Below are 130,376 nucleotides of genomic sequence, written 5' to 3' on the forward strand. Positions count from 1 at the left end.
TGAGCGATCTGATGTCAGCCTGGCTCCCCGCGCTCCTCGAGGGCTGGCCATCTCCGGCAGGCGGACTGGGGTCTGGCAGCAGCCCCGGCACCAGCTGGCTTTTTAGTTTCCTTCTGAAACGAGTAGCACTCGGTGTGTGGACCCGGGTGGGAAGGCTGGGAGGGGCAGGTCACCTTTGTCACATACTCTTGAGTATCGCAAGGCATCCTCGTGCTCCGGTCACGTACGTAACAGGAAGTGGGAGCGACCAGAGAAACCGTATGAAAAGGGAAAAAAAAGACTCCAAGGCGGTCTAGGATATCGTACGAGCACCCTCTTGGGAAGCAATCTTTATTTGCATTTTACGAGAGTGGACACGTAAATGAAACACGCTGCAACGGTGGACACACGCTCAGTCCCTTTTTAACTGACTTCCTGGGGAGCCCAAGACCTCAGGAAGCACAACAATGGAATGCAAACACAGAAATTACTGATGATTCACCGCAGTGAGTAAACGACGTGGCCTAACTGCAGCTATTCCCAAGAAGCGTCTTCACGCAGGGAAAACGCTAGGTGAACGGGAGTGCCAAGCTGGGTCTTTGAAACGAATGTGACACTGCAGTACACTGGCCTTGTGTGCAGACAAAGAATCTTGGCCGGACCGTGACAGACAAGGCAGAAGGTTATGTGGAATCAAAAGCACGGTTCTTTGTGGCTAAGAACGTTTTACTGGCAACGCTCACTGTAGGATACAGACGTTCACTCTAACAGTAGTCTATGTCTCCCTTCCGATCCCTAAAGGAGCGCAACAGATAGGAAATAGATGCAGAACGAAGGGGGCTGTTGTTTACCAGGGCATTTCAGTGCAGCCTGTGGGGACGAAGAGGCGGGCCAGAGGGACGGTGCCCTCATCTCTGTTCCCCTGGCTTCTTCCGTTGTGTTGTGCGATGGTTATTTACAGAAGGGTCAGATAAAATCGTTAACTACTAAAGGTATCCAAAAAAGGCCTGAGAAAAATCTGGTTAAAATGTATAACCTTGTATTGCTACTGATGGGAGGAGTTGTTTTTACATCTTTTAAAAATAATAAAAAGATTCTGTTAAAAAATATATTTATCCAGAAAGATGCTGACTTGAACTCTAAAAAGCGATGCGGAGTCATCATTTTCCCTTTGGAACACAGAGCTACTCTTCTAACTGCAAGTCTACCCCTTCCTCTGTAGTGAGCCCAGGCCCGCGGGGGGGCCGTCCTAGGCCTCGACGTGGAAATCTTTCACGAGGGAGGGCGTGGAACACACCTGGTTTTGGTTCTGGGCTGTCCCGCTGTGTTGGCCAGCCTGCCCCATTCAACAACAAGCCTCAGGCTCTCCTAGCTGCTCCTTCAGGGCCAGGATTAGCTGCCTTGGATTTAGCCTGGAAGATCCTGCTCTCAAAGGAACCGCCTTTATAAATTCAACTCAGACCCCTCAGTAAGTGGAGTGAGGTGGTTTGAAACTATTGGTAATTTTTAAGGCTAAGGCAACATCCGTGGTCATTTGTATATCCTAATGTGATGCAAATAGCCCTAATCTAAAACCTGTCCTGTACATGTCTCCTCTTTAACTTTAGCTGGGGGTGGAAGGAATGGACGAAGGTGGAGAAGGAGGAGGAACAGTGATAGTGTCCTAGAAACCCTGTATAAAGGTAAAAACAAAAGAGTAGATCGGCACAGATTATCCATTTCTTTGGTGAACTGTAAAGAAGCGTCTCATAAATTCTCATAAACCACGCTCTAAAAAGGCTGCTGCTCTCATATATAAAAGCACCCTGACTCTGCAATAACTTGTTTTGTTATCACTCCTTGGTAAAAAGTAATCTACAAACTCGCGGGGATTGGGGTTTTTGTCTAAAGCTGGTAGTAAAAACGTGACCTGCAAGCCAATACAGCTAATGGAAAGTGACGATGCTCTCCTCCCCTTAGCCTGGAGATGGGGCCTGCCGGTCCCCAGCCCCTTTCCAGGGGGAGGGTCGTGGGTGGGCCCGGGAGCCCCTGGTCTTGCACCTCTGAGTAAAGAAAGGGCAGCTGCTGTCTGCCACATACGTGCGAGGCTGCGAGGCGCAGGCCCTCGGCCCCGGGGCACTGGTGACGCAGCACTGGCGCGCAGCTCGCGTGCAGCCCAGAACCTCCGCTGGGCGCGGCCGTGGGCACAAAGGTCTATTTGTCAGTCAGAGACAGCTGTAAGACCTGCTGGAGCTCCGCCTCCTCCTCCCGCAGCCGGAGCTCCCGCTCCTCCAGCTCTTTGGCAGAGAGCTCCATGGCCAGCTGCAAGTCGCTGTCAAAACGGCTTGTCTCGCTCATAGCACCAGGGCACAGGCCTTCCGTGCTGGTGAGGAGGCTCTCCTGGATGGCCCTGCGGTAGAAGGAAGAGGGGGAGGAAGACCGATCAGCAGCAGCATCTACAGTTGACCGCTCACCGAGAGCACCCCACGCCAGGCACCTGATCGGCACTGCACGTGCATCGTGCCATTCAATCCCACAGAACCCTGGAGGCGTGGGTGCCGTGTACCGGGGAGAAGCCCGAGGCGCAGAGAGGTAAAGAAACCTGCCCGAGATCACCCAGCTACTAAGTGATGGGGTGAGGAATGGCACTTGATCTCTTTTAAAGCAAAACCCAAGTTCTTCAACAGGCTTTCGTTTCTGCCTGGAGTATGTGAAAATACTTACAGAATAAAGGTTTCCAGTGTCTACCACCCCCTCCTTTAAAAAGATAATCTAGGGGCGCCTGGGTGGCTCAGTCGGTTGGGCGTCCGACTTCGGCTCAGGTCATGATCTCGCGGTCCGTGAGTTCGAGCCCCGCGTCGGGCTCTGTGCTGACAGCTCAGAGCCTGGAGCCTGTTTCAGATTCTGTGTCTCCCTCTCTCTCTGCCCCTCCCCTGTTCATGCTCTCTCTCTGTCTCAAAAATAAATAAACGTTAAAAAAAAAAAATTAAAAAAAAAAAGATAATCTACTTGTCTCTGTAGCTGTTCCCCAAAGCCTCATCATTTTTAAAATCGTATAAACTTCCCACTGAGGGTTTCTCAGACCCTGTGTAATCATACATTCTTTGCAGAAGATCAGACCGATCAAAAAGCCATTAACTAGGCACCTTTCTGCCAACGGCACTGGCCTGGGACTAGTCCACAAACAACTCTATCAACGGTTCCTGGAAACAAGGCTACCAAGCGTTTAGAACGACTTCAGCGAGTAACTGCCACAAGAAGAAGCAGAAGAGCCAACTCTCAAGTCTCTCCTGCCAGGCAGGATGCTGGCACCAAGTGCCTATGTCCACCTGGGTGTAATCACTAAGAGTCACGCCAGTCACCTCTCATACTGGGCGTCATAGGCATGTGTCTGGTTGATCCCTCCATTCGAAGCTGGTCCTGAAAGTTCCTACAAAAAACAAACGTGATGGACATGAATACCTGCTAGAAGGAACAGGTGTCGTACCGATTAGGAAATGGAAGTGGCAAGAACAAAACTGGAAGTGTTGACATGCCCATTATTGGTGGCACTGTGCGAAAAACGAACAGGGACTTGGGTCATCTCAAAAACGACACCTAACTGTCAGGTGGTATATGGTATGCTGCTGTGATTAACACCCACAGCCTCTCATACTTGACACAGAACAGTCTATCAGAACAGCTTTGGGCAAAGTTTAAATGAACAAAGCAGACAACTCCTTTAAGCAAGGTGACACTACCTAATTCAATATTTGTCATCTTTGACTCTGGCTACTCCCCTTTGCAAAATTTATGCTCAACAAAGGTTTATGCAGGTATTAGGGGGAAAAATAAGCTCACTATTTGAGGGGAAGGAGAGCGTACTGGACTGACCGTGATGTCCAGGCACTGAGTCTTCTCCCAGGAGGCCTCACAAAGTGAATATGCTGGCCGTGGGTGTGGTCCTTGGCCCAGCAGCAACTGAATGGTTCTAAGAATGGAGCCATGGGAAATGGACGTGGGTAGGGCTCACACTGCCCAGTCTCTGAGTCTCCAGAATAAAACCAGAATGCCAAAAATCTGAGCTTGGACACTGGAGCGTTGAGAGGGTGCCCCTCTCAAAGCTTAGCCGACCTGTGAATGCGGGGGCTGGGGCCGCTTCACCACGGAATTTCCACTCTGCAAACATGCTGGACGAATGATGGAAGGAAACAAGAAACCAACCAACAGACAGACAGGCTCCAGGAGCCCAGGACACGCCAAAAGGTGGTGGAAACAGAAGCAGTCCGGACCCCAGCAGTGTCAAGGAGAGCCACGGGGGCAGGGATGGAAGGACTTGATGTTGGGCGAGGGGACCACACTGTCGGGATGGAAGGACTGATGTTGGGCGAGGAGACCTGGGGAAAGACTCACCTGAAAAGACAGAGGGCAAGGGTTCTTATGCTGGTCTGCCCTATCCTTAGCTCCACCCTTAGCTAGGCACTCTGCCAGAGTTTGGGATTATGCCCCTTACAATGCAATAAAACATTTGAGCAAAAAACAAAATTTAACAAAGAATCAGCCACTGTTTTCATCACACACTTACTGAGCGGCCACAACAGTGTGACTGGTCTGCCATGGGGAGAAAGCTGGGATTTAAATCCACATGCAGTCTTACGAGACCTACCAACACATGGACGATATTCCAGAAAAAGTACAATGATGTGAACTGGCATGGACTTACGGTTTCAGTACTAGAAAATTAGCGCACTCCATCTGACAAATACATGGTTATTGGCTGCATGGGTGAACCTGGAAGGAAAGTCTATCGGGAGACATCCTGTGAATGCTCCTAACGGGGGCTGTGCAGATGGTGTCATGTAAGATGCTTTTGTGGAAGACCAGGTACAGAAAATATCTCTGTAAATACCGTGACTACACCAAACTCTCGTTATGTAGGGTGAGTCTTCCGAGTTAGCTAAAACTGGAAACCTCCCCTTCCCTGCCATTTGTTCTGATAAAGGCACCTGGCTCCTGCTGGACTCCAGTAAACTCTGCTGGATGGCAAACTGCATTATCTCGTAATCTTCGTCTTGTAAATGCACATTTCTGCCATTGTCTTGAACGTGATAAGATTCCGGGATTTCAAAAACAGACTGATCAACCTCAAAGTTTGTGACCTGGGAAGCTGAAACACAAGGGGTGACAGTCCGGTGCCTGAATCAGTAAAATGAAGTTCCATTTTATGTTTATAATTTAAAATTTAAAAAAAATTGTTTTTAATGTTTATTCACCCTTGAGAGACAGAAACAGAGCGTGAGTGGGGGAAGGGCAGAGAGAGAGAGGGAGACACCGAATCTGAAGCAGGCTCCAGACTCTGAGCTGTCAGCACAGAGGCCGACACGGGGCTTGAACCCACAGACTGTGAGATCGTGACCTGAGCTGAAGTCGGACTCAACCGACTGAGCCACCTAGGCACCCCCGTTTATAATTTAAAATTTATAAAAACATTTTCAGTTAAAAAAATGAGAGAATTAAAACGATTAAAATCAAGGCTTGCTACTATGAGAGATTTTGAGGAAGAAAAACCTTGACAGAGAAAAGTACCAAAATACCGCCTTTTTGTTTTTTCTATTTTAGTAATAAAATTAACTCATGGTCAAGAAAAATAAAGATTTCTCTCTCTCTCTCCACCCTCTTTCTCTTATTTCCAAAGTCCAGAGGTAACCAGTGTTTACTTGTATGTCTTTTGAGGAATGCAGTGCGTATATGTGTATACTCAGTCACATCAAGATCTTTGTATTTTTTCCTTTTTATGAAATATGGTAAACACATGAAAAAAGTATAGGTCTGTAAACTAAAATAAAAAGATAATAACATGTCTATGTATCCCTCAACTAGCCCAAGACACAGAACACTATTTTTTACACAGTGAAAAAAAACAAAAACAAAAACAAATTGTTATGTTTCTATAAACTATCAATGAGTAACTAGAAAATAAAATTGAGTAAATAATCCATTTACAGTAGCATCCAATGGGGCGCCTGGGTGGCGCAGTCGGTTAAGCGTCCGACTTCAGCCAGGTCACGATCTCGCGGTCCGGGAGTTCGAGCCCCGCGTCAGGCTCTGGGCTGATGGCTCAGAGCCTGGAGCCTGTTTCTGATTCTGTGTCTCCCTCTCTCTCTGCCCCTCCCCCGTTCATGCTCTGTCTCTCTCTGTCCCAAAAATAAATAAACGTTGAAAAAAAAATTTACAGTAGCATCCAAAAGAATTTGGATGGAAGGTAAGGGAGCCTAAGGAAATTTTGGGGGGTAACAGAATTATTCTACATCTTGATTGTGGTGGTGGTTACATGGGTACACACGTTTGTTAAAATGAACTGGGGGCACTGAACTAGGGGCACCTGGGTGGCTAGTTGAGCTTCCAACTCTTGATTTTGGCTCAGGTCATGATCCCAGGGTTGTTGAGGTTGTGCCCCTCATCAGGCTCTGCACTGACAGCACAGAACCTGACTGGGATTCTCTCTACCCCTCCCCAACTCACTTTCCCTCAAAATAAGTAAATAAACTGTAAAATACATAAACTAAGGGCAGCTGGGTGGCTCAGTCAGTTAAGCGTTGACTTTGCCTCAGGTCATGATCTTGAAGTTCTTGAGTTTGAGCCCCGCATCGGGCTTTCTGCTGTCAGCACAGAGCCAACTTTGGATCTGCCCCTCTCTCTCCACCCCTCTCCCGCTTATGCTCTCTCTCTCTCAAAAATAAAATAAAATATACATTTTTAAAAAATGCACTGAACTGTCACACTTAAAGTGGGAGCATTCATACACCTCAATAAAGTTGGGTCTTAGGACTATGCTATCTTTTTAATACAAGTGGGGTCATATTCTACAAGTTGTTTTTTCACGGACTCTAAATGAAATCTAAATTTTTCTCTCATTCAGAGCAGAGATCTACTTCATAAGATACTCCAATGTCAAAGTGAATAATTAGTTTATAATAAATGAATGTGTGTGTGTGTGTGTGTGTGTGTGTGTGTGTGTGTGTGTGTGTGTGTGTGTTTTAAATCACAAAGCCCCAACTTTACCTGAATCCACCTGGGTCCCCTCCACATTCTGAGATCCAGTTTCTTCAGCAGTGCTACAGCCATTAACGTTTCCAAATGTAATCCGTGCATTTAAGACATGAAACAAAGGAATTTCTAACAAAATAAAAGCTTTTATAAATAAACTTTACGCGAATAATAACAGTAGCCATCATTTCCTGAGTGCTTACAGTGCTAGTAAATACTTTTTATAAGTCAATGTCAAATACTTTTTATAAGGAGGACTTCCCGAACATAACAACCCTCCCCGATATACAGATGGGGAAACTGAGATTCAGAGAGGTTAAGCAACTTTTCCTAGATCACAGTGAATAAGTGGTTGAGCCGGCATTGAACAATGTGTCACAAATATGCAACTGTCCAAAATTTAAGTTCCTTACAAGTTGTATGTGTTATATATGGTGTTAGGCATTCCAGTGCGGGCCCTAAAACATACTGATGGTGTCCACGGTCTTCCTCAAGAAACTATCTGATCTGATGCTTAACTTAAGTAAGGTTTGACATGAAAACAATGAAGGTGTCACATTCTTGTGCCTTTTTACATCTGTTAGCATCATCGGTAAATAGAACTGGTGGCTGGGGGAATCTAATTCTGACATGCAAAAGAACCAAGAACCATGACACTTCTCCAGCCGTGGTAAGCGAGAGGGTAACTGTGTCCTGCTCCATCAGGTCTGCTACCTTTGCCTGATCATTTGATCAGCTGCTGCCTGCCACCTTTGCCTCAAATGCTCCGAAGCCCGGAAGCACATCCTGTCACCCACAAAAGCCTACAGATGCTCCGGGGTTTCCAGATGGTAGACGGTACCTATCTTGACAGGAAATCCAGGTGGGAACTCCAGCTTGATGAAATCTCTGAGCCGCGCAAAGTGAGCGCTGGTTCGGGCCATGAGGTCAATGATGGGGACGACCTGCTCCACGAGGGACAACGGAAAGTCCTCGCACATCCACAGCATCGCTTTAAACCTGCGGGACCGACCGACACAAGGCTGAGGCCGTCGTCCCCAGAGAAGTGGGACCGCTTCTACGCAGCCAGCTAGACAACACCAGCTTCCTCACTGCCCCGTCTGCCCAGTCACCGTACTTCTCTTAATGCGGAGCAGGGAAGGGGCGAGACCCGTGAAGAATGCAGATCACCATGCAATCTGGCAATCAGGAGAAACGGCCTGCCCTGTGACCTCCCCCTGCAGCAGTCTGAATTGACTGAAGACGCTGATAGCTGGTGCGATCATTTCATTTGATCAGCTGAAGCTTGTTGGCAGCAAAAAACACAAGGAATTCTTACATCCCATCTCTATTCTATTTGGAGAAGGGCTTAATAAGAAGATGGGCAATCTACTGTTAGCTTTTATCAGGTGAAGTAACTTCAAATTATGTTTAAAGGAAGGGGACACAAAAATGACAACAGGACACCAGGAAACAGCAGAACTTCTGAGACAAGAATCTGTAAGCTGAAAATGGCCGCTGAGTCTTACTTTTGCGTTCTAATCGTGAGCTCCTTCGGCCTTCCGATGTCCCGGTCTTTCAGATCAAACTCTTCATTAAAGTATTCATCCGGCGTGATGGCCGTGGGGTTGTTGGCGGTGGCACACTCTGTGGTGAGGTCCTGCCGAGCCAGAACTCGGGGGAATTAGAAATGCCAAATGGTGCTCACAAGTGGAGGCCTACAGCACTCAGCCTCTGAGGCGGACACGTTAACCAACTACAGATCAGGAAGTTCTAGTCATTTCCTCTCCCCTTTTCTTTCAGTTACTGCGCTGAAAATCTATAAAGGCATTATGTAGCAAGCCTAATGGGTTTCCCGTGTCAAAACATTTCTCCACTCTCCTTTGCATTTTTATCTCCTGATTATAGAAACAGAGAGAGAAATATCTGACAGCATGGAAGATCTGGAAGGCATGGGAGTTTAAGTTCCAAATCTGTCATGCTCTCGCTCAGGCCACTGGAAAGGGAATCTCATTTCTCTGACCCTCTGCGATCGACTGTACCAACTTCATGTAGTTAGGAAGGATCAAGTCAGAAAATGTCTGTGAAGGCACTCGGTTGAAATAAAAAGTCCTGAATCCTGTTTAAGTTTACAGATGAGAAGGCACCTTCTACAGTCACGACCCTCCTCTAAAATTTTTACCTGCAAGATTCATCTAATTCTCTTCTAAAAGAGTATCTGGAGTTCTGGCTTGGGAGCGCTCTTCAGCATTGCAGCCAGAGTGGCCTCTTCAGGATTCAGTAAATGCCATCGCGGCACAGAAAAGTCATGTCCTTTGTTGAACCTGAGAACTCGCTGCTTCCACTTACCCCTTGAGCACCAAACTGGTGTTCCACGGTTCCCAGCAAAGACTCCAGGGGGTTCCTGTCCGCTACAGAAGGGGGGAAAGGTTTAATGTCTAATATTATACCTTACTTGTGACTACAGAAAGAGATTCTCATGCTATCTTAAAGTTTTGGATCCCAGCTACCTACATCAGGAAGTCCATTTATGGATAGGGTGGCAAAATCATCCACAGTCTACCATCGGCTAAGTTATCCCTTATAGGACATACTTTTTATCAGGGTCTCTAACCTAGATGAACAACAGCTACCAGAAGTAAAGCAGAAAAGCAGCAAGAGTTTGGATACAGGAGTGAGGCTGACTGGGCCGCAGGGTCCTCATCTGTCAAACCAGAGTCCTGGTGGCAGTGGGGGCGGCGAACAGTAACTGAGCGCTGGCCTCACTGAGGGACCGTCTCAAAGGTTTGCGTGAGGGAGCTCATCTCATCCTCCCAAGCACCGCCGTTTCACTGCTGAGGGACCTGAGCCACAGAGGGTGCAGGTAACTTCACAAGGCCACAAGACTGGCCACCGGTGGGGCTGTGCGAGAACAACCACGTATTGGCAATGCTTTGGCTCACAGCCCCGGTTCTGTCCAAATCTTTCACGGTGAGAGTTTGGACTAAATCACTCATTCTGGTGAGAACTAGTCTCCGATATCCTTAACTACCTTCCCTGCCTTCTTGTTTCTTCGGAAACGATTTGCCTGAATGGCTTTAACTCCCCTTGAAGCTAACTACAGGTAATACCTTCAAGAACAGGTCAGTCTAAAGGAGATTTTTGTAAAAAGGAAGTTAGGGCTAGGATTAGCCTGACCTGATCATGTTAACCCCCAAAATGAACAAAACCAACAAAGGCTCTCTCTAGCCTAAGGAAAAGCGGGGAGAATTACCTTTGTATCTCTTTTTTTCTTCCTCGGTCAGGTGTTCGGTCCGGATTTTGGTTATCACACTCACATTGTTTACTGTGTAAACCTTGGGAGACGTGTGCAAAAGAAAACAGTGACACAGGGAATCAAAACTCAAAAAATAAGCATAGCAAGAGCAAGAATGCTGAAGCCAAAAAATAAATAAAGAAAAGAAAAGAAAAAAAAATTCCAGCAAAATAAAAATGAGAAATGGTTGACAATCATTAGGATCCCTCCGAGAAAATATACAAGCTAATCAACTTAGAAATGCATCAGCAACTACTTGGCATCTCTGACAGTTTTAAAGACCGAGGAGTAAACGGGGCAGGGACGGGCTGCATCTCCCTGCCTGCCCTTTGTGTTGCTAATCGCTCTCAAACAAATGTCCTGATACTGAGGCCTCTCGGCTGGATTTCTAGCGCTAAGGCACCCAAACTGGCCCCACGTACTTCTCTGCTGATTTGTGGCGATCTTATAATAGGACGGACTTAGACAGCCATCTGCTGGGCAGAAGGAAAACGGAATGAACACAAGGTTCTCTCTACCTGTGAGGCTTCAGAGGAAACCAGCGAGTCACTACTTAAAAGGGATTCCATCGATGGACAAAAAATTATTTTCACCGCCAGAGTGAATGCTCTGTTGTCAAGGTTGACTGAGAAATTTGGGGGTCTGGAAGATCAAATCTCACGGTAAACAGAGAATTAGCTGTATGCCATACGTGGATTCCCAACATTCAAAGACTGAGGAAGCAGCGGAACGACTGTGTCTAAATGTGTCTCGCTGAGCATGACGTAAGCCTCTTTGCCCCCTCCGAGGTCACCAGAGGATCCTGCGGCACCGCACTCCGTCCGGCACGGGAGCCATCAGTCCCTGCTGTACTGCAGGGCTAACGAAAGGCCAGGAGACAGAGGCGTCCCAGCTAACAAGATGCCAGATGACTCGACTGACAGTTGTCTGCACTATGACAACTACGTTCTTAACGCACTGATGTCATGTAAGTGGGTGTCAGGCCACTGGGTCCAATTAGGCTGACTACGAAAATGGAGGCTCATTAAAGCTACTTTACTTTTTTTTTTTTTTAACCCACTCAGGTTATTAAAAAAAAAAAAGATCAACATGCAGGTTTCAGTCTAATCCTTTCTTTTTCTGCTTAAAGAATTAAAGGAACAGTCACTCCTCTGGGGACAACTGGCACCCGTGTTCATTTCTCTACGACATAGTTTCTCTTTTGGCATACCTAGGGACCTCCTCAGGACATGCGAGCCCATTTTCTGCACATCAGATCAGATACAAATCCAAGTGAGAGACACTAAGCAGCATTTTTTCCCCCAGAGCATCTCCACGGCACAGATGCATGAAAAAATCTGAACAGACTCCTCATTTGCATAGAAGCTAAATAGCTATATTAAATCTTATTTTAAGAGTTTCCTTTTACCTTTGCTTCGTAACCATTAACAACTTCTGCTTTATCTGTCCTCCAGCCCCAGAATCCGGATTTAGTTCTGATAAAAAGTGAACACCACAAATTTCTACATGTACAATATGCCATTCAGATTTATCCCTGCAGCCTTTACAGTTTATTTCCCCCAGCTTAAGTTGGTGAAGGACACTTGGAGATTACGGTCCTATTGTCCACAAAAGGATGCTCTCAGTGACAGATGGCTTAAGTAGCCCCACCCCCTCCCACTGTTACTAATCAGCTCGCCTCACCCCTGGCATAGAAAGCCTCTATTCTTGGCGTCTTTACAAAAACTGCCAGCACAGGCGACAAAGGTGGTGACATTGACTGGACAGCTGTCCTAAAGAAATGAGTGAAGATGACCAGCGTCCAAGGGCTTGCCACGAGGTGGTATCTGGGTCAGAGCATTTATCCGGATCACCTTAACTGTGGATATGGACATCAGTGGCTCTGTCCCCATGAGCAGCCGCATCTCAACTGAGGAATTCTTAGAACAACGAGGCACAGACCATCCTGCTCCTCAGGAGAGAGCGGGTGGGGCAGGAACTCCTCACTGTGGCGAGCTGCTTGGAGAAGCCATTAATGCCTGCAAAACGGCTTGGGAGTCACACGTTTTACCAGGTTTGGTACAGCAGGGGAAAGGATGTTAAAAGCAGTTTTCCAGCCCAGACAATGACTCCAGGTCTGTAGGACTGCTATTAAAGTAGCCTAGCATCCCAGCAGCAACGACAGCACTGCTAAAGTGCCTGAAAACCCAGTTATTCGACTCAACATACTCCTGGGGAAAAATGCATTTAGGAACCAAGAGCAGCCAAGAGGTTCTGGTTCTTTTTCAAAGCAGCGCGTCCTGGGAAATACTACCACTCACAGGGAAGCCCTGACAAGCCTGGTCTGCCCTTTTGTCTAGGACATCACATCCTAGCTCCACTGTGACTGCTGCACTTGGCCCTGCGTAGGACAACTGCCTGCCTTCCACCCTGACCCCAGAGGAAAGTGGGGACATCACGCAGGAAGCTCCGGGAGCCAGCAGATTGGCCAGCTCACAAAGATCCGTGTAATTTGCGTCTCGTGTTTCCAGTTTCATTAGTCCAGACAAGGCATACAGAGTTTTATGTGTATGTTACAGCTCATCAGAGAAAGGAAGGACCAGGGCTTTAATTTTCCAAGTAGTTGTCCACAATTAGTGCAGCATGACCCACGGACGGAGAGAGGGAAACCCCAAAGGGATTACACCAAATGCTAGCTTATCTCCACTTTACACTTCAGAAACAAAACCGCAGTCCTGGGGGCGGGGGGCAGGGTCCACACTGATTAACAAACCAGAGTCCCCTCTTAGCTTCAATAATTGAAAATCAAGATCGTCCTTTTATAGTTAACAAAGTCAGTCCTCGGTTCCTTGCCTTTCACCTAGCCACTTGATATTCTGGCCTGGGAAAGGACTGCTTTCTGGCACACGGTCTGCCGAGGTACCAAGGGATGACTCCATCTGCCCCACTTCATCCCGTGAGCATGCTGGGGAGACGGAACCGCCCCCTCTCCCTGGAGACCACTAGGCTGCTCACTCCTTTGCGTCCGCTCAACTGGCAATCCTGGCTGCTCTGCCTCCCTTTCCATCCCCACGCTGACAGCTTGGTTATTAAATTCGGCATCCTATTTTAAGCCCAAAATTCTAATAACTCCTCAACCCTTGATTAACTTTATGCACAGAGGCATCTGAAGATGACAGGGCAAGACCCAGCTCCCCCTCTGCATTTTTACCTCTGCCCTTCTCCGCTGAGGCTGCCACACCAAAAGCCGCTGAGCAAGCCCTGTGGCTTGGAGGCTGCTATGCAATTCAGAGAGAGGCTCTGAGGGCAGCAGAGAATGTTCTGCTTTAGGTTGCCAGAGCATACTCTTTCAGAGAAGAGAAAAACCCAGACTGCAGCCAGAGGGGACATACTGGCAGGCCAAAAACTCATGCAGGAAGCAAGCATCAAGCTCTCAGCAACAGATCAGAAGAAAGAAATGGATGAAAACGACTCTCCTAAGAGAGCACACCTTCCGAAGTCAATCAAGCGCATGCCCCCACCTCCAGTAAGAAGGAGGTGTGCACTTTCTCTACCAGCAAATCTCACACTCAAGTGGCTCAAACCCTTGCTCGATGCATAAGCAGCTCACTGACTGCATATACTGAGTTCTGAGCACCACAGGAAAAAAGCAGCTGTTTTCCAGAAATCCTCTCTCAGAGACCCACTGTCAGTTGCCAAAGGAGGTTAACCCGAACCGTCTGAAGAACTAGTGACCATACAAATCCCAGAGGTGCCTCAGCCCCTCAGTAAAAATGGGAAGTGCCACCGTTTCCCATTTGCCCTCCGTGGGGTAGCCGCCAGTAATCGGCACACGCTTTGTAAGTTACATGTCAGAACAGTGACTCTAGCAACTCTGCCGATGACCCAGAGGGAACGGCGGCTCTCCTCATGGCATCGTAGAGTCGTGGGGGCTTTAGCAACGTCATCTCGAGATTCACTCCTTTCTTTCTTTCAGGTAAGGAAGCAGAAACGTGGAGAGACAGAGCCACCTCCCAAAAGCTACATGGTTACTTAGCAGCCCTGCCAATGGCATTCAGTCCTTCCAACTTCCACCTCCGCAGCCGGGCCGTGGCACTGAGGACGGGCCCCGCTATTTCCCAGCTTTAGGAACAGAGCCCTTTGCTGCAGGGGCCCTCCCTGTCTACAGAGGTGTGTGCCGAAGCCTGAAGGAGTCTTCCCGAGATGCTGCCAGGTAAAGCCACGGCCCATTCCTGACAGACAGCCGTCACCTGGCAAGGCTGGGGTGCCAGGAGACTGGTGATGGGGGACTGAGCCTGCCTCCCAGGGCTACCGCTGCCAACACAGCAGCAGTACTGGGACACCACGTGGGCTGGCATTTGGCTTTCTCTTCTACTGCTAACAGATGCCCTAATTCCACAGCTCCATCTAAATCAGAAGAAAAAGGGCACTTGAGTCTTATGTTTGACTCAACAGAAAAGTTTGTCTCACTAACATATTTTATGGAAACAAAGAAGAAAAGAAAAAGAAAAAAAAGAGGAGAGTTAGTATATTCATTAAGAGTAAAGAAAGCCTAGATCCAGGATAATGTGTGTCCACGTTAGCTCAGGTTATGCTGCTTTGGTTTACAGAGAGCTGGATGTGACATCCTAGGCAAACACTCAGGGCTCTTACAGATTCCCTCAGCTCAGTGCGTTCTGTGGGGAAATCACTCAGGCAAATAGCTCTGACAGCTTCCGCTTCCCTTACATTCCGAACCTCTTCATGCCTCTGCAGGGCTCAGAGGCAGATGACCAGAGACAGTGTTCTCATCCAGGTGAACCAAGGCACAAACCTCTCCAGAAGCTTCTTCTGGTGGAGTCTGGAATAGAACTGCAATCCCTCCAGACTCTTGGCTCTAAACTATTAGGCCTCACAGGGGAAGAGAACCACATTTAACTATATGGTAAGTGTGGATCTGACTAGTATCAGTACAACCACAATCAATACTGGGTCAATTCTAGCTTCCAGAGACTCGCAAAGCTCCATGGTCTGGGACTAGGGGGTCTTGTGGTCCCCAAACACCAAAACAAAAATAAAATTCAAGTAAAATCCATTAGAAAGGGCCCATAAAAGAGTATGAAGATGTTTCTCCAAGACTTAACCAACGTTAATGTCTATAAAATGATCTATGAAAGAGGATGTCAGCTATGGCTTCTTTTTGGTTAGAACAGAGAGCAACTTGAAAATCCACTAGTGCTTATTATGCCATATAGAGAAATCCCAATCCACCCATAATTTCCAATTCATATCTACGTGCCACCAAAGATGGCAGTAAAGGGATCGGACATTAAAATGCAGAACCTAAATGCGTACCTTTCAAAAGCAATATTTTTAGTATCGAGGCTGGTGTTAATGACTGGGCTCGTGAGCCGTCTCTCAACTTCCCTACTTTTTGGTTTCATCAAGTCCAGGGTGAGGCGCTCCATTTCTTGGGACAGGTCAAAGTGCTCGGTGGTGACCACCCTGTCATCATGGTTGACTTCCATCAGCTCCGCCCGGTTGTCTGTTAATGGAAACAAGAGCGTAACTAAGGGCCATGCCAGCAAGATGCAAAAACAAGGAAGCCTCAAAAGTTAAAATGCATTGTCTTTCACATTTGCCCCCGACCAAGGGCCACCTACCAGATAAAACCTGAATACTATGATTACTGACCACCTACTTACATGGGGATTATCCGGCCAGTTTGCCACAACCCACAGGAGGCTCGGGGCCGTCTTCCCCAAAGTTGCAGACATTTACAACAATATGCATTATTTGTTAGCAATACATCTGTGTACTTTTTAAAATATACCATTTACACAATTAACATAAATCATTTATGCACAACATTGGGCTGGCAATGCCACTTTTCTCACCCTCTGATAGGAGGATCATGCCTGCTTACAGAGGGGATATAAAGAGATACAAGACAGAGTCTCAAATTCTGGGCTCAGGAATGTGGGACATTCCAAATGGTGACAGTGTTTGGTGGTAAATGATAGGGGCTAGAGAATGAACAGAACTATCCAAAGTGTTACAGCTCCTTTAGAATTTGTCTAGCAGGCTTTCCAGTCCTTACCAGAAGACCCCTTAAAAACAAACAAACAAACAAACAAACAAACCCCCAGAGAAACAGAGAGAGAGAGAGAACTATCCAAAAAAGAAATAGAGGAACTGAGAGTTGAATAATTAACAAGAATAACCAACAAAAACAAAAAACACAAAACACATGCCCCAGACAGTATCAGATAAGGTATAGGAATGCAAACACATTTTGATGGTTAAAAATCACTCTTGTCGGGGTGCCCGGGTAGCTCAGTCAGTTAAGCGTCTGACTTCAGCTCAGGTCATGATCCCACGGTTTGTGGGTTTGAGCCCCGTGTCTGGCTCTGTGCTGACAGCTAAGAGCCTGGAGCCTGCTTCAGATTCTGTGTCTCCCTCTCTCCCTTTCTCTGCCCCTCCCCTGCTCAAGCTCTGTTTCTCTCTCTCTCTCAAAAAGTAAATAAACAAAAAAAAAATTAAAAATCACTCTGTCACTTAGTGTGAACAGTGATTATGAAAACTGAATAGAATCACTCACCTTCTCCCTTAAATATAAAACTGCGCCTCCCTCTTATCCAGCTCATGTTCTCAAATCCCAGCAACGTGATATCCACACGCAGTTTGGCACCACTTTTCCAAATGCGACAGACATCATTCGGGCATATTCTGGAAACCAAGGGCACTGGAGAAGAGAAGTGTACTACTGAGGAAAAACTCGAGGGCCAAGCAGAGCACACAGGCCCAAGGAATCAGGATTCCAGCTTTAATAATAAAAAGACAGGAGCGGCACGCATGACGGTGACCCTCAGAACTGGGTGTGGCTCCCCCACTTACAATAGGGAAGCCACTTTTCAAAACTAAAAATGGACCTTTTGTTCTGTAGCTCTTTATGGAGGTGCAGATGTGTCTTTGTCCAGACACGTGAATTTCCCAAGGACATCCCTGATCCCAACACGGACCTGTCTTTTTGACCATCATCAGGGCTACCGAATGTGTCCATCTGGCCTTCTTGCTCACATATGCTGCTCCTACCACGTCGCTGTGCCCTAACACACTGGCATATCCGCCCCTCAAAATATCAAACCTAAAATATCTGAAAAATGCAGATATTTGCATGAGAGAAGAACTTGTAAGTTTTCCAGAAGAACCTGAAGTTCTCTTCTTTCCCATACTTTTTTACTTCATTTAAATGTTTCATTACGAATGTGACTTCTTGCCTGGAAGGGAAGTCAGAGTGAAATGGCTGGCAGCCTGGGAGTTAGGAGCTGTTATTAACTGATCTACAAAGAATAAAAGTGGAACATCTATGAAAATTACTGTCAGTCACTTTGCCTTACATAAGATTTTGGAGCAATACATCCACTTTGTGAAAAATCAAGCTATTCCAACATCCATCTCCTCCTCTTCTTTCTAATAACAAGTTTAAAAGAAGCAAGTTGAACCACATAAGGAAATGAGTAATAAATTAGGGTAAATCTTCTTACTAAAATTGTAGCCATTTAAAGTGACATCTTAAAAAACTAATAATATGGACAAGTGTCTCCTATTAAGTGACAAAAAGTGGAGAAAAAACTGTCTCTATATTATATTTACAGATACCTGGGAGAAAAATCTCTGTGCGTAGGGGCAAAAACGCGAAGGAAAACATCCAAAGCATTAACAGCTTAAGTTGTGCTTAAGTGAGACTATAGGTGATGGTTTTTCTTTATTTTTTTACCATGCATTTCTTAGACTTAAAAATATATACACATTAAAATCTTAGAAAGGAAAAATAAACTTCTATTCAGGGTCAATACATCTGGAAACAAATAAATTTTAAGCCCAGAGCCACTCACCCCAGCTGGTGAATTCCCATTTCATCTGCACATAGAAATCCGGAGCCTGAAGGACAAAGGTTTAAAGTAAATGACCCTTGGCGCCATAAACTAAATGCAAACATGGTAAGGGTTAATGAGGTTTTAGAGGGGGAGGACGAGAGAACAGAGAAAATAAGAAGAAACATAAAATGCAAACCCGTCAACAATAAGTGCTTATTTTATACGCAGGCTGATATTTTACCTCGATATAAAATATGTCTAGACAGTCAATAAAGTTAACTGAAGGCAACAAGGTTAGAGGGGGATAAAATCAAATCTGATTTAGGAGAGTCTGGTTCCTAACAGTAGCAGAAAGATGAGCCTGGAAGATGGGCTTACGCACTGCCAGGCAGTGTGGGTAACAGACTGTCCTGGGCAGCGAGAAAGGAATGTCAAGTCCGTCTATTCTACAGGGAACTTGACTGTAAAAGTTTGTGTGCTGGCAAGTGCTTCATATTCACTGGACCTCGAAACCAGAAGAGGCTGCCAGACATCACTTCCCCAGGAAATTGATTTTCCCTCCAGTTAAGAGACAGACTTCTGCCCTCATTTTCCTCTTAAACTTTTAGTACTTGGCTTTATAAAATTTTACACCACCAGAGCAGCCCTGTTTAGGATGACTTTCTGACCTACCATGAATTCTGTAATTTTCTTTTAATGTTTATTTATTTTTGACATAGAAAGAGTGTGCACACATAGGGGGTTAGGGGGTTGGGGGTGGGGAGGAGGAGAGAGAAAGGAAGACAGAGAATCCAAAGCAGGTTCGGTCAGCACAGAGCCCGATGTGGGGCTCGAACCCACCAATGAGATCATGACCTGAGCCAAAGTCGGATGCTCAACCAACTGAGCCACCCAGGCGCCCCTGATCTGCCACGAATTTTTACAGAAGGTTCTTGGAGAGCTCTTAAGAAGTCCAGCAGTTACCATCCAAGAAGAGAAATGCTAGAAATCCCAGATGTTGTTCTGTTCCTTCCCACCCCCGTGGTTTGTCACAGTTTTTACAGGACAGGACAGGAAGGGCAAGGATCTAGCCTAGAGTAAAACCACAATCCCAGTGATGGGCAAAGGCCCTCTGAGGGGCAGCACACAAGAAAAGGTGGGCTTGTTTTAAGGAGACTGTTGAAAGACAAAATGTCAACCACAGCATCTGGTGCCACTGGGCACACAGGTCATTCACAGGCTGTCTACACCTTCAAGCAGAGAGCACAGTACAATGCAGTTTACTGCTATGGATCAATACAGGTAAGAAAAGAAAGTCCTTTACACTGAATTTTTTAAAAGAGGGTGAGTCCACATTAAGTCATTTGCTGTTTTGCTGAGTGGGCAGATGTGTTTTTAGTTCCTCCTCTGGTACGTTAGATAAGAAAACAATAAACCCACTTGGTCTTTGCACACCAGACACAACTGTTTAAAAACAATGCATACAACCATTTCGTATTTCATGGAAGGATTCATGCAGCCCATGAAAAAGGAGTATCTCTAGGAATGCTTTTGCTTGAGTGTCATACAAATATGTCTTTAAAAAAGAGTGCTCACAGCAAAGGAAACAATCAGTAAAACTAAAAGGCAACCAACAGAATGGGAGAAGATATTTGCAAACGACATATCAGACAAAGGGTTAGTATCCAAAATCTATAGAGAACTTATCAAACTCAACACCCAAAAACCAAATAATCCAGTGAAGAAATGGGCAAAAGACATGAATAGACACTTCTCCAAAGAAGACATCCAGATGGCCCAACTGACACATGAAAAAATGCTCAATGTCACTCATCATCAGGGAAATACAAATCAAAACCATGAGATACCACCTCACACCTGTCAGAATGGCTAACGTTAACAACTCAGGCAACAACAGATGTTGGTGAGGATGCAGAGAAAGAGGATCTCTTTTGCACTGCGAACTGATGGGAATCCAAACTGGTGCAGCCACTGTGGAAAACAGTGTGGAGGTTCCTCAAAAAACTAAAAATAGAACTACCCTACAACCCAGCAATTGCACTACTATGTATTTATCCAAGGGATACAGGTATGCTGTTTCAAAGGGGCATGTGCACCCCCATGTTTATAGCAGCACTATCAACAATAGCCAAAGTATGCAAAGAGCCCAAATGTCCATCGATGGATGAATGGATAAAGAAGATGTGGTATATATATACAATGGAGTATTACTCAGCAATCAAAAAGAATGAAATCTTGCCATTTGCAACTACATGGATGGAACTGGAGGGTATTATGCTAAGTGAAATTAGTCAGTCAGAGAAAGACAAAAATCATATGACTTCACTCATATGAGGACTTTAAGAGACAAAACAGGGGAACATAAGGAAAAGGAAACAAAAATAATATAAAAACAGGGAGGGGGACACAACAGAAGAGACTCATAAATATGGAGAACAAACTGAGGGTTCCTGGAGGGGTTGTGGGAAGGGGGATGGGCTAAACGGGTAAGGGGCATTAAGGAATTTACTCCGAAAATCATTGTTGCAGTATATGCTAACTAATTTGGATGTAAATTTAAAAAATTTTAAATTAAAATTAAAAAAAAAAAAAAGAGTGCTCAGATAACGGGCAGTGATTGGCTTACTCATTGCAAAACTGTTCCTTTCCTCAACAGAGCTGTTAATTTTTCTCAAGAAAAATTTTTCTCAAGAAATATTGACTAAAGCTGTGCAGCGGACTTATCTGGCAAATATCTTTGGAGATATTTTGGGAAGCTCACTCATGTGCTTAAATGGAGAATAAATGACAGGAAGATTGAGGCACAGGTCCTTTCTTGTCTCCTGTTGCCCTGAGAATATTGCACAACTGACTCCTAAGAACATTGCTGCAGGTAACAAAGACTGTCTGAAAAATGGCAGCCGTCATGCAAAATGGTCGATGAGCCTGGAGGCAAACTGCTATAAAAATGACCCTCGAGTATCACAGAGCCCATAAACCTTAATTCACAGATAACTGTCATTACTGGCCAAAAGCCACTGGGCTGTCAACAAACGAAGCCAACAGATTTGAAGTCAAAAAATGCTAATGGCTGGAGTCAACAGGTGTGGCAAGGAGAAGGTGCACACAGACATCGGAGCTCACGGGCCCTGGAAACCCCGGTACAGTAACCAATGCTCATCACAATTTCCTCAAGATGACCTGTGCTCAGAAGGCCACTGTTAAGAAGACGAGCACCCGGAAAATTAGTTGATGTATATTTGTCTTAAGCTATCATGTTTAAGTAGCACTTAAAAGGGTAGGTCTAGTGACCCAGAAACGTAATTTGTGAAAGACCTCATACATTTAGTAGAAAAGCAACAATACTATTTGGTATTAAACAGAGCATGTTTATGACTGAAAAACTCTCACGAAGGTACACGTGGATGTCCAATTGTGTCTCCGGCTACGCTGTCAGCAATTGACCCACATCATGGCATCGTCAGATTTTTACGGATACCTCGAGAATCTTCTGGAGCAGCTCAGGCACCCCTTCCAGGGCCATGGACGTGTTGTGGTAGTCCCGGTGCTGCAGAACGGCGCACACCATCTCGGGGTCACCAGTGCTCACAGCCTCGTGTAAAACTGGAAACCAAAATGGTGAAACGTCATCACCCAGTAGTCTCATGCTCTCTGACAAATTCCTCAGCCAGTCTGAAAAGAATCTACAGATCAAAGACTAACATTTTCTTCAGAGACACAGAGGCTACAGTCCCACCTCACTTTTATGACCATGGCTGCTTATAGCTAGTACTCTTAACAGTGAAAAGAAAATACAGCAATCGTAGCCTCTTGATCAAACCAACTTCGATCCTCCCCCCACACCCCCTTTCTTCCCACTGGTTCTGAAATCCTGCGTGTCTTCAGAGAGCTGAGCTGGCTTTATCTGTGTGATCGCACAACTGTGGTCACGTGGGGATCGGGCAGGTAGCGCTTATGCATCTCCTTGTTCAGCCAACATAAAATCACTCTGACCGACAGTATGATAGATAGCTTGCAGTCAAGTGAAATGCCAGAGTTTCATTGGAAAAGGCTACTTTTAGCCATAATTTCTTTTTGATTTTGCCTATGCTGACAGATTCACTGGAGTTAACATCACATTCCTCAGAGGGAGTCCGGCCTCCATACTCGTGTATGGTACAAGGGTTTGTACTCAGAGCTGCTTTCTGGATAGGAGTCACCCTCTACCGAGGGCTTCTGGCCCAGGACACAATTCTGACCATCGTGCTGCAGGCCAGCCAGCAAGCCTCCAAGGCCCTCATCAACTCACCCCGGTCCCTGGTCCCAAGAGAGAAAGAGTCTTAAGGTAAAAATAACCTGAGGACAATTATAATTGGGACTGGCCTTTATTCAGTTTGGTTTCAGATGAAAGCAAAACAAAAGGTTTTCAATTTGATTTTAAAAGTATACTTGCCTGTCCATCCCTCACGATTTTCTTTTGTAACATCTGCTTTATGTCGGAGCAAGACTCTAGCAGATTCCAAATGTCCCAGAGAAACAGCAAGGTGCAGTAAGGTTCGACCTCGTGGATCCAGAGCCTCCACATTCTGTGAAGTAAACACTAGTGCTTACAGGATCGTATACTGTATGTTATATCAAAACATGGAAATGTGTTTAAGAGATAAAATTTAGTATAAAAATCGGGGCGCCTGGGTGGCTCGGTCAGTTAAGTGTCCGACTCCTGATTTCAGCTCAGGTCATGATCTCACGGTTCGTGAGTTCAAGTCCCGGGTCAGACTCTGAGCTGGCAGTGCAGAGCCTGCTTGGGATTCTCTCTCCCCCTCTCTCTGCCCCTCCTGCTCACGCTCTCTCTCAAAATAAATAAATAAGTTTAAAAAAATTTTAATTTAGTATAAAAATAGAAAATAGTATTTACACATTAACTACAGAAATATGTAGGAAAATGAATGCTTGCACATGGGCGTGGTTGAAATATTAATTTGGCTATAAATAAAGATGATAACTACTGAGTTCCTTTTTCTATAAAGTTAAATGCCTAATAAATAAACGTTGGCTATAAGCCTCAGATAATGAAACACATCTTTTGCTCTCAACGGCACTCAAAGTAAGACTAAGTAAAGGCTAGGAGCTTTCATGAAATGCAGCCACCCTCTGACACAGAACATGGGGGACTTCTCAAGCATATGTCACACTCAGGTCTAGAACCGGAAGTGTAGGACTTCAAGCAAAACTGAAAGTTCAGAAGATAATTTGGGTCAGAATAAAATTACATTCTCTAGCTGGGTTCCCACCAAAACGCCACTCTCATTACTCTGAATGGATTTCCAAGCGCCCTAACGTAGCAGCATCCACGGGTCCTGTGACACACATGACCTGCCAGGCGTGTATGTGGACATATTTATAGGTAAATGTGAGAACAAGCACATGCCGTTTTGGTCCATTTCCCCTTGAAGGTTTTCTTCCCCGTGCCAGACACAGCGGTTTGGCTTTCGCTCTTTATGCCTATTCCAGCCCGCCCTCTGCCACCTGCGTTGGGTGGCCAGAGCCAAGTGGCAGTTTCTCTGGCGGGAGCTCAGTCTGAACGCTGAATGCTGCCTCCCAAAGATGACACTGAACGTTCTTCCAAGGACACAGTAAACTGCCATGGGACTTTTGGGATATAAAAGTGCCATCTACTTCTTAGAAGATGTGCTTTCTCTTGATTTGAGATGCCGGTTGCTACGCAGCCTCCACAGATACCCAGAACATGCCACGTACTGGCCATAGGGGAGGAAGGCAAACACAACGAGGCAACTGCTGTCCACCAGCTACTGAACTTCCCTGCTTTGCTAATTGCATCATGGCCACTCTGCAGTGAAGACAGGAACTGTTATCGAGGAATAACAGCAGTGGCGGAAGGCATTCTGCTGAGTGAACACACGTCCTCCTGGACCAATCCCAGGCCTCAGTGTTCTCTCAGGCACTGGAATACCAACACATCTCCTGGCATGGGGCCCAGGGCACCTCCCAGGATTCCCTGGCTTTTCCCAAGGGTATGGCTTGTCTATCTCACCAAAGACTGAGAATTCCAAAGGGCCAGATCCAAGTCTTATATTTCTTAGCTTCCTCCACCACCCTAGTCTCTACTCTGCAGTAAATCATTGTTTTTAAAAAAGTAATACAGCTAAGACTTTTAACTGAGTTGAAGTTTAGCAGGAAAGAAATAATTAGCAAATTCATTATTTCCTTACACGTCTGTTATATAGACTGTTTTCTCACCAAACAAGTTCAGTCTACAGGAGAGGTTTTGGGTTTAGGACACGGCCTGACAGACAGGAAATGCTTAACAATATTTATCACAGAAATGGGGAAATTCTACCTAATGCAAGTCACACCCCAGAACAAAACTAACATCTCAGACTAAGGATTGACACCCAAGCTCCTGGGCAACCACTAGATATGATGTGTAAAATCAAAGCCAAATACACTAAGTTGTTGGCTCTTTCCTATTTCGAACCACAGGTAAAACCACATGTATGAGATGGACAGCAGCACATTGTGTATTTTGCTAATTGTAGCTCTGAAGGGCCTCATGTGTCTCTTTCTCCTTTGAAAGGAGAGAAGGAAAGACTACTATATTATGGTGACTGTTATTAAAAACAGCGGATGACTGTGCCAGGGGCACCTGGGTGGGCTCAGTCGATGAAGCATCCAACTCTTGATTTCAGCTCAGGTCATGAACCCACGGTTCGTGGGTTTGAGCCTCGTGCCTGGCTCTGCAATGACAGTGTGGAGCCTGCTTGAGATTCTCTCTCTCTCAATCTCTCTCTCTCTCTCTCTTTCTCTGCCCCTCCCTGACTCATGCTCTCTTTCTCCTTCAAAATAAATAAACTTTGAACTTTTTTTTTTTAAACAGTGGATGATTAAAGTAGAAATTAGCAAAACAGGATAGCAAATCAACACAGAAAAATCAACAAAACTAAAAATTGGTTCTTGGTAAATATCAACAAAATTGACAAACTTTCAGCTAGTTTGACCAAGAAATGAAAGAGAAAAGACTCCAGTTACTGAAAGGAGGAATGAAAGAGGGGATATCACTACCAACTCTACAGAAACACAAAATATTTAAAAGGAATACTATGAACAACTGTATGCCAACTGAGTAACAGAACTTAAATGAAAGGCACATATTCCTAGACAGATACAAACTAGCAAAACTGACTGAAGAAAAAACAGAAAATCTTAACAATTTCTAACAAGGGACTGAATCAGTAATTTTTAAACTTCCCAGGAAAAAAAGTCTCAGGCCCAGATCACTTCACTGGTGGATTCTACCAAACATTCAAAGAATTAATATCAATTCTTCACAAACTCTTCCAAAAAAATGGAAGATAAAGGAAAACTTCCCACCTCACTGTACGAGCCCAGTATTATCCTGACGACAAACGCATCACAAAAAAAGAAAACCACAGCCCACTACCCCTTACAAAGATAGACGCAAAATCCTCAACAATATATTAGCAAAACAAATTTAGCAACACATAAAAAGAGCTGTTCAACACCAGGACCAAGTGAGATTTATCCTGAATGCAAAGGTGGATTAACATCTGATGAGTAGTGTAATATATCGTATCAATAGAATAAGATAAAATAAAAAACGCATTATCATCTCAGTAGATGCATGTGAATGTGCTCTGAAATACTAACCTTCAAAGATGATGGTATTAGAAGTGGGGCCTCTGGGAGGTGCTTAGGTCATGAGGGTGGGGCCCTCATGAGTGGAATTAGTGTCTTAGCAAAAGAGACCCCAGAGAGCTTGCCAGCCCCCCTCCCACCATGTGAGGACACAGTGAGAAAGCTACTGCTAGGAACCAGGAAGAGAGCCCTCTCCAGCCATCACACCTAATCTGCTGCACCATTTTCTTGGACTTAGAGCCCCCTGAACTGTAAGAAATTAATTTCCATTGTTTATAAACTATGCCGTCTATGGTATTTTGTTACAGCAGCCCAAACAAGACTAAGCTCTAAACTGATCATCAGCCCAGGGCACCTGGCTGGCTCAGGCAGTTAAGCATCCGACTCTTCAGCTCAGGTCATGATCTCACGGTTCGTGAGCACACAGCCTGCTTGGGATTCGCTTTCTCTCCCTCTCTCTCTGCCTCTCCCCGGCTGGTGCTTGCTTGCTCGCTCGCTCTCTCTCTCTCTCTCTCTCTCTCTCAAAATAAATAAATAAACTTAAAAAAAAATAAATTGAGGGGCGCCTGAGTGGCTCAGTTGGTTAAGTGTCAAACTTCAGCTCAGGTCTTGATCTGGCAGTTCATGAGTTCAAGCCCTACATGGGGCTTTGTGCTGACAGCTCAGAGCCTGGACCCTGCTTCACATTCTGTGTCTCTCTCACTCTCTGCGTCTCCCCAGCTCATGCTCTGTCTCTCTCTCTCTTTCTCAAAAATAAATAAAGATTAAAAAAGTTAAATTAAAAAAAATAAGTTGATCATAAACCCAAATGTAAGAGCTAAAACAACAGAACCCTTAGAAGAAAAATAGGAGTATGTCTTTGTGACCTTGGGTTAGGTAAAATCTAATCAGACACAAAACCAAAAGCATAAGAGACCAAAGAAAATACAGACAAACTGCACTTCACCAGAATCGAACACTTTTGTACCTCACATGATATCATAAAAAAGGAAAAACAAACAAACAAACAAACAAAAAAACATTCCACAGAATGGGAAAAAAATAGTTTCAAGTCATTTATCCGATAAGGGGCTAGTATCCAGAATATATGAAGAACCTTAACTTCTCGAGAATAAAAAAGACAAATAACCCAATGTTTAAATGAAAATAGGATTGGAATAGACATTTCTTCAAAGAAGATATGCCAGTGCAAAGAAGTACGTGAAAAGAGATTCAATTTCACTAACCACTAGGGGAATGTCCATCAAAACTGCAGTTAGGTAGCACTGCACACCCACTAGGATGACTGCAGTCATAAAGACTAGCAAGTGTTGACATGAACGTGGAGCAACTGGAACCCTCATCCACTGCTGGTGGGAATGTAAAATGGGTGCAGCCAATTTGGAAAAACAATTGGCAGTTCCTCAAAATGTCAAATATAGGGGCGGCTGGGTGGCTCAGTTGGTTAATCACCCCATTTCAGCTCAGGTCATGATCTCGCAGCTCGTGAATTTGAGCCCCGCGTTGGGCTCTGCGCTGACAGCTCCAGACCCTGGAGCCTGCTTCAGACTCTGTGTCCCCTCCATCTCTCTCTGCTCCTCTCCTGATCTTTCTCTCTCAAAAATAAACAAACGTTAAAAAAAAATTTTACTAAAAAAAAAAAATAACTCAAGTGTGGGTTAAAAGAAAAAAAAAGTCAAACATAGAGTGACCATATGACCCCACAATTCCTCTCGTATTTACCCAAGAAAAAGAAAAACACACTCATATGAAAACTTATACACAAATGTGCATAGTAGCATTATTCATATAGCGAAATAGTGGCAGGGGGGAACAAAAATATCCATCAGCTGGTAAATGGATAAACAAAATGTGGTACACCCAGACAATGGAATATTATTCGGCCATAGAAAAGAATGAAGTACTGATAAATACCACACGTGGATGAACCTCCAAAACGTGCTACATGAAAGAAGCCAGACACAAAAGGCCACATACTGTATGATTCCATTTGTAGGAAGCATCCAGAATAGGCAATCTATAGAGGCAGCAAGTAGATTCGTGGTCTCCTGGGGCTGAAGAAGTTGAGGGGAAATCGGGAGTGATTCAGGGGGATGGGGTTTCTTTTTGGGGTAATGAAGATGTTCTGGAATTTGATAGTGGTGATGGTGACACAACTCAGTTAATATACTAAAAACCACTGAATGATACACTTTAATGGGTGAATTATATCTCAACAAAGATGTTTAAACAAAAACCTACGTAAAAAAAAAAAATCCTACGTATGTATGTGCTTTATGTAATACGTACAACTAACCTATTATCTATATACTGTTTAACGAATTGCTTAATTTCGGTTGGACTTCAGTTTGCTCCCTTGTAAACTGGGAACAATAAAAAACACCTACCTTACAGAGTTCTTACAAGAGTTAAGGCACAATACTTAACCCCGTAGAAGCACTAAGAATTAGCTCTTATTATCATACACCCACATATGGAGTTTCATATAAGCTGAAACTTTCTCCCTAACAGGGATCTGTTCAAATTTCATTACAGTTAATATAAGGGTCTCCAACCAACGACATTAGCTCGGTGGGCGAGAGCTTTTGGAATTAAACTGGAATTCACATTGGAAGCTGATCACTTTGGTTTTTCCTTTAGCTTTCTTCAATCATGAACTGTACCAAATTAAAAATGCTCACCTCTTTAAATTATAACAGTTCCCCCAAAGAGGAACAGGAATGAGAGAGTTCTGCACATCTCCTTCCTATGTGCTAATTTAAGCCCACTAACTTTGCTTGCTCCAAGCCTTGTTTACATCCTGCCACCCTCCGGAGGCAGGAAGAGGCCAAGCTTTGAGTGTAGGCTGCAGAGCCAGATGATAGGCCCGCTTCCAGGCCCTGACCGGCCTCAGGTGAATTTCTCAAACCTTCTGGGCCTCCCCACCGCACCTAGCACCTAGCACCTCGCATGAAGCAAGTGCTTCATAAACTTTCACTGTGACCTCTTGCAGGGCCTCCGGGAAGAGGCTGCTAACTGGCCTTCCATTCTCTCAGGAGTCAACCACCCTCATTCCTGTGCATCTCAGACTGCCCTGGTCCTCTGCGGCTGTGGCCCACACTGACTCCCCCACCCCAAATCAGGCAGGAAATGGTATCCATGGGTGTAGTTCCCTCCGGTGAGCCTGAGCCCCCAGGGCCACGGGAGAGCACCCGAGAGCAGGCTAGCTCTTCATCTTGGATGCCTGGCTCCTGGCAGGATGCCAGCCAACAGGCGCCAACCTGAATGTGCACCCAGTGCCCGACTTGGCCTGCCGTAGACTGGGGCGAGAACCCCGGGGTGGCTCCCTGTTCAGCTCTGAGTACTGCTGCTGCCTAGAACATCCTCTTCCTCTTGCCCTGATGGTGGTGGGCTTTCACCTGCTGGCTTCCTAACTGGGGGCTGGCTGTCGAGTTGGGCCTCATCTGCCACCCTCCACCCTACTGGGTCCTGGGTACCCCCCCCCCGCCCCACCACACATATAAGGTACATTGCTGACCTTTACATATGTCCCTGTTAAGTGTTCACTCATTCTCCCAGCATCTGTAAGAAGGCCGGAGATGTTTCACAGACCTCTCTACCTAAATGACAAACATCATAACCATGACACAAATCATCTCCACTGCACAACTTCAAGGCCCCACTGAATATTAAAGACCAGAGAGCTGATGCGTTAAGAGGCACTTAATAAAGTGCTTCTGCTGAGCCAACATGGAAAGCCTAAAACTACTGCAGAGTTGGCAAACTCCACGCTCCAGCTTGCAGCAAGACCTCAGGGTGGGGGCTGACTCACACACACTCACAAACGTGCCTGTCCTCTTCCTCTGGATGAACTTGATTCTTTCTGTGCTGCTGCTCTTAGAACAAAACACAATTCTTACAGCCACCCATGTGCCTGCTTCAAGTCTCACTCGTGGGATGGAAGGAATGAAGGACCGGCCAGCAGAGGCTTTCTGGCAAATGAAACGCCAAGTGAAACAGCTGCTTGTACTGCTGGGCGACAGGAACTTTTTGTTTTTAATTATGCAGCCAGTATAGGTTCCTTGCAGAAAAACTGGAGCATACAGAAAAGAAACAGAATCACAGCAGCAATGATGACACAGGAGGTTACTCCCATTTACTATGTGGCCGCACTCTCCGATCTGTTCTCTGCCTTATTGTCTGCAACCGTGAAATGGAGGTACTTTTATGGAAAGAAGTAGAATGGAAGGGTTAAGAATACAGCACCAGGGCAGAGTCCAGCTCTCTGAGTCCACACCCTGGTGCAGCCACTGGCTAAGCATGCAACTGAGCCTCTCCACCTCATCTGGTTTCCTTATCTGTAAAATGGGGATCGTGATAGCATTTACTCCAGGGGATTCGGTGTGAGAATCAAATCTAAAAGTGCATATAAAGCACTTTGCCACAGTGCCTGGCAAAAGAGTAGGCTTGCAGTGCTACTCTCCCTGTTTTTACAGATGAAACAATCCAGCAAGGGTGAAGAACTAGCCCAGGCTCACAACGTAATCAACATTTAACAGAACTGCCTTTAAGTCACAGAAGTAGGAAGCTGTTGCATCATCAAGAGATCTTGACAAATGAGAAAGCAACGAAGTATCTCCTGTCACATATTTTAATGATGGCCACGTTCAACTTCTTAACCCTGAACCGGTTACATAATTTGCAGGGCCTAGCAGAAAATGAACACGCAAGGCTCCTTTTCCAAAAAAAAAAATAATGAGGAATTTCATGACAGTGACAGCAGAGCATTAAACCAAGCACAGGCCCTTGCTGACCACAGGTAGCACACACACCCTTGAAGCCAGCCAGCCCCATCTCGACCCCTTCAGTGGCCAAGTTTCAGGACTGAGATTAGATGACGTGGTCATGACAGTCAAGCTTTCAGGGGGAAGATGTTCTTTATGAATACACTTAACTACCTCTTATCCAGAGGAAACTGGTATACTCGGAAATGGTCTACAGTGATAACCGGTAATAGAGGCAAAACCAAATAATTAGCAAGAATGAGTATTGTTCCTTTGACTCCCTTGACAGTACAAGTTCACTCCAGGAAAATCTGCTGCAAAATTATAATTCTCTCATCACGAATGTGCTTAACATTTCTCAAGGGAAGAAGCACAGAGAACTTTCAATGGACATTTTTTTTTTTTTACACAGCTTACAGAATGTGGAGATAACTATGCCACATTTTTTTAACTATTTATTTTTGAGAGAGAAACACACACAGACAGAGCATGAGCGGGGTAAGGGCACAGAGAGAGGGAGACGCAGAATCCAAAGCAGGCTCCGAGCTCTGAGCGGCCAGCACAGAGCCCAATGCAGGGCTCGAGCTCTGAACCTGAGCCGAAGTCAGACGCTCAACCAACTGAGCCACCCGGGCGCCCCTGCCACATTTTAGACTATAACCGAGACTGTGTTCTTATCAAACAAGTTTTTCTACAGAGAAAAACTGCACTGCACTCAAACTCTTTTCTTCATCTCCAATGAATAGAAAGCCTGCTGTTTTCAGGAATCAGTGTTGAAAAAGTATGTGGTTTAATGATGATGACGAAATTGTCTAGCAAAAGGGAGCTTAGTTCTAGGACTTTCTTTGTACTTTATCTTACTATTTCACAAGAAACTGGGGGTAGCCCCAATACTGAGGAAGTGCAGATGCAAAACACAGCAGGACTGCCTGGGTCATTTTTCAACTGTCCAAGGTGAGACACTTTCAGCTGAGAGCAAAGTGATGGAGGATTCCCTCTGGGCCACGTCCAGTAACAGAAAGGGAATTAAATCACCAGGTATACCAGGACACCTAATGGTGACTCATTTACTCTGGGGGCATGATCTAATTAAGACCAATGACTCTTCCAATAAAAGTTTATTCTGTCTGGACAGAGGGTTTAAATGAAAAAAGAGCAACTTTTGACTTCCAGTGGGTGCTCAACAGATTTTTTAAGCAACACACTGGATAAAATGAAGTCAACAAGAGTTACACCAAAGTACAAATCCTTACCCTAACTGCTAAGTACGTGAGCTTGTAACTTGACTGCACCAATAACTCCCAGAATTGTTGAGGTGCCTTTAACATCCGGGTTCCTCAAGCAAAACACTACTGACATTTTGGGCCAGATAATTCTGTTGAGGGGAGCTGTCCTGTGCAGCGTAGGACGGTGGGCAGCGCCCTTGATCCCTACCTCTAAGATCCCAGTAGCTCCCATTCCCTACTTGTAGCACAAAAATGTCTCCATGCATTACCATTGGGAGTCAGAGGTGCGTGTTCAAATCACCTCCAATTGAGAACCACTGCTTTAAAGAGAAGGCAATAAATAAAAGACGAGGAATCAAAGCACTTTAGGACCAGAAGGGATTTTAAGAACCCTGTGCACCAGAGATTCTCAGACTTTGGTGTGTATCATCAGCCTCCCTGGGCCAGCGAGGGAACGTGCCTTGCCCAAGGTCACAGGGCGAGTTAGAACCTGGACTCCAAACCCCAACCAAGCCCTTTCATACAAAAAGGGTTGGGAGGAGGGGGGTGGGGGTGAGCGGTGCGTGCTGCTCTCACCTCTTTGGGAGAGGCAGTGGAGCCTAATTTGTTAAGACCGTGCACTCTGGAGCCAGTCGGCCGGAGTTAAAATCTCGACTTGGTATTTATTAGGTGGGCGACCTTACGCAAGGCACAGAAGCTCTGAGAGCCTCAGTTTCCTTCTATGGCAAATGTAATAAAGGTACCTACCTCCTAGGACTGTTGGAAAGGCAGTATAGATGGTTTATAAAGCCCTTGGCACAGGGCCTGGCACACAGTAAGCACTCCGATACACGTCCTACTATTACTGTCCCATGGCTGCAGAGGTGAAGAAGGGGTCTGCGGGGCCCCGAAGGCAGAGGGCTAGAGATGGGCTCAGGGGCTCGAAGCGACCCCTGACTCCCCCCACCCCTCACCGTGGGCGGACCCCCGCCCCGCCCCTCACCTGGCCCCGCAGCTCCTTCTCCAGCTGCCGGTAGTCGTTGTTCCAGACCAGGAGGTGCAAGGGGAAGTGGCCGCTGTTGTCGCGGGTCGAGGACATGGCGAGAAGGCCGCAGCCGGGCCCTCACCGCCCGCTTGACAAGCCTCAGCCTCGGCGGGGTCTCCGGTGCCCGCCCGGCGGCCGGCGAGAGAGAGAGAGAAAACGCAGCAAGCGAACGGCACGGTACGCGGCGGGGCGGCCTACGGGCCGGGTGCGGGGCGCGCGGGAGGTCGGGGGTCGCGGGCCGGGTCGGGGACGGGGGTCGGCCGCGCCCACCCCGCGCCCCGCCGCGCTCCCGCCCGCGCTGACAGCTCCCGAACCGACTTCTGCGGGCCGAACTGCCCCAAACTGGGAAGTGCGCGGGGCGAACCACCGCACACCGAGGCGGGGGGAGGCGAGGCCAGCCACCCGGCCCTTGGTCGGCCCGATTCCCCCTACCCCCAGATGCGCACCGGGAAACACAGTGCAAGCCCAAAAAAGAGAGGAAACTCTCTTCCTCAGCCCATGATCTCGACGTGGAAAACTCGGCCTACCCGTCACCAGCCCCTTTCCCCCTGCTCCAGCAAGCTCACATGGTTCGGCCCACAACTGGGCCTCTTCCATCGGCTCTGAGTTCAGGGGGTGACAGCGGAGGCCTGGACCAAACCATTCCAGTAACTGACTCCCTTGGAGCCTTTTTGGAACTGGGCAGTGCGTGCATGATTGGCCAGAAGCCATTTTGGAAGTGGGCAACACCAAACAAATTTAAAGGAAGGATTCTAAACTCTGGAGAAGTGGCGTTAAAGATTTGCATAACAAGGAGACAGTTCTTTCTCAGGGTTTCTCAACATCTGCACGTTTTAAAGTGAGCAATTTTCTTTCTGTGGGGGTTGTCCCGTGCTTTGTAGGATGCCTTTCTATCCACGAGATGCCACTAGCACTCCCGCCCCAAATGTCTCCAGACACTGCCAAATGACCCTTGGAAGAGAACCATCATTCCCAGTTGAGAACCACTGTTCTCATCTGAACTCCGAACTGGGTGAAGATTCAAAGTTACCTATGGCAGTGGTTTATTCCACATATGAGGCTCATCTATTTTTGAAGCTAGCCAGTTGAATTTTGGATTATGGCAGAAAAGGCCATACTTGGGTAGATACTACCCAAACGTGACCACAGCTTGCAAATATTAAGTTCATTCTTTGGATTTCAACCTAAGGCACTACAGCTCTTTGATTCAATGAAGAGCCAAGTCAACTTGACAGCTACTCACCAGCGTAAGCTATTTGCACAGTTGTCTACAACGAGACCACACAGCTGGGCAAAGTTATTTAATGCATCCTGAAAGCATACCCTCCACCTCCCCTGCTTGTGCACATCCAGCTTTTCAGATGCCTGCAACAGCAGCTGTTCAAGAAGCCTGGCCTAATCCATTGTCCACACGTGTTGAGTCCAGAAGATTTGTGAGTCTGTGAACCAAAACAGGATGCAGGAGCATCAGGATGGCACCCAGAGGCTCTCACTCTGGAATGTGTGGGAATTATGCAGCTATTCCTACACCACACATTTATCAAAATAGAGAGGTGGCTGGGGGCGCCAGTGTGGTTCAGTTGGTTAAGGGTTTGACTCGATGTAGGCTCAAGTCGTGATCTCACAGTCATGAGATCAAGCCCCACCAACAGGCTGCTCGGGATTCTCTCTCTTCCCTCTTCCTCACACTCTCTTTCTCTCAAAATAAATAAATAAACATTGAAACAAAAACAAAAACAAAAACGGAGAGATGGACCAAAACCAGGGCTTCTTTGATCTCTTCCAAGACTTCCTATCTTTTCAGATGCTTTGTGCAATTTAATCTTTAATCTTTCTGTTCATCGTTCCATGTTTATTAAACATCTCTCCTATTCATAAGTTGAAAAACTCCACAGAATATCTAAAGTCAAAACAGTGCCTGACCCTTAAAAGGCATCCAGGATTTGCAGAATGGAGATCACGGTTGCATTTACATACAAGACATACAATAAATATTCATTAGCATAGGGTCACATCTCTTCTCTCATGCCGATTAATCTCCCCTCACTGTGTTCATTTCACACCATCCCATAAATCATTGTAGGTTATTATTCTTCTCAAAAACAAAAAAATTGAGATTAGAAAAGAATAGTAACACCAAATATCAATAATTGTGGGAGCTACTATTATTGAGTGCTTACTATGAGGCAGGCACACCACATTTTTCTGTTAAGTGATTCCATTTGTCTTTAGTCGCACAATAAATATTTAGCTCTGCAGGCCATATATGAGTTTCATGGAATATTCTTCATCCACTTCATCTTCTTTTTTTCTTTACAACACTTTAAAAATGTAAGAATCATTCTTATGTGGCATAACATGCAAAAAAACAAAACAAAACAAAACAACCGGTCCCATCAGCTCCATTTTGCAGATGAGACTAAAATTGCATTCAAAGACACATCTAACGTTCCTTATTTTACATATTTTATTGTAGATCTATCTACCACAACATAATATAAGCTTCATAAAGACAGGAAATTTTGTCTTCTTTGCTCAATTTTTTCTCCAGCGCTGGGAACAGTGTGTGGAACATAGATGCTCCACAAGTATTTATTGACCAAAAGAATGAATAAGTGAGTGAACTTGACCAGTTCTATTAAGTGACTTAACTATTGATTGCCTCAGGAAGGCTGTGGCTGCAGAGCTCTGGCGACTAGATTTTGCTGTTTCCCTTGGTATTAATCAGTGCGAGGACAAAGAATCTCCTCCAGAAAGGGAAACCCAAATTGAAGAAAACTTGTAAGCAGGGCAGAAGATGCTGCCCTCACTCAAGATGGCGACAAGGCAGCGTGCCCCTTCCTGTCACGTGATCTGCCCGTCAACGAAGGGCCCCTCCCCGCGCGTGCGTGCTGCGCCGCGGCTGCGAGGCGCTGAGGGGAGAGGCGCCTCCGCCAGCGCCGCCGCCGCCGCGGGGACCCGTTAGAGCGGAAGCGCTGCCGCCGCCGCCTTCGCTGTCCCCGGGACCCTGATTCCCTGCAGGTGGGAGGCGAGAGCCATGTCGAAGCGGCTTCGGAGCAGCGAGGTGTGCGCGGACTGTAGCGGGCCGGGTGAGTCGCACCGGCCAGGCCCGCTCTGCTTAGCTCTACTCAGAGGGACCCCTGCCCCGGGGCCGCCCCCTCGGGTCGGGCGGGTCCCGGCGGCCGAACCCCACACTTGGGCTCGCGGGGAGGAAGAGGCGGGGAGGCCTCGGAACGGGACCCGTCCCGGGCCTGTCAGAGCCGGGCGGGAAAGGGGGCCGCCGCCCTCCCGTCCCTCCCTCCCCTCTCATCCCCACTCATCCCCTCTCGTCTCCTCTGTCCCAGGCCGGGCGGGGAGGCTGCGGGGTCGGGGCCGCTTCCCCAACAGGAAGGGGCTTGGGCAATCCACAGGAAGGCCAATTACAGAAGTAAAATGCGAGCGTTCTCCCGGCTGCGGCCCCCAGAGGCTGCAGGTGTTCCCTCCCTCCCCTCACAGCCCCCCCCGGACCCCCGCCCTGCGAGGGGGCCCTGCCCAGGGTGGGCGCACTCGTCGCTTCCGTCCACCGATACTCTCCAGGGGACTCCCGTAGATGATTTCCCTGCTCCTAACATCCCAGTTCCCACTCCACCTCCACCGGGGAGAATCTCCAGGACTTCAGGGTCTTGGAAACACATCCAGCACTTGGGAGGCAGTGCGTGTCTTGAGTTTTGGGATCTGGACGGCCTGGGTTCAAACTAGGTTTGCCTGTGGGTGACCTTGGGCTGGTGATTTCATTTGGCCCGGCCTTAATTTCCTTATTTTTCCGATGGAGATAATTGGGAGAACCACATTCAGTGGTAAGAGTCAATGAATATTCTTAGGATTATCTCATCAAAGTTTGTTTCTTTTTTGTATTGTGGTGTTTGGTACAGAACCTTTGCAGTCTCTTAAAGCTAGAGTTGAGTTTCTGAATCTTACATTAATTACAACCTACAACAAACAAAATCACTGGCAAATAGACACACTTGGGGGCATTCGGGCAGGATAGGCCTATGGGTGCGTTGAAAGGCCAAAACCATTCTTCCCTGTGTAATTTTCAGATTTAGAGTTCAGATCCTTCTTAGCAATTGGAACTGAATTGACAGGTCTCCATGCTATTTTCTGTGCTTGGATTTTGAGTGCTTTGAAATTTGAAGTCATTCAAAGGTAAGATGGCTTTCTTTGGTATGTTAGTGTCCAATTAACAACCATAACGTAATCATTGCACAGCAGTGTTTTTGCAACTGCTCTGAACTTCATCTTGTCATATGGAAGTGGAGACTGATTTTAAATAGTACTGTGATAACTCAAACCTTATGTGGTTATTTCATGGCCTGTGTAGTGCAAGTGGGGTTACCAGTTTCCTTTGAAGATGGGGAGGAGGGTGGAGAGCTGAAAAAGGGGACCTCAAGTTAGTGTGGGTTATACAGACTCCATCGTATTCTCTAAAAAAGTTATTTGTTCCACTTCCTTATTTTCTTGTTTGCAGTTGAACTTTCTGTGATGTGTTTGATTCACATGAGTCTAGATTCAGACTTCCTCTTGGAACGTGTGTTCTTGACTCCCCACTAGATGGTAGGGGACAAAGGAAAGCTGAGTTCTCCATTGCCATGCTTATGACTGTCTTGCCCTTGTGCAGCATTTTGTGCATATTTCAGAACATTTTCTCTTCCATTGTATCGTTTTAGTTGTCTCAAATGCCTAATCTACAGAGACTTGAGTCATTTCCTTCCTGTTTTGAATATAATTAGGCTACCTTGAAATGTTGTGTGAACTTGAGCAGCTAGGAATTTGCACTGCCTTTTCTACAGAGCCCTAGTCAAAGAGTCACCTCTTTCTCTTGGGGTCCCTTTAAAAATTCTGATGACTGCGAAGCCCTTCTCTCTGGAAAATGCACATTTAGTCACTCTTTCACACGGAATTCATGTTATAATTCCTTCATGGGGTCCCAGACATTTCTGAAGCTCATTTGTGTTGTTCTTGGAGTCCTGGTCAGGAAGCCCCAGCACAGAACATTTAGGTAAACTGGGAAGGTTCTACCCAACGTCATAAGAACTCGATTTTGATTTTACTCTATTGTGAACATTCTAACATTTTTTTCCATGGGATTCTGATCCATGATGTTGAAGTGATGGAGAACCTTGCTTACTGGGTGTTAAATCCTTGTTGTCTTGTTCCTGTTTAGTTTTCTCCAAGAACACTGTGAATCCTCTGAATGATGTTTGAAAACCAAAGCTAGGTTTCAAACTAGTCTCCCCCCACCATAGTAGTAGCATGAGTACTGTACTACAAAAAGAAGGGTTCTTATGTATCTTTGTAGGTATCTTTCACTTTGATATTTTCAATTTTTGTTTTTCAGGATTCTGTAGTCGTACTGACAGAGTTCTACTTCATCGAATGATTTTGTTTCTGTTTTATTTCATGGCAAACACTTGACCATGATCAAATCTTAGCAAATATTTTACTCTTTTTTTTTTTTTTAGTGAATCTAGTTCATTTTAAATAGCTCCTCCTCTGCACCCACCTACCCAGAAACCCCACTTGAGTCTTTCGCTATAGTTGTGTTCGTCTGACACATTTGATGTTTTAAGTATTGACAAAACCTTTTTCCAGTTGTTATGAATTTCAGTGGCCTCTTGAAAATATCTGAACGCTACTTAGAAAATAATTTAGAAAAGTTAGAACTGTTGATATTACTAAGTACTTACTATATACAAGGCACTTTACCCTTTCTGGCCACCCTCGCCTGAGGTATGCTATTATTCCCATTTTTTTTTTTTTAAGTTTTTTTTTTTTTATGATTGTTACATCCATTACAACCCCTCATAGGTTTCAACGTGTATTTATTTTTGGGACAGAGAGAGACAGAGCATGAACGGGGGAGGGGCAGAGAGAGAGGGAGACACAGAATCGGAAACAGGCTCCAGGCTCTGAGCCATCAGCCCAGAGCCTGACGTGGGGCTCGAACTCCCGGACCGCGAGATCGTGACCTGGCTGAAGTCGGACGCTTAACCGACTGCGCCACCCAGGCGCCCCCTATTATTCCCATTTGATCCATGATGAGGATGCTCAAAGAAATTACTTGCCTGAGATCATTGTGCAGGAAGTGGCAGAGTTGGGGTTCCAACCCGGACTGCTTGTCTGCAGAACCACCGTCTCAACCACCACACCCTCTGACTCCCAGGATTTGTCTCTGATTGAAATCATAACTTTTCACTGTACGGTCGGAAAGGGTTTGAATAAACTGTTAAACATGGTAAAGATGGTGTACATGCATTTCAGAGATTTTTGTGGACATTGAAGAATTCTTAAATATAATTCTTAGATCAGGCAGCTTGAGTGGCACCTATTGTCACCCCATTGTGAGTCTGACAACATAGAGAAAGTCTGTTTTTATCTGGGGTTTCTAAGTATGTGTTCAGTTTACTTGCCCGGTGTGGATTATTCTTACTGCCTACCAAGTGCGAATTATTCCTGTCTCAGAGGATGTCTGCTGAAGTTCCGTGGGATTTCGTGGGAAAAAAGTATTGTACCCACACCAAAAATATTACTCGTTTTTATTTTACATCTTTGCCTCTGTGAAGCTGCTGCCATTACAGCTTCTGTTCCTTCAGATCAATTGTAAGGTGGGGAGGGGGAGGGGGGGACTCGGCCGTTTATTTGAAATGAGTAATGGATGTCATAGAACATTTCCTAACAAAGGCCAGGTTCCTCAGTCCGTCCTTTGAGCCACATAGCCAAGCAGGTCTGTTGTCATGTTTCTTGCAGCTTTCTGCTAAGCATGGAGCCGTGTGGAGGTATGGCAGTAGATTAGTAGATTTGCTTGAGATAATGCTTCAGATAATGTGGATTATTCACTGACATGATTATGTTCTCTTGCCCTTTGTGGAGATGGGTTTGAGATGATTCATGCGTACCCTCTCAGTTTGCTTGTCTTATGTGGAATGAAGGAGCGAGCATCTGAGATGGTAGATCCCATCAGGGCTACAGACTGTGGCCCTGGACCGGAAAGGGGACAGCTGCTTATTTAGGGCTTCAACTCGTGTTTAGTCTCATTTCACGTTGTGCCGAGTCAAGCCAACATAGGTGGCACCATCAGACAGGCTCACCAGCTTGGTATGTCCACTAGCATTCTAGAGCAGCAGAAAGGTCTAGTTTTTCTGAAAAGCCAAACCTCGGTCACCTGGGCCCATCTGGCAGCATAGCAGCCCCCGGTGTCCCTGCCACTGAGATGTCATTCTTCCTTCCAGACCCTTCCTGGGCATCAGTAAACCGGGGGACTTTTATCTGTGACGAGTGCTGCAGCGTCCACCGGAGCCTGGGGCGCCACGTCTCCCAAGTAAGGCACCTGAAGCACGCGCCGTGGCCTCCCACGCTGCTGCAGGTAAAGAGTAAGGACTCACCCAGCATGTAATTGGAGCTTTCGGGGCTCTTGCTTTTAGCAACTAACATTTCTTCCACTGCGCTTCTTAAATCTTAACAGCAGTGTTTGAATCATAACTGAATAGAGGTGCCGTGCCTATCAGTGCTGTGTGTGAGAACTAAATTCGTTGTTTACGATTGTTTTTTTCCCCCCTCTCCTAACAAATAAATCTGGCCCCAAAAGCTCAATTATAGATAGATAAATAATTGTTAAAGTTTTTTTGGTAATGTTTCACTGCTGACTTTCTAGACTGTCACCAGAAATTGTTGTTAAATGGCCCATCTTTTCCCTATGCTATGTAAATGTTTCTGAAGGCTGCAGTCTCAGAAACTTTTTATTACGTTTCCTGCTTTGTTGGAAGCATGGACTGAGATTCCTCAGAAATTTCCGAAACATGTGATTTAAGCTTTCTTGAAGTTTTTCTTAACCAGTTAGAGACCAATTAAGTTAACATGTGTCAGTTGAATGCCCAACACCCTGCTAAGTGTTAAGTGAGCTATTTGGTTTATTTGGGGTTGAATGTCATGTCACCTGTACTTCTATTTTGGGGTACACATTCTTCAAGTTCCATTGGAACTCAGAATTAAGCATGTGTTTTGCCTTCATTTGTCTTGAGTACATATTTTACTAGATCTGTGGCAGCTGTACAGCATGTCCCTTAAACTTACCCATATAAACCAAGGAGCCAAAACAAGTGGGTTTGGGTCTCTGATGTGATGGTATCTGCACCAATACAAAGCACAGATGGGGCTGTGTCAGGAGCGTGCTTTGAAATGAAATTGGAAGTATGGTTTATTAATAACTTACGCTGAGAAGTTTCTAACAGCTCCATCTCATGTGAAAGTAGGTGTTTACTGCTCTCAGGTCTTTGTTTACAGATTTCATTATAGGGCCTGAAGAAAGTCCAGAGATGAGTAGTTTAAAATGCCAGGCTTGACCCTAAAAGATCAATTCTGAAAGTATAGCACATGAACCACCAGTGGTACTCAAGACAGATGTAGGTAATACTCAAGTATTTATTTTAATGGTTGCATTATTTTAATGTGTATAAGAGAACTTTAACTAGCACATCAAGCCACAATTGCTAGTACAAGTTTTAAAAAATGGGTGGATTTAAAGAAAAATATTAGGTGGATAGTCTAGACAGTATGTGGGTTGTTAGGAATCTTGAAAATAGTATTTGGATGATCAGGCTTGGGAAATACTGCACTAAAAGGCCAAAGTACTCTTCCTACAAAAACAATTTAATCAAACCCTCTTAGGTCTTTAGCTGTCCTCCTGGTCAAACCTGAATCCTGCATGCAGGTTCATTGTTCTCATTCTAGAGTCAGAAAGCAGTGATTTGTGGGATATCCCCATCATGCTAGTATTTGTAATGGGGCTTGGTTTTCCCAATTCAGTTACTACAATTCCCAGGGAATATTTGTGGAAAGAAATTAAAATATGATTTTACACTGCTTGGTTTTAGATGGTTGAAACCTTGTATAATAATGGTGCTAATTCTATATGGGAGCATTCATTGCTGGACCCTGCCTCTGTTATGAGCGGAAGACGTAAAGCTAATCCACAGGATAAAGTACAGTGAGTGGAATGTTTAATACTTTTATTTCTTTGTGACACACGGGGCCCACTTAAAGGTGCACAGCTACTTTTGACCAGCTTTCACAGGGCAGCACAGGAGGTGGGTACACCTCAGTTGTGCATTGAGCCTTTTGCTTTTAGAAATGCAGAAGACCGGGCACAGGACCATCTCTTCTGCATGGTTGCATAGCACAAGTCAGTGGCTTCTCCAGTTCGAGACAAAGGCTCAGAGGCTGTTCATGTAATCAGATTTAAGCTTAGGTGCTCAAACAAGAGGCAGTCAGACCAGAAATCTCGGTTCTGGGCTCCAGTCTGCCTGATGGTTCACCTAAAGGATGGGATGAAACGCCCCTTCCTTGCAAGGCCACTAGGTCAATTACTAAAATTATAAAGAGGGGCCCCTGGGTGGCTCAGTCAGTTAAATGTCCCACTCTTGATCTTGGCTTAGGTCACGATCTCACGATTCATGAGTTTGAGCCCCACATTGGGCTCTGCGCACTGTCAGTGCAGACGGAGACTGCTTAGGATTCTTTCTCTCCCTGTCTCTGCCCCTCCCCCTCTTGTGCACTCTCTCTCATTCTCTCAGAATACGTAAATAAACTTAAAAAAAGTTTTAAAAAAGAGAATTACAAAGAGTGGAGAGGTGCTGTAAAAAGCAAGTCCTCTGCAGTCCTGGCCATGAGAATGACTAATCGATGTTTTGAGACTGCACGTCTTAAACTCCTGCTGGAATTTATTTCTCTATTGTTCATTTTCTTCTCTAGTGGGAGATACGGGTCACTTCCTCTTCTTTTTACAACCTGAAGAATGGGGAATGTTGCATCTGCATTGCAAGTGAGCTGTTTTCCTTTTTGTTTTCGAACAGTCCTAATAAAGCAGAATTCATCAGAGCCAAGTATCAGATGTTGGCGTTTGTGCATCGCTTGCCTTGCCGGGATGACGACAGTGTGACTGCCAAAGACCTTAGCAAGGTGGGCCGCACCTTTTATTTATTTATTTATTTTTTAATTTTTTTTTTAACGTTTATTTATTTTTGAGACAGAAAGAGGCAGAGCATGAACGGGGGAGGGTCAGAGAGAGGGAGACACAGAATCTGAAACAGGCTCCAGGCTCTGAGCTGTCAGCACAGAGCCCGACGCGGGGCTCGAACTCATGGACTGTGAGATCATGACCTGAGCCGAAGTTGGCCGCTTAACCGACTGAGCCACCCAGGCGCCCCGGGCCGCACCTTTTAAAATCCCTACTGTTGCTGGATGAAACAGTGTATTGTTTTGCTTGAAAAAAAACTTAAAGAGGAAGAAGGGAAAAACAACACAAAAACTCCTTTCTGTATTCTAAATAATTAATAACAGCCTTTTTTGGAATTGGTTTCATCTTTAATCTTAATTGAAATGGCAGCCATTCATCTTAGTGGAGGTACAAGGGCAAAGAGAAAAAATAAGTATGTATCTAGAAAACAATTTGTGTTTTTCAGATACAGTTTTAAAGTTGTATTTCTAGGAGCGCCTGGGTGGCTCAGTTGGTCAAGCATCTGGGACTCTTGACTTTGGCTCAGGCCATTGATTTCATGGTTCATGGGTTTGAGCCCCACGCTATCGGTGTGGAGCCTGGTTGGATTTTCTCTCTCTGTCCCTCCCCTGCTCATACTCTCTCTTTTTCAAAATAAATAAATAAAACTTAAAAAAATATTTTTTAATAAAACAATACAATTATATTTCTATAAGTTTTTTGATTAACTTTGAAATAGGAACCATCCTTGAGTTGTTTCTAGAAGGGACTGGAAAGCTTGAGGGACTTCTTTAGGCATCCAGGTTGTATACTGAGTAGGGTCTTCAGGAAGCAGGATGACTCAAAGCTGTAGTGCTCAGGATTCTTTATTATACTTGCAAAACGAGTAGCCGCCTTTCTTTATGTGGGCCTTTGCATGTTTTTGAGAGATGCCCTGAGAAATACGTATCTTTATTTTCAAAGCATTGCCTTTAGGAAATGTTCACGCAGAGCATGGGCACTCACAAGTCAGATTTTTTAAAGTTTGCATAGAAGTACATGTAATTGGGGGGCGCCTGTGTGGCTTAGTCAGTTGAGCGTCTGACTTCGTCTCAGGTCATGATCTTGCGGTTTGTGAGTTCGAGCCCCGCGTTGGGCTCTGTGCTGACAGCTCAGAGCCTGGAGCCTGCCTCAGATGCTGTGTCTCCCTCTCTCTCTGCCCCTCCCTGGCTCATGCTCTGTCCCTCTCTCTCAAAAATAAATAAACATTCCAAAAAAAAGAAGTACATGTAATTGTTTCTGTTAATTAATAAGGCTTGGCATGGGTTTTTTTTACCAATTGAAAATTATTAAATAAGCTAATTTAAAAAAATTTTTTTTCAACGTTTATTTATTTTTGGACAGAGAGAGACAGAGCATGAATGGGGGAGGGGCAGAGAGAGAGGGAGACACAGAACCGGAAACAGGCTCCAGGCTCTGAGCCATCAGCCCAGAGCCCGACGCGGAGCTCGAACTCACGGACCTCGAGATCGTGATCTGGCTGAAGTCGGACGCTTAACTGACTGCGCCACCCAGGCGCCCCTAAATAAGCTAATTTTAAAAATAAGGCATGGATATAGTTGCTGCAGTAGGTTTCTGCATTCTTAGATTAAGAGATACGGCATTTTGGACAATTCTAGATTGGACTTGAAGGAAAGCTCATCTTCTGCATGTGTAAAAGCTTTTCTGCAGTGGTACAGAATTTGGTATACACAGGCCTATTTCAATAGACCCTGGTTAATGTATTTGGTTAAAATCAGACTTGGTTAAAGTATTGTATACAGCGCCAAGAGTGGTGTTGTGGAGAGGGTGTGCTATAAGGCAGAATCCTGTAGTTTATGCGGTGTGGGATATGCAATATATGGAGCGGGCCAATAACAACAGCAGATGATAACAACGGTTATAAAAACAACAGCAGCTGTATTCTTTGAGCATTTCCTGTGTACCAGGCTCCATGCAAAGCACTTTGTTATATCATTGACTCCTTACAGTAACCCTGTGAATAATAGGTGGCATCGTTATCACCATTTTAGAGATGAGAAAACAAAGGCTCAGATTGCTTAAAGAACTTCCCGCAAGGTCACACAACTTGAAGGGTGTATGGTTTGAAATTTTGGTCTTTGAGACTTCAGAACCATGTTCAACCCCCTTCTCATACTGCCTGTCACTCCAGGTCTGGCTGTGCCCCCTAGACAGATCATGTATCTGGGCCTGTCGGCTTTCCCAGCCCTTGTTTCCTTCTCAGTAAAGTGCACCTGGCCCCACCTGAGAGCCCAGAGGTGGTTGTGATCAGCAAGGGAGAGACTGCTTCATCCATCTTACTGAGCTAAATGAAGATTGTTACTCACGTAATTTATGTTAAAATGATCTGCCAGTTGCTCTAGTACACCGTTCTTTACGCTTTTAGTAAACATTTTTTTGGTTTGTGTTTTTCAGCAACTCCATTCAAGCGTGAGAACAGGGAATCTCGAAACCTGTTTGAGGCTGTTATCTTTAGGAGCACAAGCCAACTTCTTTCACCCTGTGAGAAAAGCATGAATTGATTCAGATATTAAATTGAAACTAAGTGGGTTGTGTTTGTGTAGCCTTTAGTTTTATTTAATTTGCTTGTTTGCCTACTTTTTATTAATACTCAGGAAAAAGGAAACACCCCACTCCATGTTGCCTCCAAAGCAGGGCAGATTTTACAGGCGGAATTATTGGCAGTATATGGAGCAGACCCGGGCACACAGGATTCTAGTGGAAAAACTCCTGTTGATTATGCAAGGTAAGAGACCTAGATTCTGGTCGCTCCCTTGGTTAGGGATTATTTATATTGGGTATGATTCATTGTTAGGTGGCTAAATTGCATATGGTTAACATTTAACCCCTTGAAGTTAAGGATTTGCGTCCTATTATTTTGCAGATACAAACGAGCGCAGAGGCTGACAAAGTCACAGAGGGTAGACCCATTAACCAGTTAGCTTTCAGTCTTTCACGTGACTTAAAATGCAATGGTATTTGAGCCAAATCAAGTATCAAGAATTGCAGACCCCACCCCTCAGTTTTTTAACATGTTTAGTCATTGCTTAAACTTAAGAACAGATCCGTATGGATAGATCTATGATTAAACAAGTACAGGGTAAAATGTTAATTGTAGGTTTTAGGTAGCCGACATATGAGTGCTTGCTATAAAATTCTTCTTGGTTTAAAAACTTTGACTGTGAAATGCTGGAAGAATAAACAAATCCATAAATTAGTCTTGAATATCCTTTAAATGATAGAAGGTGGCTTATCTTTCTTCTTCTTGCAAATTAACTTTATTAACTGCAAGGCACTGTACTCTTTTCTGCAGAGGATAAAATGGGTGAGATGACAAAACTGTGCCTTCCCAGAATTTATTATCTCATAGAGGAGATGATTCAAAAATGCATGAAAGAGTTAAATGAAGCAAGATAACATGGAATTCAGTGCCAGAATGGACAACTCATCTTAAAAGGCATATATAGGGTTTTTTTCATTGTGGCCTAAATCATTAAGAAATTTCTTTAGTTGGACTTTGAAAAATGGGTTGGATTTGGGGGTGTGAAAGAGAAGCTAAGTAAGACATTCCAGGTGAAAAAGAAAGGCCTGAGTCAAGTTCAGGAGGGAGGGATGGATAGGGCATGTTCAGCACAGCAAAGTGCTTCGCTGGATAGAGGAGGGTGAGCTGAGATACTGAGGAATATAGTATTTCATCAGATCTGAGACTCCGCCAATTGTACGGGTCATAATTATCTCATATACCACTAAAAAATGAGAAAAAACTCGGACAATTTAATGATGGATGGGGGCACCTGAGTCGCTCAGTTGGTAAACATCTGACTCTTGAGTTTGGCTCAGGTCACAGTCTTGCAGTTTGTGGGTTAGAGTCCTGCATTGGGCTCTGTGCTGATAGCGTGGAGCCTGCTTGGGATTCTCTCTCTGCTCCTCCCCTGCTCTTTCTCTTAAAATAAATAAATAAACTTAAAAAAAATAATGATGAATGTACCATCAATTGTCACATACTTCCTGATTTCACAGCTGTTTAAAAAAATGAGGAAAAAAAGATGCGTATCTCAGAAATCAAACGTGTAGTATGTTGGAGGAATATTCTGTAGTGTCTTGAATGGTGGGAAGAGAAACTGACAGAAACTAGGCTTTATCTTTTAAGAGGAAGTGAGCCCTAGGTACATGGTACTATCACTTACATTGGAATTTCCTCATGTGTACCTTGCATATATAATAGTCTCTCAATGTAATAACTTATTTATGTGCCGTGTTACCAAAAGGATTTCAAACAGTTTAAATACTTATTTCATAAGACACTAAAGGCAAACCTAATGTTTTCTGTTATGGAAATTGAAGTTAAGGATGTAAAATAGTTACAGGTGTGAGCTGTGTGTTCTTTTTGGTCTCTCCCTGAATTAAAGACCTTGAAGTGGTTACTGAACTCATCCAGAGTCAGACTGGCTGCAAGAGCCTCTAGGGGAAGGACCTTCTTCATAATACTGATGTTCACACTCATCCCATCCTGACTGATTCAGAATTTCCGAGGTTGGGGCCTGGATATCTGTATGTTTTCTAAAGCATTCTAATTCAATTTTGAGAACCTGTACTCTAGACCATTTATTAGTTTTATGTTGTACCTTCTTAGATGAAGTTATTCTTCATCCCTCCCAGAAGTCCATGATTTCCTTATTAAGTATTGTTTTGTAAATTAAAGGAAAGGGAGTAGTTCAGATTACAAAAAGTTTATAGAGGTGGGAATAAGAGTAGACCTTGGAAGTTTACCTCACACAAAAGGTTGATTATTCTGAGAAGTTGCATTTGGTAAATTGCTCAGGTGTCTTGGAAGACATCTCTGTCCTTTTTTATTCTAGAGCCAGTGGCTGGTGAGGAATATAACTGGTACTTTGTTTTCTCTTGATAGGCAAGGAGGGCACCATGAGCTGGCAGAGCGTCTTGTAGAAATACAGTATGAGCTGACTGACAGACTAGCCTTCTATCTCTGTGGCAGGAAACCAGGTGAGTGAAAGGCTAGTGGCCTCTCCACACCTTCAGTCAGTCAGCCTCTGGAAAAACAAGTTGGGACGCTGTTACTGCTGTTATACTGCTTTAACATATCCTCAAGAAAAGTACAAATAAATAAGGATTTTTACTTGAAATAACTATAGCATTTTCAGTTTCATGCAAAGGATATAAGGGTAGTCAAATTCTCCTTGAATTTTAGTCTCTAAGACTTTATTTTAGCTCCAGAGGAGTGACTGTTTCAAGAATCAGCACAATTGAACCAAAATTGAATGTACACCATAGTTCTTGCACACAATGGAACTGGGATCGGAAGAGCAGAGCAGTAACTTGTGTAGTTATTTGAAGAATTCTGCTATAAAAGGAATGGAAAAGGGGTGCCTAGATGGCTCGATTGGGTGTCTGACTATGACTCAGGTCGTGATCTCACGGTTCATGAGTTTGAGCCCCGCGTCAGGCTCTGTGCTGACGGCTCAGAGCCTGGAGCCTGCTTCAGATTCTGTGCCTCCCTCTCTCTCTGCCCCTCCCCCGCTAACTCACTTTCTCTCTGTCTCTCTCTCTCTCTCTCTCTCTCTCTCTCTCTCAAAAATGAATAAACTTAAAAAAAAAAAAAAAGGAATGGAAAAGAGGTCAAAAGTAAACTTTGCCATTAGCCAACTTTATTTATGAAGTAGAACTAGGGTCAGCAAACCATGGTCTATGGGCCAAATCTAGCCTGTCACCTGTTTGTTTAAATAAAGTTTTGTTGTAAGATAGCCCTGCCTATTCATTTACATATTGTCTGTGGCTGCTTTCACACTACTACAGCAGAACTGAGTAGGTTGAGGGGAGCCTGGCTGGCTCAGTTGGCACAGCATGTGACTCTTGATCTTGGGGTCACGAGTTTCAGCTCCCCATTGAGTGCAGAGATTACGTAATTAAAGAAGGAAAGAAAGGAATAGGTTGAGTATTTGCAAGAGAGATCATATGGCTGCAAAGCCAAAAATATTACTGTCTGGTCCCTTACAGAAAGTTTGCCAGTTCCTGATTAGGATATCTTCGTGCACATATACAGCAGTTCCCTAACCTGGCTGTATTACAGAGTTAGAGCCCCTGGTGTGTTCTACTTCCCAGTGAGATGGGGTGAGCATACCCCACCGTTTCTTTCCTGCTAATACGATAAAAACCCTGGACCAAATGCGTGGACTAGCTATCTGAGGACTCTGGCTGGTGATTTAGGAACTCAAAGTACCACGGAGCTAGTGGTGAGTGTCCTGTCTATTTTACTTCTGAGATGGCCTTGGAGATGGCCTGAAACCTGGAAGTGCGGAGCAGGTGCAAGAAGCCTTCTCTCTCTGGTCTAAGGAGCAGTAAATGAGATTCCTACAGGACAGAGAGGTGGGGGATTCCCCTGGGTTTTTTTTTCTCCTCCTCCTTTTCCTCCCACCCTAGACCCTAGGCACTCCTGTGGCAATGGCAGCACAGCTGCCTGAGTCTCTGACCAAGAGCGTGAGAGGAATTCTGATTGCTTTTATTTTTCTCTCTGTTCTCTCGCCACTTGGCCCAGGAGGCAGAGCCTAACCTGGTCTGTTGTCTGCTAAAACAAAAATGTTAACATTCTCCATAGAATTTAAAGAAGACTCAGAGTCTCACAATATCATATTCAAAACGTTCAGGATATCAACCGTAATTACTTGACATTACAAAGAACCAGGAAAATCCCAAAAGACTTGCAGGGGAAAATGTAGTCAACAAAGGCCATCCCCAGATGACACAGATGTTGGAATTAACACAGTCTAAAGCAATAGGAACATCATGGTTAAAGAAGTAAGTGTGAATGTTCTTGAATCACATAGAAATATAGAAGGTCTTAGTAGAAAAACAGAAGATATAGAAATAAACCAGATAGAAACGTTGAACTGTGGGACACCTGGGTGGCTCAGTCAGTTGAGTATCCCCCCCTGGAGTTTGGCTCAGCATGATTTCGCTGTCGTGAGATTGAGCCCCACATTGGGCTCTGCTCTGGCGGTGGAGGGCCTGTTTGGGATTCTCCTGTCTCCGCCCCAATCCCTACCCCTGCCCACACCATCTCTCAATCTCTCTCTCTCTAAAAAATAAATAAACATTAAAAAAAAAAATGTTGAACTGAAAAATACAGTAACTAAAAATTTAAAACTCATGGATGGGCTTAAAAGATTGGAGATGGCAAAGAAAAAACTCAATGAATTGAAATACATCACTAGAAATTACCCAGTTTGAGCAACAGAGAGAATAAAAAAGTGGGAGGAAAAAGAAATTGAACACAGAGCCCCAGGGATGTAGGGGACAGTATCAGAAAGTTATGTTTTTATCTTCAGACTCCCAGAAAGAGATCAGAAAGCGTGGTGCAGAAAAAATATTGAAGAAACATGGGTTCACAACAACTCTAAATTTGGCAAAAGACAGACTTGCAGATTCAAGAAAGCTCAGAGAATCCCAAACAGGATAAACTCAATGAAATCCTCATTCAGACACATCAAAATCAAACTGCTGAAAACTAAAGACAAAACATTTGAAAGCAGCCAAGGAAAAAAACTGACATATAACATATAAAAGGACAGTTATTTGAATGACTATGAATTTTAATTGGAAACCATGGAGACAAGTACTGAAAAAAAGAAAAGAACTGTCAGCTCAGAATTCCATTTCCAGTGAAAAGAACCTTCAAGAACGAAGGCAAAATATATTTTAAGATGAAGGTAAGAGAACTAGTTGCTCTAACAGAAATGCTAAAGAAAGTCTTTTGGTAGAAAGGAAATGATACCAGAGGGAATCTGGAACTTCAGGAGTAAACAAGAACAACTGAAGTGATAAATATCTGGATAAATATAAGAGATTATATTTTCCTCTTAAGTTCTTTGAGATATGAGTGAGTTTAATGCAGAAGTTACAGTATTGTCTAGTGGGATTTTCAGCCTATGTCACTGGGATACATTTGATAGCTACGACATAAAAAGGGAGCAGGTAAAAGAAATACAGAGATAAGGTTTCTGCATTCATCTTAAAATGGCAAAATATTATTTCTAAGTAGACTAAAAGGTTATGTGTACTGTAATGCCTAGCACAATCACTAAAATTGGACTATACAGTGATATGTAGTCAAAACATCTAGAGATAAAATTGAATGTTAAAAATTACTCAAATATTATCAAAAGATACTTTAATTCAAAACAATCCAGAAAAGAGAGAAAAGGGGAGAGATAGGCACAAAAACTGAGGCCCAAACAGAAACTAAATAATAAAATCATAGACTTAAATCCAAACATATGAATAATTACATTAAATGTTAATGATCTAAATGTACTAACTAAAAAGCTAATAAGATTGTCAGAATGGATTTAAGACAGTAAGCTCTAACTGCTATCTACAAGAAACCCACTTTAAATATAATGATAGAGGTAATTTAAAAGCAGAAAGGTATAAAAAGATACACCATGCAAACACTAAGTGAAAGAAATCTAGAGGGGTTGTGTTAACATCAAAGTAGACTTTGAGAGCAAGGAAAATTAGCAGGGATAGAGAGGGACATAACTTGGTGATGCAGTCAATTCACCAAGAAGATGTAACAGTTCTGAATGTGTATACACCCAGCAACAGAGTTTCAAAATCCATGAAGCAAATTTTGATAGAACTGAAAGGAGAAATCCACAATTCTTGGATATTCATTCAGCAGTCTTCATTTAGTAACAGAACTGGTGGATAGAAAATCAGCAAAGATACGGGGCATCTGGCAGGCTCATTCGGTAGAGCATGCAACTTTTGAACTTGGGATCATGAGTTCAAGTCCCATGTTGGGCATGGAGCCTATTTAAAATAAATAAATTAATTTAATTAAAATCAGCAAAGATAGCAAGCTGAAACCCGTCAACCAACTGCATCTAGTTGACATTTATAGCATGCTCTGCCTAACATTTTCAGAATAAAATGAATTCTCGTGCTCACGTGAGTACTCACTCTCAAAATAAATAAACTTAAAAATAAATAAAAGAATTAAAATTCTACAGAGTATATTCTCTGACCATAATGGAATTAAGCTAGTAATAAATAATAAAAATATAACTTGGAAATAACCAGATGCTTAGAAATGAACAACACAGTTCTTTTTTTTTATTATTATTATTTTTTATTTTTAGAGAGAGGGAAAGCACAAGTTAGAGAAGGGCAGGGGGAGAGAGAATTCCCAAGCAGCCTCCACACAGAGTGCAGAGCCCAATGCTGGGCTCGATTCCACCACCTTGGATCATGACCTGAGCCAAAATCAAGAGTGAGATGCTCAACCAACTGAGCGATCCAGGTGCCCAACAACACAGTTCTAAATATAAGTCTAAGAGGAACTCTTAAGGGAAATTAGAAAATACTTTCAGATGAATGAAAGTACAACATGCCGAAATTTAAGGGATGCTGCTAACGCAATGCTTAGAGGAAATTTTATAGTATTAAATTCTTACATTAGAACACAAGAAAGGTCCTCAACCTAAGCTTTCCCCTTAAGAAACTATGAGTTTCTTACTGCTTACTCATCTGAAAAGATGAGTAAAATAAACTCTAAGCAAGTAGGAGGTGGGAAATAATAGATAAGAGTGGAAATCAATGAAATTGAAAAAGGAAAGCAGTAGAGAGAAATTAATGAAACCAGAAGCTGATTCTTTGAAAATTTCAATGAAATTGATAAAGGTCTACCCATATTATAAATAATTCTATGCACACAAATTGGACAACTTAGATAAAATTAACCAATTCCTGGGGCACCTGGGTGGCTCGGTCGATTAAGTGTCAGACTCTTGATGTTGGCCTAAGTCATGATCTCACGGTTCGTGAGCTCAAGCCCTGTGTCAGGCTCTGCACTGACAACGCGGTGTCTTTCTCTGCCCCTTCCCTGCTCGCTCATGCATGTGAACTCACTGTCTCTCTCTCTCCCTTCCTCCCACTCTCAAAATAAACTTAAAAAAAAGGTAACCATTCCTTGAAAACCACAAACTACCAACCACCACCCAATAAGAAAGAGATCATGTAAGAGATCATGTAAATCCATAATCTTACATTTTAAAGAATTTGAATTTGTACTTCCATTTAAGAAAACCCCAACCCAGATGATTTCACTGTTAAGTACTGTGAACTAGCTGAAGTGGTGTTGCCATATAACTATACAACAGATACGCTTGATGACTCATGTGATTTGCTAGCTTTGCAATTATGATACTTAATGGGTATTTTTAAGTGTTAGGAATTCACTTTTCAGGTTTTGCACATTAAATGAAACTATTCTACCAAGTATTTGAAGAAGAAATAACATTAATTCTGCATGATATTTAGAAAATAAAAGGTAGGAAACACCTCTGAAGTCATTTTGTGAAGCCACCGTTACCCTGGTACCAAACCCAGCAAAAACAGCACAAAAAAATAGCCCTCGTGAACATGGACACCAAAATCCTCAACAAAGTATTAGCAGATCAAATCCGACCATATATATGTATATTATATATGTATCATAACCAAGTAAGGTTTCTAAATGCCAAAACTGATTAAATATTTGAAAATCATTTAATGTGATTTATCACATTAACAGACTGAAAAAAGTCATCAATCTTATCAGTTGATGCAGAAAAATATGTAACAGAATTCAACATTCTTTCATGATAAGAAAAGAGCAAACTTAGAATAGAAAGGACCTCCTTAACCTGATAAAGAGTATCAGTAGAGACCCACAGCTAACATCTTCCTTAATGACGAAAGATTGAATGTTTTTGCTTGACTATCAGAAACAAGGCCAAGATGTCTACTCTTACCACTCTTATTCAACATTGCTCTGGAAATCCTAACCAGTGCCATAAGGCAAGAAAAACAAAAGGCATATAGATTGGAATGAAACAGATACAATTCATCATAAATGAGATGGTTTCTATGTTGAAAATCCCAAGGAATCTACAGTTCTTAGAACAAATAAGTGAGTTTAGCAAGGTTGCAGAATGAATACAAGGGAAGCAATCAAAAATCAATCATACTTCTGTAGATTAGCATTGGATAATTGGAGACTGAACCTAGAAAAACAGTAACATTTATAATAGCTCCACATTGGAAGCTTAGGTAGAAATCTGGCAAAATATTTGTGGGATCTGCATGCTGAAAACTACCAAATGCTGAAAGCAATCCAGGAAGACCTGAATAAGTGGAAAGAGAACTCTTCATGGGTTGGAACACTCAATAGAGTTAACGTCATTTCTCTACAAATTAATTTGTAAAGTTAGTGTAATTCAAGGATTTTCTTGCATACTTGGATGTGCTGATTCTAAAATTTACATGGAAAGGCAGAGGAACTAGAATAGCCAAGAGACCATTTTGCAAAAGAAGGAGAATGTGGGCAGAATCACACCATCCAATTTTAACTCTTGCTGTCAAGTTTTGCTGTACTCAGACGGTGAAGAGACAGACATACAAGTCTTTGAAACAGTAGACAGCATCCAGGAGTAGACACACAAATATGTTCAGTTGATTTTGGATAGTTGCAAAGGCAATTCAGTGGAGGAAGATAGTCTTTTCAGTGTTGGAGGAACTGGGCATCCATGTGCAGAAGTAGAAACTTCAGTACCTCCCACACTGGCGTAAAAACTAAAAATAGATCATAGATCTAAATGTAAAACTATAAAATGTCTAGAAGAAAATCTGTGATCTTGCATTAGGTGAAGTGTTTAGATGTAACATAAAAGCACAATCCATAAAAGAAAATACTGATGAATTGGACTTTGTCAAAATTGAAAGCTTTTGCTCTGCAAAAACTGTAATTAAGAGAGTGAAAAACAAGCCACAGCCTGGGAGAAAATACTAGGAAATCACATGTCCAACAAAGAACTTGGATCCAGAATATTTATACCTAAATATATAAAATTCAAATGTAAGAAAACAAACAGCCCTATAAAAACGGGGCAAAGACCATATCCAGATGACAAATGAGCACATGAAGTGAGGCGCTCAGCATCATCAGCCATTAGGGAAATCAAATTAAAAGCACAGTGAGGTACCGCTACACGCCTTTTAGAATGACTGAAATTTAAAAACCCCTAAGAAACTGGCAATCTGAATGGGAAGATGTGAAACAACTGTAACTCTCATACACTGCTGGTTGGAAAACAAAATGATAGAGCTACTCTGTCAAAAAGTCTAGCAGTTTCTTACCAAGTTGTGCACACATTGACCTAATACCTCCACAACCTAGCAGTCCCACTGCTAGCTATTTATCCAAGAGAAATAAAGACTGATAGTTACACAAAAACCTATATGTGAATGCATAGAATGGCTTTTTATTCATTGGCATGTGATCAGTGCCCTCCAAAAGCTAGGTGAGGACTAGGTCATTAAGCCCTGCCTGGATCTGCCAAGACCGCCTGCCTCAGCCCTGATGGTTTTATGCTAATTGATTAATTTGAAGGTGAGCCACAAGACCCCAAGGGTGCTCCCCCATCCCACATGGAGAGCTGATGGAAGCTTGCTCTGAGCTTATTCAGCTCCCCACAAGTTCTGTCCGTAACTAAAGGTCATCAGTTATACTGGGGATGGATGAAGTGTAGGATTAACGTGAACATAACCTTTCTGCCTAATGGTGTCTGGACCTTTGTATCAGTTGAAAATGGGACTGTGATTCTTGCTACTGGCCAGGCCTTAGGGAGTTTGTAGCCAAACTGGCAACCTCTGCCCCTCCCACATAATTCCTAATGATGAGAAAATGCTAATTGCAAAATGTAAATTGAAAAAATAATTATGGTGTTTCTTTATAGATCCTATCAGTGTTTGTATGACCAAAACTTTGGCTTGATTTCTCTTTCAGATCACAAAAATGGACAGCACTTTATAATACCTCAAATGGCAGACAGGTAAGGCTGTTGAAATACCAATCAATTTTATCTGTCACTGTTATTTCCTTGGTTGTATAGTGTTTAAGTGTATTATATTTTGTATTTAACAAAGCCCATACATTTTTCTCTTTTATGGCTATACAATTTGGAAATAAGACGGCTGTAAGTAAACCACCATGTAAAACTTAAGCTTGAAAGAGTACACGTAACAAATTTACTAGTAAGAAAATTGGAGTTAGGGATGTCCCAATTTTAGCCAGTTGGGACAGTGTATTGTGTCTATAGATATCTCAGAATATTTCTGTATTGTAATAGAAGATATTCTTTGTGTATAACCATGACTGACAAAATTTTTAAGGGCTGAATAATAAATATTTTAGGCTTTGTGGGCCACACAGCCTCTGTCACAACTATTCTGCCAATTGTAGATGCACGCATCCGTGAATGTTATGTAAATGAAGGGCATATCAGTTGCAAGAAGATTTTATTTCTGGACACTGAAATGTGGATTTCATAGAATTCTTCACATTATGAAATATTTTTCTTTTGTTTTGGGATTTTTTTTCCCAAACCATGTAAGAATGTAAAAACATTTAGCTCAGGAACCGAACAAAAAAATGGGCTATAATCTGCCTACCCCTGGTCTGTGAGGTTAGATGAGTTCACAGCTGCAGGAATGAACTTGAAATTCTTATTTAACCAATTACCTTTGCACAAATACTGTCAAGAGTTTATGAAATGATTAGCTGCTGTTCTAGATGTAATCTTGCCCTTCTGGTTTTTCTCATTCTGCCCTTTGCGTATTTCCTTCTGTTGTGTTTTTTTTTTTTTTTTTTTTTTTTAATACTTTAAGAATTGTGACTTCTCACATAAAGGGGTTGGCGACTAGCCTGGCAGTAGTTTTTGTCTTTTAGTTATCCGGTGATTATTTTTCCCTTTACTATGTTACCTGAGCATGATATTTCTAAAAGGAGTTACAAGTTTTTGTGTTCAGAGTTTTCTCACTAACTCTAATGGGCTATAGAATTTTTGTTTCTGACCATGTCCATGAACTGTAATTAATGTCTTGATGCCTCGACTATCTTAATCTTCTGCCAAGCTCACAAAAATGGTTTTTATTTATGTGCTTATTAGTTTTGTACATTTTCTTAGCAGCCTGGATTTGTCTGAATTGGCAAAAGCTGCTAAGAAGAAGCTTCAATCTGTGAGTATCTCTGTTTCCTAGTGAAGTTCAGTGTGGAGTTCAGTTCATGCATCCTGCTAATTCCTATCCTTAGCCCGTTACCTGTTACATCAGATGACTTTTCATACTCTCAGATGTTGTTAAATCAGAAGCAGAGCACTGAGTATGTAGAGAAGAAGATGGGAAGTACTATTAAGTTTAGTAGATGCAATTTATTGGCTCTGCTTCAAGTAATGGCGTTTTTTCTCTGTCGTTTTCAAAGTGAAGACTGTGCCTTTGACATTAGGAAGCTGTTTCTTTTCATAAGAGTTCCTTAGTTTCTCTCCCTGTAAAACAGTAAGCGGGACACACTTCGTAGGATTCCTTCCGGTAGCCTTATAGCACACTAGGGAATGGCACAATTTGGTACTGGAATGGTGAGTACCGCAGCTCCACCCGCTGCCATCTGGGGTCCAGCCGCCAGTATCATGGTCTTGCTTAGCCCGCTTCATTCATCAGAACTTTGTAAGTGCATGCTGTCGAGGGCTGGTGGTCCTGCCCCGGGTGTGCACTCAGAGCTCACCCAGCTCCCTTCGGTCTGCATACTTCTTTCCAGCCTGCCCACCTCAGCCCTAGTCAGGACCCTGACCAGCCAGCTTCTCTGGGAGCGCTTTCCCTTTGTTGCCCCCCCCCCCCGCCCCCCCCCAGTTGAAGCCTCACCAGGGTGCTTCCCCAACCACTGTAACCACCAGATTTCCCGCCTCTGGCTGTCCTCACAGCCCTCTGGATCTGAACCAAGATTCCTAACTTCTTTTCTTCACCTCAAAGAGTGTCATCCAGTTCTCACCATTCAGTTTTTGCTCTGCTTTCCATCTGATTCCCGCTGCGTACCTGCGCACATGCATGTGTGTGTTTGTGCGTGTGTGTGCATGCACACATGTGTGCAAGCGCAAGTGTTTGTTTCTTTTTGGGTTTACACTCTCTAAGGCCACCTTCAGGTCCTCTCTCGGGAATCCTGTCTTTTTGCAGTCTTCTCCTTCCCCAGCTTCCAGCCCTTTTGTCGTTCAAGTAACTGAAATCTGACCACCTTGACAGTATAGGTGAAGTTTCCCCAAGCCTGACTCTGAAGCTGCACCTCTCCCCTAATGTAGGACTTTCTCCTCGTTCCTCTTCACTAGCGCTCCAAATAATACTAAGTACTGAATATGACATACAAGTGAGTCTATCGTTACTAGTATTTGTGATATGAAATAAATGTATTTTATGCAATCTGGTGTCTCTGTGTTCTGTATCTGTGGTTTTGTGTGTCTGTGTGTTTTATCACCTTTCTTAAATTAAGGCGGTCATATGGTAGCATGATTAAGATGATAACCTTTGGAATCAGATAGCACCAAATAGTCTGTGATTTCATTTTAATTACTTAAGAGTATATAAGCCAATTTTTATTTTAAATAATTCAGACGTTATAGATAATACTCAGGCTCCCTTAACTAACCTACATTTGCTAGACTGAAAACCGCATAAAGGTGGGGTTATGTCTGTAATATCTCTAGCATGTGGCAGGCACTAGACAAATATGTGGAACAAAGTTGAGTACAGATCCCAAGAACCTGGGCTGTGGTCAGACTGGTCAGTTAGAGAGCTCATCTCTGACAAGCTCCTTAGCCTTTGTGCGCTGTGGTGTCCTCTCCTGGAAAGAGGACTTACGATCCATCAGTGGCTGCAGATCTGAACTGCTCAGTGAGACAGGCTGCTGTCAATACCTATTGACCCCACCCAGTGGTCTCCTCACAAGGGACAGCTTGATCAGTGCCACTTCAGTGGTTGTCCCACAGTATCTCCCTCCCTGATAAGAAACTGAGAAAAATATAATTAGACTAATGTGTTTCTTGAATTAGTTAAGCGTTAACATTTGGAGAGACTTAAACTTGGATCTCAGGTCCATTACTTGCTGGCTTTGTGGCTTTAGGCAAGCTGCTAATTTCTGGGCCTCAATCTCCTTGTCTGTAGGGTGGGATGATCATAGTTCCTATCTGCACAGAAGTGTCATGAGTATTAATATGATGACAGTAGCACAGTACCTGAGGTGTGAGCCCTCAGTATTGCTGTTGTAGTTACTGTCAGTAATAATAATCTTAGCTTGTAGCCCCTTATTGGAAAGAGACCGATATTTGTGATGCAAGTTTAGGTCTCCAGTCGCTCGTCACCTTATCCAGCAAAACGCTATCAGAGCTTATTTTCAATTACAAATATAAGTTAACCACACTAGAGAAAATTTGGAAAATGGACAAGGGGAATCCTTTTCATTCACTGTATTCTTAATGGATTCAGGCACAGTATTTTGATATGTTTCTTCTAATTCTCGTTTCATATGCCTATCATTTTTTTTTAATGGAAGCTCAATCATAATTATAGGATTTTATATCCTGCTTCTTTCATCCAGCAATTGTATTCATTTTAGCAAGCTCTCACAAGGTCTGTGTAGCCAGCATTTTAAATTGCCACATAAAATACCTTCTGGTCAGCGTGTGCTGGATATTTCCTGGGCCCCATCTCTGTGCCAGGTACTGTGGGTGGACGTAAGGAATACGGTCAGGAATAAAAGACATTCAGTGTCAACTAAAAAGTGACTGCCATCAAACATCTGGGTGTTTTTTATGAGGGGAAAAGTGCAGAGAACTAGAGCCACCTGGTGGACGCTTAGCCTCAGGTGGCTTGAGGAAGACCCTGAGTGTCTTGTTTATCCCAGTGGCCGCCAGGCAGGCGTTCCAGGCAGTGTGGAGATTGTTTTGTTGGCCAACACTGCACAATGTACTGAGTATAGACAGGTGTTTTTTTGCTGGGGACACTTGGTTTGGGGGATTGGAAGCCTGCTTACTGAAGAATACAGCAGAGACTTGCCGAAGTCTGGGTGGTAGCTTGTGCGGTGGCATGTTTTATCTTTTCAGAATGGCATGTTTTGGCGTCTCTATCCCATCAAGGGTTTAGGATTCTTTATATTCAGAGGCACTGGCAGTTGCTCACGAGCAGAAGAGGGGGACTTTAAAGGGTGATGTCACGCGAAGAGTGGAGAACTGGACCCTACTTTTGAGATTGTGCACTTCAGATGCCTCTTACTCCTTCATAGCACACCCCTGTCTACCTATTACAAAGGAGTGAGGCTGCTGTGGGAGGCAGAAATTTCTAGAGGAGCTGTACTGTTCTGGAAATGTTATTGTCTGTTTAACAGTCGGTATTTTACTAAGCACTGGCTTTGGATAAGACATTGGAGATCAAAGGGTGAATAAGTCACAATGCCCACTCATTCTGCTAGTGTTAATCCTTGTCCCTTGTGTTCCTGATATTTTTTTACTTGCAGCTAAGTAATCATTTGTTTGAAGAACTTGCCATGGATGTGTACGATGAAGTTGACAGGCGAGAGACTGATGCAGGTGACTGAACACGTGGCTTTTTCTAATAAGCTTCTTGTCAGTGGGCAGTGACAAGCTGCCCACCTCAGTGTTTTACTTGCCTGATTTCTCCTGTCCTGATGATGCGTGTGTCGACATTTACTTTTGTGTATGTTGGTTTCGGAGTGTGCTTCCCTGAGTCTCCCTCATGACATGGGAGCCGCGGCTGTCAGAGGGGCGGTGGCGCACCCATGGTGATAAGATTCTATCTCTGGCTCTTTCCTCTGGCTAGTCTGGCTTGCCACGCAAAACCACAGCACCCTGGTAACCGAGACAACTGTCGTCCCCTTCCTTCCGGTCAATCCTGAGTACTCTTCAACACGGAATCAGGCAAGTGGCCAAATCTGAGAAGGAACTGGTAGTGTTATTTGGAGAATGGCTGATAACATGGTATTTCATTTTCCCAGGACAGGTATTTTACATTTTTGTTTGATTAAAATGTTAACTGTCCTTTATATATATACACACACGCGCGCGCACAAAAAACTCAAGAAATTGGTAAGAAAAGCAAAAAATGTAAACAGAAGCCTGTCAAAGAATATGAAACAATTCACGAAGGAAATATAAATGGCTTACAAATGTGAAGAAATGTTTAACCTTATTAGTGATCCAAGAAAGCATTAATGAAAATTTCATCAACCCAATTAATAAAGAATGTAATAAAGGATACTTGAAGCTGGTAGGGGTATGGTGAAATGGGCTTTCTGATGCTGCAGGTAAGAGTTTCTGTTGCTGTAGACTTCAGAAAGTCAGTTTGTTAACTGATTTTAAAAGCCTCAAAATTAAGTCCATCCTTTCACACCAGAAATCTTTAGTTGGGAATATATGCTAGTAAAATAAAAATACAAAGAATTGTGCACGGTGATTTTCTTCAAAGCACTGTATAAAATAATAGAGCATTCAAAACAGCCTAAGCACCCATAATGAGGAGAAAAGTTGAGTAAATTGGGAAGGGTTTTTAATGTTTATTGATTAATGGCAATGGCAGTTCCCAGCATTTTTAACTTTACCTTGAAGTTTTACAGTTTTCTTCCAAATTTTTCATTATTGGGTCTACTCTAAAATTGAATTGTAATGGAAAAAAGCATCAGGTAGAAACATTTTGTTTTTGTTCAGAAATGTGCACTGTGAGAATTTAAATGGTATCTAGTTCTCTTATGTAGATGGTTCTAGACTATTTGCAAGGAAAACATTGATGTGTGACTCCATTAACCTGCGGTGGTACTTTGATCATGTTTGGAAGTCTGCTGAAATCTGACGATAGTGTAACTGGTTTTATGTGAATATTGACGCATATGTTTTCACATGTGGAAATATTTCCAATTATTTTCTCACTCAGGGCAGACAGAAACTAGCTCGGTTTAACGCCCATGAGTTTGCCACACTGGTCATCGACATTCTCAGTGATGCCAAGAGGAGACAGCAAGGCAGTCCTCTTTCTGGTTCAAAAGGTAACTGTTTCAAACCACTAAATGTTTGCTTCTTTGGTCTTCTAAACTTGACACACGTGTTAAGTTTAAAATGACAAACTAATTAAAGCAGTCATAATGAAAAGTTTACCTTTTTTGAGCCCTGATGAATGATAAATATTTCAGTGTTACTAACTGCTATTCAAATTTACCTTATATGTTTCTTCCTCTTAGATCACCTATCTTCCTATAGAATTGCATCCGGAGTGTTACAGCTCTTTTAGAATTTGTCTGTCAGGTTTTCCAGCCTTACTGGAAACCCCCCAACTCCTCCCAGTTAAAAAAACAAAAAATGCATCCTGAAATTAACCCAAAAGTCTGACTTAGATCTTATTAAAGGGCATAAGAAAATCAACCCTCTTAATTGATATTACAGCTTACCTGCTGTTGCTTACATACAAAACTGAGTTCTAAATAATTAAAACTTGTTACTATAAACTTTAGATGTCTTCAGTAAGAATTGTTGTGGTTTAAAATTGTAGAGAGCACCAAGCCCCATTTCCAAGATGCCCTGTTGCATCTAGTTCAGTAGCTCAGCGTCCTGAGTCTGTGCTTAGGAACACACTTTTCCCCATCTCCCGTTACTCTATACTTACTGGTTTTTTTCTAATTATATATAATACATTTTTTCCTAAGTTTACTTATTTTGAGAGAGAGAGAAGGTGTGTGCACACAAGTGGGGGGGTGGGGGCAGAGAGAGAAGGGGAGAGAGAATCCCAAGCACGTTCAATGCTGTCAGTACAGAGCCTGCCTGATGTGGGGCTCAATCCCACGAACTGTGAGATCATGACCTGAGCCGAGATCAAGAGTAGACTCAACTGACTGAGCCCCCAAGGTGCCCGTAGAATATGTTTTTTATTATAAAGCATTTCAATTTTTTTAATGTTTATTTATATTTTAGAGAGAGAGAGAGAAAGAGAGACAGAGCGTGAGTGGGGGAGGGGCAGAGAGAGAGGGAGACATAGAATCCGAAGCAGGCTCTAGGCTCTGAGCTGTCAGCACAGAACCTGACACAGGGCTCAAGCCCACGAACCGGGAGATCATGACCTGAGCCAAAGTCAGATGCTTTAACTGACTCAGCCACCCAGGTGCCCCTATTATTAAAGCATTTAAATTTTTTTTTTCAACGTTTATTTATTTTTGGGACAGAGAGAGACAGAGCATGAACGGGGGAGGGGCAGAGAGAGAGGGAGACACAGAATGGGAAACAGGCTCCAGGCTCTGAGCCATCAGCCCAGAGCCTGACGCGGGGCTCGAACTCACGGACCACGAGATCGTGACCTGGCTGAAGTCGGACGCTTAACCGACTGCGCCACCCAGGCGCCCCTAAAGCATTTAAACGGAAGAAGTACAGACTATAAAAATTAAGTTTTCAGTTAGCATCATATTCCCCAAAGACAGTAATCATCAACTGACATCAGTTTTTGATTTTACTAGTTCAACAGGAATAAGCAGATTCTAAGGAAATTTACTAAATTTTGGCAAAGGTGTAGTGGTAAAGGTCCTTATGTAAATTTGAAATGTCAAAATGTACTTACTCTTTGATTTGGTGGTTCCATTTCTAGCTAACTTGAGGGTAAATAATCAAGACATCACTACAAGCATAAAACATACAGACATCACAATGACTCTAAACCCGTATCTTTCTATAATAACACTGAATGTAAATGGATTAAATGCGCCAACCAAAAGACATAGGGTATCAGAATGGATAAAAAAACAAGACCCATCTATTTGCTGTCTACAAGAGACTCATTTTAGACCTGAGGACACCTTTAGATTGAGAGTGAGGGGATGGAGAACTATTTATCATGCTACTGGAAGCCAAAAGAAAGCTGGAGTAGCCATACTTATATCAGACAAACTAGACTTTAAATTAAAGGCTGTAACAAGAGATGAAGAAGGACATTATATAATAGTTACAGGGTCTATCCATCAGGAAGAGCTAACAATTATAAATGTCTATGCGCCGAATACCGGAGCCCCCAAATATATAAAACAATTACTCACAAACATAAGCAACCTTATCGATAAGAATGTGGTAATTGCAGGGGACTTTAACACCCCACTTACAGAAATGGATAGATCATCTAGACACACGGTCAATAAAGAAACAAGGGCCCTGAATGAGACATTGGATCAGATATATTTAGAACTCTGCATCCCAAAGCAACAGAATATACTTTCTTCTCGAGTGCACGAGGGTAAATAATCAAAGATGTTACACATATATGTAACACTGAAAACATTAGAAACAGGTAACAGTTTGCAACAGGTAAGCAGTGAGAATTTGAATATATTTTAGTAGTGCAACCTTTTTTTTCCCAAAGAATGTAGAGTGATGTAATAAATCAGTTTTTCTAAAAAAGGTTTAGTGTAATCGCAGTTTTGTAAGGAGACCATTTATACACATACATATGTGCAAGTGAATATATCACATGGGAAGTACTGTGTAAATACATAATCAGCCATCGTTATTTGCAGATCCCATATTTGCAAATTCATCTGTTAACTGAAATTTATCTGTAACCTCAACATCAGTACTCCCATGGAAACTCGTGGACATGTGCAGAGTGGCAAAATATTTGAGTCACCCAAAACACACATTCCCAGCTGAAACTGAACTAGGCCGTGCTCTGCCTTTTTGTCTCAATTCTCATATTGTTAATAAGTGTCCTTTTTAGGTCTACTTAGTACCACATTTTTACATTTTTGTGCCTTTTGTTGATGATTTTGCTGCTTAAAATGGGCCCGTGGCATTGTACTCAAGTGCTCTCTGGGGCTCCTAAGCACAAGGAGGCTGTGATGTGCCTTATGGAGAAAATACCTGTGTGAGATAAGGTTCGTTCGCACATGAATTGGATAGTGCTGTTCGCTGTCAGTTCAATGTTAATGAATCGACAATGTATATTAAAGGTGTTTTTATGGGGCGCCTAGGTGGCTCAGTTGATTAAGTGTCTGATTTTGGCTCTGCAGGTCATCATCTCACGGTTCATGAGTTCAAGCCCCACGTCAGGCTCTGTGCTGACAGCTCAGAGCCTGGAGCCTGCTTTGGATTCTGTGTGTCTCTCTCTGTTCCTCCCTTGCCCTCTCTCTCTCGAAAATAAACATTAAAAACAAAAAAACATTTTAAGGTGTTTTTAGGGGCACCTCAGTAGCTCAGTCTCAGTTTAAGTGTCTGACTCTTGATTTTGGCTCAGGTCATGATCTCATGGTTCATGAGTTTGAGCCCCACATTGGGCTTTTCGCTGACAGCACAGAGCCTGCTTGGGATTCTCTCAGTCTCCCTCTCTCTGCCCCTCTGCATGTGCGTGCGCTCTCTCTCTCAAAATAAATAAATAAACATTAATATATTTATATTATTATTATTTATATTTATATTTATATTATTTATATTATAAATAAATAAACATTAATTAATATAAATATATATTATATTAAACATAAATATAAATAAACACATATGTATATATTCAATGTTTATTTATTTTAGGGAGAGAAAGAGAAAGAGCATAAGTGAGGTGGGGGAGGGACGAGGGCAGAGGAGCTGAAGCGGGCTTTATGCTGACTGCAGAGCTGATGTGGTGCTCAAACTCACAAACTGTGAGATCATAACCTGAGCCAAAGTCAGATGGTTAACTCACTGAGCCACCCAGGCGCTCGTAAAAATATATAGATATATATTCTAAAGGTGCCTTTAAACAGAAACACACATAAAGTAAGGTTCTATATTGATTGGTTGACAGAAATGATGTGACCAGAGGCTGGCAGGAACCCAACCCTGTGTTTCCACAGAAACGATGGTCACTTGTTCAGGATTTGCTAATTTAGTCTTCACAGCAACTTTCTATACCATACCAACTGCTATTGATGAAATTGGCTCTTTATATGTATATGTTTAGGGAAAACTCTGGAAGGGTATAGACCAACATAGATCAATAGCTAGGAGTGATTACCATTATTCTATATGGAGTATTGCCTCTTTTCTATTATTATTATTATTATATATATTTTTAGCTAGAGTGAGTGGGGTAGAGGGGTAAGGGGGTGGGGAGAGAGAGAGCGAGAGAGAAAGAGAGAGACAGAGAGAGAGAATCCTAAGCAGGCTCCACACTCAGCACAGAGCCCAACGCAGGACCATGGGATCATGACCTGAGCTGAAATTAGGAGTCAGACGCTCAACTGACTGAGCGACCCAGGCACCCCAGCATTGAGTATTATTTCTGTAGTCAGATGATACATATATTTTAAATATTAATTTGAAAACTTAAAATTCCTTTTGAGTAACCATAATTTGTCACCCAGATACAAACCAGAAATAACACTGGAAATCAGAGGTCAGCTTGAGTTGACTGAGAGAAGTTGGAGAGGCTTGGATAATTTGTGAAATGTTTTATTCAAAGCGTGTTAGAGCCTGTGGAATCATCCCTGCTCCCCTGTAGGCCATACCTTCCTGGCATGGGTATGTGTGTCCACTGAGTTGTTTTCTCCTCTCTGGCAGTCAGCTGACTAAATGCCAGGAGCCTGTTCTTTGAGCACCAAGTTCACTAGGCTCCATTTTAACAGTTTCTTTTCCATGTCATTACCTTGTAAACAAGTTACAATTAAAATAGAATCCCAGTTAATCTTATAGTAGTTACAGTGTTATTTCCATGAGTTGGAACTAAGCTCTGTGCTCTGTCTCCTGGAATAATGAGAAACTTGGGAGCCTGCCTTCTCAATCTGAGCAGCACTTTCCTAAACCACCTAATTAATTTGCCCACATTTGCTAAGTGGCCTGCAGGGATGCTTAAATACCTCCATGCAGTTGATAGTAAGCCCCTTTCTGGTTGATAACCTCTGTGATTCCTGTTTTGGTGTGAATATAACATTGCTATTTCTGTCATTTTCTTTTAGTCTTTAAATGGCTAAACCCAAAAATCCTCCCAGTGGATTTTGGGGATAAAAGTTTTTTTAGGCCTGAAGAAAAGTTGTTTGTTTCTGTTGATAGACAACGTGGAGCTCATACTGAAAACAATCAGTAACCAGCACAGTGTCGAGAGTCAAGACAATGACCAGCCGGACTATGACAGTGTGGCCTCAGATGAAGACACGGATCTGGAACCTACTGCAAGCAAGGCAAATAGGCAGAAGGTGAGGTGACATGTTGGACACAGAAAGGAAGAACATGTTTCTTTCTGAAATCTTTCCTCCTGCAAAATCGCCTTATTTATCAACCACTGTGAAAAGTGCTCTGGAGGTACTGTTCGGCTTATTACCAGCTTAGACCAGTGAGGTCAACAGGGGGTCCGTGTCTCTAAGTCTGTTGCCAAATCACAGCTTTAGTTGTGACTTTATAAAACTTGTGAGCAGGGACCAGTGCATTTTATTCTTCCGACAAATGTTTACTGAGTGACTTCTCTGGATAATACTCTCCCGAATGAGGCCTGGTCCCTTTCCTGTGAGGCTCTCCCTGCCTAGTTGCCTAGTAGGAGAGAGAACTGCTCTCAATGGTACGGAGTGTCATAAGAAGCACAAACGGAAGCTGGGGGGTAGGGGTGTGTGAGGAGATGCAGCTTGTTGCTGAGGACAGGTGTCAGGGGAGGCTGTGTAAGTGGGGTGGCAGTTAATATATGCCTTAAAGGACGCACAGGGTTAGGCATGTGGAGAGGCAGAGAAGGGTGGTCTAGGCAGAGGGAAGGTGAAAGAGGGCATCTGGAGGAACCTGCTCATGTGTAGAGACAGCCAAAAACGAGTGGAGCTCAGAGCTGCAGCAGAGGGCAGGGCTCATACCACAGAGGAATGTGACACCAGGCTGAAGAGTCCACACCTTGGCGGACAGCACAGAGCCCGAGAAGCTCTTAGGCAGGTGAGGAGGGCTAAGGTCAGCAGTTTGGGTTCCTCTCTTTTGGGAGTACTGTTCTCGGCGGGTCAGAGAGTGGAGGAAGATAAGAAACTCAGGTAGGGTAGTGCTGGAGGTCCAGACAAGAGCTGACGCGGGCCACCACGGGCCCCGTGCTGAGAGAGTCTGGGTGGAAGGGAAATCTTGGTAGCAGAGTAAACGTGGGCCCAGGGAGAAGCAGTAGAGGCCTGGCCGGTTCACCCACTGCTGAGTCACCAGGACCTTGCCCCAGATCTGGCCCACAGAGGGGCTCAGCAAACGTTTGAGAACAGGTGGACAGGAAGACAAACAGTGATAAGTTGGATGTGTGCAGTCGGGGTATGGACTTAAAGAGGATGTGTCCAGAGCCGTCCAGCTCACACGACTGTAAGAAGGGTGGAGCCCCTGGCAGATGCAGGGGATGCGGAGGGGACAGCAGAGGTCACTTGCCCCATCTTACCCGCCTCTGTCCAGTGTCCCTGAAGCACCAGGTTCAGTCAGAGCAAAAGCCAAAGTCATGACCAGATCCTACCAACTGGCTTCTTCCTCTCCGCCTTGCACACCCACGCCCTCTAGCTGAGCTCTGCTGCTGGCTAGAACGTTCCTCCTCTGGACAGTCACTCAACTACTGTCCTTCCACTTGACTAATGTCCTTCTGGCTGTTACTCATGTCTCACCTACCCAAAGGCTTATCCCACCTGCCTTATTAAAACGCACCCACTTCACCCCTACTTCTCTCCCCGGCCCCTTACCCTGCTCCATATTCTCTTTTCCACAGCACTTGTCATCTTCTGTCTCTCTCCCACTCTGCTGGGGTGCAAACACTGTGGAAGCAGGGATCTTTGTTTTCTCTTTTTACATATCCCAAGTCCCTAGAACACTGCCTGATGCTCAATACAGATTGGAATGAAGGAATTACTGAAAGAACGAATTTTTAAAAAGAAAAGGAGGGTACCTGGCTGGTTCAGTTGCATGTGACTCTTGATCTTGGGGTTGTGAGTTCGAGCCCCACGTAGGGTGCAGAGATTACTTAAAACCTTTAAAGAAAAAGGAATGGGCAAGAGAAAGTCAGGCAATACCAGAAAAATGCACTGAGAGAGTCATCGTCAGACTAGATTTAGGGCTGCACCTCCTGTTCTGTTAGAAAATATCGACTCTAGTATTTTTCAAGTATTACAGTAATTCTACCTTTATGTTTTATTTTTGCATTACTCCCTGAAGGCTTGATTTGGTTTGATTAACTTTGCAGTCCAGCTGGCATGGTCAGACTTTAGAAATTCTTTAGCTGTGAGTCTTGAATGTTATCATCATCTCCGATTGTGAACATTTTCCCCAATTTATTTTTAGAGCCTAGATTCAGATTTATCAGATGGACCAGTCACTGTGCAGGAATTTATGGAGGTCAAAAACGCTCTAGTGGCTTCTGAGGCCAAGATACAACAGCTAATGAAGGTGAATAACAACTTGAGTGACGAGCTGAGAATTATGCAGAAAAAGGTAACATGTCAATAAATGCCAGGATGATTGACTCTTTAACCCTGTAGCATAAGGAAGAATCCCAGGCACGATGCTTGTGGGCAGAGGGGGAGAAAAGCAGTTATTGTAACAGACCTAAGAACCTTTGGCCAAGCTGTCTTTTTGGAAGCAGTGTGTATTTGGAGTTCAGACGAAGTGGTTTTGATGGGAAATAAATCCAGAGTGAATTTCCCAAGTAGTTGACACGTAATAACCTAGTTGCGGCCACCTTTGCACTACTCCGTGCTCCCTGGGAATCTGCATGCCCCTCCAGGGATGCAGTCCTTGCTGTTTATTGCTCCTTCTAAAGACTAATCACACCGTGAAGACAGAGCGGACAAAAGGCCTGGACAAGTGTCTGTGCTGACCAGCACTCCGTGCAGGGGCTGTCATCCCTGCTCACTCTTAGTCTCAGTTGTTACCCACCAGCTCCAGCAGCTCCATCCCACACCCCCGCTCTGTTTTCCACCGGTACTTCTAATTTATGATGGCCTCAGAGCCTACAGCAGGGCCTGCCACAGAGTAGGCACTCAGTAAATACAAGAAAACATTTTTCATGTGCATGAGTGAGAGCTGTACAAATCCCATTTGTCTGGCATTTTCTCATTCGCTCCTTTTTGGGAGAGTGAGAAATATATGAACATATTAATCTCCAAAAGGAGTGTGGCTAATAGTAGCAAGGAATATGCTTAAGAGGGGGGTTATGGACATAACTCTTTATGAGAAGGCTAAGAAAAGGAAGTTTTAAAAATTCTCAATTCTGTCCAAGACTTTGTGGGTGCTATTACCATCATTCAGTTCTCTACAAGATGAGATTTTGTACGCTTCCCTTAAGCAGAAACAAAACAAAGTATGTGTCTGTGCCTTAATTCTGTCATTTGAAGAGTAGTGTTTCAGAATCATTATCAAGAACAGAGGACAAGGTCCGCTCCCTTTGTGACTGGGCCCTTTCCAGTGACGCTCCCTAAAGGAAGGCCAAAGAACTAAAAAGCCTGTCCCCTCTGCCTGTCAAAGACAGGCACCGCAGTGCACTCTCACCTGGGTCTTGGTCTAGAATTCTTTTGATGTTGAGATCTAGACCTTTTTTTTTTTTTTTTTTTAGAAAAATGCTCCAAACCTACAATACTGCCTGAAGATCAACCAGATTTCTATCCAACACCTGTTCTGTGCCAGCCTGGCCCTGTCTAGGGCTGGTGTGCAGCCATGAACAAGGCAGACCAAGAGCCCTTTTGCTGTGTAATCATAGAGGGCTTGCACTTCCTCTGTCTTTTCTGAAGTATCTTCTATTTAATGAATTATAGTTTGTCCCATTAACTGAACTAATACATTTGTTGAGGTGACTCTTTCTGAAACATGCCGACTTTGCCAGTATAAATCAGTCTGCTAAGCATCACCTTTTTTTCATTTTCATTTTTTTTTTCTAAAATGCTCTTTTAGTATTTATAGAAGTCACCAGAGATAACCTCGTATCTTTGAAAACAAATGTCTTGAACCTTGAGAAATGCAGAGTGAAATTATTTGCCATTGCTCATGGATTATCTCCTCAATTCTTAGAAATGCTCTTGATTTCTGGAACTATTGAATTATCTGTAAGTTTTCATTACCTGTTACACTCCTTCCAAACAAAAAGTATGATCTCATTCTTATTAAGATTGGCATCAATCATATTTATTCTAGAACATCTCTAAATACAGAGGACTAAAATTTTTTGAAATCAAGACAAGGAACTTGTGCTCATCAAAACACATTCAAGTAAAATCCACGCTGGATGTTTTAGAGGCATGAAAAGCGTTAAGATGAAGTTTCACGTTTCAAGACCTTGTCTAAAAAACCCTAAGGGAAGGTTTTTACACAGACACATGACCAGACACCCCAGTTGCTCATCCAGAGGCATGTGTCTGTTCTCCTCACTCCCTGCACTGCGTCCATTTCACTTTAGGATGGGGGCTCTCTAATAAATAGTTTGACAGGCACCTGATGCCTGCCTCTGTCCTGGAATGTAGGAATTTTCGGTGGCTGCTTATCACTTTGCAGCTGTTCTTTCTTTGGAAAACAAGTCGCAGATAGAAGTTATACCCTGAAAGCCTTTGTGGTATAGAAGCAATCTGTCTGCCATTCTTTAGTGGATCACATATAGAAAAAAACAAGAAATGAGGGGATTTCTGTGGCAGAAGCAGTAAGTCAGACTGTCACAAAAATTTGGCACTATGACTATAAAGTATGTAGAATTTGCTTATTTTGCAAAGATGTGTTGGTTTTGTTTCAAAGTTAGGTAAACGTTCTTGTATATTTATAGTTGACAAAGTAGCATGATTTGTATCTGATCTTTCATATTTAACAGTTGCTTGGAAAAGATGCTAATTAATGAAGAGGAGCAGCCACTATTGGTGTATTTTTCACAGATCGGTGCTTTCTAAATAAAAATTGAAAGTAACTCCTAACCCTGAATGGGCTTGCTATTGAGAAAGTAATGATCTTCTGGTGCAAATACATTTGCTTGCGGACTTAAGCCTTGGCCCTGGTGGGGAATTTGGTCAGAGTTTACAGTCTCTGTCAAAGAGTAGACAGCTGAACTTACACCACCCCCAGCTTATAAATTGTCATGGAAGATGAAGGAGCACCAGAGAGGAAGGACACTGTGCAGGACTGGACTCAGTTAATTGTGTTTGAAATGCCAGACGCTAAGGAGTGACACGATTCCTTGCTGACCCCCTAACTCTAATTCACCAAACACCATGAAGCAGCCTGCATGTGAGGAATGGAAAGAGCAATCAGGGTCTCCAAGTGACAGCCTCTAACTAAAGTAGGGTGGTGCCAGGCACATTAGAGTGTTTAAAGCTGACACTGCCATGGTCGCGTTTTTGAGTGACAAAAGCCAAAGGAGAGCGAGGCCAGGTATCCCGGCCCTGGCGGAAAGATGACCGATCACCAGAGGGAAGCACGCGTGCTACGTGGAGCATTCAGACGAAGATGTTAACGTAGTTTGATAGGCCTCCAGTTTTCTTCGTGATATGTTAATATAGCAAACGTACCGTGATTCAGTTCCCTCTCTTTTTTAAAAGTGCTAAATTGTTTGGAATATCAAGAGTATTCTGCAATAAAAATTTATTGATCCTAATTTTCCTTGTTGGCTTTTTGGGAAGCAGTAGCTCATCTGATTTTTCATAAGCTGAACTTCACTGTCTTTCTTGCTTTGCAAAGCAACCCTGGTTATCTCTGTGCTGCTTCCATGGTGTCTGCTGGCATTTTTGGCATTTGCAAATCGCTCAGGAATCATTTGAAAAAAGCGAGTTACCTAAGTGACGTCTTAATGATCTCAAACTCTTGCTTGAAACAGCCTAAGAACACTCCAGAATACAGCTTGCCCACAAACATTTCCCAGGCCCACCATAACCAGTTTTTAAGTAGTTAGACATTTCGTTTTTAAAAAGTCCAAACTGCAACTTTGCCACAATGAGAAACTAAGCTGTTTAATTTGCTGAAGTGATGAAGTGAGTTGATTGCGTGTCGCTCATTCTAGGAGAAAGAGTTCTCGTTTGTAGTTGCTATAACTTTCGACCCAGCTAGCCGTTACTGTTCTTACTGTTTAAAGCTGGTAGTTGTATGCGTTTACTTGGTGTTTGCTTTTTCTGCTTGCTGTAGAAAAACACCGTCCCACTGCCAAACATTTCTTTCAGCTTCAAACACTCCAGAGTGAAAATTCGAACCTCAGGAAACAGGCCACAACCAATATATATCAGGTGCAAACTGGTTCTGAGTACACAGACACTTCCAACCACTCTTCCTTAAAGCGACGTCCGTCTGCCCGGGGCAGTAGGCCCATGTCCATGTACGAGACGGGATCAGGTCAGAAACCATATCTCCCAATGGGAGAAGTGAACCACCCCGAAGAGAGCAGGACGAGACTCCAGCCTTTCCCCGCGCACGTAAGTAACACCACTGGCGCTTCTGCTATTCACTCTCTGTCCATCCTGACCGTTGCTTTCTCTCTTCTGAACCAGCACATCCCCGTGTCTCTGCTTTGCCAAACTAGGCTAGGAGAGTTATCCTTGTGTTTGCTGTATTAACATGTCAACAGATGCTTGTATTCCCACAAGCAGATAGGGCCGTTGGCTGAAAGTTTCCCAACAAAGTTTGGGACTCTGGCTCTTGTTCAGCTCCTCTCCCTCTGCTCTCCCTCATATCCATAATATCTTTCCCAGCCAGCCAGTACTGGAACGTTCTTTGTAACAAGCTTCCTTCCCCACTTCTAAAAACAAAAACAAATTATGAAGGTCACCAGCAAAAGTGCTGTCTTCTTTGAGGTAGACAGGCGCTTGCCCCTTTATGAAATGGAGCCCTTAGAATTCAAGGTGCTTCTCTGCTCCTCCCGGTGGGCAGGTCTGGAAGCCCCCGGGGCTCCGCAGCCTCTCCGCGTGTGGTCAGCCTGCCTGCTTAACTTCTGCACCCCCTTGTCCCCTTGGTGGAGAAAATGTGGCTTTGTCATTTCACACAAATGAAATGTAAAAACTCTACACTGGTTTTACAAAGATTGTATTCCAAAGATTGTGTTCCGTAACAGGCTGCTAACAATCTTATTTTACAGTGGGATGAGTATTGTGTTGTGAGGTTTTCAAATATTACATCTGTCTTGGATTATTTTTTAAAAACCCGTGTTTTGACAGGACGCTATAGACATTGGGAACTTCTGTTTTTTCAGAGAGTAGTCTTTATCGTTTCGAATGTGAAAGTTACTATTTCTTCAAATTTTATAGGCGTTTTCAAAAAATTCTCAGAGTAAATGCAGAGTAAAGGATATGGTCTAGTAAATTAAACCCTAGTTTAATTTTGTCAAGCTTTAGTGTGGTAAAATTTCAGTGATGTTATATTGTAATTAGGACTCCTTTATTTCAAGTTTTTAAGTTGTTTGGACCAAAACATTCTAAGGCAATTGATTTGATACATTTGGTGTCATGGAAATGCCATTGAACTAACGGAAGAATCTTATATTTGTTTAGCTAAAAACAAAAGTTAGGAAAAGCCACTTTGTCAGTTTTCATAGTATACTTTTTTACTTTAGAAACACTTAGAATGTGATGTCACTTTATTGCAAAAGTTCTGTATCTGTATTGAAGAGTAGATTTATAACATAAACCAACTTAACCGTTTATATAGTTTCTCATTTCCTGTATGTCCTGATTAAAAAACAAATACTTGTTTAGGCTATCCATTAAAAAAAAAACTATTGACAAAATTCATAAATTATGCTAGGTGTTCTCTTTTCTCTTATAGAAAAGTAGCTTTATAAATTCTGAGTAATTTCTGGGAGGTATCTCACTAAAGGAGTAAACATTTCTGGGGACCTGTCATCAGCTAACATGGCAGTCAGCCTGCCTGTCACAGAAGTTTCAGCACTGATCTCACGTAGTGAGTTGCTGTTTAGGATTCTTTGACCAGGAAACCCCAGGCTGAAGCCAGGGTAGGTGGTAGGGATTTTTGTTTGTTTTGTGTTTTCCCCGAGCGTGTTTCTTTTTCCCCTTCCAGATCGGGAGGAGTGCGCTTGTGACCTCCTCTTCGTCTCTGCCTTCCTTCCCCTCCACACTTTCCTGGTCGAGGGATGAAAGCGCCCGAAGGGTTAAGTACACTCTGACCTGTCTGCTCTCTGGAGGAGGGGCAGTGCTCCTGGGCGCTTTGTGCTTCCCCTGGCCCTCCTGTCCCTCCACTAACTGCCCTTCTGTCCTGCATGAGGCAGTGCTCACCCCGGTGTCTCAGCACAGTGGCGCGCAGGCACACGCACACGCGCATGTCTGTCCGAAGCGGTCTCCCTTTGGTCTAACCCAACGTTGCTCAGTTTCCCTTAATATTTAACAGTGTTTGCAGTTCACCCTATAACATTTATTTGAAACATACGGTCTTTTTAAACCTTCAGAAAATTAGCTGGCTGCTGGTTAAATATTGTAGCAAGGCAAACATGTCAAATTTGTCCAGAGCAACAGTTATCAGATATTTGGACCAACTCAAACACTAAGACATCATCATGCTTTTTTTTTTTTTAACCTGTTGCATTTTTTTTTTTAATTTTTTTTTTTTAACGTTTATTTATTTTTGAGACAGAGAGAGACAGAGCATGAACGGGGGAGGGTCAGAGAGAGAGGGAGACACAGAATCGGAAGCAGGCTCCAGGCTCTGAGCCATCAGCCCAGAGCCCGACGCGGGTCTCAAACTCACAGACCGTGAGATCGTGACCTGAGCTGAAGTCGGACGCTTAACTGACTGAGCCACCCAGGCGCCCCAACCTGTTGCATTTTTTATGTGAATGCCATTCCTGACATACCCAGGTGTTGCAGTCCCTGTGTCCTACATCAGGATTGCAACATGTGGCAGCATTGGAGGTGTAGGCGGCTGTTAGTATGAAGCTGTTCACTTGATGAGTTGGTCAAGGCCAGCTTGCGGATGTGTAATTTACATTCTCAGTAACCACACATGATTCAGGTAAGCTTCTTTTAGAGTAGGCAGACAGCAGTGTCTATTAAGCACCTTCTCCACACCCAGCCTCTTGGTAAGTCAAAGGGTCCTAGGGACTCCCTGCTCCCAAAGGCACCATCAGTTTAAAAAATCCTTTCCTGGGCCACCTGACTGGCTCAGTTGGAAAAGCATGGGACTCTTGATCTCAAGAGTCCTGAATTTGAGCCCCACGTTGGGTGTAGAGACTACTTAAATTTAAAAGAAAAAAAAAAACTTAAAAAAAAAATCCTTTCCTGCACAGAGTGCATGATGGTAAGCTGGGATCATGGTGGAGAGAGCATATGCTTTGATGGCCTGAGTTCAGGTCATGGCTCACTCTTTCTTTAATAGAAGGATAGTGTAACCAATCCTAGAGGAGGGAAGGTGGCTGTGTGTGAGGAGCTACCCTCACAGATAGGGTGGGGTTTGCACTGGGCCTTTTTCCATTCCCTCCACATCAGTAGGAATGACAGAGTGGTTCTTTCCCACTGCAGGTGCCATATGGCTCATGGGGGCCCTTTGGGGCTCTCTTCCGCACTTGGAGGTAGTCTGTTGAAAAGCATTCTTGATGTACAATACTGAGTCTTGGCAGTTCTGAACTGCGATGTTTTTATTATGGTTTTTTTTGGTTAAACTAAGGGACAGTTAAATAGAAATGAAACCTCTCCTTTGAAATTTTGTTAATAAGAGTCAAGTAGACCTCTTTTGCCCACTGGGAGATTTGTCTTTTAAAAAGTCTGTCGTCTTTGGTAGTTTTAGAATCCTTGCAAGGACTGCTTGCTGAGACAGTGTTTTATACAAGATTAACAGTTACATCATTGAAACTGATAATCTTGATTATTCCTGACTGCTTCTTTATGAGTTTAGGTATTTATGGCATGTCTGTATTCAGAGACAACTGCACATCTGTTCAGTAAACTGAACCAGCACCAGCTAGAACTTTTCTACTAACAGCTTTGAGAGAGCAGCACTTTGAACTAATAGGTCTTGATCTTACCTCTGCATGTGTACAGTAATTTTCATAAAATTAAATGCTGGCTAATTTGAAATCCTGTCCTGTGCTTTTGTTTGACAACGATGAAAGACTGAATCCGTAAGTAACTGATTTCCTCGATGGTTACTGCCGTATGTTGTTTTCTGTGCTTGAGGAATGTTTCCTGAGTACTTTTATTAGATATATGAGTTGTTACTCTTCTAAAATGTTTAAATGAGACCTGGTGCTTTTGTTAATCGTGGGGTAATGCATTTGATTTGTAATTATCACATTTACCTCAAGGAAAACAAAAAGATTGATTATAAAAATGTGAGATTCTCTGGGTTTAATTCTGTTTTCTAGATATTTCCACTGGAGCAGCTCTGGATGAATTTTCTAGAATAATTATTTAAGTGCAAGTTTTTTACATTTCATTTAAGTATGTGTGTGCATGTGTGTGTGTACAGACACACTCACGCACACACATACACTCATCCTTGTATGTGCATATATAAAAACTAAAGGAAAAGAAATTTAAAGATTAAGCATTCCCTGTGAAAGGTAAGATGGGGTATTTTTGTTTGCTTGTTTTGGGGGAGCTTTTTTTAGATCACCTCTGGAAGAGCCAGCTGTCCCCATTCCCTGCACTAGGTACAGTGCCTAGCTTTGGTCTTCCAGCTACACTTGTAGTGGTCAGTAACTCACTGATAGATTCATAAGGCCAGGTCAGAATAAGGCAGCGGTTGAAGTAGAACTGCTTACTGGTGGTAAACACAGGGATCTGGAAGGTTGTAGATTTTATAGAACTCAGCTTTACAGACTCTCCTATGGCACCAAGCCAGTATTTTAAATCATTTGCCAGATGCGTTTGAGTGGGAGAAGTATGAGTTCACGTTGAATTTTAGGAGCCTAGCAAGTATCTTATCTTAGAGTGGCTAGGACCAAATAGAGCCCTCAGAAAAGTGGGAAAACCTCAGCCCACAGAAGAAGGGAGCCCTTGCCCTGGGAGGAGGAAGAGAGGCTATGGGGAGAGTAAAGCAAAATGTGGTGTGAATAAGGAGTCTTTCTCCACTCTGGGGCTGACGGTCTTGCCTGTCTGCATCCGGCCTTCAGAGGGCCAAGCAGCATTACCAGCAAGGAGCAAATAATTGGACCTTATATAGACTCTTAAAACTGGCCAATTCTGTGGTAGCCATTTTTTTTTGGATGAAGCTACAAGGTCTCCATAGGTTTAAACAAGGGTCTTAGTTTACAGCTGTATCTTTAGCCACATTTTATTGCATCATTGATAAAATTCCTTAGTCACATGATTAACTTGGATTAAATTCAGGTATAAAGGTGGAAATCGCTCATATTTGTATTTTGCAAGGTAATCAGGTTAGGTTTTGAATCAGCTTCCACTGACACCTGTTCTAGATGAAGAAATTCTCAAGCACTATGGATAAAATAAATACTGAGGGGAAATTATGTTTATTAAACACTCCAGAACTAACATAGTCTCCTTCAGAGAAATGTGTTCCCCTTCAAATTCTGTCACCCTGGAAGGCCCTGTACTTTGCCATGCTGCCATTTGCCCAAAACATTTTTAGGATCCCTCTTTTGAATCTGTGCACCGTTTTTTTGATCTCCACAGTTGCGTCAGATATTTATATTCTAAGAGATAGATTTTTTGGGGAAAATAAAAGTGGTTGGAGACCAAGTGTCATGCCGGGTTAACCCATTTTGGTTCACAAACAACATGCAGCAGTAAGTTAATAGTGCTGGTTTTCTTGTGTGGCTCGTATAAACTGTCTCTGAGGGTAGTTCTTAGCCCTAAATGTTTGGAATGGTGACAGTCGTCAGGGCGCAAGGCATGGAATAGTGGAGGTGGTAGGAGACAGGACCTAGGTTCTCGCTGCTGGGTTTCTGCTGACTCTGTGGCACTAGCTTTGTCCCCTAGCTCTTTGGCCCTTCATTTTCTCATCTGGTATTAGAGTAGATAATCTACAGCTGGCTTCCAGTGCTGGCGGTCTCTGGATACGTAAGCGCTGGCCTGTGCATTATATTATAGTTAAACTCCATATTCCTTAGAGAACCAAACACGGGTGTTGCCTTGCATGTCTGTGTTAGTTTATACCAAGGATCTGTTTATGGAGTTGCCACTGAGCTAAGAAGAAAATGGTGCCAAGAAAAAGAGAAACCATTTCTGGGTCTACTATTCATCTTTTACTAAATTTTCAATAAAGGGTTGGCTCCTGGCCCAAGTGAGATCTGGGCCACAAAGGCCCCGTGACCTAACAGGTAATGATTCCTAGGCAAGGCTCCCAGATGTCTTGTGCTCAAAACTAATGTGTGTTGCCTTTTTCTCTCTCAGGCATCCAGGCTGGAGAAGCAGAACAGCACGCCTGAAAGTGACTATGACAACACCCCCAATGACACAGACCCGGACGACACGGGGTACAGCTGTGGGAGGACTGCCCTGGGGCGGGCTCTCAAAGCTGAGACCTAGTGGCCGTGCTTAGGGGATGCAGTTCATCCCCCACGTGTCTCCACTCTATGTTCAGACCCATAAGGTCATGAAATATGGACGCATAAGTTCATAGTCCAACCTCTTACCCCATATTACCCCAGGGGCCTGTTCTTTTACCGGCCGGTCACAGACCGTCTCTGAGTGTCTATAGTGTGCTTAAAATCGGTATCTTAAGTCAACATCAGGTCGCATTCTATGCTTATACCCCAAGGGATGAGCTGGATTAGGGATGGCTTAATGACAGCACCTCCTCCCTGCTGCCATCTTTACCCTTTCTCCGGGAGTCATAATTTCCAGCCCCGTGGTAGAATGAAACAGCCGCCCCGTGAGCTGTGACTGCCTGTTGTTGACACAGCCTCACCGTGAGTCCCCTGCAAGACAGGATAAAGGAAACCACAAGACACAAGAGCAGCCAGCTCATGCAGCAGCAGATGCACATGCAGTGGCTCCTAGAAGCAGAGCAGCAGCTCATGAGCACCTGTCACAGCAGGCCACTTCTTTAATGTTGGCAGGTCAGGCAGAAAAGGAAGGCAGAGGAGTGTGGTGTGGCAAGGCGATGGCTCAGTACCAGATACGGCAGAACCCCACGCAGCCCCAAGCCCCATCCTCCCCAGCACGGAAGACGTCATCCGGAAAACTGAACAGATCACCAAAAACATACAGGAGCTCCTACGAGCCGCTCAAGAAAATAAACACGACAGGTAAGGAGGTTTGAAAATCCTGCCCGGAAAAATGGACATGCTTTGCAAGAGAGGCTGCTCCATTAGGAACAGGGATTTTTTTTTTTTTTCCCCAATATACTGATTTTTTTTTTTTTTTTTTAAGATTTTTTGAAAATTCAGGTTTACACAACAGGCTTAAGAACAGATTTGTAGATTTGGATGGTGAGTTTTTTTTAACATGATGTTTTCAATTTTCTGCATTCTTACGAAGGGCTCTGGAAGCAGATGCCTCTAGAAGTAAAATTGCAGCATGGTTGGGGTAGTGATATTGCTGGTGCTGGATGGTGAGGGGCAAGAAGCTGCTCATTAGGGCTTGCCGTTGATTCTTCCAGCCACTGTGCTCCCTGTGTGTGCCCTTGCTAGAGTTGAGTTGGCTGGCATAAAAGGTATCTTTTTTTTTTTTCTTAGTGTTTATTTTTGAGAGAGAGAGAAAGAGCATGAGTGGGGGAGGGGCAGAGAGAGAGGGAGACACAGAAGCTGAAGCAGGTTCCAGGCTCTGAGCTGCCAGCACAGAGCCTGACGTGGGGCTTGAACTCACAAACCGTGAGATCGTGACCTAAGCTGAAGCCAGACACTTAACCGACTGAGCCACCCAGGCGCCCCTGGCATAAAAGGTATCTTGGCATGAACTTGATTTCTTAGGCCTCCCTCGTGTGCGTGTATATGTGTTCATGCGTGTATGCATGCATAAACATCTAAGAAACAAGTGGTTTACAAATAACAATTGACCTAATCGTCACCTGCGCTCCTGAAATGAGATTCATCTTACTCTGAGCAGAACCATATCCTGCAAAGTTATTTCTTCCGGTGGAGAAGGGACTGGCTCTTGTCCCAGCTCATCTTTTTGTTCCCTGAGCACGGGTTCTCTGAGAACTAGTGGTGGGTCGTTAACTGTCCTGAGCAGTGTCCTAGTTTCACATGGCCAGCCGCATCTGGACACACTCATGAAGCATTTAACATCCTCCCATTGGGTTTAAGAAAGCAGCAGAGGTCCGTCGAAACCCCAGAACGATCTCACTGTTTTCCGTAGGTCAGTAAAGTTTAGTGCTCGGGTGAAGAGCTCCTTTGCGTGCAGTGCAGTAACAGAAGTTGTTCAGGGGACACGGTACTGCTCCTTCTTGGTCCTCTCTGTTCTCTCCTTCCACATAAAGATGGGCCAGAATCTTTTGCCTTCTCTGTGTTCCCGGTATCGCCAGGCTAGACTGCCCTGCTCTCCCCTTTCCCTTTTTTCTCTGCAGTTCTGACTTTCCCCAATGTCACTGTTTCCTACTTGGTGAGAAAGGAGCAGTCTGTGTTCAGTGAAGGATGAGCGTTTGTCCTCCTGGATGGACTGCTGGAGGGTCCTCAGAGGTCCATGGGAATTAGGCGGCTGTTTATCTCCCTCCTTCCCAGGCAGCTTCTTTATCACACACTGCTCCTCCCCATCCCCCGCACTCCACAAGCTGCCAGTGCTTACCAGTTGACAACAGATTTACTCTAGTTCACAAGTACCATGCTTGTATTTCAAACAAAAAAATATGTTTACATTGCATTGTCAAAAATGGAAACATCTGCCTGGAGGCCATTTCTGTCCTCAACCGAAAGAAATACGGTGCTTGGCACAATTGGGGAAGTTCCTCCCCCACACACCTTTTTTTTTTTTTTTAAGATGTACAAATCCATGCAAAAAACATGAAGATCTGATTTTTTTTAAGACCCTGAGAGGATGATGCAGAGTTCAATCGTTAGTTCACTCTTTTTAGTTTAAATCAGAATTGACCTAGAGAATTTATGTTTTACGAATTGCACAGAATTACTGAAGTCTGTGGTTACTTAACATATGCGAGACACTTTCATTTATAACTCTGAGTTGTACTGATTAAACCCATGCCTTTTCCTCCTATTCTCTCCTCTTGTTTATCTGTTACCTGTGCTCACTCTGAGTAGACCAGCAGCCCATGCGGGCACACTCAGGCTTTGCCCCTGTCCCTTGAGCCTAGCAAGCTGCCCACAGTCCCCGCTTTCTCTGAGTCTGGTGTCCACCCTGAGCTTACAGCCCCACTCCTGGTCCGTGTCTGTCTCTTTCGCATACACACACATGCACACACTATTAGACCTCACACTATGCACACAAGCCTTCTTTGAGGAAAGATAAGAGCTGGAAGTTGTGAACATGAACTTTCTCCTTAATCTGTGCATGCTTGCTTTTGTGGTTCATTGAGGACATCCTAAAGTATTTCATACTGAGTGAGTTTTGGGGAGGTATCCTTAGGAAAAGCAAGGCATCCCTGCTTCTGTGCAGCAAGGGGAAGGTTGAATTCTATTTTGGAGTCAAAATGAAGATGTTAACCAGCGTTAATGTATTTTTCATGGGCATGTTGGTTTAAGTAACATTTAGGCCTGAATCAGTGGCTGCTATAACAGGGTCTTTTTCTGAGCATTTGTGTGACCAGATGGGTTGTTGCCCCTTCATATTTACAAGTGAAATAACCCCTTCTGTGTGGGCCATTTTGTTACTATGTGGTGTGTGGTTCTAATTGCTTGCAAAGGTAAAAGTCAGGATTTCCCATTTGAAAGTATTTTGGGATAATATAAACCACTTTCTGGAAATGTAATGATTTAACTAAAACATAGCCAGTCTTAATTAAAACAGTTGTTTTTTTTTTTTCAATTTTTTTAAACGTTTATTTGTTTTTGAGAGACAGAACAGAGTGTGAGCTGGGGAGGGGCAGAGAAAGAGGGAGGCAGAATCCAAAGCAGGCTCCAGGCTCCGAGCTGTCAGCACAGAGCCTGACACGGGGCTCAAACTCACTGACCTCGAGATCATGACCTGAGCCGAAGTTGGATTCTCAACCGACTGAGCCACCCAGACGCCCCAGTCTTAATTAAAATAGTTTTGAGACTAGGTTTCTTACAAAGATGAAGTACAGAGGTGCTTATGGCAGTCTTTAAGCAGAAGCTAACTTCATGACTTAAAAAATGGGGAAAGAATGTTAGTTGTTAGGCTGGATGCTGAACAGGATTTGGTTCTATCTTGGAAGGGAAATTTTTAAACAGCCACATGGGTGCTTGTGGAAGGCCAAACCTGGGTATTTGCACTGTATTTCCTAACATGCCACCAACAGGCTACCAAAGAGCTTTTCCCATATCGCATTTCCCTTTTGGGCTCTGTGGGTCAGCTCTCCCAGAAATAAAACCCAAGCCTGGGTGGCAGTGTGCTGTCTCAGAACTGTTGCTCAGTCCCGTCTTCAGTCTGTCTTTTCTCTGCAGTAGTAGTTTGTAAAACATACTACTCAGCGCAGAAGCCTAACGTTTTTAAGGCTCAGGAAACTAGCCTCATATATCGCATGTTACAATATCAAGAATAAGAATCCTGAATGAAACCGAAGTCTCCATTCTTCCAGTTCCCATCACCTGAGAAGTCAGAATCACCAGTCACGAGTGGAAAGAGGCTTGCTATAAAGAAAGGCGTAAATCTGTTGTGTCTCTGATCCCAGGAGAGGACTGTGGTGTGTCAGTGAGAGGCCCAGGCCCAGGTGCTGGACAGCCGGGTTTGAGCTCAGCTCTCTCTCACCAGTGGTGGGACCTTGGGCAAGTTCTCTCCTTCTCCAGGCCTCAGTTTGCTCATTTGAAAAATGGGTGTGTTAATAATACCAGCCTCATAGGGCCATTGGGAGGAGCACATGAGTCTCCACAAAGTGCTGAGAACAGAGTTGGCACTCCATCGGTGTTCCTGAAGCCTCAGCTCTCAGACTGTCATCTAGGGGACCCCTAGGAGGCCAGGCAGCCTGATGGAAAGCATGAGGACAGGCAGAGCCAATGCGCTTTGTCTTCTTAGAGCTTGTGAAGCGAGCAGAGAGAGTGCCGGCTATGTTCATGGCTGCCTGTTACAAACAGAGTCATGGCAGCTTCATGAGAAAGTAGGTAAGTGTCTGATCCAGTATAAGAGCTGACTCAGTGTTTTCTCTTTACCCAAAGTAAAGCTTTCAATTCCCTAATGGTTGAGATGCATTTGAATAGAAGGAATTTAGAAGTGTCCGTCAGTTTTAACCAACATGTGGGTGTTGAGGTGTAGGCTCTGGCTGTAATTTTTAAAAAAATTTTTTTTAAAAATTAGTTTTCTTTATTTTTGAGAGGCAGAGAGAGAGCATGTGTGGGGGAGGAGCAGAGAGAGAGGGAGACACAGAATCCGAAGCAGGCTCCAGGCTCCCAGCTGTCAGCACAGAGCCCAACACAGGGCTCGAACCCATAAACCGTGAGATCATGACCTGAGCCGAAGTCAGACACTCAACCAATTGAGCCATCCAGGTGCCCCAAGCTCCAGTTGTAATTTTAAGAAATGTTTTCCAGTCCTTTATTTTTAAGTTCTGTGGCCTGTGCATGGGAATCCTTGTTTGTCTTTCAAGAAATTAGGGAGATGAAGCACCTGAAAAACAAATGACCTACTGGAGGAAGTGTGAATATCTTTATAGACTGACTGTTCTGTGGCTTCCCCTAACTAGTCATGTATGTCACCTACGTCCCATGTGTGGAGACTTTTTATCAGAATGAATGAACTTTGGAGAAAGGGTGTGGACCCTGCTTCTTTTGGGGTGACATCCACAGTGGGCTGTCTGTGGCCTCAGCCCCTTCGTGGGGGACATATAAATGGAACCCATTCTAGCCCCCAGGTACTCTCTGTCTCTGCGTTATTTCTGCTGTCTTTGAATAACCTCTTCGATATTCTTGCAGTTATATTCCCTGCTCAGAGAGGATACACGTAGCTGTTACTGAAATGGCAGCATTATTCCCCAAAGTAAGTCACTTCCTACTTGGTTCAGATCCCTTTTTCTTTTCATGTTTATTTATTTTGAAAGAGAGAGAGAGAGTGGGCGAGCAGGGGAGGGACAGAGGGAGAGAGAGAATCCCAGGCAGGCTCTGCACTGCCATTGCAGAGCCCGACGTGGGGCTCAATCTCCTGAACCACGAGATTATGAACTGAACCGAAATCAAGAGCTGGATGCTTAACCGACTGAGCCACCCAGGCACCCCAGTCGGTTCAGACCCTTTTAAATGAACTGAAAGAAATTTTCTCAGGACCTTTTATATTAACCTCTTTGTAGCATACGTTTTAAATATGCAGACATGGGAATAATTTTGTCCTACACGGATCTTGGTTTTAATAAGAATGTGTGAGCACCGTGCTAAAGGCAAAGCACTAATAGGTTAAAATGGTGTCTGGAATATTTCACCCAAGTGGATTAACATTGTCAAAAACCACCTCCGAATAGGATATCCTACTAAATTGACACTGCATGCACTTTGACCTTTGAGTGCAAGCACGTGGGCATCTCGCACGCTGTGGGCCGGGCAGCTTGCCGTGTCCCGTGCGCTGCCTCTGGGGAAGGGCGTGACAGAACCGCCGTTTGCTGTGGAACAGCTTGAGCTGTCTTCACAAGAAGGCTCGTCCCCGCTCTTGGGCGTCCAGCCTGCAGTTCACGGCAGATGACTGTGTTCTTCCATTTAGAAACCCAAGTCTGACACGGTGAGGACTTCCCTGCGCTTGCTGACGTCCAGCGCCTACCGACTTCAGTCAGAGTGCAAGAAGACCCTCCCGGGGGACGCCGGCCCGCCCACGGACATCCAGCTGGTCACACAGCAGGTCATCCAGTGCGCGTACGACATTGCCAAGGCCGCCAAGCAGCTGGTCACCATCACCACCAAAGAGAACAACAACTGAGCAGCTCGGCGCCAGCCCTCCTATTTTCTAGGCTTTTTAAAAGTCCAGTTTCAAATGCAGACGTGGAATTCTGGCAGTTTTTACAGAAACAGACATTCAATGAAAGTTTAAAACTGTTTTTAAGAAACTCAGTATTATTTTTGCATGTTTTCTAACAAAACTTTTGACTATTAATTTAACCCACTTGCCTTATTTTGTGCCTGTCTGCCAGTTTCCTCTCCAGTGTTCTGTTGTGCTGTCTGTGACTGTTGTTGAGTTGATGGTCATAGTCATTCAAAAGCATAGCTTCATTGTTTCAAGTTTGTTAGAACTTTTCCATCCCTTTAAAACTGCCCGTCTAGGGTTAAAACTATAAATGAGATTTTTAGTGAAACATTTTCTGGAGAGAATTGGGTTAAAAAAAAAAAAAAATTCCACCTCATCTGTTCCCTACCAAGCATTGTGCAATAAGCGAGTTTTTCCACCCTAGTGCAGGAATCTTTAAGTTTAGGGTGTTTCCAAACATGGATGTAGAGAAAGGACTTTGCCACTCTCTAAAAGTAGCGTAACAGTCTCACTTGGAAACAATGGACTGCTCCATTTGTTTTACCTGTTCTGTCTTGGTAGACGTTCTTTTATTTGATGTTTCTGTCTTGATCTTCTGTCTCTATTTTGCTATCATCCTGAAGTCTCCGTGGTGCCAGATAAGTACTCGTCCCCCACGTCACGTGTCCTGTGGCCCTGTCCAGGTGGGAGTGCTGCCACATCATCACGCGTGGTTCAGGGCTCTGCCTTCTCACAGGAAACCAGATGTGTCATTCCAGACGTGCGGCAAGGAGGAGCCACGTCCCACAAGCCATAACTTACTCTGTGCCACCCCATTCAGATACCACTGCCATAAACCATGGGAAGAGAAATTACCTGCTCCCTGACGTGGTAACCTATCTCTTCCCCAGAACTCGATTACTCCTTTAACCATGAAAGCTTCGTCACATGGCCTGTTTGGTAAATCTCATCACTTTTAAGGACTTCTCGTAAGGTAAGGTGTCTGCGGTCATCTGAGTTTGTTTCTCCTCCATTGTCTCGCTGGTACTTAAAAATGAGACATCCTCTTTCATGAATTCCTAGCTGACCACCGGCTATCCCAAAGCTACAAAAGCACAGGTTTAAGTTCTGGAACATACTGACGTTGGTTTTTAAGCTACTGAAGAAAAGACCTTTCTTGTTCTGAATGCTAAAGCATGTTCCTGCCCCCGCTTATTGCAGCAGTTGCGTGGGTGTGGCTCAGACCCTGACCTAGACCAGAGGGGCCAGGCAGCATTGATGGAGATGAATGCAGTGAGCCAAGTGTAGAGCAGGGGCGGAGGACAGTCAGGGAGCAACGGTGTACCTGATGGGGACAGCAGCTCCCCGGCCTCACCCAGGCTGCCTTGTGGAAAAGTGGGCCCGAGCTGGCCGGAGCTTTGATTTTTTAAGAGACTCCAAAAACGTGGATATTATTTGTGCCATTCCTCTGTTTGTAAATGTTCGTGACTAAACATTCTCAGAGCACACGTGCGGGGGAACTGTGACCTCCGGGCTGCCAGCTCACAGCCTCTGCCCAGGGGTCCTGTCAGCTGCAGTATGAGGTCGCACCTGGTTTACCTCCGAGCCTTACCTGTAACGTGGCCACCCCTACCCTGTGTTAAGTTGCTTTGAGTCCTCATCTTACCCATGTATTCTGTCCCGTAGTGCTCATACACGTGAAGAAGTCAAAGTAATCACAGTTGCCTAAATACGTGCTAAATAAGCCTGTGTTTTCACAGAACTGTTTGATTCACAAACATCTTTATAGCTTGACCGTATGCTGTCATGAAGGAAGCACCGTGATGGTGTTTGGTTTACTAAGACCCAGCATGTGGATGCTTTTGCCAGATTTTGCTACACTGAGTAGCGCGGGGAAAGGGTCCACATCTCCAAAAGACTCATCCACTTTTCTGCACAATCCTAAGTGCCATGTTCCTGTTGGATGCTGAGGGGATGCCTTCTACCTTAAATTAAGTTCGAGCCCCATCTGATAACCTTTGCTGCATGCTGCACATACTTAGCTGTCCCTTCTCTTTCTTGCACACACCTGCCCTCATGTTGGGCCCATGCAGGGGCCTCGGGGAAGCCCGGTGGCAGTCCTGGGCTGGTGCCTCGGCCTCCCAGGGAGGGCCGGCTTCTAAATAATGAGTTGTCTGCAGTGGGTGCGGTGGCGTCTTCACTGGAACACTCAAGGACTGGTGACGGAGGACTTTGTCTCTGTGCCCCTAGACAAAGTCCAAGAGTGTGGGACCCAGAGAGCATCTCCGATTGTAAGAGCGGCGCAGACGTTTGCTCTGTCAACCCACAGTGCCAACGCCCCGAAGGAAGTTCTAGGTGGAGTGACGTGCATGACAGGGGCTGCCAGCCTCCCTTCGGTGCCCTGAACGCTTCCTCACCTCTTCTGACACCCAGTTCTGTTGTCTGAACGGCTGTTCACCATCTTTTGCACGTGTGTCCCGTAGCCTTGCACTAACGTCTGCGTTCTCTAAGGTCACTCGTCACTCTTAGTTCTCAAATCTTCCTCCCGCCCGAGCCGAGAGGACGGAGGTGCACTTTATGAAACTGGCGCTTGCTGAAGAGGAGACCGCTCCGCCCCGAAGCTCCTTTAGCTGAAGTCCTCCTCTGCCTCAGAACGCAAATAGTTCTTATTTGCCAAAGAACAGGGAATCGGGCCCAAAGATCAAATGCGGCATTTCATAAAATTGGAAGTGTAGACGCGCACCTCGGGAGCTGTTACCCCCTGCCTCCAGGGATTGATGCTGCGGAACCAAGAGTGAGGCTAGCATGTGTCTGTCCACAGCGGCTGTGAGCTCCCCAATCATAGAATGTTCCTTCTTTCCTTGTCCCGGTGAAAGGCACCCTTTTTTTTTTTTTTTTTCACAAAAGAAAATGCTGCATAGGAAAAACAAAATGCCTTTTGTTCAGATGTGTTTTATCCATGTCACTCGTTATTCTGTACTTTTTGTGTTTATTGTACATTCTATTCCTGTAATTATTGTACAACCCTGTAAGCGTTGTAAAATCGTTTTGGAATTTGTGCCTGCTAGTTATGCAATAAACAGGCTCTATAGTGTCTTTGTGGTAATTCTGTTCACGTCAATGAGGTGATGTTTCCAGATACTCTGTCAAAGTTTCAAGAAAGTTCTCCCATAACCTAATCTTTAATGAGACAGTAGTGAATATTTTTCTACCCGGGGGACTCTTGTGAGTTTACAGGAATTACGACCTTTTTCCTCCTTGTGCTTAGCAGGTAGCTTTTTTTTTTTTAATTTTTTTTTTTTTAACGTTTATTTATTTTTGAGACAATGCGAGACACAGAGTGCAAGCAACGGAGGGGCACACAGAGCGAGACACAGAATCTGAAGCGGACTCCAGGCTCTGAGCTGTCAGCCCGGAGCCCAACGCGAGGCTGGAACTCACGAACCGTGAGATCATGACCTGAGCTGAAGTTGGACGCTCAACCGACCGAGCTACTCAGGCGCCCCTTAGCAGGTAGCTTTCTTAAAAGAAATTGTGCATCAGGATTATCTGCTCCATTGATCTTACCATGATGTGTTCACTCCTAAAGTTTAATTTTTCAAATTCAGCAAAAGCCAGCTGGGCACAGTAGCCCTCACCTCCTTTACCAGGTGAAGGAGTTGTGGGGTTATTTCGGTCTCTTAAGGCAGGTTCCCACAGGGACGATGGGATGTACCTGGGTTCAATCAGGGCCACCCTTAGTCCCCAACAGTTGTCCTCTGGGGAGGTGACTCGGGTCTCTTCTCTCAAACAGAAGAAGGGGCGGGGCCTGGCCATCACAGTGCCTTTCCAAGCAACAAGGCTGGGGAAAATGGAGCATTCTCTCTCTGTGAGCCGGTTTGAGGCCCCAGACCCAGCAGCTCACACCCGGGAGGCTCTCACAGGCACCAGCGTCGTGGCCCCCGGGAGGGCTTGCTGGAACACAGCCTCCGACTCGGACCATAGCTGGGGAGTTGGCATTTCTGACAGGTTCCCAGGAGGTGCTGCGCCCGCCGGTCTGGACCCACACTAGAGAAGCACTGCTGTAGACCGTCTACAGCCCCCCACCACACACGTCCTTGCCTTCTGATATTAGACATGTCTTCATAAGAATTCTAATGACCGCTAGCTTGTATCAGCTGTTGGCCCTGCGAGGCGCTGTGCTGGGGTCTTCCTACGTGTTCACACATTTAATCCCCCCGCACTCCATGCAGCAGGAGCTGTTCCATTGTGCAGTGGGGAAGATCACCCCCTGGGGAGTTGAGGCCCCACATTGGGGAGCGTGTGACTTATCCTTAGTCCGGTTGCTCTTCCTCTTAATCGGCCCAGTTGGGTTTTCCTGACCCTGGCCCATTACCGCAGTCTCAGAAAATGTGGAGAAGCCAGGGGGTGGCCCTGTTCCCCCAGGGTCGAGACCGGAGATCAGAGGGGGACCGGTGCGTGACGTGAGATTGTGGACAAGTGGGGCACAGTCGGCTTGTGACCCCTAAGATGGGACCCCTCCAGCGTTTGCCAGATGACCCATGAAGACTGTCCACTGGCTCCCAAGTACTGTGAGCAGCGCTTTCTCACCTGTGCGGCTGCACGGTGGCAGTCTCACCACAGGGACAACTCGGCAACGACCCGACGGTGACCCGCTGCCCAACACACTGGCGCGCAGGAATGTCTGGGAGCCGGGCCCCGTGGCCCACAGACGCCAGGCAGGGGACACTGTGGTCCATGCCTCTGCCAGCCAGCCACCCCACCAAAAGCCAGGGCCACATGAGGTGGGACAGACTCCCTCCTCACTGCTTTTATAGGGGCTCGGTCAGCCCACCACGGAGCAGGTCCCCAGGGGAGGGGCTGCCGGGGACAAGGAGAGGTGTGTGCGAACCTTGCTGCTTCCCTCCTCACTGCCATCTTCGCTCCCACCCAGGCTCTTGCTGCACAGCTTCCCGACTGTACTCCCTTCCCAGGCCCCCAAAACTGCCTCAACACACTGAGAACGTCTGCCCCGTTTCCCCCAAATGCAGCTTCTCTCCTAGGACCCACCTTTCCTCCTCCAAAATCCCTCTTCTCACCCCTTCCAGCACCTTCCCTCCCTAGGGACTCCTCTTCCCCTTCTCTTCCCTCTCAGCACCCCTCCTCTGTTCTTATAGCAGGGATCCGTGTCCTGCCCTCCCCTTGGCCAGCTCTGTACCCATCCCCTTCAGAGCTCCTCCCTGGCCATGGCCTTTCCCCATTGCTCTGTCCCGCAGGCCCTGTCTGGCCCATGGGCCCGGAACACCTTAAGGACAGGGAACTTTTGAAGTCTAACTTGGACCCCCTTCAGACCTCAGATCTAAGATTGGCCTGGGCCTCCCCTTGCACCACACTTGTTATCTGCTTCCCTCTTCCAGCCCTCCCCTTCCCAGGCCCTGACCCTTTCAACACTTCCCCCAACACCTACCCCCTTCCTGCACATGGGGGCTGAGTGAATACTAGCACATACTGTGGGTACCATTTCGTAAAGTAGGAACTGAAACTACCCCCATTTTGCAGATGAGGAAACCGAGGCTCAGACCTCAAAGCCCAGTTGGTGGCGGTGCAGGAAGTTAGAGCATGGGGCCTGTGCTCTTAATTACGGGGCTCTGCTGGTGCAGTGGACCATCTGAGGAAGGCGGCTGGAGGAACAGACAGGTGGCAGAGCCTCTGGAAGCAGAAGAAGGTGAAGACCAGCCTAGACCTTGGCAGAGGTAAGGTGGGAAGGAGGCGTGGAGCAGGCTTGGTGGCCCCCATCTCCAAACATTCCGCTTGCCTGGGAGTGTCAGAACAGAAAGACCGATGCTGGTCTCTGTGTGGTCCTCTGCCCGCCTGGCAGGCCTGGAGGAATGGAGTCTGGGTGGCCGCGTTTGTGTTGAGTCTTTCCATTCCTTACTATTGCCACAAATATTTCCAATCGTTTTGGTCTGCTTCAAATTGAGACACTCGGGAACCGCTGCTCAAGTGAGACTGCTCTGTGAGTGGAGGACATTGCCCATTTCACCAGTTTCAGTGATTGGGGGACCTCACAGATTCCACATGGCATGTTGACTGCCCCAAGTCAGCCCTTCTGGAAGGAGAAGCCCTGTACCTGCTGCTAGAAGCAGGAGGACTCTATTCACAGCGCGGCACAGGGTAGAGGGGTGTCCACCCAGCCCTAGAACAGGGGGACAACTCCCCATTGAGGGTGGAAGCCTGAATCTGACCTGCTTCTTCCAATTAAAACAAGATGAAAATCCTGCCCAGGTCCCACGACAGAGACAAGGGTGATTCCGCCACAGGCAGGTTGTTTCCTAGGGGCAGGGAGGTACCCGCTTGGCAGGAAAACAGGTCCACTTGTCCTTTGTGCATTGTTTCTCTTACCACACACACACATTGCTGTTCTCCACATTTCACAGATGAAGAACTGGGCCCAAAGAGGGGTCACCTGGCCTCTGTGTGGTGGACCGTCAGGACAAGAGCCCAGGCCAGTCAGGGCCATGCTATCTGCTCTTCACCCATACACTTTGCCACCACCCCCATATGAATCTAAATACAGAAATATGTCTGCCACATCCGCATCAAATTATAAAGTGACCACCTAGGAGTCCCCGTGGGCCCCTCCTTCCCCTAGACTTTCGTGCACACTGCTTCCTCATTTTTTGGTTCCATGCCGTGTGTGTGCCCAGCCCTAAGTAAGAGCTTTGTTTCGCCGGTTTTCAATATGTGAATGGAACCCTACGGATGTATTCTCTTCTTTCCCTCAACATTGTGAGTTAACTAGGTCAAAGTGCGTGCCTCTGCTTAGATTTTCCATGCTGTGTAGCATTCGTGGAACGTATACACACGATTTATTTATCTAGTATTTTATTGACAGACATTTGAGTTATTTTTAGTTGTTGGCTCTTAAGAAAATGCTTTGAAAGGTATGTCTTTTGGTACATATAGGACTCTACTTCTCTAGGGGATACATATATGCCTGGGTGTGGAGCCTCCCGGGTCATTGAGAATGTGCATCTCCAAAAGTAATGCTGTTTTTATTCCTTTTCCCAAAGTGTTGTACCAGCAGAATATGAGATTCCCCATTGTTCTGCATCTTCATGAGCAGTGGTATAAAAAGCTTTGCTAATTTTGTCAATCCAGGGGCACACGGCTGGCTCAGTCAGTGGAGTGTGTGACTCTTGATCTCAGTGTTGTAAATTCAAGCCCCACGTTGTGGGTAGAGATTACTAAAAAATAAAATCTTAAAATGTTTTTTATCAATTCAGTGGGTTTGTGGTAGTATCTCCTGGTTTCAATGTGCATTTCTCTGATTATAATATGGTTGTGTGCTTTTCCGTGTTATTTGCCATTTAGATTTCCTCTTTTGTGCAGTGCCGATTTGAGTGTTTACCCATTTTTCCATTAGAGTCTATTTATTGTTTTTATTATTATTATTCATAGGAATTTTCCTTCTCTTTTTAAGTGTATTTACTTATTTTGAGAGAGAGAGAGCAAGCATAGGCAGGGGAGGGGCAGAGAGAGAGAATCCCAAGGAGGTTCCCCCTCTGTCAGCACAGAGCCCAACGTGGGGCTCAATCCCACCACCCTGGAATCATGACCTTGAGCCAAAATCAAGAGTCAGACGCTCAACCAACTGAGCCACGCAGGCACCCCTGCCTTTTTCATTTTTTAAAAAAGTTTCCCCTTATTTCAAAGATTATGTTCTCTGTGTAAAATATAGAAAAGCACCCAAAATGAAAAATAGCCATTATCCCAACTTTTAGAAATACCCACAGTGTTTTGTTCCTTAAAAGGGCCCTTGAATTATGTAAATATTGCCTTTGGGCTTTTTAGTTCTTTTTAAAACTAACCTCTATACCCAACGTGGGGTTTGAACTCATGACCCAAGATCAAGAGTTGCGTGCTCTACTGACTGAGCCAGCTAGGCAACCCACTTTTGGACATTTTAACACAGCATGAACATTTCTGCAGAACTTAAAAAAAAATAATTTAAGCATTCCATTTCATTTTAATGTACCGCATAATAACCAAAACTCAAACAGCCTCCCAGTGTTGGACATCCAGGTTATCAGTGTTTGCTATTGTAACTAATGCTGTGAGGAAAACCTTTGTACCAATCTGATTGTTATGTATATTTCCTGGGCCAGGAGGTAGCATGGCACATACATTCTAGAGAAGAAAGTGAGGTGAAGGAGTGACTTCAGACAGAAGTCAGTGGTAGCCATGAAAGATAGGGGCAGAGGGAGCAAAGTAGATGGAAGCTGCAGGAGGTCAGAGTAACAGGACTCACTGCCCCTAGGCTTATGGCTCCTGCAGCTGGCAGGATGGATGGTGGTGCCATTGACTTATCTGAGAACACTGGAGAAGAGCCAGATGGTTGTTGCTGTTGCTTTACTTAATGATAGGAGTTTAGTAAGAAAGGTCATTTGATAGTCTTGTTGTGCTGAGTTTGAGGCACCTTTGAGATGCATATCAAAGTAGGGATGTAAAAGTGGTGGTGGATATAGAAGTATGGATTAGAGATACAGATCCAGGGAATACTAATGTGGAGATGGCGCTGGAGTCCAGAAGCCTGGCTCATATCACGTAGGAAGGGCCTGTGTGGTGAAGAGAGGGCTGGAACTAAAGGCTGGCACTCCACGGGTTACAACTGGCAAAGGCCAGGGTGATTTTGCGTAAGTGCCCAAAGAACCCCATTTGTATTGTCAACCCAGATGGAGCAACAAATCTGTATGTTAACTACAACAGAATTAGAAAACAGAAAATCAATAGACAAAAATCAACAAAACCAAAAAAATGGTCCCTTAGAAAGATCAATAAAATCAAGAAGCCTCTAGCCAGGCTAAGACAAAAAGAGAGGATACAAATTACTAATATCAGAAATGAAGAGGGGACATCACTACAGTTCCCATGGATATAAAAATCAAAACAATAAAGGACTACTATATCAATTCTATGCCCACAAATTGATAACCCAGATGAAATGGACCAATTCCTTGGAAGACATGATGTCAAAATTCACATTAAGAAGAAACAATCTACACAGGCCTAGCTCTACTTAAGAAATGCAATCAATAATAACCTTCCAAAACATAAAGCACCAGGCTGGCCCAGATGGATTCACTGGTGAGTTCTACCAAACAGTTAAGGAACAAAGTATACCAATTCCCCATAATCTTTTTTAGAAGATAGATGCAGAAAGAATACTTCCCAACCCATTCTGTGAGGCCAGTATTATCCTAATGCCAAACATAGGCAAGGACATTACAAGAGAAGAAAACTACAGATCAGTATCTCATGAACACAGATGCAAAAATCCTCAACAAAATATTAGCAAATCGAATCCAACAGTGCATAAAAAGAATTATATGCCAAACCAAGTGGGATTTGTCCCAGGTGTAAAGGCTGGTTCAACATTCAAAATTCAATTAATGTAATCCATCACATCACTCATCTAAAAAAGAAAAATCACATCATATCAATAGATGCAGAAAAAACATTTGAAAAAATTCAACACCCATTCATAATAAAAACTCTTAGCAAATAGGAATAGAGAGGAACTTTTTAAAAATGTTTTATTTATTTTTGAAAGTATGAGCACGAGAGGGGCAGAGAGAGACACACACGGAATCCATGAAGTAGGCTCCAGGCTCCGAGCTGTCAGCACAGAGCCTGACACGGGGCTTGAACACGTGAACCGCAAGATCATGACCTGAGCCAAAGTCAGATGCTTAACTGACTGAGCCACCTAGGTGCCCCTAGGGGAACTTCTACTTGACAAAAACAAAATAAAACAAAACAAAACAAAACTACAAAAACCTACAGCTAATATCATATCAATGGTAAGAAACTCAAAGCTTTCCCACTAAGGTCAGATACAAGGCAAAGATGTCCCCTCTCATCACTCTTTTTCAACAAAGTACTGGAAATTTTAGCTAATTCAGGAAGAGGAGAAAAGGAAGTAAAAGCTGTAGAGATTGGGAAGGAAGAAATAAAATTGTCTTTGTTCACAGATGACATGATCATCTCTATGTAGAAAATCTGAAAGAACAAAAACACCTCCTGGAACTAATAAGCAATTGTAGCAAGGTACAGGATACAGAGTTAATGTACAAATATGAATTATCTTCCTATACATTAGCAATGAAGAGGTGGAATTTGAAATTTAAAACACAGTACCATTTACATTAGCACCCAAAAATGAAATACTCTAGGTATAAATCCTAAAAAAAATAGTATAAGAGCTAGATGAGGAAAACTACAAAATTCTGATGAATGAAATTTCTGAAAAGAAAGAAATGGAGAAATATTCCATGTCCATGGATAGGAAGGTTAAGATGTCAATTCTTCCCAACTTGATCTAAAGATTCAATGCAGTCCCAGTCAAAATCCCAGCAACTGGAGCACTTGGCTGGTTCAGTCAGTGGAGCGTGCGACCGACTCTTCTTCTCGGGGTTGCAAGTTGGAGTGCCATGTTGGGTACAGAGACTACTTAAAAATAAAAAAAATTCCAGCGAGTTCTTTTGTGGATATTGAACAAATGATTCTAAAGTTGATGTGGAAAGGCAAAAGACCCAACATAATATTGAAGGAGAAGAACAAATGCTACTACCTGACTTCAAGATTTACAATAAAGCAACAGTAATCAAGACAGTGGTATTGATTATAGAAGTTTGTGGTATTGGCGAAAGAATAAACAGATCAATGGAACAGAGTGAGGAGCCCAGAAATACACTGACATAAATACAGTCAACTGATCTTTGACAAAGGAGGAAAGTCCATACAACAGATGGTGTTGGAACAACTGGACACCTACAGGCCAAAAACACATGAATCCAGACACAGACCTTACACCCTTCTCAAGAATTAACCCAGAATATGTGCTGAATGAGCAGAAAGAGTAAAAATACAAAAAATAAGCATTTTATATTAATAGTGGCTTCTGCACCATCTGTTCTAAAGGAACTGAACTGCGCAGAAGATCTGTGAAGAATAACCTAAGAAATCACTAGTTTTACAGGGAGTAGAAAAAGGTGCTTAAAAACAATAAAGCCGATATACATACGTAATCACGGCACAAACTATACATGAGACAAGAGGACTGTGTGGGCTATCCTGGGAGCTCTAAACTTAGAAACAATTATTTTGGCCGAGGTTAGGAATTTTTTTTTTCCTTTAAAGAAACATTTATTTTTTGTTTCTTTCTTTTCAGAGATAGATAGCGGGGGAGGGGCAGAGAGAGAATCCCAAGCAGGCTCCCTGCAGTCAGCCTGGAGCCCAAGCAAGGCAGGGCTGGATCCCACCAACCAAACCATGAAATCATGACATGAACTGAAACCAAGAGTCTGACGCTTAACCAACTGAATTAGGGTAGAGAACCAGCACAACACAGATTTTTAGTGCCGATAAGGAATATTACCAGCAGCCTTCCAAAACAAGATATTCAAAGAAATAAAAAATATTCAGTAAATATTTATGTTCTTATCTCCCATCTGTCCACATCTACTCTGTACTGGAGCTCAGACAGTATAGGATTCCTATCCTAATAATTCCCTGTGGTTTACTTAAAAGAGGATCCAGTGGAAATTGGATGGGAGACAACACCACTTTCACAAGAAAAATGAGTAGAACCTAGAAAATGTGAGCAGTCATAGAAAATATGGAAAGCTGTAGGAGAGATGGATTGAATCAGTAAAAATCTATCATTCCATACAACCCACTTTGCGATAATTAATACAAGCAACAGTAACAAAGTCTGGAAGCCATGCTGTCAGACCAAAACTTTATTTCACGATAAACGAACATCTGAAATGGAGGAAGCAAATATGAGCAAGCATAACGAAAGTGGTGCTCAGGGGGTCCTATCCAAAGAAATTCAAGACAAGAAAACGAAAAACAGATTAAGGATGCAGTTTGCTGCTCCGTTTGTTTTTATAGCACAATGGATGTGAAAGGCAATGCAGCCTTTACACTCAGGATTTTTAAAAAATAAACTCTGGTTTTTAACAACCTGGCACACAGCCCTATCTATAATTAGCTATAATTTACTGAAATGTGGAACCTTAAATACAGTATAATGAAAACTGAAACCTCAGAGGAAGAATATGAAAAAAAAATACAAATAAAAATAGAGTTATTGCTGCAAGGAACTTGTAGCTATTTGTAGAGATTAATCTAGAACTGTGTCACATTGTTAGAACTGTGGGAGGAGAAAGTTCTGGCCGATCTGGTTGAGTGTGATCTAGTCTTCAGGCCCCGTGCCCCTTCCTCTGGGCACATAAATCCTACAAGGCTGCCTGTAGCTGAGACCTTCTTCCAAGACACAAGAGGTCCAAAGTGTCGTGCCAAAATGTTAGTCAACCAGGTGGCCTTTTGAGTCCCCCTTTTGGGGCTTAGTAACTAACATACATGTTGGGATCACCACACAGAGTGCTCCATGGAAATTCCACCACGTTTCCTAAAGGAGGAAAGACCTATTTCTCGACACCCTTCTGGAAAGCATCTGTGGAGCACATCAGACTGTCTCAGAGTTCACAGCTTTTCTTCTTCCAGAAAATAAGACATGATCCTTTTGGGGCCACTAAATTAATAAACTGTGAAAGAAACTGAACTGACACTTAGGAGTCTGTTATTGACAGAATAGTGAAATTTAAGTGGCAAGTTTAAAAACTGAGAAACTTTCCTCATTTCTCCAGCTGGAGTCTTTACTGGAGGTTGACAATTATCGGTCTCTCATGGGACTGTGTGGCAGCACTCTCAGCATGTGACTGTAAGAGCCCCTTTCTTGGATACGAAAGGCAGGAAAAGGCCTCCTGCTGTGTGCTGCATGTCTACAGAACGCTGGCTGGTGAGGCCCTTGCTCTGTTTTGACTGTGGACCCCAACAGGCTCAGTGAACTGTTACACAGCGACCCGAACACTCGAACCGAACACCGTACAGCTGTCTGGTGCCTGCATATCAAAGGCCTCAGGGACCTCACTCTGTGCTTCCAACACCAACAAAGTCAGTTCCAAGCAATTCTGGGATGTCCGTAGGGCTGAGAAAAGAAAGAAAACAGAAGCCTGATTAGATCAGCAGTCTCTGGAGCATTGGGAATTGATCCCAACCGAAATAAGAGCTGAAAGCCTGGTATAGTTGGCTGTTTTCATTTACAACTGAGAAAGCTTGGACCCTAAACCACAAATGAGGTACTTTATTACCTTTTTTGTAACATTTCCACATGTGCTCCGTGAAAACCTGATCCTGAGGCACTCAATGATCTCTGGTCAAGTGAGCTTACAATTAGGGTGAGGCAACAGGAAACCATATATCCTGTCCTAGGACACAGCCCACAGCTCCTAGCGTTGATGTAGCATCTGACTTTACATGTCTATTATGGGACTGTGTGTCGCTGAGACCTTCCCAATACATGAAAGGTCCAAAGTGTCGTGCCAAAATGTTAGCCTGCACCTCAAGAGCCCCAGCCGATGAGGACAAAGCAGTTCTACGGCAGGTGAAGCACCTGCTCTGTCTCGTGGGCGGGCTTCCCAGAGTCACCTGAAAACAAAGGAGCCAGCCTCTTCGTCTCGCAGCACTTTGGAGCGCCAGGGTGGCCGAGCGGCCCTGGTAAAGGAGGGGCAGGCGCAACATGCCCGCCAGGCCCTCCCCCAGCTCCCAGGGGCTTCATTAGTTACCAGCTCTCTGGGAGTAGGGGGACAACCCTCGCTTCTCTGTGCGTCGTGCACAGGGGCCTCTCACGTACTTCCGAGGACAGGGAAGGATGGAAGAGGACAAGAGGATCAGGGAGGGGAGGGGCAACCAGAGGTGCTGAGAGGAAGGGAAACCAGGCCCCTGCTCGCCCGGGCACTACTATCTGGACAGCTGCCTCTTCACCTCTCCCCTGCCTTGCCAGAGCTCTTAGATGGCTCCTGGTCCCAAACAGGGCCAAATGACATGCACCTCAGCAGTCAGGGCCCAGAGTAAAATCTCCTCAAGGGCTGTCTGAGGCCAAAACAAGGGCTAAGATATGTGTCGAGGCTCCCGACTGGTCGAAAAGGGAGAAACACAAGAGAAGAGGAACGAGGGAGGAATCTGAGCTGGCTGGGAAGCGGAGCTTAGGACGGGGCTACAAACAGGCCTGGGACAGCTGGGCGCCAGCAGCCTGTGCCCTTCAGACTCCTTACCTTGGGCCAGGAGCCCTGCTTGGCCATCGTCTTCACCTCCTGCTGCAGTAAGGCGTCAGTGAACTGCTCTGCCTGCCTGGCCTCTTCTTCCTCCTCTTCCTCCTGCTGGTCCTCTTCCCATGCCCGCAGCTGGCGCTCTGCAACCTGGCCACCAAGAACAAAGTCAGCCGGGACCGAGCTCCCTGGGCAGAGCCCTGCTTCAGGTCACGAGGGAAAGCCTGTGGATCTACCCCAGTCAGAGAATCCAAGCTAAGGCACAGTGATGGCAAGTGCAAGAGGGAAGGGCACTGATGAGACTGGAAAGGTTGCACGCATGGTAATGTGCAGCTTGTGAAAAGCTCCGGGTGTGGCCACGTGCTTGGAAGATTCTGTGTTCTCTACCAGGTTCCAAACTGAACAGAGAACGGTGGCCCAGCAAGCCACGTGCCTGTGGAGGCAGACAGGAGAGGGATGACAGGTAGGCACAGCAGCCTCGCTCCCACACACATGGAGGACCTGGAGTGGCGCCGGAACGAATCAGGAGGGTCGGGGTTTCAGCTGGAAATGAAATGGGTGCACTGAGCTCACAAATGTGGGCCTCTCGGACAAGGTCTTAGTGCCTGGATGTGGAAATACGTCAAGGGTCCCCGCATCCAGTGCCATAACGGTGCAGAGGCCACAGCAAGCGGCCTGCTGCTCACATTCCCCTGCCAAGGCTTCCTCCCCCACCAGGCTCAGCCCACCTGGGCCTCCAGCTCCTGTTTCCTGGCCGATTTCAGTTCTTTGCTCTCCTCTTTCTCACGACGAGCTGACTCTCTGACCTCCTCAAGATTTCGAATAAGTTGCTCCCGGTGTCTCAGGGATTCCTCTTGTGCCCGTCGGTTTTGTTCAAGCTTTGCTTGTATTTGTTGTTGTCTCCCGGTCAGAACCTACCCGCAGCAGGAAGGCAAAGGGCAGATTTCAGTTCGACTTAGCAGTTCCCTATTCCACAAGCTGTGGACAGGCTACAGCTGCCCCAAGACCCAGCCTCGTCCTCAGCCTCAGGCCCGAATACCCCACGTGAAGGCAAGTCAGATCACAGCACTGGCCCATGCAACGTCAGCCCGGCTTCCCAACCGTCCCCACCACACAGACCACGCGTTAGGGAGAGACAGCTGGGCACTGACAAGATCCAAGGAGGCGGATGGAGCTCCCTCCCCAGGCACAGAAACAGCAACAAGCTTGTGAGCCTCACTCCCTCTCGGTAGGTTCCAGAGAAAGAAAGAAACCACAAGCCACACAGATGACCGGAAGTAATCTGGGTCATCCCCTCAGCCTTCGGGATCTAAATACTTGCAGAAACCTTGCTGGGCTTGAGACCTGGCCACAGCACAGGATCACATCCAGAGCAGTCAGGACTCAAGAATCAAGAACGGTGGGAAGCCACTTGCCGTACCCAACAGTTATGCTCCCGGGACAGGACACGTGAAGTGGCCACAACTAGGAGGAATTTTGTTTTTCATTTTCAAATTTGTATTTAAATTCTAGTTAACATATAGTGTAATATTGGTTTCAGGAGTAGAATTTAGTGATTCATCAATTACATATCACACCCAGTGCTCAACACAAGAGGAGGAACGTTTTTAATAGGGAAAATCAAAGGTGTTGTAGAGTACCGGTATTCACAGAAGGGAGAGAGCCCCACTGGGACCGGACTTCCCACGGATTCCAAAATGACATGCACCAAATATTTTCATTTTTAAGCCACTTTAATTTTCAATACATGGATAATGAAAGATTTTTTCTAAAAGATTTCTTTAAAAAAAATTTTTTTTTTTTTTTTTTTTAACTAAGTAATCTCCACACCCAATGCGGGCTCAAACTCATGACCCTGGGATCAAAAGCCACGTGTCCTACCAAATGAGCCACCCAGGTGCCCCTCATTCCTTTTAAATTGGGGTACGTCTTAACGCATTACTTAAATACTGACAAGTTGTGTTCTTTCAAGAGTCCACTTCTGGTTATGCACCCCAAAGAAAAAAATCCTAAATAGGATTTTTTTTAGGAAATTTCCATTTCCTAAAAATGGAAAGCCTTATGAACCAAGATGTTCACTGCAATGTTTCTTGTAACACCTCAGGAATAAATCAGAATAAAAATCAGAATAAAAAGAACACCCACAAGAGGGGAATAGGAAAAAAACCCCACAGTACACCCAACGTGATATATAAGTGTGATATCATCAAAATATCTACAAAGGAGGTGGAACAGTGCATTAGAATGCTGGAACTCAACAGATAGTATAATAAGGAATATGCAGAAAGACATGTTTGCACGTTTCCACACAGAGTGGAAGGAAACAGAGTAACAGCGACTATGCAAATAATGGGGACCTGGGTGACTTTGTTCTTACTTCCTGTACTCCTGAATTTTCTTCTAAAAAGCTGATACTACTTTCACAATGACATTAGAAGTCTATTTAAAAGGAGCGTCTGGGTGGCTCAGATGGTTAAGCGCCCAACTTCGGCTCAGGTCATGATCTCGTGGTTTGTGAGTTCCAGCTCCACATCAAGCTCTGTGCTGATAGCTGGGAGCCTGGAGGTTGCTTTGGATTCTGTGTCTCCCTCTCTCTCTGCCCTTCCCCTGCTCATGCTCTGTCTCTCTCTCTCTCTCTCAAGAACATCAAAAAAAAAAATTTTTTTTTAAATAAGTCTATTTAAAATAAGCAGAGAGGCCTGTGTTCCAGAACATTTGGCAGGGTCAGTACGCGCTCGCAGCCAGGATTACCTCGCTCATCAGTCTGTCTCGTGCGCTCCTCTCCCGGGCCCACTCCGCCTCTCTCTTTTCCCACATTTCCTTGGCCTCTTCCCTGGGAACACAGAGTGGATGACAGCAGGCTCTTTGCCACCACCGATGGCAGACGAGAACTAAAGACGTGACAGGGCTCCAGCGCATCAGGTACACATGTTCCATAGGGCCAACCTTCAAACCCACTTCTGCGCGCAAACTCTTCACAGTTTACAACTCTGGACTAGCTCATGGAGAGTACTCCTACAGGAAGTACTTTAAGTTGCCTGGCTTATGCTCCCACCTCCTTACAAAACACAACTGTGATGGCTTGCACCCAGGCCATTTAGACACCATGGCAAATGAAGCCACCAGGACCCTGGAGAGGCAGAGGAGCCCTGCTGTGCCTGAGCTCTGTCACTTTGCTCCTGGGGTCACTGCTAGCTCGCCCTGTGGCCTGAGGCAAGTCAGTGACCTCCTCAAGTGACCTGAGTACCTACCCTGCGGATGGATATCAGGATTAAATAAGAGGAGGATGGTAAAGCGCTCTGCACGGTGTCTGACCCACAAGAAGTGCCCAATAAATGTGACATGTTATTCAATTTTTTCAATCTACTAGATTTTTAGGATCCAGACCCATTTAAAAAAGACCTAAGAAGCATTCAGCATCTCCATAATTTGTAACAATTTCCTTTCAAATTTCTAAGATCTTAAATGAACAGATCCTTACTCTAAACCCTAGCGATTTCCACCTTAAATAACAAGGGAAACACCCCTGCAAGCCGGGTCTGCTAGCAAACATGTGCTCCTCCCCATGGGCAGATTAACAAGGACGGATGCTTCAGGGACAACAGGAGACCCTGGTGGTGGCCTGCGGAGACATAAGGGACCAGAGCAGAGGCTGGGAGGGTCCAGCCCAGGCAGGCATCGCCTCTCACCTCAACAGCAGCTGCAGCTCTGCCTCCCGCTCCCTCTCCAGCTGCAGCTGCTCCTCGACGGCCTGCTTCATCCACGCCGCATCGGCCACGGCCTGCTCCCGCCTGGCCAGGTGCTCGCGCTGGTTCTCGTCCTCCTTCTCCAGGAGCGCTTGCAGGATGCGCTTGTCCGCCTCCTAGAGGGTGGAGGAGGAAGCGCGGTGGGCGCCCCTCTGCAGCCACAGCACACCCCCCCCCCCCCCCCCCCCCGCCACCGCAGCTCCCACAGCGCCCCCTTTCTGCACTCAGCACTGACAGCAGACGTTCGTGATGCTTCCAAAGCTTCCCTACATAGAGATGGGAAGAGTCAGGGTATAACCACTTAGGAGTGGTTTAAAATAACGCAGGAGAGGCCCCTTTGCCACCACGCACCTGTCCCTGCCCTCGGACATGCCTGGTAGCACAGCTTTTGAGAACACGGCTGGACAACAGTTTCACTTCTAAGAATATGGACTAGAGACCCAAAGGCACAAAACCAAATGCACAAAATGCTCACTGCAGAGGTCCCGTAGAGGAAAAACAAAAATGACCCAAACACGCATCGGTAGGGAACTGGCTGTAGTGGACATGTCCACAGCGAGATGCAGTAAAGAACAAGGGACTTGGGAGGTCCTGGGACGGAAAAATGTACTCGGGAACAGCAGTGGCGCTGCCACCCCTGGACCACCCTGACAGTAGCGGGCAGGGATAGAGGTAGGCGGGTTCTCTCATTCACTATCCCTGTCCCTGTGTCACTAGAGAGCCCATCGACATACCTGACAGGAACACTGAGCAGCCAGTAAAAAGAACAAGCTCATTCCAAGGATTTGAGGTTTACTGTTAGGTGACTGTGCTGAGGAATGCCACTTCAGGTTTTAAAGAACCCCACCACTGCCCTCTGTGTGTGCTGGGTAAATGTATCTAGAATACACAACAAAGCAGACCCCCCCTGGGGAGGGGTGGGGGTCGCAAGCTCATCAAGGGGGAATCTCCCCTAGTGTGTTATTCTTGCGAGAACGCACTCATTCTGAGCGATAGAAAGCATTTTCTTCCAAAAAGGGTGAAAGAAATGCCAGGCTGACTCAGACTTACCAGTTCCTCTTGGATCTGCTGTGCACGCCTATTGAGTTGCACATTATACTGATGTCTCAAAAAACGTCTAGAAAGGAGCAAAATACGGTCTGCCTTCAGTGTCTTATGAACGATTAGCGGGGGCCAGATAGCTACTTACTACAGATCTTTCTGGTTTGGGACAGCAATGCAAGTCTGAGAAAGCACGAGGCTTGCCCGTCTGGGCACACACACCCCAGCTCTGCCTTCTGCCGGAAGGCTGCCATCTGCTTCCTCTCTTCCTCCAGCCTCTCCAGCTCCCACCGCTGCTTCAGCAGATTCTCCTGCTCCTTCTTCAGTTTGGTGGCCTGTGGTGACAACAGTGCACCCACTTAAGGTCATCAGAATCAGAGCTTCCTTCACTCTTCGTGTGTATTTTCGGCAGATGCCAGGCAACAGGGCTGGCCCGGCCACCTGGTGATCAGAACTCCCTCTTACCTCTGGGCTCTGAGCCCTTGGCCCAGCACACTCCCTTCCTGCAAGAGCCTTTCCCAGGCCTGTGGACAAGGATCAGATCCATGCTCCATGCTCCTGCAGGACCCTGTACTTGTTCACACCTTCCTATAACTTAATTCCCTTCCGCACCTGACACGGTTCCTGCCATGAAGGCCAGGACCGTGGGTCTTGCTCACAGCTGTATCTCTAGCACCCAGCTCAGTGCTCAGCATCTAGCAGATAGTGGGCATTAAGGATCTGGTTCTGGAATCATTTGGGCCTAAGGAAGGAAGGGCTTTCCCTCAGCCAGATGGGAAAATCTAGCCCAGGTATCTAGCTCAGGGAGACTGCATAGTATTCTCAGAATGGCCTCCGAAACCAAAGACCTCATGGTTTATGCCTTGAGATCCAAAACATGCTAGCTGGGGAGAGCTGTAGCTGCGTGCTAGAACATCAGACTAAGTCAAGTCTACTTAGTGCACTGGATAATCCAAGTTCCTTTTTTTTTTTTTTTTGGATAAATTTTGAGAGAGAGCACATGAGTTGGGTATAGGGTCAGAAGGGCAGAGAGAGAGAGAGAGAGAGAGAAAGAGAATGAATGAATGAATCCCAATCAGGCTCCACGCTCAGCATGGAGCCTGACGTGGGGCTTGATCCCACAACCCTGGGATCATGACCTGAGCCGAAATCAAGAGTTGGACACTCAACCAATGGAGCCATCCAGGTGCCCCAGGAAAATCCAAGTTCTAAGAAGGCTCTCACATAGAGCCTAAAACACACGTAAGAGAACAGCTATTAGCTCCATATTGTGAACATTCTAGGATCTGGACGCACAACCTAGGGGGATGGAAAAACCACGGTGAGGAGTATGTGTCCAAAGGGAAAACCCAGCACTGTTGCATTTCTTAGAACCACCCCTCCCCAATATGGTCTTTTTGGTGCCGCTTCCTAAATGCCTGCTTTATAACGGCAAGTGGCTACAGGAGGAGGCCATGCCCTCACCTCCAACTCCTTCAGCTTCAGCTCCTCCACCTGCTGGAGCAGCGCCTCAGCCTGGAGTTTGCCCTCCAACCGCCTCTTCTCCTCTTCTGCTTTCATCCGCTCCAGTGCTTCCCTTCGGGCCCTTTCATATTCATTTTCATACCGTTTGTTCTCTTCCTCTTGGGTGGCTTCTTGCTACACGGGGTCAGATGAACGCAGGAGGTCAGAATCTGTCACATAGCCAGCAAAGACCCAGCTCCCCGCCGCTGTTCCTCATTCCAACGTGTCTACAACAGAGGAGGTCATGCCACTTTTCAGCTGCGTGACCCCGGGTGAGGGTGCGTCTTCCCCGGCTCTGTTCTCACAGTGGGAACCATGGAGTGATCCTTCCCTCAGAGGGGATGCTGGGGAAGTACTCAGCACGGTGCCCGGCACAGAGGAGGGGCTCAACAATGTCAGGATTCCTTCCCTTCCAAAAGTCTCCCCAATGAACCCAGAGGCAAAGCTGTGGGTTCACGGAGGTGTGGACTTTTGTCCCCAGAGGTGCTGCTGTCAGCCCGGGTTGAGAGTTTATGATGCATGCTACATCAAAAGAGACTGCCGGCAGCAAAAGCGACCTTTAAGATGCACCTTCCACCTGCCAGTGGCTGGCCACTGGTGTTATTCTGCCCTGGGGATGATCGGAAAGGATTCTCGTACATGTAGGAGCAACAGACGTCTGCTTTTAACGTGTTAAAGTTAACTGAGATAAAGTCTGTTCCTGGACTGGACTCATTAACTTCCAGAACAAGAAAACTTGAGAGACCTGGAGTCACAGCACTTGCACCATGCCATGTAGGACTATTTCCAGAGTCATATACCACACCTGTTTTTTTTCTTCTTTCTGCATTTTCCAAGAGTTTATCACGTGCTCCTTGTGAAGGGCTGATTCAATCTGAGGGTGAGAAGGCAGAGAATGTTCATTTCCTCACTGGTTCATCCGACAGATGGACGCTGCAGAGCACAGTGCTACGCCCTGGCAGGTGACCAGAAGTTCCCTAGGCAAGGACTCAGAGGGGCCCAGGTATCTTACAAGGGAGCACAAGATGACCCCAACATATAGATTTGGAACGCAACTCAGTAAACCAAAGGACCAGGCAGTTTGAAACAGATCTAAGGAGTTGTAACAAAGGAACACAAACTTTTCTCCCAGTACCCTGGGGGTTGTGCAGGGGCAGGTCAGCAGACACTGGAATGGAAATATGATCTCAGAGGCCACCCCTGGTTGGTCTGAAGCATGCCAGGGCCCAGAACAGCAGGAGCTGGGTGAGGCCCAGACTCAGCCTTTTGCCTGGCTCCTCGAAACGTCCTCTGCGAAGCGGTGGCTGTATAAACATGTACTCCCCGCAGCAACAGATGTAACACATTTGGGGTTATTAAGAAGAGATACGGGTTTAGCGAATCTGTTGGATCAGAAAATGAACTGGAACTCTATCCAAAAGCTTTTGTTTGGGAAATTGTTTATAAAAATTTTTAATCTCTTTCTCAACTTACAAATGTAAACATCCGCAACTAACTTGAGTGTTCTAAATAAACATTTCTGAGTAAAAGACTTTGGAGCACCCACCTAAACGCTCAAATGGCCAGGGAAAGGAGACCTCCCGTGGCTTAGTGCTAACTGCACAAGGCTCAAAAGCACCAAATTGTTCTATTACTTAGTGGCTGGCAATTTTCTAAATATAATTACAAATAAATTAATGCCACCAAACATATACGCAAAATTTAAGTTAAAATACATCAATGAAATCACGGATCATCTTCCTCTAGCCCCGTCTCCACAGAATGATGCCACCCAAGCCAGACCGCCCCCCACCTGCCCCAGGATCTTGCCTATTTGTCCTCCTTTCTCCTGCCACCCTGTTCTGGTCTCCGCCGTCACTGCCCTGGTCTCACCCACCCCCTGCTCACCTCAACACTGCTGCCAAAGCTACTGCTCCCTGAAATGCGGCCAGGGTGCCGCCACAGCCCTGCTTAAAACCATCCAGGTGCTCCCCAGCGCTTCCAGGAGAAGGCCACACAGGGCTGGCTGGGGTCCAGGCCCATGTGCCTCACCAGCCTCAACTCTTGCAGCCCCTGCTCGCCATATGACATCACAAACTCTCAGCCATTCATCACTCCCTGGATGCACTCTGCTCTCATGACTCCAGCCTGCTCCTCGCTCAGCTGCCTCAGTCCAGAATGTCCTTTCCTCACCTTTACACCATCAAGTTAACACCCAAGTCCTGCCAGACTCCTCCATCCCCGCAACTCCTGAGATGCCGCTCTGACCCACAACTGAGCTGGGGGCACTGCCCCAAATGCCCATCCTCCTGGGCCTTCCCAGCCCACTGCAACCCACACTGGACTGCAAGTTCCTAAGAAGGGGGGACCCCAGCTAATCTCCACGTGCCCAGGTGCTGGACCATGTGGCAAATGTTCAATAAGTATTGGCTGAACACCCAAGAAACCAGATCTGCATGTGGCATCGTTCAGGTGGCCGGGGGGTTCTCTGTTCCACCCCAGCAAGAGATGCAAGTTCAAAAACAAGAAGAGAAACATGATTTTATCTACTTAGGCAAAGCAAAGGATCTCGCTGGTTTTCACCTCTCGAAGTTTGGGGTTGTTCTTCTTCCAGTGTTCATACAGAAGCTGTTCGGCAATCTGTCAAGGAAACACAAAGAGGGAAGCCTGATGTCACTTTTCAAATTCATTCACATTTTGGGTAACCCACAGTGGCGGTCAGCTGAGGCGGAGAGCCCCTCGGCTGGCACGCTGTCACTGCGCCTGCCCTTCGGACCTACTGCCTGCCTTGCATCCCTGGCTCTGGAAGACACCAGAGTGGAACCAGACAGCTCTGACAAATGACTCCCACAGTGGTGATGGAAGGGCGCCAAGATCTGATGCTACAGATGGGTCCCAGATGTGACAATCTGCTTCAAAATATACAGCAGGCTTAAAAACACAGACTGGGGCTCACCATTCCCCACAGCTACTTGGAAGATCAAACATACCAGCGCGCAGCCTGCTGGGGCCACAGGACTGATATAAAGACAAAGGACTCGGATATAATGACCTGAGGTGACTCGTGCAAAACACACGTGGAGAACAACGTAGCACAAAGCACCTCGCCCTGCAGGCTATGGAGTTTACCGTTGTCTCATCAGACCAGTGTGCCCAGGGACCCCGTGTGTGTGTCACTGACGGGCTGGGGACGCTCCTGCTCCGTAGGCTCCAGAAGGGCTAGGAGGAGTTACCAGTTTCCTTTGCTCTTCTCGGGCCGACTTGAGATCGCCATGCCGCTCTCGGAGTCTGCCTTCCTGCGCGTCCATGCTTAGCCTTAGCTCCTCCAGTTGTCTGGCCAGCAGGGCCTGCTCCTCCAGCAGCAGCTGCCTCAGTCTCTCCCGCCTGGCTTCCAGCTGCTTCCGCTTCTCCTCCTTCAGCTTCTCACGCTGATAGGCATGCATGCTGGGTGAGAAGGAGCCCTCCCCACGTCAGTCACGCTACAGCCACACGTGGCACACTCTCTGCCGTGGGTAAGAGAGGCTGAGGTGGACATGACGCGGTGACACGGTAAAGTGTCTTCCGGCTAAAGTGAAGACAGCGGGTCACAGACCACCGTGCACGACAGAATCTTGCTTTTGCCATAAGAAAATGTACATTGGGGGCGCCTGGGTGGCTCAGTCGGTTGAGCGTCCAACTTTGGCTCAGGTCATGATCCCGTGGTTCGTGAGTTCGAGCCCCGCGCTGGGCCCTGTGCTGACAGCTCAGAGCCTGGAGCCTGCTTCGGATTCTGTGTCTCCCTCTCTCTCTGCCCCTCACCTGCTCATGCTCTGTCTCTCTGTCTCAAAAATAAATAAAACATTTCAAAAAAAAAAAAAAAAAAAAGAAAGAAAATGTACAGCGGGGGCGCCCTGGCGGCTCAGTTGGCTGAGCGTCAGACTTTGGCTCAGGCCATGATCTCCCTCTCTCTCTCTGCCCCTCCCCTGCTTGCGCTCTCGCTCTCTCTCAAAAATAATAAGCTAAAAAAAAAAAAGAAAGAAAAGAAAAAGAAAATGTACAGTGGTCTCACACATGCATGTGGTAACAGTACTAGCTAGTATTGTTTGAGCAATTCCTATATACTAGGTATTATATCTAGGGATAGCTTTCTATTAATCACACACCCAACAAAGTAGGTTCTGTTTTAGCCCCACTTCACTGATGAGGAAACTGAGGCTCATTCATATAGCAAGTGACAGTCAGGAATTCCATCTGGGTTTGTCTGACTCCAAAGCCCATGCTTTTAACTTTCATGTTTTTTACATGTCATTCTGCAAAAATGGACGCATGTGTGTGCGAATATTTATACACACACAAATGGGGAAAAGCATGGGAGGACAGGTGTATCAGACTGTTCACTGTGATTCTCTCTGGGGACACGGGATTACAAGAAGACTTCCAGGTTCTACACATATTTCTTATTGTTTTCTCTTTTTCAATGCAAATGTATTATTCACTGATCTTTTTTTTTTTTTTTTTTTCAATTTTCAGTTGGAAAACATCACCGTGCATGCAATCTATGCAACTTCCTCAAGAAAACATGCTGATTAGCCATGGGGTTCTTAGTTCTTACAGCCACATCCCCTGAACAACAAGTGGTTTCCTGCCTCCATCCCATCAAGGTCACTGCAGTTACCTTCGCTGGTAGGACGTCTTGGAGCTCCACTCCGCCTGTTTGGAGCTACAGATATCAGACATCTTGAAGTAGCGGCTGTTCTGGTCCCACTGCTGCCGAAGCCGGGCCTCCTGCTCTCGGTGTCGCTGTCGGGCCATCTGCTGGTCCAGGAGCCTCCGGCTGCACCATTGGGAAGGCAGCGTGGGGAGTGCCATCTGAGGAATGGTAGCAATGGTAGGAAAATGAGCCTCCTGCAGCCCCCTAATGAATGGTCCTCATCCCTTGGCTGCCCCCTGGAATCATCCCACTCCAGACCAATGACATCAAAGAAGTCTTAGCTCAGGCTCCCAGGCATCAGCATTTTTAATTTTTTTTTTAAAGTAATCTCTACACCCAACATGGAACTCGAACTCACAACCCTGAGATCAAGACTAGCATGCTCTTCCCCCTGAGCCAGCCAGGCACCCTAGGCATCAGCATTTTAAAAATCATGTGCCATCAAGTCTGCAAATCATCACTGTTTTTAAATTTTTTTAGAGAGAAAGAGCGTGAGCCGGGGAGAGGGTCAGAGAGAAAGAGAGAAAAAGTCTCAAGCAGACTCCATGCCCAGCACGGAGCCAGATACAGGCCTCCATCCCACCACTCTGGGATCATGACCTGACTGAAATCGTGAGTCACATGCTCAACAGACTGAGCCACCCAGGTGCTCCTGCAAAGCATCACTTTAAATAAGCCTGGACTCCACTCAGCTGTGAGCCAGACATCATCAAGGGCGCTACAGACGAAGACCGGGAACCAGTCCTAGCAATGCTGGACCAAGCACTTGGGGCTTTCTATGCTCCCCACAAAGTAACAGGAATAATAATCTCAGGAACAAAAAATGTACCAAGCTCTTGACATATATGAATGATCTTTTTCACTGTTATAATCACTCCATTATTTGGCAGGTGAAGAAACTTAAGTTCGAAATGGTAAAGTGACTTGCCCAAGACCACAGAGCCAGGAAGGAGAGGCAATAAAAGAGGTGGGATCCTAATTCATATCAGTCTCAGGTCAGGGCCCAGTCAAGAGTCTGCCTGTTGGGACCAACAAGCCGTGGCTCTGGCAGCCCCCAGGGAGCGGCCTCGCCTGCCCTCATCTTACAGATGGAGAAACTGAGACCCAGGAAGAAATCGATTTGCCCGGGTCACGGAGCAAATGGGGCCATAAATGGAGACTTGAAAGCAGAGAGCAGTCTTACTCCACACGTTCCCTGACCCCAGAGCTGTCCTCCTGGGCAGGGTCTACACTGTGCCTGGTTACGACAGTGCTTACGGAACGTCTGTCTGGGTCCAGGCCAAGCCTCAAACTCAGTGCTCAGACCTGGGGGGAAATAATCTACGTCTATGGACCAAACGTGGCCCGCAGCTGCCCCTTTATAACCTGTCTTAAACCTGTGGCGCGCCTGACATGACTTTTTCCTTGCCCTGCAAGCCGCCCGCGGAGAAGCTTTCCGCCGGGAATCAAGAAACAAGACTCCGATCCCGCATCAGTCGCATCCTTCACCAGCCTTCACATCCACGTACGCTTTGCAGAGCAAAGCGTCGGACCCAGAGTGCGCAGGGAACAGTGAGGACTCGACGGCCGGTCCCCCGGCGCCCGCCGCGGTTCCCGCCAACACCGGGCCACGGCGGCCGGGCTCCGCGCGTTCGGGCCCCAACGCCGGCTCCGGCCGAGCCCAATGCCCAACTCACGTTTCTCCGCGCCCCGGAGTTCCCGAAGACTGCCCCCGCCGAGCTCCCGCATGCCCCAACCAAGCCCGACAGGTCCCGCGGCCACGCTTCCGGGGCCGCCCAGCACCAACTCCGGCGGTTTCGCCGCTTGTTGCCGGGGCAACAGACCGATGACGGAGCGCCGCGAGGGCCAAGCCGCCTCCAACGCGATACCGGACGCTCAGACAGAAAGGAGGTTGTGATTTTTCTCTGGCGCCCTCTCGTGGGGGGAGGGAGATCAATCGCAAACGTCGCTGGTCCCGGAAACCAGCAAGGAGGAGGGTAAAGGCATCCAGTCACTACTACTCAAAATTCAGGGTGGTGGTTACCTGGAGTGTGTGTGTTGGGGGGGGGGGGGGGGGGGGGGGGAAGGTGGGTGAGGGTGGAGGGAAGTCAGGGGGATACGACAGAGGAGGAGAATATAAATCAGTGGTTCTCAAACCTGGCTGCACACGAGAATCACCTGGGGAAGGCTTAAGTATAGATGCCGTTAAAGAAGTAAAAATAAATAAATACAGACCAAACTCCAGATGAGTCCCATCAGGTTCTCAGGGTGTCAGAGGTTGTCTTAGCTCCCCAGGGGCACTCAGTGTGCAACCAGCTCGGAGAACCGCTGGCCTAAATAGATACACGTTATTGGAAACGGTTGTCTTTCGCTTGGTGGTGAGTTCCAGAGTGTTGGTTCTATTGGTGTTTTCTGACCCACATGTGTTACACGTATTGTTTTATGTGTGAAAAAGATAATTAAGGTGAACCTAGAGCATGCGACTCTTGATGTCAGGGTCATGAGTTCAAGACCCACGTTGGGTGTACTTAGTATTAAAAATTTTTATTTTTCAAATAAGTTTACCAAAAAAAAAAAAAGATAACAAACTTCACTCATTCATCCTCTTTTCTTTCATTTTCCCATTCTTTGTATTTAATTCACTTCATTCCTCCCTTCATTCTTATTCATCTGTTTTTTCTGGTGCGGTGAAGTATCTTGAACACTTTGGCCTCTATTCCAACCTCCCCGCCAAGCTACTTGTGGGGTCTTGGGCATGTCACTTCATCTCTCTGTGAAATGAGAATATGAAAGTAATTGAACAGGGATACCATTAGACCAGGACAGCCCTGATGCCTTGCTTGCTTAGGACGCAAACTGAAACCTAAGCCAGAATCAAGGCCCTAGAATCTGAGAATATTAACGTTTATTCATCTTTGAGAAAGAGAGAGCTCGTGCATACAAGTGGGGGAAGGGCAGAGATAGAGCGGGAGACACAGAATCCCAAGCAGGCTCCAGGCTCTGAGCTGTCAACACAGAGCTCGACACAGGCCTTGAACCCACAGATAGTGAAACCATGACCTGAGCTGAAATAGGACCCTTAAGTGACTGAGTCACCCAGGTGCCCCTAGAGTCTGAGAAAATTAAATGTAAGGACAACCAATCACAAACAGCCACCTAGCCTTTCCCAGATAAAACAACTACCTATGTGGTAGCCAATAAAATTATTTCCTTGCTTTGCTTCCGTGTCTTCTTTGTAAAAAGAAAGCTCTCCCCCAGCTCCTGCCTGGTGGCAGAGAGCTCCTACCCACCTTTGGTGTGGCATCACCCAGTTAAAATATATGCCCAAATAAACTCTTGAAAAATTAGAATGTACCTCAGTTTACCCTTGAACAAGAATACCACCAGTGCTGTTGTTTAAGGTTGCCCTTGTGAGACGAAATGAAGTTTCGGTGGAGACCACCTGGTCAATCTCAGGTAAGTACTCTTTTTTATACATCTCCCTTTACTTAGTTGACTCAGGGTCTGCCCTGCCCCGTGCGTGAGATTCCCCAGGGTTACCCTTCTGTTGGTACCTACCCCTTTGGCCAAGCTCAAGGCCTTTTCCATATCGTGTCCCCAATGGGCAGGGGAGGCAGCTACCCACTGGGGGTCAGTCCAGCAAAAGAACCCAAGACATAAATGCTTATTGGTGGGTCTCTGTGAATGTGGTAGGAACTTCAGAAATAAGTGAATTGGGTAGGGGGACCTCCTTCAGGTCCTGATTTTGTGACTCTTGAGTGAGTCCCCTTAGCCACCTGGTCCTAGGTTTTCTTATCTGTATTATGGCCTTAAAGGACCAAACAAGCTCCATTAGTGGGATTCCAGGGCTTAGGGCCTGACTAGCCTGGTCCCCAGGCCATGGTCTCTAGGTCTCTTCTGCTCAACAGTCATCCCCACTGGACCCCCACTTAGTCAACCTCTACCCTCACGGTTACATAGCTACCTGTAGCTCATTAAGCATCTTTACAAGTATCTTTTCCTTTGATCCTCCCAGAACCCCTGTGAGATATTTTATCATTCCCATTTTATTTTTTTAAGATTTTATTTTTATACCCACCGTATACCCAACGGTGGGGCTTGAACTCATAACCCCAAGATCAAGAGTCTCATGCTCCGACTAAGCCTGCCAGGGACCGTTTATTATTCCCATTTTAAAGTTGACTAAACTGAGCCTCATAAAGTGGCATCCCTTGCCTGGGGAGGGTGGCGGAAGCCCTGCTGTGATTCTGGGGCCCGGGCTTCCCTGCTGTCGTCTTGGCATCCAGCACATGGTAGGCTCACCGTAGTATTTGCTGAGAATGAATGAGTAGATTCCCTGCATTTGAATCCCTTCTTCAGAAGAAGAAAAGGGGAGGGGCGCCTGGATGGCCCAGTCAGTTAAGCGTCCAACTCTTCGTTTCAGCTCAGGCCGTGATTTCACCGTTAGTGAGTTTGAGCCCTGCACCAGGCTTCGCGCTGGTAGTGCAGGGCCTGCTTGGGATTCTCTCTCTCTGTGTCTCTGTCTCTGTCTGTCTGTCTCTCTCTGCCCCTCCCCTGTTCATGCTCTCTCTCTCTAAAATAAATAAACTTAAAAAAAGGGGGGGGCGGGAGCATGATAACAAAAGCAAAAAGAAAAAACAGAACTCACGTTGCTGGAATACTCATTTAAGCCTCCCTCCCGCGGGAGTCCTGCCTCTATTCTGTACACGAGGGAACTGAGACCCTGGAGAAGTCAAGTCACTCTCTTGAGGTCACACAGCAAGGACTAGGAGAGCCAGGATTTCCACGCAACCCCCAGAGCTTACGATCCCTCTTCAGACTGCTTTTCCAAGAGCCTGTGACTTGCAGGTGTAGCTCTTAAAAGAGGCCGGCAGATGTGGACCAGCTGGGCCATTTAAAGAGTTCAACGATGTTAAATATTTAGTGACAGGTTGATGACTATGGCCCACAGGGGGCTGAGAGGGGAAATCCAGGCAGGTGGATGCCGTACATGCTGGGCCCTGGGCCAGCTCGGTGAGGAGGGCTGTTCTTGGACTTGTGTCTCTGGGTGTCCTAGCAGGGCAGGAGAAAACAGGACCGGGGAGATGGTGTGGCCGCATGGGAGCAGCTCCCCGTTGGCTGAAACGTGACAGTGCTGGAGGCCATGCTGTGGCCTCACTTAATTAGCAGGTGTCATTGCCAAGGCACATGGGTCTATGCTGGGGTTTCACGGAATTTCAACATCAGCCACCCAGCTGCTCTCTTCTCACCTGGGCTGGGCTCCCCATCCTCCCGGATGCTGAAGTAGGCCAGCAGCTCAGAGATCCTGGGGCTACGAGGCTGCCTGCTGGAGCCCCAGTTTTGTGTTTTAATAACAACAATGGGAATAATCATAAATGTAGGTATCTGTGAGAAAAAAAGTGTAAAATGGCATTCACCAGAAACAGTGGATATCACTAGGGGGCAGGATTCAGGGTGATTTGAATTTTTATTTCCCTCCAGGTTTTTGAATTTATGATGGTCGCCGTTGCTTGTGTAATTAACAAAAAAATAAGGCATTGGTTGGTTAATCATAACAACCTCACTTCCATCGTGCCTTAGACTTTATGAGGTACTTTCAATGCATGAATGGCTTTCAACCTTGGTTGCAGGTCTGGATCACCTAGAGAAATTTTTTTAAATCCTCATGCTTGATCCCGGAGACAGGTTCTGATGTGGGTGGTCAGGGGTGGGGTCTGGGCATCTGTATTCTTTCCCATTTTTGGTAGTTTATCTCTTTAATTAAAAAATTTTGGGGGGCACCTGGGGGGTTCAGTCGGTTAAGTGTTCGACTTCGGCTCAGATCATGATCTCGTGATTCATGGGTTCGAGCCCCACATCGGATGGGCTCTGTGCTGACAGCTCAGAGCCTGGAGCCTGCTTCAGATTCTGTGCCTCCCCTCTCTCTCTCTGCTCCTCTCTTGCTCATGCTCTGTCTGTCTCTCTCAAAAATAAATAAACATTGAAAAAAAAGTTTTGGGGTGCCTGGGTGGCTCAGTGGGTTGAATGTCCTATGCCGAGTTCAGCTCAGGTCATGATCCAAGGGTCGTGGGACTGAGCCCAGATTCAGGCTCCACACTGAGCATGAAGCCTGCTTGGGATTCTCTCCCTCTCTCCCTCTCTCCCTCTCTCCCTCTCGCATTTTCACTGTCTCTCTAAAAAAAAAAAAAAAAGTATCAAATTAAAAAATAAAAATAAATTTCAAAAAAAATTTTTAATGTTTATTTATTTTTGAGAAAGTAAGCACAAGCAGGGGAGGGGCGGGGGGGGGAGGGACAGAGGATCTGAAGTGGGTTCCATGCTGACAGCTGAGAGCCCAATGTGGGGGCTCAAACTCACAAACTGTAAGATCATGACCCGAACCTAAGTCAGAGGCTCAACAGACTAAGCCACCCAGGTGCCCCTAAGTTCAAAAAGTATTAATTGACGTATGGTTGATACATAATATCATGTTAGTTTCAGGTGTATAACACAGATCCAATATGTAACGAAATGTATATGTAACGAAATGCTCACCACCATGAGTGTAGTCCCCATCTTCCGCGAAAGTTATTACAATATTATTGACCATATTCCCTTTGCTGTACTTGTCATCCCTGTGACTTATTTAACTGGAAGCTTATCTGTACTTTTCATACACTTTAGAATAGTTTTCGATTCACAGAAAAATACAAAGATAGTACAGAGAGTTCCTTCTGCTTTATACTCCTTTTTCCGTTACTAACATCTTATGTTCATTAGGTACTTCTGTAGGACAGGAGTCTCACGGGGTTGAGTTCAAGGAGTCAAGTTCACGCTCCCGACGCGGCTACATTTCCGGAGGCTCCAGGGAAGAATGGGTGTCTTTGCCTTCTTCAGGCTTCTGGAGGCTGCCACGTTCCTGGGCTTTCTTTCATCTTCACAGCCCACAGCCTAGCATCTCCTTCTGCCCATTCTTCGCCAGCCGCATCTGCTCGGCCTCAGCTGGGGAATCTTCTCCACTTTTAAGGATTCATGTGCCCACCTGGATGATTCAGGATAACCTTCCCATCCCAAGGTTTTTAACCTTAACCACCTCTGCAAAGCCCCTTCTTCCACATAGCCAAGGTAACCTGTTCACAGGTTCTGGAATTAGGGGGTGGACATCTTTGGAGGTCAGTATTCCACCCACCACAGGAGGAAAGGGGGACACTTTTAATTATTGTCATTCAATTTCATTTGGCTTTGCTTTTTGTTTTTTACCAACCCCCCCCCCCCCAAATAGTACATCACTACCACATCTCTTATCCTTCTAAGCCCTCCTGGCCTCTGCTTACCTCCTTCCTCCCAGTTTGGAGGTCATCACCCTGAGAGAAACCTGTACAGGTAAGTCTGCCCTCTTCAGGTGCGTGGCCAGGACCTTCCATTACCACGGATGCTCTATTTGTCAATCAGGTGAGCTCATCAGACCCTATTCGAACAGACCTGTTCCTATGTGCAGAGGAAGCTGAAAAATGGAATTCTGTTCCAGAACCTCCCATTCAAGTCGTACAGCCTGCTTCCACCTGCTGGAATACATTTGTCTGATGGAACAGCACTAGCTTTTTTTTTTTTTGGTATTCCTTTTATTTTTCAAGCCCAGCCCCGTATGAAGGAAGCAGCCTCTGTGTAGCTCTGAATCATTTGGTGTCACTGAGCTTTAATTTTCCTGTCTGTGAAATAGGGATGATAGTACGAATTTGTTATTGACAGCTGCCTTAGCCCAGGGCCAGCACATTGTGGGAACTTGATAAATGATACCTGTTGGTGTCATAATTGCCCTGATACAATTTTATGTGTAGCGCCTGCCTCTGTAAGTGCTGGGTTCATTTCCCCCCTCCTAAAGGAAGGCGCTGGGAAATTGTTACTTATTTGCATACGAGTGGTTGATAAACTCCCCACCATTCCCCCCAGTTTCCCTGCTCAAGCTACACCCTGATTGGGGTTGGGGTATTGCCTTCTCTCTGTGGTTCAGGAGGAAATCCTGATTTGTCTAACCCAACTACGGTGGACCCACACCCTTGTGGGGGAGAGGGGGTGGGGCCCAGTTCTAACCAAAGACATTTCAGGGGATGTCTGCTGGGAGTGGGGGTGGGGCAACTCCTGGGTGCTGTTATATATGCAAGAGACCTGTGGTACTGCTGCAGCCATAACCCCAGCAGGAGCATGCCACCGACACAGCTGACCACGACCATCACAGGGCAGGAAGAGAGAAGGGTCGCTGCTTGATGGCGATATCAGAAACAGAATCGACCTATCCCATGGGCCCCAATCCCAGAGCTTGGTTCTTCCTTTCTTTTCTTTCTTTTCTTTCTTTCTTTCTTTCTTTCTTTCTTTCTTTCTTTCTTTCTTTCTTTCTTTCTTTCTTTCTCCTTTCCTTTTTTCTTTTAAGATCTTTCTTTTTATTACTGTTTTATAGTAAAAAAAAAACAAACAAACACATAACTTGATATCTACCCCCTTAACAAAGCTTTAACTATACGGTACAGAATTGTTGATGGATAAAGAAGATGTGATATATACGTACAATGGGACTCCTTTTACAGGATACAATAGTCTTCTTGCTTTATGTCATTTTTCAGTTACCAGGAAACATTCCCATCGACAGACTTTTCTAGAGCAGCATCACTCACAGTGCAGTATGTATGTGTATATACATATGGATAACATTTGGGGAGGAGGGCATTAAAATACACTTATAAAATCAACCACGTTAAACATTTTAAAAATGTATTTATTTTTGTTTTAGAGCATGTGTGCAGGCGGGGGAGAGGGACAGAGGGAGAGAGAGCCTCCCAAGCAGGCTGCAGGCTCAGCGAGGAGCCCGACTCAGGGTTCAGTCTCACCAACCATGAGATCATGACCTGAGCCAAAACCAAGAGTCGGACACTCAACTGACTGAGCCTCTGAGGCACCCCAATTTTAATCGTTTTTAAGTGTGCAATTCAGTGGCATTAAGCACACTCACAATGTTGTGCAGCCACTCAGCGTGTGTTTCAACTATTATCTAATATACAAAACCAGGTCATGGAAAATAATAATAATGATGATGATAATAATAATAATAACACTCCACGGCACATACCACACTGGAGGCAGGGATGATTTTTTCATGGTCAAGGTATTGCTGGCCAAAAAAGACACTAGAAAACAAAATATTCAAACACCCCTTTCCCCAGGCAGGTTGGCAGTTTTCTGTGGCCCACACACAGGAGCCGGTGCTGAAAGAATGCCCCCCCAACTCCCAGGGGTGCAGCAGGGGCCTAGAATAGAACTTGAATCATTCAGGCTGCTTGCCTTTGCCACGGCTGAATTTCAGAAGAACGCCCGCACCCTGTGTAAACAGCAGGCTTCCTGGAAAACAACGTGATGTGCGAGACCTTCAGTTTTAGAATCGGCCTGTAATTCTTGATCCATGACAGCAGCTGGAGAACCGATGTCAGAGGTCCCCCCCACATCCCCACCCCAGTTCTCCCTGCGTGGGAGTGGGGGGGGCCCAAGACCACAGTTGAAGAACCACCTGACCCAGCTTGGTGGAGCTCACCCTTGACTTTACACAGAGAAGGGAAGGACGTACCCAAATGGGGCAAGTGGCAGAGTCAGTGTGTCTTGTGAGAGCAGCTGGTGGCCTCAGCGAGCCGAGACAGAAACAAGCTGCAGAGAAGGGGAGAGAGACTCAGCCAGTACCTGCGTGGCACTTATTGAACATCTATTGCCCTCTGCGCCTCTGTGATTTCTCTTCTCACGGTGTCTCCAGGAAGAATGAGTTATCGCAACCCCACTTTTCAGATGGGGACACTGAGGCTCAGTGTGGTTGGGCAGAGGACGCTCATGGCCAGTGTCATGAGTCGGGGTCCCCATCCCAAAGTCCACACCGGTTCCATTCTGCTGGGCTGTCAGATGTGGGCGTGGCCCACCGAGATGGGGCATCAAGCCAGCTTTTCCATGGCTTTCCTGGACATGGGCACCCAGGGGCCATCCCTGGACGGTAGAGAGCTTCCACTTCCTAAGTTACCAAGTTCAGGGTGATTGGAGAATGGTGTGAGAGCAACTCCCTTCTCTGCTCAACTTTGAGCCTTCCTGGGCTCCCCCTCTCCCTCTACATGAAGTCCACACCTTGAACAAGTTACTGGACCCAACGTTGGCTGTTGGCCAACCTTGCCTGCCATATTGGCCGTTCCTTTAAGCCCTGTGGCCTGCATTTCTGCCATGCTGTGCCCTCTGCCTGGAAGGCTCTGCCCTACTTCTAACTCTTCCTCATCCTTCAGATCTTATAAATGCCACTTCCTCTGGGAAGCCCTCCCTGATCTTCTCTAATGACATCAAGTTGCCTGGCCTCAGGACACCCTGCATTTTCCCCATAGTGTTCACTGCAGTGTGAAATGATTGGTAAACATTCATAACCTGGGGCGCCTAAATGGTTAAGTTGGTCACTTAAGTCGGCAACTGAGTGGCTCGGTCGGTGAAGCATCCGACTTCGGCTCAGGTCATGATCTCACGGTCCGTGGGTTCGAGCTCCTCGTCAGGCTCTGTGCTGACAGCTCGGAGCCTGGAGCCTGTTTCAAATTCTGTGTGTGTGTCTCTCTCTGCTCTGTCTCTATCTCTCAGAAATAAATAAATGTTGAAAAAATTTTTAATTAATAACCTGCCCACACCAAACTGAACTCCATGAGAATAGGGACTTGCTGCCTTGCTCCTGCTGTGTGTCCCAGTCTCTGCCAGACTGATCAGTACCTTGTAGCTGCTTAATAAATACTTGATGAGTGAGTGAGTGAAACTCCGGCCAGGGGGGGTACTAACTTAAGCACACAAGTAGTCAGGGGCATGAAGGCATGAGTGGGAAGGCCACGCCTTTGCCAGAGAGGTGTGTCCCTAAACCTGGGCCGTGTGCCAGGACTGGTTCCTGAAAATTAGTGCCATCTCAGCTGAGCAAGCGCCTGGGGTGTTCCCAGACTCTTCTGCTGCATTTCGAGCGCCTTTGTCCCTGGGAAAGCTTCAGCCCTTGGCCTGTCTCCTCGCGTGTGTCTCTTGAGGACAATAAAGTTCTCCCATTACTGGCTTGGGGCAGCAGGAGAGAGGGACACCCCCCCCGCAAAGCCACTATTGGAATTAGAAGGTAGAAGGGTGATGGGGCGCCTGGGTGGCTCAGTCGGTTGAGCGTCCGACTTTGGCTCAGGTCATGATCTCACGGTCTGTGAGTTTGAGCCCGGCATCGGGCTCTGTGCTGACGGCTCGGGGCCTGGAGCCTGCTTCGGATTCTGTGTCTCCCTCTCTCTCTGCCCCTCCCTGCTTGCGCACTCTCTCTTTTTCTCTGAAAAATAAGTAAACATTTAAAAATTAAAAAAAAAAAGAAAAAAGAACTGAGACCCTTCCCTGCTTGGACATAATAAGCAGCCAGTGGCGAGAGCTGACCTAGACTGGACTTATCTTACCTTATCTTCACTGGGGACCCACAGACTGTGTGTCTTTTTCGTTCACTTCTTACGCCCTCTGTTATCTTGTTTGTTGTGCAACTTCTCTCCTGCTCCGTGTGCCCTGTGAGAAGCCAAGTGAATCACGTGGTGAAATGTCATTGAACTTGGAATCCTGAACCTGCTTTATAATTGCGTTAGCCTTGCTCTATGATGGAAGAAAGCCGACGCTGTGGAAAGACACAACTCGTGTGTGCGCCTTCATAGCGTGCTCAGGGCGAAGGGGCCTCGAGTTATGGTGCCAGACCTACTCACCTAATAGTCGGCAGGAAATGAGGCTCGAAAAAGGGACATCAAGGGGTGCCTGGGTGGCTCAGTCAGTTAGGCGTCTGGTTTCAACTCAGGTCATGATCTTGCGGTTTGTGAGTTCAAGCCCCATATCAGGTTCTGTGCTGACAGCTCAGAGCCTGGAGCCTGCTTCAGATTTTGTGTTTCCCTCTCTGCTCCTCCCCCGCCTCAAAAATAAACATTAAAACATTTTTTTAAAAAATAGGGACATCCATCAAGTCTTGAAACCAATCAACAGAGTTGGAACCAGATCCTGGGTCCCCTGACAGGTGGGCCTGGGTGCTTTCCACCTCACCGGGCTCCCAGTGTTACCCAGAATTTCTGAGAGCTGGGGAGGGCATGTCGATCATCAGCAACATCATCTTGGGCATCCCCACATGACTTGTGTCAAGTGCCAACCTGTGTCCTGGGCGAATCTTTAAATATGCCATCTCCTTGGGGCACCTGGGTGGCTCAGTCGGTTGAGCATCAGACGGTGGCTCAGGTCATGATCTTGCCATTCCCGAGTTCGAGCTCCACGTCGGGCTCTGTGCTGACAGCTCAGAGCCTGAAGCCTGCTTCGGATTCTGTGTCTCCCTCTCTCTCTGCCCCTCCCTTACTCGCGCTCTGTCTCTCTGTCCCTCTCTCTCTCAAAAATAAACATTAAAAATGTTTTTTTTAATATACTATCTCCTTGAATACTGTCCTCAACACTTTGAAGGAGGTGCTCTTAGGATCCCCATTTCACAGATGAGGAAACTGAGGCTCAGAGAGGTTATGTCATTTGCTCAACATCACACAGGTAGAAGCAGGGTTTGATCCCATGTCTGTCCGACTCCAGAACCTGTGCTCCTCTAGGTTCCCTTATGTCCTCATTCTCAGATGGCTTAGATTCAGTGTGTGATTCATTTCTGTCAACAACAATACAAGTTTCTGTGAGCTCCTGGACGGGGTGCCATCTTGGCGCCCACAAATCCCTAGCAGAGCCTGGCCCGCGGGAGAAGCTTAAGAAGTGATTGTGGAGTTGAGAGGCGCCTGGGTGGCTCAGTCCGGTAAGCGTTCGACTCTTGGTTTCCACTCGGGTCATGATCTTGTGGTTTATGAGCTCAAGCCCTGCATCAGGCTCTGTGCTGATAGTGCAGGGCTGCTTGGGATTCTCTCTCTCCCTCTCTCTCTGCCCCTCCCCTGCTCGCTCTCTATCTCTTTCTCTCAAAAAGAAATAGATAAACATTTTTAAAAAGTGATTGTGGAGTTGAATGGAATGAAGAAGACCAGGTTTCACTTTTTCTATTTCTCCCACTGAATAACATTGGTAATTGGCCATGACGTTGTGTTAGGTCAGGCACACAGTGGCTGGGTCTCCTTTCAGCATGTTCCCCGGAGCCCCCCCCCCCCCCCGGCCTCCCCCCTGCTGCAGGGGCGCAAGGATGACGTGGTATTCCTCCCTTTCCTCTACTCTGTGCTGTTTAAGTGCCCCAAATGCTATTTTCATCCGGAAACTGAAAAAATGTTCAAATATTTAGCTGCAGTGCGCTGTGCCGTTTTCCCGGGATGGCAGCGAGTGGGCCTGCTGGCGGGTGTCGCCTTTGCGTTAATTAGGGAAAAGCAGCAGACGGGCCCTGGAAACAGCAAGGCGGGTTGGCATGGCGGCTCTTTCACACCCAGAGGAGTTGGCTCAACAAAGCCCATTTGGCACATTTAGTCCTGCTGAAAACCTGGCAGTTGGAGAGGTGACATCACTGGAATCAATTACCCCCACAACTGCCAGTCCTGGGTAGAAATAACTCAAGAAATCAATTCATAATAACCACGCCATTCATCGAGGGCTGCCTGCCTGCCTGCCAACCTCCCGACCGCCTGATTTACATTAACCCTTTCAACCTCACGTCAGCCCTGAGAGGTAGTGGCCGTTATTCCTATCCTCTTTTTACCGACGGATTGTAGGGGCCCAGGCCGGGCCACCCCAAGATGGGCCACTTTGGCATGAGAGCTATTTAGAGTTAAAAAGCCATCAAACCCCAGCAGCTTCAGGAAAAGTTCCTTACCTCCCCCTAGAACTGCCTAAAAAGACTTTAGATAGAGGACCGGCTCCGGGGAGAGGCTAGCACAAGAACGTAACTACTTTAGGATGTGAATCAGGCACGGTGGACAGGGAGGGGCCACTTTGATCAAAGTCCTCTCTTGCTGGAGGGGAGGTGTGTGGGGGGATGGGCGAAATGGGTGACGGGCACCAAGGAGGACACTTGTTGGGATGAGCACTGGGTGTTACACGTAAGTGATGAATCGCTCAATTCTACTCCTGAAACCATTATTACACTGTATGTTAACTCACTTGGATTTAAATGAAAGGAAAAACAAGTCCTCTCTATGTCCCATTGTTTCCGAGTGGCCCAGAAAACATTTGTTTACCAGTTACTCTTTTTCATCTTCCTGTGAATTGCATTCCTTCCCTTTGAAGTCCCAGACCCCGTGTCCCCTTCTCCTTAGTTCAGCATGACACATAGATCTCATTTTGCCTGTCTTTGGAACTTCCATGTCTGTGTGGATTTCCTGTACATACAAAACTAAATCTGATTTTCTCCTGTTAATCTGTCTTACATCAATTTGATTCTTGGTCCAGCTAGGACCTCGAGGGGACAGGATCTTCTTGCTCCCCAACAAGACCGCTGGGGCTTAGAGAGGGGACGTGTGGTAGGCTGAGTAATGGCCCCCAAAGAGATGGGCTCCCAATCCCTGGAACCCCTCAATCTGTCCTTATTTGGAAGAAGGGGTCTTCGCAGGTGTAATTAAGTTCAGGGTCTTGTGATGGGGGGGTTTATCCTGCATTGTCTGGGTGGGCCCTAACTGCCATCACAAGCACCCTTATAGGATAGAGACGGGGAGACTGTGCAGACACGAGGGAGGCTGTGTGGAGACAGAGGCAGATGTTGGAGCCATGCATCCATAGCCAGAGGATCCCTGGAGCCCTCAGAAGCTGGGAGAGGCAAGGGACACTTTCTCCTCTAGAGCTCTCCCAGGTCATGCCGTGCTGCGCTCACCTTGATTTTGCCCTGGTGATACAGATTTCACACTTCTGACCTCCAAAACAGAGAGAATAATTTTCTGGTTGTTTTAAATCACCGGGTTTGTGGTCCTTCGTTATATAGCAGCCACAGGAAACTCACACAGGAAATGACTTGTCCTCGGCCACCCAGCTGGAAAGTGGAGGTGTGGGGCTTTAAACACAGCAAATGCTCAAAAAACATGACCTGTGATTATTACGATGTTGCATGTGGGAAGGCTGAGTCGTAGGATAAAATGTCAGAAAGACCATGAATTTGGCCTACTTTGTCCATCCCAACAGATGGCGTTGGGGAGAGACAGTTTGAGTAACCAGGATTTGATGACTCAGTTTGGGAAGAAGCTATTAACAGCGCTGGGTGGGGCTGGCTCAGGAAAATGATGAAATGTTGTTGGGTGAACACCTCACCCCCACTGAGTCAGTTCCAACCATGAGAGTCAACTCTGCTGGCCAAGCTGGTCTTGCAGTTCGGCTTGAGAGGGGTTTGCAACCAACAGAGCCAGCAGGATGGCCCAACGATCCAAAAAGATGAGATGGTTCCTCTGTGTCTGGCCATATTTCCCCCATAACACTTTATTTATTGATGATTTCATCCTCTGTTTCTCTGTGGTCCAGAGTAAATACTCAACACGTACTTATTGAATGTGTGAATGTCTGCCCCACCGCAGGACGCTAAGGCCAGCTTGCCAAAGGCTTATTTCGCTCCTCCCCTGTTCCTTCCATATCTCCTCCTTTCCCCTCCCTTCTGATCTTGAACAGTTCAATCCAAGAACCATTGGGGCGGTGGGGGGGAGTCCCAGCAAGGTAAGCATCACTAGCAGGGGAATGGGGAGAGGGTGTATGCTGGTCCCAGAGGACGTCATAGCCCAAATGGGATGAGGGGGGTAGCCCAGCATGGGTGGCCAGAGCTCATGCAAGTGAAGAGGGCATCCTCGTGGAAAGGCAGCCGAGCTTGAGCAGGCTGTAAAGGGCATCCTTGTTGGGGAGAAGGAGGCATCAATAATAAGAAATTGTTGCACATGGGGGATTGGCCACATGAGTGAACACATTGAAAACAATGAGAATATACCAGGTCTCTCATGGGTGGACAAGGGAATCACCGATGTGGAAACAGGAAAATCTGGAATTAGCATTGGATCTATTAAGATGAACTCATGATTCTTTTAGCTTAAAAAAAAGTTTATTTTTGAGAGAGAGGGAGAGAGAGTTGGAGAGGGGCAGAGAGAGAGGGAGACACAGAATCCGAAGCAGGCTCCAGGCTCTGAGCTGTCAGCACAGAGCCCGACGCGGGGCTCGAACTCACGAACCGTGAGATCATGACCTGAGCCACCCAGGCACCCCTGACCTCATGATTTTTAATGTAGCAGAGGACCATCAAGACAAATATAGACAAGGATGGATAGAAATGTGTGTGCATATGTGGGTGTGCACGTGTGTATAGCTCTGTCCATGGGGCGGATCTGGGAGCGGTGACACCCCAGTAACAACGATGGTGACATGTCTGAAGGACACAGAAGCCAGCTGGAAGGGACCATCACAGACCCAATCTAAGCTAATTTAGGCACCCAAATAAAGAATAACAGTAACGTGTTTGTAACTCATGGAATCATTTACCTCTGTCTGCATGGACATAAATAAATAAATAAATGGAAAGTTTGATCAGAGATGGGACATTTACCTGGTCTCACAGTACTTCCCTCTGAAATATCTATTTGTTTCAAGGAGGAAAAGAGCAGATGCACTACACAGTGGAGAAGCCTGGAAGGCACCACCTCATACAAGTGATCGAATTAACATCAATAGTGGGACCAATTGAAGTCACAGATTATCTATTAAGATATAATGAGAGACACAGCACATCACTTCTGTGATGGTTCGTGATGTATAGAATCCACAATCTGCATCTAATCTAAGATGCGTGGCCCAAATCTAATGAAGAGGAAACATGAAGGACGCCTGGGTGGCTCAGCTGGTTAAGCATCCGACTCTAGATTTTGGCTCAGGTCATGTTCTCACAGTTCGTGAGTTCAAGCCCCACACTGGGCTCCTCACTGACAGTACAGAGCCTGCTTGGGATTCTCTCTCTCTCTCTCTCTCTCTCTCTCTCTCTCTCTCTCTCTCCCTCTGTCTCTGCCACTCCCTTCTCAATAAATAAATAAATAAAATTTTAAAAAAGAGGAAACATCAAACAAACATAAACAGAGACATATTCTCCAAATAACTGCCTTGCCTCTTCATAGTATCCAGGTCATGAGAGCCAAAGAAAGACTCGGGAATGTTCCAGACAGAAAAAGCCTCAAGAAACCTCACAGGACAACTAACTACAAGCAACGTGAGATTCTGAACTGGACCTTTTTGCTACAAAGTTCATCATTTGGTCAAATGGTGAAACTTGAATAGATCTGAGCATTAGATGGTACTAATGTATCAGTGTTAATTTCCTGCATTGACAGATGTATGTACTGTGATTCCACTGGAGAACATCCTTGTTGGGAGGAAATACACGTTGAAATATTTAGGGTGGTGGGGCATTGTGTCAGCAACTTATGCTCCAGTGGTTCAGGGATAAACAGCTATTTGAATTGTACTTGTAACTTCTCTGTAAATTTGAGATTGTGTCAAAAGAAAAAAAAGAAATGTTTTGTGTGGCTTGCATAGTGTTTTTTATTTTTATTTTTATTTTTTAGGGAGGCTCCATGCCCGACACAGGTTGAACTCGTGACCCTGAGATCAGGACCTGAGCTGAAATCAGGAGTCAGGTACTTAACCGACTGAGCCACCCAGTTGCCCCTACATGATGTTTTTTAAAATTTTTTAAATTTTTTTTTTCAATGTTTATTTATTTTTGGGACAGAGAGAGACAGAGCATGAACGGGGGAGGGGCAGAGAGAGAGGGAGACACAGAATCGGAAACAGGCTCCAGGCTCCGAGCCATCAGCCCAGAGCCCGACGCGGGGCACGAACCCACGGACCGCGAGATCGTGACCTGGCTGAAGTCGGACGCTTAACCGACTGCGCCACCCAGGCGCCCCTTAAAATTTTTGAATTAGCTGCCAATACCTAAAAATCAAGAGATTTTACCCCCTATTCTAGGTTTCTGACTTCTTGAGAAACCTGAAATGCTAACAATTCTGGGCAATGAGTGGCTAGGTGAACAGCCACACCGCCCTTTAGATGGGCCAGGTGACCTCTTCTCCACAGTCCCCACCACTCCTTACTGTATAAAACCTAGCCCACAGCATCCATGATGCTACCAGCCTGCCCCCTGGGACCAGCCCAACCTCTATGATAAACTATGGGAATCACCCAGAGCAGGTACTTAAAACATTTGTTGGCTGGCTGGCTGGCTGGGTAGGCAAGATGGGTCGATAGATGAACTTTCAAGATACTCTATGAACCAAGAGCAATGACCTTTCTCAGCACATTAAATATATGTTCCATGGCAAGACAATTCTTATAGACTTGAATTTCTTTTTTTAATGTTTATTTATTTATTTGGTGGGGGGAGGGCGCAGAGAGAGAGGGAGAGAGAGAATCTCAAGTAGGTTCCACGCTCAGCGCAGAGCTCGATCCTACAACCGTGAGGCCACAACTTGAGCCGAAATCAAGAGGCGGACGCTCAACCAGCTGAGCCACCCAGGCACCCCTAGACCTGAATTTCTTGTAGTGGCCATAGTCTCTGGGTGGTTTGGCTGGGATGCCGCAAGTTGAGAAATCAGGGTGTTGTCTGATGCTGGAAGTCCTCGTAGTAGGTTGTGATCTCTCTGTGGAATTGATGGAGGTGTCTGAAAGGTGGGTGGGGTACTGGCACCGGGTCAGGGTGCTGGGTAGGATGGTGAGGCTTCAAGGAGATGGTATCTTAAGATGCCTGAGGTGGGGAGGTTGGGTGGGGTGGGAACAAGCCAAGGTTGATGACTTGGGTTCCTATCAGTGAGAGATCTGACTTGATGGGACATGTCAAGATCTGTGTCATGAGCAAGAATGATGATAGCTTTGTCTCCCTCAGACAGACCCCCTCACTTCCCAACTGCACTTGGGTTATAGCCTTGATGTGGAACAGTCTCTCTCTTCTCCCATCTGCCTCCTGAAAGACTAAATTAAGAATATTTCATATAGTTTAGCAATGATTTTTCTGGCACTAGTGATTTCTCATTGCCCTTAACATGAAGTCCAAACTCTGTATCACCCCCTACCTAACCCAACATGCCCCTGCTCACCTGCCTTAGCTAAATAAACTCTTGGGGCGCCTGGGTGGCGCAGTCGGTTAAGCGTCCGACTTCAGCCAGGTCACGATCTCGCGGTCCGTGAGTTCAAGCCCCACGTCGGGCTCTGGGCTGATGGCTCGGAGCCTGGAGCCTGTTTCCAATTCTGTGTCTCCCTCTCTCTCTGCCCCTCCCCCATTCATGCTCTGTCTCTCTCTGTCCCAAAAATAAATAAAAAACGTTGAAAAAATAAAATAAACTCCTATCTCTCCACTCTCATACCCACCCCCACCCCCCCACCCCCCCGCCGGTTGCTTGCACACACCCAAGCTCTTTGTCACCTTAAGGCTTTTGCACATGCTCCAGCCACTCTGGCTGTCTCCTAATACTCCTTCAGATCTCAGCTCTTCGTAGATACTTATTGCCCAAACCTCCTACATCCTATCTCCCTCAGTCGCCCTCTGACATTCTGCTGTTTTATTTTCTTCATTTATAGTTATTAGTGTCCGAAATTGTCTTACTTGTGTATCGTATTGTATTGTCTCCCAAACTAGAAAGCCAGCATCACAAGAGCAGGAATTTTGCTGTACGGTTCACACCTTTTATCCACAATTCCTACCTAGCACCGTGCACGGCACAGACTGGGCACAAGTAAATATTAATTCCAGAATGAATGAAAAGCTCTCAACAACTGTGTGC

At 45.5% G+C, this 130,376-nt stretch overlaps 3 protein-coding genes, 1 long non-coding RNA gene and 2 other non-coding genes across 22 annotated transcripts; 3 read left to right on the forward strand and 3 right to left on the reverse strand.

The window, feature by feature from the left end:
• Nucleotides 1–293: 293 nt before the first annotated feature.
• On the reverse strand, nt 294–32,972 carry ANKRD13A (ankyrin repeat domain 13A). Its single transcript, XM_030335770.1, has 15 exons — nt 32,721–32,972; nt 22,529–22,661; nt 21,575–21,699; nt 18,115–18,160; nt 16,818–16,961; nt 15,572–15,761; nt 11,667–11,733; nt 10,217–10,298; nt 9,313–9,374; nt 8,493–8,623; nt 7,826–7,983; nt 7,000–7,113; nt 4,944–5,104; nt 3,321–3,388; nt 294–2,368 (listed from the first exon to the last, which is right to left on the reverse strand). The coding sequence occupies exons 1-15, from the start codon at nt 32,814–32,816 to the stop codon at nt 2,173–2,175; spliced, it is 1,773 nt and encodes a 590-aa protein (XP_030191630.1). The 5' UTR covers nt 32,817–32,972; the 3' UTR covers nt 294–2,172.
• On the forward strand, nt 16,267–16,328 carry LOC115498858. Its single transcript, XR_003963981.1, has one exon. It is a non-coding gene; the product is annotated as a U7 small nuclear RNA (small nuclear RNA).
• Nucleotides 32,973–35,681: 2,709 nt separating the features above from the next.
• Nucleotides 35,682–88,663, forward strand: GIT2 (GIT ArfGAP 2). 15 transcript variants are annotated; one of them, XM_030336304.2, is made up of 20 exons: nt 35,682–35,851; nt 40,031–40,164; nt 41,672–41,784; nt 42,650–42,755; nt 45,247–45,333; nt 45,447–45,577; nt 47,741–47,835; nt 55,676–55,721; nt 56,856–56,907; nt 60,224–60,296; nt 60,547–60,644; nt 61,654–61,765; nt 66,774–66,916; nt 68,991–69,140; nt 72,836–73,084; nt 74,682–74,771; nt 78,968–79,050; nt 79,636–79,824; nt 84,556–84,619; nt 85,331–88,663. In XM_030336304.2, exons 1-20 carry the CDS (start codon nt 35,800–35,802, stop codon nt 85,541–85,543), a joined length of 2,280 nt encoding a protein of 759 aa, XP_030192164.1. In that variant the 5' UTR covers nt 35,682–35,799; the 3' UTR covers nt 85,544–88,663. The 15 variants fall into 15 exon arrangements, with proteins under 15 accessions (XP_030192164.1, XP_030192172.1, XP_030192175.1 ...); XM_030336306.1 differs by having other exon boundaries at nt 35,689–35,851; nt 68,991–69,095; XM_030336305.1 differs by having other exon boundaries at nt 35,690–35,851; nt 56,859–56,907.
• Nucleotides 42,677–43,097, reverse strand: LOC115528301. Its single transcript, XR_003973206.1, has 2 exons — nt 43,013–43,097; nt 42,677–42,766 (listed from the first exon to the last, which is right to left on the reverse strand). It is a non-coding gene; the product is annotated as an uncharacterized LOC115528301 (long non-coding RNA).
• Nucleotides 61,988–62,048, forward strand: LOC115498857. The gene has a single exon (XR_003963980.1). It is a non-coding gene; the product is annotated as a U7 small nuclear RNA (small nuclear RNA).
• An 8,669-nt stretch (nt 88,664–97,332) lies between the features above and the next one.
• On the reverse strand, nt 97,333–112,457 carry LOC115528300 (trichoplein keratin filament binding). Of its 3 annotated transcripts, XM_030336320.2 has the most exons (13): nt 112,359–112,457; nt 110,647–110,840; nt 109,226–109,436; nt 108,576–108,632; nt 106,819–106,887; nt 105,975–106,148; nt 104,733–104,845; nt 104,520–104,586; nt 103,413–103,585; nt 102,475–102,556; nt 100,452–100,637; nt 99,730–99,873; nt 97,333–98,603 (listed from the first exon to the last, which is right to left on the reverse strand). In XM_030336320.2, exons 2-13 carry the CDS (start codon nt 110,838–110,840, stop codon nt 98,571–98,573), a joined length of 1,503 nt encoding a protein of 500 aa, XP_030192180.1. In that variant the 5' UTR covers nt 112,359–112,457; the 3' UTR covers nt 97,333–98,570. The 3 variants fall into 3 exon arrangements, with proteins under 3 accessions (XP_030192180.1, XP_030192181.1, XP_030192182.1); XM_030336321.1 differs by lacking the exons at nt 97,333–98,603; nt 99,730–99,873 and adding an exon at nt 99,906–100,266 and having other exon boundaries at nt 112,359–112,428; XM_030336322.1 differs by lacking the exons at nt 97,333–98,603; nt 99,730–99,873 and having other exon boundaries at nt 100,512–100,637; nt 102,475–102,614; nt 112,359–112,428.
• Between the last annotated feature and the right edge of the window lie 17,919 nt (nt 112,458–130,376).

The sequence above is a fragment of the Lynx canadensis genome, chromosome D3 (genome assembly GCF_007474595.2).
Source record: "Lynx canadensis isolate LIC74 chromosome D3, mLynCan4.pri.v2, whole genome shotgun sequence".
Classification (NCBI taxonomy): domain Eukaryota; kingdom Metazoa; phylum Chordata; class Mammalia; order Carnivora; family Felidae; genus Lynx; species Lynx canadensis.

Bases quoted from the DNA above. Each gene is read 5' to 3' on its own strand.
- ANKRD13A (XM_030335770.1), bottom strand. From the start codon at position 32,816: ATGTCCTCGACCCGCGACAACAGCGGCCACTTCCCCTTGCACCTCCTG. The intron at 16,962-18,114 runs GTGAGTGGCTCT...TCTCTTCTCCAG, and splicing joins ATGGGAATTCACCAGCTGGG to TGCCCTTGGTTTCCAGAATA. The intron at 15,762-16,817 runs GTGAGTGATTCT...TTCCATTAACAG, and splicing joins TTTTATATTTAAGGGAGAAG to ACAACCGGGCGGAGCTGATG.
- GIT2 (XM_030336304.2), top strand. From the start codon at position 35,800: ATGTCGAAGCGGCTTCGGAGCAGCGAGGTGTGCGCGGACTGTAGCGGG. The intron at 66,917-68,990 runs GTGAGGTGACAT...ATTTATTTTTAG, and splicing joins GCAAGGCAAATAGGCAGAAG to AGCCTAGATTCAGATTTATC. The intron at 79,051-79,635 runs GTACAGCTGTGG...TAATGTTGGCAG, and splicing joins ACAGACCCGGACGACACGGG to GTCAGGCAGAAAAGGAAGGC.
- LOC115528300 (XM_030336320.2), bottom strand. From the start codon at position 110,840: ATGGCACTCCCCACGCTGCCTTCCCAATGGTGCAGCCGGAGGCTCCTG. The intron at 103,586-104,519 runs GTAAGTCTGAGT...TCCACCCTCTAG, and splicing joins AGCAGATCCAAGAGGAACTG to GAGGCGGACAAGCGCATCCT. The intron at 100,638-102,474 runs GTAATCCTGGCT...TGCTGCGGGTAG, and splicing joins GAGACAGACTGATGAGCGAG to GTTCTGACCGGGAGACAACA.